Source organism: Crinia signifera, chromosome 4, assembly GCF_055691185.1.
Source record: "Crinia signifera chromosome 4, ASM5569118v1, whole genome shotgun sequence".
NCBI classification, from domain to species: Eukaryota; Metazoa; Chordata; class Amphibia; order Anura; family Myobatrachidae; genus Crinia; species Crinia signifera.
The window spans coordinates 170,374,735-170,518,913 of NC_139220.1; the positions used below are offsets into that span (position 1 = coordinate 170,374,735).

Below are 144,179 nucleotides of genomic sequence, written 5' to 3' on the forward strand. Positions count from 1 at the left end.
CATTTCTAAATTCGCCAATTAATCCTATAAATATGACTTACTCAAGTCAGGTAGGTTGAACTCGATGATCTAAATAAATATCAAGAAATATTTAGAGAGCGCATGTGTGGCACTAGTAAAACTCCTTTCTACACAATTCTTAGACTAGACCCACTTCTAAGAAAGCACACATGTGAAGCTTTTAATTGGTAAAAACCAATAATGATTTATTAATATATTTAATAAAAAATACACATATAATACCATAATAAAATAAACAATCTATAATAACAATATCTAAGAGACACTAAAGGTAGTGGGAAGGGGTGGCAGTTTAACTTTATTTCTGCAGTTAAACTGATAATAAAGAATAACTTCCTTTCATAGGGCTCCTTAGAGACTCATAAAATGGCTTCAATTTCTCAGCGACAAATATCCAGATATTATGATCACAATGGATATATTCATTTGAACCAGTTATTTGTTTAACGTTGCATAATACCTTTAAATTTGTGATATCCAGGGTCCATATCCTATTTCCTTGAGGTAAATGCCGGCACAGTCTCCGGTGTTTTGTTGTGTGCAAAAGGGAATAGCGTATAACGTAGACAGCGGCTGCTGATACAGTAGACAGACCGCAGTGTGAGACCAGCTCACTTTAACTGCGCCTGTATGTAGTCCGCTCTCTCGCAGCTGGGGGCGGACACCCGTTTAGGCAGTCTTGATGCCGCTGTCTATACTTCCCTCATCTCGCCAGATTGGATGGAGAGAAATAACCACGGCTGTGTAGGCAAGGGGTCTGTCAGCTGGAATTGACGACTTTAAGGATTTTTGGACCCAGTGATCTGTCGCTGCGGGGCTCCGTGCTCACCACCATTCAGATGTCAAATAAAATAATTTCAAGAGGTCTCTTGACGCGTTTCTCCGACTTTAGATCCTGTCGGTTTCCTCAGAAGATGATCAATTAAATACATTTAAGAAAAGGTTGGACAAGCATTTGATGGATAGTAACATTCAGGGCTATAATCAACATGCATTGTCTAGGCAATGGAGAAGCGGGCAAAATAATGCCAACACAACTCACTAGTTAAGCCAAACATGGAATCAAAGCATATAATCCGGGGTTAGGATATTACATCTAGAACTTACTCCAAAAAAATTAGTTCAAACTTGTTGACCTTGATGAAGGAATGTCTTTATTCAACCTTAGCTACTATGTTACTATTAGCCTGTAACACTATGGTTAGGAAAGAAGTTTGGGCCATTCAGTATTGAGTACTCATTATTTATTCAATGGGCCTATCCAGTATTGAGACATCTCAATAATTTTATTTTAATATGTAATAGTGATAGAGCTATACCTGCTATCTATGAAAAAACAACACCAATGGTAAAGTAACTGGGCTGTTAATAGTTTGAGTCAATGCTTCATTATCAACACCTACACACACATTCTTGCTAACAAAATGCATATGTAAAGGTGACATTGCAGATTGAGCTTGTTTGGCTGAATATATAAAAAAGTTATATATATATATATATATATATATATATATTTATATATATATATATATATGCAGTCTAGGAATACAGGCAGCACTCACAGCCTTTTTGCAGGTGAAAAAACGTGCAATGTTTTATTGAAAAACTTAATCCAACATGTTTCGGGACACAGCCCTTCCTCAGGGACCCCTGAGGACGGGCTGTGTCCTGAAACATGTTGGATTAAGTTTTTCAATAAAACTTTGCATGTTTTTTCACCTGAAAAAAGCCTGTGAGTGCTGCCTGTATTCCTAGACTGCATGAGTAAGGTTGCAAGACCTGAGGAGGAAGGCACCGGGTATTTGACAGCATATCCAGCAAGCAGAGTGCCGAGCCATACTGGACTTATATATATTTATGGTTATATTAACCTCCCTCCCCCTGCAGTTACCCATTGACCAAGATTATACTGCCTTTACTCTGTGTTTTGACAGTGTAATATTCCCCCCTGCAGTTTGTGGCCAGTAATGACAAGTGGGAGGGGGACCCCTGTCTAAAGTGACCCAGGCCCCCAAAGGCTTAATCCGGCCCTACTTATAACCCTTTCACATTGCGCCTCAGACCCGAATTGGTGACTTATGGACCCGGGGCGAGCTGCGGTGTGAAAGCACCACAGCTTATAACCGGGTCAACCAACCCATCAATTTGACTCCGGTTATAAGAAGGGTTAAGCCTGGGTTGCCCATTGTATAATGGGTGATCCAAGTTTAATGGGAATGCACTGACCTGGGATCGCGATACTAAAGGGGTATAAGTTAGCCCAATGCAAGGAATTTCTCTGATATATTTTGCATTATTCTCCTGTTAAATATCTCTGATGTCTAATCGTGCAAAAATTGCAGCTGATTCTTAGGTAAAAGGGCCTGATGAAAAGTCCCCTATATAGGTTTCATAGGAGATAAATAACATTAACAGGCATGGTAGTTACTTTCTTTAACCCCTTGTGTCAAGGCCGTGCTTTTGAGGTTATTGCACATGGCCATGTGTGCTGCTGGCTGTCATGGTCATGCTTTCCTGGATTCAGTAAACACAGTTATCTATGTTATCGAATAACTAGACTGATAAGTCCCCCACTGCACCTAAATAAAATGTCAGATGTGTGTTAAAAAAAATATATATATTTTTCATTCATTCATACCTATCACCTCAAAGTCCATTTGTGGTGTTCAGGAAAGCTGGATAAAAATGATGGACAAAACATTCTAGTGATCACTGCACTAGTGTGATATATCTGGAAACATAGGGCCTTATTCATGTTCCTTCAGTCCTCCGTTTCTGCGCATGTGCAGACATAGCAAACTATGCAGGGGGCAAAGAAGGGTGGAGGGCGCCAGGCAGCCCCATTACCATATGGAAATGCCCAGTGTTTCATGGGCGTTCCATGAGAACGCTGGGCATTCACATGGTAATGAGGCCATGATGCCGGTGTGGGGGGGAGGCAGCTGACATCAATGGATGTCAGCTGCCTGCTCATATCCGTCCCAGCATGCACGCATATATGCGTGTACCTTCCACATCTTTCGATGGTTGGCGAGCATCAAAAGATGTGGGTGTTCCCCACAGCATGCGAATGGATGTTTATGCTAAACATCCATATGCAGCCTGTACGGGCGAACCCATGCTGCGAAGAGGAAGGGGAGGGGCGGCCAGCTGGACATTTGCCGGGTGGGGTTTGGTGGACTCGCAAGGCTGCAAATTCACAGCCTTGCGAATCAACCAGAATAACCCCCATAGGCACAAAGGTTTACCATAACACTGGTGTAAAACAATCAGCTGCTACTGCTTGCCTGCCACAGCAAGGTACAGTTTATACTGGCAAATAACCATCAGAATCTCCAAAATTAAATGCAGTTGAACTGGTATTAGCCTGTGAAGTACATGGAAAAGGGAATCGTTTTCAGCAGCATACAAGAATATTGAGGATTTGTTGTGGATTTCTTCAAATACAATAGTACTAGCTAAGCCGGTACTTGTGTAATATCTGGGCGACCGATTTTTTGATTGCTTGCCTTAACTTAAGGCATGCAATCAGATGCGATGGGACCCGGTTTTTTATCGGGTCGGAAAAATCGGTAGCATCGCATCGACCCGATTTTTACATTGGATCCAATGTTAAATGGTCCCTGAGACCCGATTTTACATTGGGTCCAATGTTAAATGCCCCCCAGACCCCATTTTTAATTGTATACCCACCCTTTTCATACCCCCACTAATACAGTTGATTGTATATAGTGTGGCGAGCGCAGCAAGCCACCGAGCCCAAAGCGTGGCGAACGCAGCAAGCCCCGCGAAGGGATACGACATAAGAGCCTGAAGCGTGGCGAGCGCAGCGTGCCCTGCGAGGGGACGCGGATTACTTAACATGTATTCCGCGTCCACTCGCCACGCTTCGGGCTCGTATTCCGCGTCCCCTCGCTACGCTTCGGACTCGGTGGCTCGCTGCTCTCGCCACACTATATAAAGTCAACTCCACGCCAACGTGGATAGTGGGGGTATGAAAAGGGTGGGTATACAATTAAAAATGGGGTCTGGGGGGCATTTAACATTGGATCCAATGTAAATATCGGGTCGATCGCATTGCATCGCATGCGATGCGATGCAACAGATTTTTCCGACCCGATGAGAAAAATCGGGCGCCCAGATATTACACAAGTACCGCTAAGCCCACTCCAAGCAAAAGCTTTAAAAGCTAGTCTGCTACCTTGTGATTGCCTCTGTGTTTCTGTATGTGTGAAAGAGATGTAGTTTCACTCACTGCCATCATATGGCAGGATTTCTGTAACACACGGATGCTAGACACACACGCACACAATATATATATATATATATATATATATATATATATATATTAATAAAGGATTTTACTTTGCTACTAAGAAGTCTGAAGGAGTGCCGCCTTTCTACATGATATATATATATATATATATATATATAAAAAAGTTTACATACATTGGTGTAATGCAGGGTATATGAAGACACTGTGCTCTCATGTAGATTGTTCCTTATATGCAGCACTTTACTATCTGCCATTTTTACTAAACGATCAGTAAAATATATTTATTTGAGAGAAAAACCCTGCTGAGATAACATTGCTGCAGGTGCATATTTGGCAGCACATGTTGACAAGTCCACACCTTTTGTGGCTTTAGATAAGAAGGTTAACATTTATTGTTCAATATCAGTTGCTCACTAAATGCGTGTGTGCAGTGTTCTGCCATCATCATACCCTGCATGCTTCATAGGAATCATGGAGTATAGGGACAGCAATCATCACCCCTGCCCCTTTAATGGTCTTTAGATGTTTGCACCATTATTCTTTCTAACATGCCATCATAGGCTCCCTGTTGCTTTGGGCTAACTATGTTACCCTAGCTGGACATCCAGATTAATTGCTGTACTATGAGAGATGGGCAAGTGATACCAGCCATATTACCTGTGGGTGAGCCAGCCACATATACCCACAGGATAACTGGACAATCATTGCCGCAAGCACCTTATCACTTTGTATTACTCTCTTTATTGCATATATATATACCTGCATAACATTACATTGTAATTGTAAAGGTGTATGCAATTTATATTTGTAACTATGCGCGTTTTTCAATATGTAAAGCTTTGAGCTCTTTATTATCAAGTCTGTCAGTCATCATTACTGCATACATTAAGGAGCACTGCCAACCAATACAAGTGATATATTTAGTTAAATATAGAAATATGTAGGGTTATTTACAATTAAACACTCAATAAATACTGGAAAACATCAGCAACTCACAGTAGTTATAATATCCATGCATCAGAAGTGTAGCATAAGTATGGATACCTGTGGTAGACATGATGATGTGGCAATGAGAAAATCATTGAGACTGGTTTAAATAGAGTGTGCTTAACACCCATTGGTGGAACAAGTCATGTGAACCCAGCCCTTGATTCAAGTGGAGTAGTTAGTCACCAGATAGAAATCTAATATGGCTGCACCAATGCATCTGGACAGTCTATGAACAATGCAGGTCAGCATTTCAGGATTGCCGTGGATGGCCAGGAGAAGGACAGAACACAATTAGACAGGACAAGAAGAGCTAAGACCACAATGTATGGCGGGTTGGGATCATTTGGTCTGCAGCATGTTGGTCGACAAGCATTAGGTCGACACCGTTAGGTCTACATGGGGAAAGGTCGACATGGGACAAGGTCGACATGGGTTTAGGTCGACAGGTCAATAGGTCGACACAAGCATTAGGTCGACCATGTCTAGGTCGACAGTCAAAATGTCATGGTTTTTCACTGTTTTTTTTAACCAAATGTTGACACAGTCGACATGGACACAGTTTCCAGTGCACTGCATCACTCGCTTCGCTCACAATACTTCAGGCACGGTGCCTCGCTGCGCTTGCCACACTATTTTATTCTCATGAAATATCACCTGTCGGCACATGTCGGCTCAAAAAACAGTGAATAACCCCAGTCAACCTTTTGACTGTCGACCTAGACACCATCGACCTAATGCTTGTGTTGACCTAATGACCTGTCGACCTAAAGTCGATCTAGAACCATGTCGACCTAGAACCATGTCGACCTAGAACCATGTCAACCTAACAGTGTCGACCCAATGCTTGTCGACCAACATGCTGTAGACGAAATGACCGTATCCCTGTATGTCATCCATTGTATAGTACAAAACACAATAAAAAGATCTCCATAGAGGAGTTTCTATAATGAAAAAAATGTTTATATGAAATAAAAATAATTATTTATATGAAAAATACAGAGTAAAAAAAGGAATAAAACTATTATCACACAAAATCACTTCTGACTAATAGAAAAATGTTGAAACAATTTTAATATATATCAGGAGCAATCTTGCTACATAGTATCCAAGAATACAGTGTCATGCATTCATTTAACATCTAGAAGTATCTATTAATAATACAAAAAAAAGACAAAAACATTGGGGCAGATGTATTAAGCCTTAACAAGAGATAAATTCAAGTGTCAAGCCCTGTACACACGCTTAGATTTGCTTTAGATTTGATGTTAGATTAGATTTTCTATTAGATCTGGCATTAGATCATCCCATTCGATTTGGCATTAGATCTGTAATTTTGCATTCGATTTGATTTCGATTTCACAATGTAGGCACAATTTACTCATTCGATTTACTAGATCAAATTTAAGATTTCCTTGGCTGCACAGTAGATTTTTCTATTCGATTTTGAGAAAACGGGAGCGCGCATCGAATCGAATGCAGATCGAAAGTGTCCTAAAAACCATTCGATGTGGATTTGATTTTGCTTCTATAAGCAAAATCGAATCGAAAACAGGGAAAAATCTAAGGATGTGTACACAGCTTTATAAGGAGAGATAAACATCCAGCCAATCAGCTCCTTACTGACTTTTTTCAAACACAGCCTTTAACATGGCAGTTAGCAGCTGATTGGCTGGATGTTTATCTCTCCTTATCACACGTGCATTTATCTCTTGTTAAGGCCTAATACATCTGCCCCAATGTTTTTAAACTGTACAGCATATGGGACTGATTTGTGCTGGTACCCAAACCTGATGATTTATATGGTTATATTTAAATACATCATGGGGAGTAATGGAATATTGGTCTTGCAAGAAGCTAAAAGAGTAGAGAGAGCCAACAGCATTGAGATCCTGCAAAGTCACAGAGCCAGTAGTGCCAATGCTGGGCCTATGGGCGGCACTGCTGGGGGTGAGAGGGTGCTTGCAAAGACACAGTGGCATTGAGTTCTGCTGCCTCAAAAACCATAAAACATTTGACAGCCAGGGCAATGGGCTTGCTCACAGTTGAGCCATAATATTAGCTTCTTGGTATTTAACAAGGTCTGGGAAAGCAAGTCAACCATGTTGATAATTCTAGAACAAGCAATCTTGGATGTACCTTTCCAAACAACAGTAGTAGGTCAATATAGCCTGATATTTATTTGCTTTTGAGGTAAGAAGACAGTTAAAAAAAATGCATATTCCAAATAAATAGATAATTGGCCCAGCCAAGAAATTTCATAAGAAAATAAGGTTCTCATGTCGGCTATTAACTGATTAATAAGAGAGATGAGAGATTAACATCAAATGCCATGGAAGGGACCAGGATAAATGCCAACCATAATTATTCTGCTGTATACAACTATTAGCTCTGTTGTGTAGGAAGAAACCGTCATCCTCCCCTGACCGGTGTCCCGGTAACCGGAATGGCGGCATGGGTCCTATTCGCTGTGCGGGCCTCATACAGCCAATGCCAGCCCCCCGTCTGTACGTGCACTGCGCGGTTCAGGAACGTGCCGGCATCTGCTGCCAGCTTCTTCATGTTGAAGTCCATGTTGGCGGTGTCACAGGCGGGTGATGGTGACTGCACGGCAATGTAAAGGGATGACTCCGAATCTAACTGGTGGGTCCCTAGGCAGCGTGTTTATACATGGGGGTGCAGGGTGGGAGCTTGCCGCTTGTTTGTGTGGTCTGATCCGGCTGTTGACGGTGCGGACGAAGCTTTCTGCCTGCAGCTGAGCGGCGATCGGCGGGTGACTGCTCTCCCCTGGGCGCACATGCTCTGAGCGTGCTGGAGGAGTTTGAAGCCAGACGGCCACTGGAGACAGCAGGGTGTCTGGCTGGCGCATGGGCTGGGGAGAGACGGATCCCCCCTCCCTGTGTGGGGAATTGATACCGAGTGACAGCGCTGAAGAAGGACTGGCAACCCCTAGCAGGGCACAGATAACTTTGTGCAGAGCACGAGCCCATAGAACACCAGCAGACACTGCTAGCTGAGGGGGACAGCTCTTTTCCCCTACCAACAAAATTACCAACCGCAGAGGATAAATCAGCCCTGAAGCCAGGATGTGCAGCATCTCTGTCATAGAAGGAACAGTGGAAAATACCTCCAGTCTCACTGAGGCTGCCTGTGTGACAGCCTGCAGCTCCGAGCTGTCACACAGGCAGCCTCAGTGAGACTGGAGAACCGTGACCCTGCGCCGCGGAGGTGCCGGCTCCCCCCCCCCCACCGCTGGGGCTGCGGAGCGGTAGCTACGCCACTGAGCAGCATATAACAGCAAGTAATCAGAGGTCTCACAGGAACTAAGTGGAAGAATACTGTCTCTCACTGTGGCACTCTTACACAGCTCCCCCCTATAGATTGTGAGCATGTGAGCAGGACCTTCCTACCTTTATGACTGTCTGTTATTTACCTACTCTTGTTTTTTTTATTGTTGTTTCCAATTTATTTGTTTTGTGTTATCACTGTTTATATGTCACACCAGGGGTCTGAGTCGCAGAGACTGAGACCTCTGGTGGGGACCTGGACCGGTACCTGAACCGGGGAGGTTGTAGAGGACCCTTTCGCATGTGATGCGAGACAATGCACCCAGAGCCAGTAATCAGACAGAGGTAAAAGTACAACCAGATTTATTATGCAGAAGGTTGTCACGGTACAGGCAGTAAAGTATGCGATGATGGAATATATACAGTCACTGTAGATAGCAATACTTTACAGCTGGATGGAATGATGGAATCGATGGTGGAACATCGGATCCGGAATATCGGATTGAAAATGGAACTGTGGGTCCGGAATGACGGACTGTAGTTGAGACTGTAGGTCTGGAACAACGGACGGAAGCTGTAGACTGTGGGTCCGGAATATCGGACTTCAGGGCCGATGGTGGAACATCGAATAGGACCAAGGTCCTGGAGCTAGGCTTGGATTGCTGGGCAGCGGATACTGGATCACAGGAGATGGAACACGCGGACTTCTCAGGAGATGGAATACCTGGAACACACTGCAGCAATGGAGAACATGCACCAGCAGGTAACACTTGCATAGACAAATGACAACTGAAGCACTAGCATTGATCAGAGAGCTCCCAGCATACTTATACCCTCTGTGTGGCCAGGATTGGCCGGGGAGGTATGACAGGGAGATCAGATCAAACAGGATTGGACAGGAATGACATGTGACTGGGAAAACATGGCAGCCTCCATGTCAGGCTATGGCGGGAAAGACTGTTTGTATGCACCATGCTCGTGGCCGGGAGCAATGGCGGTGGACAGGCGGATTGCTGAGCACTGGACACTGTCTCTGCGGGTGGAGGAAACGGTGCGCCGCGCAGCCGCAGACTCAGCAGCGCTGAGAGGACTGGAGGATGGCAGCGATGATGGCGCACGGCAGCCAGGACGCCGGCTGTGACGAGATCTGAACCGCAAGCTGAGCCTGCGGAGGCACTTAGCCGGTAAGATGACCTGACGTAATACCCGGATCGTGACATTATAATTGTAAAGAACAATTGAATTTGCTGTTATAATGAACAAACTGAAAAATAAATAAAGATGACTCTGCACATGGGGTGTGGTATGATGCTCTGAGAGTCAGGATTCCGATTAGTCCGACATCGGAATCCCGACTGCCGGAATTCCCACAAGAGGGCAAGTGCTACAAAGCCCCTTTCAGGCTCGGAGGCTCGCTGCGCCCACCACAGGTTCTGTTCTCCCTCTATGGGGGTCATGGAGGTTAAGATGGCAATAGTTAGGGAAGCAAAATATGGCAAGTTGCATAACAGAGGGGGTAGAGGACATTGATTGGGTCCACATTAGGTCCACTAACACTAGTAATCCTGACAACGCAGGTGGCCTAAAAAAAAGCCACTACAAAGTGGGTCAGGGATGCAAAATATGACAGCGTTGCATAACATAAGGAAGGTAAGGACATAGGGCTTAAGGAAAGAAACCTGTGGTCACATCCGAGAGCTGACCACAGAGAGGTGTATGGTGGCCACAGCATGGGCATGGCAATCGGTTAAGCTTAAAACAAAAGAAGGATAAAGTTCAAGTAATACCAATTGCACAAACGCGAGTAACGCCGGGTACCTCAGCTAGTAAACTATAAAAAGAATAAAATTTGTGTATGCAACAAAAATAATTTGTTATGTTTGTTGCTAAATATATACATCGATGTTATGGTGAGACATCTGCGTGACATTATAAATGACATAAAAGACAGCAAAAAGAAATTAACTTATAATATAGATATGAGATTAAATTGTCATTGCTTAGGTTAAATAAGGGTACATAGCAAGACAGCACCGCAAAGTATTGTACTGTACATCTGCTTTTTTCCAGATATCGTAGGTTCAACTATATAATAAAAGCCTTACACTGCTCCTCACCTCCATGGTGCCTGACAGAGCTCAGTTTGGGCGTGTACACACACTCTTACAGCTACACATACACACCTCAGCATAATAGAGCCCCAGCTCTCAGCAGCTCCGTCATGTTGACAGGCTGGTAACCAATTCTCTATAAGCGGGAGATTTCAGTTTCTTTCTAATACATCGCCAAATCATCAATAATTTTTTTTTTGTGGGAGGCATAGCAGGCATTATTTCTAGAGCATTTTTAATAAGGGCACAAGACAGGCTGAATATAGCGCCTGATTAGAAGATACAGTGGAACGCATATGCGGTTCAGCAAAACCGGAAATTACCTAACCGGAAGTTTATTGTATAACAAAGTGTGTTTTTTTCCAATGCTCGTTTTTTTGATAAAAACGGCTTTATTACCATCAGTTTTGTCTCCTATTTTATACAATTTAAGCCGAAACTCATTTTTTTATGAACTAGACAAGTAAGTGATTATTACATGCAACAGGTGTCATTCATCCACCTCATTACCTGGGGTATAAATTACTGGTACAGGGTACACTAGATATCACCTTGATAAAGCCATAAGAGTGAAACGCGTTGGTGTACTGGAGCCTAGACACCCACCTTTGGATCTTCCACTCAGCATCCTCACTGTGACTGGACCAGCTTCTGAAGTAAATCCCAGCAGCAGTGCTAACCAGGAATTTACATTGCCAACAAACCAGGTTGAGCCCTATACCAACAGGGGCTCCCTGGGCTGGAGGATACCATCACTCCTAAACAGTCCTCTAACAACCATCGGCAGAATCTACATGGGACACCAATAGGAAGCGTATCTAGGAACGGACACAAGGACACAATCCCAATGGGAAATTGGGTGACTATCTTTGCTCCATTTTAATGAAAACCACTACCAGTGCTCATCATGTTTACATGAATTTTATTTAAAGTGTTTATTTTAATAAATGTGCTTTTTAATTTTTCACCTGTTGCATGTTATTAGGTAAAGCGCGGTTTCACATCCCCCTTTTTACCTACATTTCTGTTTGTTTGGTTTTGACCCCCCCACCCATGAAACCGCAGCTTAAAGCAAAGCCACCCATTTTTAGGCGCCCTCTCAGGACACCCGCAACCCATTATTTCTAGAACAGCATTAATGTGTAGATGCACTGGGCAAGAACTTCACCTGGAGTGCCAGAATTATCACTGTTATTGAGAGTCAGCGGCCATGGGGCATCAAAGTGAGCAGATGTATAGTGCCCTGCTTGGGCTTTCATTTGAGGAAATTAAATCCCAAATATGGCATCCGTGCGCACTATGTTGGACCTAGGGCCAGTCTGCACAGGTAGATTTCTCTGGCCAAGCAGCACAGCCCATCGGCACTCTACTTGGTCTCCTACATTACAGAAAGATGGGGACATGCAGAGCAATATAGCCGGGATCTTAAAACCCCAAGTGAATACCTGGTTGGATCAACAGTAGTTCCCACTCCACAACCCAACCCTCCTCCCCACATATTGTGTATTGTTGTACTCCTGGATAACAGTTCTACAGATAGCGGATTCTCTCACTGTGTTTTATAACCATACAAACAGAAACAAGCCTATACATAAAATACTTAAACATGTCAAAGAAATAGGCTCATCAATGAGACATAAATATAACTAAAGAAATAAAAGTGTGTAATGATAAGTCCAGAGTCCTTATAACGGAATATATTGAAACAATAAATTAAATAATAAAATCTCTTCCTTATCAATATTGATTTCATTGATTGTACTCTCACAAGAACTGCCTTATCAAAATTGCTTTAATTGATTTTAGTCTCAAAGGTTACAAAATCGTCTACCTATGTTAAATAGTTAATTAAAGTTAATCATTACTGCAAAGAAAGTGAACACCTACAAGATTACATGAAACGCTACAAGTAGAGGAAACGTTACTTTTCTGAAACCACGTTTTATAACAGGATCATACATTGCCTTATTATTCCATTTTTATATACATGCTGTATATATTTTGCGTGATTGCAATGAAAGGTAAGAAACACAAAACAAATTTACATTTTGTTTAGGAAGCAAGAAGCATAAGAATTTAAAATAAATAGATTTGTGATAAACTGAATTATAAATTAGGCAAAAATAATACAAGTAACATTATTATACCAAGATTACTTTTATATGTATAATTAGATATTCATTTATTATATTCCAGAGTACATATTATCATGAAGATTATGCATCTCTTCAATATTCAATTCGTTTTCAAACAATGAAGACAATGAAATATTTATTTTAGTTTTGCAAATATTCATGTTATTCATATTATCACTTTTCTTTCTAATTGATACAAGTACATGGTCAGGTGGATTTTGTTGCATACTTGGATTGTTATTACTTGTTCTTGTGTTTTTTATTAGATACGTTTCATTTTACCACATTAGGCATGTAAAACATTTCTCTGCATACGCAGTTTAGTATAATGTAATGGTATTTGACAGAGGACAGAATTGAACGTCCGTTTAAATATACATTAAATAATGAATACCTATATATTGTTGACATATATACATCCTGGGCTTATGCTTTCAATGATATAATTGTATTTTTAGATTAGTAGCTTTAATATGTTCATGGAAATTATCTTTCAGGAAACCCTGCTTATTCTTAAAATATTTGACTACATATCAGAAGAAGATGTCCACTTACGGATATGACACAATGGAAGATATTGTGGAAAATAAATACTTGGTGGCAAGACCCATTTATTCTGAAGACTCCTTCAGTGCTGACCATGAAATAGTGGATAGACATCACACCACAATATTGGATCACCTCAAACGGACATGTAGGTAAGTACAAGTTGTATTTGTGAGATCTTTTCATTCAGAATCTTCAAGGACTATAGTTAAGAACCTAAGAGAAGTTGTGCTGGACGGTTCCACTACAGTTGTGTCTTACTGTACTATATATTATACTCTTAGAGCATCTTGGAGCACTGATTTGCATGACTGTTGCCATAATAATCCTCTTTAATGTATTGCATTTAGCATGATATCTAGTCAATGGACAGCTGCTTTTAGTAATCACAGTTTGAGTTAATGGAGAGTTATTTTCAACAATTTTTGTCAATGAAAAATGAAGAACTTCTGGTACTAAAATCAACTCCATGCGTAGTGGATAGTGGGGTTATGAACAGGTCAAAAATTGATTTGGATCACATCGATATATGGGCCGATATCGCATCCGATATATGGGCCAATATCGCATCCGATATATCGGGCACCGTGAAAATACACAAGTACTGAACTTCTTAAGGCAAGTACAGAATGTCTAGTGCTAAATGGACAGGGAGTTGGACAAGCATTGCTAATGTACAGTAATTGAAGACAAATTCCTAGTAAGAAGGGCCATCGAGAGCATACACGAGCCTGAGTACTGGGGAACGCGGCAAAATCCATGAAAATGTCGCCATGACACCCCTTTCCCCCAAAATGTAACCTTTAAAAAAATGAGATCTGAATAAAATCACTGTGAAGTTAATAACTTGTTTTCTGCAATCACAGATATTATAAATGAAGATGTGTGTTTTCTGCCTTGTTAATAGTGATGGATGGATTGTAACTTGAGTAAGACATAATAAGAAATGTTTAAACCAATATACTGTATACTGTGTATACTGTATATACTGTATAACGGTTCAGGCTGGCTCAAAAGTCACCACATCTGATATACATTACCTAAAAATGAAACACATTAACCTTTGGAATTCTTCACTCAGTAAACATGTGAAGTCCTACCTGTTAGGCACTACTGATAACTCCATGATGAACTTCAGCCTCCACCCTGTGTAAAGTGTTATATCTTATTTGTTTCTTAAAAATAGATGTGGGCAGGTGACTATTGTTTATTTTTGGCATTTTGGAATGTTCTATAAAAAAAATCCTATTTAAAGAAATTCAACTTTATTAGTGTTTTTTTCCATTTCTTTCTGTCAAAATTCAGCAAGATAAAGGAAATCTATAGAGGAGATTTACTGGATAAGTGTTGCATACAGTACTGTAAAACATATACAGCACAATGGCACAATGGATAGCATTGATGTCTTTTAATGAATGGCATGTTGTGCCTTCTGTGCTCTCATATAGTTTCTCTGGGTGTACAGTACAAATAGAGGAATAAGTACCTGACTAAATTGGCCCTAGTGTTTATGTGGCAGTGGTGGGGAATTCAAGCTCCAACTAGGTAGAAAGCCTGTAGAAAATGGAGCACGTTAATTAATATTGTCTTATTGTACATTGCTATATAAAGTCTACAATACAGTATAATAGGCTAAAATGCCTGTCTCTGACATGCACAGTGATAGCTGGAAGGAGGATTGTACTTTACGATAGTGTCCATATAGTATACAGAACATATAGAAGCACACAGTATAGTGTGCCGTGGCACACTAGTGTGCCTTGAGCTGTTCTCAAGTGTGCCACCAGAACTAGAGATGCTCCAGCAAGCTCCCCGACTGTCGAAGCCGCAGAGATCCTTCCTCCTCGGCGTCTGTACTCAGAATGAATTCTGGTCAATCAGGAGCCGACTTTCCTGGTTCCTGATTGGCCGCTAGGTGGCTCCTGATTGGCCAGAATTCATTCTGAGTACAGACGCCGAGGAGGAAGGATCTCTGCGGCTCTGACAGTTGGGGAGCTTGCTGGAGTCGCCGGCAGCTTGAAGAAAAAGCAAGAAGATGGAAGAAGAAGGAAGAAGCCCTGGACTACGTCGGATCAAGCCAGAAGAACTTCCACGGAGGACCTGGGTGAGTAGGATTTCCTTCCACAGGTCCACCATGGATTTCTTCGGACCCCGGACCGGACGCCGACGCCGACATGAAGATCGACATGGTGAAGAATGCCGACATGGATCCGGAACCAGAAAAAGGCACCGGATCAAGACTCTGGGACCTACCTACGGGGTCAAGATAGGTAAGTATCAGTGTGTGTGTAATGTATGTATTAAACTTTTATTTTTCAGGTGTCAGTGTGTATTTATTTAACAATTTTTTTAACTGTGGAACTACAAGACCCAGCGGGCCCTTTAATGCCCCGCAGGCTGGGACTTGTGGTTCTCCAAGTCCCAGCTTGCGGGGGAGGCTTGCTGGGACTCATAGTTCCACAGTTTAAAACAATAGTTTATTCTTCTATTTTTTTACACCAAGATCAGCCCAGTGCCCACCGCACAGGGCCACCGGGGACAGCACCAGGCTTCAGCCTGGTCAGGTAAGACCTGGAGGGGGGGACCCCTTTATTGGGGGGGTCCCCACTCCCCCAGGGCCCCTGGCCAGGCTGACCTATTTGTCGGGTTCCCTAAATTTTAATTACCGGCTCTTTCAGCCTGGTGCTGGTTACAGCTGTGGGGGGGACCCCACGCCGTTTAAAAAAAAAAAAATATTTATTTTTTCTATTTTTTTTTTTACACACTGCAGCCTGCATGGTTCTGACTGATCCGTGCAGACTGCCAGAAAAATTCGTATTAGCTGCCGTATATACGGCCAGCTAATACGAATTCCTACGACATCGGAGGGTTACAAAGCAGTCGTATATGACTGCTTTGTAAATCCCCCTACGAAACACGACTTTGCATACGACTAAAACAGTCGTATGCAGTCGTAGGGAAAATACTAATACGAAAAACTAGGTTTTTCATATTAGTAATATTCCCCCATAATGCGAGGGCTTCACTGTGCCTGCCATATAATGCAGAGAGCGATGCAATTCCTGCCATATAATGCAGAGTGTATCACAGTGCCTGCGTGCATTAGTGCATTAGCGTGGGTCCTATAGATATGGAGAGGTATGTGTATGGTCTTAAAGGGGCTGCAGTCTATCAGGTGTGTCCTGGACACCCTGTGAGGTACTATAAGAAAGAAATGGATAGACTGAGCTCACCTGTGATGCGCTTGTGATAAATATACAAATACAGTGTATAGATGTAAGCAAAAGAAGAGAGTAAGATGGTAAGTGGGTACAAATTACATGAATTTATTTAATAAAAATGAAGTCGCAGTGGGAGAATGTGTGGAGTCCTGGTGATGCAGGAATAGGCCAGCGGGGTATCATTCCACTAGGCCTATTTTTTAGGTGTAAGAGTGACCTAGGTAGGTCCCTTTAACCATAGGTCCCTTAATAGGAACCTATGTACCTATGTGGGTGACCGCAGCGGTCTGTATGGGCAAGGGGATGAGGGATTGCGTAGATACAATGTCCAAGTGCACAGTATTGCGGGGTGCAATTGTCCTGTGGTACTGTGTCAAAGTCTCGTATTTACGGTGTTACTGCAGGATGAGAATGAATAAGGATGTTGTTTCCGAAGGAACCGTGATCTCGTGAGAGCGGAACCCGGAAGTCACGAGCGACAGACGCTGTGGAGCCGGGTGCCGGCGCACGGCTGTGCATCCACCCGCGCCATCGACAACAGCTCCCAAGAGGCGGCAGAACTTCTCCTACAATGATCCGGTAAGAGTACAAAGCGGGACGCCGCTCACTGTCCTCCACCCCGGTCATTTTTTCCTGGCACACAGTTTTGGACAACATCCTTATTCATTCTCATCCTGCAGTAACACCGTAAATACGAGACTTTGACACAGTACCACAGGACAATTGCACCCCGCAATACTGTGCACTTGGACATTGTATCTACGCAATCCCCCATCCCCTTGCCCATACAGACCGCTGCGGTCACCCACATAGGTACATAGGTTCCTATTAAGAGACCTATGGTTAAAGAGACCTACCTAGGTCACTCTTACACCTAAAAAATAGGCCTAGTGGAGTGATACCCCGCTGGCCTATTCCTGCATCACCAGGGCTCCACACATTCTCCCACTGCGACTTCATTTTTATTAAATAAATTCATGTAATTTTTACCCACTTACCATCTTACTCTCTTCTTTTGCTTACATCTATACACTGTATTTGTATATTTATCACAAGCGCATCACAGGTGAGCGCAGTCTATCCATTTCTTTCTTATATAATGCAGAGAGCTTCACAGTGCCTACCATATAATGCAAAGAGCATCCCAGTGCCTGCCATATAATCCAGAGAGCATCCCAGTGCCTGCCATATAATGCAGAGAGCTTCACAGTGCCTGCCATATAATATAAAGAGCTTCACATTGCCTGCCATATAATGCAGAGAGCGATGCAGTACCTGTCATATAATGCAGAGAAAATCACAGTGCCTGCCATATAATGCAGAGAGCTTCACAGTGCCTGCCATATAATGCAGAGAGCTTCACAGTGCCTGCCATATAATGCAGAGAGCTTCACAGTGCCTGCCATATAATGCAGAGAGCATCCCAGGGGCTGCCATATAATGCAGAGGGCATCCCAGTGCCTTCCATATAATGCAGAGAGCTTCACAGTGCCTGCCATATAATGCAGAGAGCTTCACAGTGCCTGCCATATAATGCAGAGAGCGATGCAATACCTGTCATATAATGCAGAGAAAATCACAGTGCCTGCCATATAATGCAGAGAGCTTTACAGTGCCTGCCATATAATGCAGAGAGCTTCACAGTGCCTGCCATATAATGCAGAGAGCTTCACAGTGCCTGCCCTATAATGCAGAGAGCATCCCAGTGACTGCCATATAATGCAGAGGGCAGCCCAGTGCCTTCCATATAATGCAGAGAGCTTTACAGTGCCTGCCATATAATGCAGAGAGCTTCACAGTGCCTGCCATATAATGCAGAGAGCGATGCAATACCTGTCATATAATGCAGAGAGCATCACAGTGCCTGCCATATAATGCAGAGAGCTTCACCATGCCTGCCATATAATGCAGAGAGCTTAACAGTGCCCGCCATATAATGCATAGAGCGATGCAATACCTGTCTTATAATGCAGAGAGCATCAAAGTGCCTGCCATATAATGCAGAGAGCTTCACAGTGCCTGCCATATAATGCAGAGAGCTTCACAGTGCCTGCCATATAATGCAAAGAGCATCCCAGTGCCTGCCATATAATCCAGAGAGCATCCCAGTGCCTGACATATAATGCAGAGTCTTCACATTGCCTGCCATATAATGCAGAGAGCATCCCAGTGCCTGCCATATAATGCAGAGAGCTTCACAGTGCCTGCCATATAATATAAAGAGCTTCACATTGCCTGCCATATAATGCAGAGAAAATCACAGTGCCTGCCATATAATGCAGAGAGCTTCACAGTGCCTGCCATATAATGCAGAGAGCTTCACCGTGCCTGCCATATAATGCAGAGAGCTTCACAATGGCTGCCATATAATGCAGAAAGCATCCCAGTGGCTGCCATATAATGCAGAGAGCATCCCAGTGGCTGCCATATAATGCAGAGGGCATCCTAGTGCCTTCCATATAATGCAGAGAGCTTCACAGTGCCTGCCATATAATGCAGAGAGCTTCACAGTGCCTGCCATATAATGCATAGAGCGATGCAATGCCTGTCATATAATGCAGAGAGCTTCACAGTGCCTGCCATATAATGGAGAAAGCATCACAGTGCCTGCTATATAGTGCAGAGAGCAGCACAGTGCCCACCATATAATGCATAGAGTGGGTCAGTGACCACCATAAAATGCAGAGTGTTGCAGTGACCATCATATAATGCAGAGATTGATCCACAGACCACCACATAATGCAGAGACCAGTGACCCACATATGATAAAAATATTTGAAAACACCCCCACAATAATAATAATAATAATAATAATAATAATAATAATAATATTATCTTTCACACACACATTAATAAATGACCCTATGTATTTCTAGGGTGACCAATGCCAGATTCATGGGATATCTTGTATTGAGTTTGTCAATGTGAAGATGAATGGTAATCCCTCCTCTCTCACCAAACCAGCCATCCCACAATGTTACCTACATGGGGCTGGCCAGTAGTGGCAGGTAGCAGCAGGACCTGCAGCAATACAGCGACCAGAAAAAGTGCGGTGGGCGGTGGTAGGTGGAGAGGTGCAATGGCAAATGGAGAAATGCAGTGGTGGGCTGCACCCAGTGGCTTCTGAGATCACATCATGCTGGGCACAGCAGGGTGCAGGAGCAGCTGGGCAGCCTCTGAGTTGGTGATCAATGCCACACGGAATTATATTTGAACATGCACAGATTCAAGTAGTGTTACCACCCATCCGGGTTTAATCCAGGCAGTCTGGTAATTAAGACTGGCGTCCGAAGTCCTGAGGGGTGGGCTTCCTGGACTATGCAATGTCTGGGAATCAGAGTCTAGAGTTGGGGATAGCCGGGCAGAGAGTGGTGGTTAGCTTGGCTGTATCAGAGCAGGTCCATGGCTATTACAATATAAAAGGAGATAACTTCCCCATGGCAATGAGCATTTCACTCCCCGTGGCAACAAGAATTTAACTCCCCTGTGGCAACAGGCATGTAATACCCAATATCAAACAGCATTTAACTTCCCCGTGGCAACATGCAATTAACTTCCCGATGGCAATGAGCATGAAGCCCCTGGCATTTAGCATGAAGCCCCTGGCCATGAGCATGTAGGTAAGCGGCATTTATGTGGCATAATATGTAGTAGCCATTCTGTGTGTGGGATAATATGTAATGGGCATTATGGTGTGTGGCATAATGTGTATGGGGCATCACAGTGTTTGGAATTATGTGTAATGGGCATCATGGTTCATGGCATAATGTGTAATTGGCATCACAGTGTGTGACGTACTTGTGACGTGATGTAAGTGCCAATTACGGTGTGCAAAAGAAAAATAATAGAATTGAAGCAAAGGTTATAAAAATCATTATAAGGCAGTTCAAGGGTGGGGCTGGGTCAATGGGTGGGCTGTGGGTGAGTCAAGGTATCAAGGTACCAAAGGTGGTAAGCCTAGATACAAGTCCTGGTGATTTAGGGCCCAAATCCTTGCCAATCTGCTAATATCTACAGTACCTTGGCAAATGCCTTCTGTTGTTAAAGCCTGCAAGTTTGTTCACCAAGTGCCATTCCAAAGTGCTTCTGTTCCAGTCTGCAGTGTATCCAGTCAACATTGCAATCTACCTATTTGGCAATGAGCATTTCACTCACCATGACAACAAGCAAACATTGGCAAAATGCTCTGTTCTTGGACTTCCCTGCCAGTGGCAGTTACAGAGGTTGGACCCAGCACAGTCCAAAATTCAAAGAGGGGGGTCACATCAACTGCCAGTGAGTCCAGTGAGATGTTTGGAGTGGCTCCTCTATTTGAATATTGGACTGTGCTTCTGCACCACCTCTGCAACTGGCAGGCAAGTCCAGAAACAAAGGATTTTGTACCTAATGGAATGGACCAAGTTGGAGGGTATGTGTACGTAATCCCCCAAAAACCTATATATTCAGGAAGTAGTCTTCTAGACTAGATCTTTATTGATTAACGGTATCCTGTGTTATCAGCTTATTTGCATTTCTGCACTGTACCCTGTAAGTGAAAAAACATCGGTACTTGTGTAGTTTCACGGCGCCACCGCATGCACAGTCTGTTAGAAACTTGGCAGCTTGCCAGACTCTGTGCGCGTGCCGCTCTAGCTATTATCCTAGCTGTTCTCAGCGCTACGTTACCAGCATAGCGTGTGCGCGTGCCTCTCTAGCTGTTCTCATTGCAGCGCTACGCTATCAGCGTAGCGTAATGTACACGCTACAATTGAGATGCTTTAGCGTCTGAATCCCGAGTCGGTGCAAGCCGCTAAGAAGGGGGTTATCTGGATTCAGACGCTGATGCGTCTGAATTTGGTAGTGTGTAGGGGTACATACGGGTGCACTGTGCAAAACACTCCTAAACCTGTTCACAATGACACTAGTCGACATAACAGCTGTCAACCTTGTTAATTCCACTATCCACGTCAACCCGAAGCGTGGCAAGCGCAGGCGGTACGCATCCTACGACCTTTTCATACCCCCACTATCCACGTCGGCGTGGAGTTGAGAATAGAAAGTGCCCGAAACGTGGCGAGCGCAGGGGATGCGGACACCAGTGAAGCCCGCGAGGGGACGCGTATACCTGTGAAGCCCGCGAGGGGACGCGGACATCTGTGAAGCCCGCGAGGGGACGCAGATACCTGTGAAGGTATCCGCTGCGCTCGCCACTCTTCGGGCTCGGTGGCTCGCTGCGCTCGCCACACTTTCTATTCTCAACTCCATGCCGACGTGGATAGGTCGTAGGACGCGTACCTCCGCCGCTCGCCACGCTTCGGGTTGGCGTGGATAGTGGAATTAACAAGGTCGACAGCTGTAATGTCGACTAGTGTCATTGTGAACAGGTTTAGGAGTGTTTTGAACAGTGCACCCCTATGTACCCCTACACCCTACCAAATTCAGACGCATTACCGTCTGAATCCAGATAACCCCCTTCTTAGCAGCTTGCAAGGACTTGGGATTCAGACGCTAAAGCATCTCAATTGTAGCGTGTACATTACGCTACGCTGATAGCAGCTAGAGTGGCACGCGCACACACTACACTGGTAACGTATCGCTGAGAACAGCTAGGATAACAGCTAGAGTGGCACGCGCACAGTTAAACAGAGACTCTGGCAGGCTGCCAAGTTTCTGAAACAGACTGTGCGTGCGGTGGCGCCGTGAAACTACACAAGTACTAAAACATCTTTGTGCTTTTGACTCCTCCAGGTATGCAAATATAGTGGAATTACTGCTATCTGAATTACTTAATCACATACCTGTCTCTGCCACCGAGAGGGATGTGTGGCACCCCATTGGAGCTACCATGAGCTGTAGTGGGACTTTTTTGCCCCTCCCTCTGCTGAATGCATCCCTAGATGGACACTATTAAATTGACAGCAGATAAAGGGTTAATTGTGTCCTGAGTGCTGAACCTGGCACTTGGACAGGACCAGTCAGCATGAGACATATGAATCCCAGAGAGAGAAAGAGAGCGAGAGATAGAACGAGAAATAGCTTTTACTGTGGCATTTAACAACCCGGTGCTAGGACAGTTGATAGTTGGGCGGTGGCCATCTTTGGAGGATGGAAAGCAGCACCTTGGAGCAAGGGAGACTGTGAAGTAACACACCCAATTTGGTGTTTTTTCAGTTTCCGTAACTGAGTCTGGGGGAGTGCTGACAGCCAGGGATGCCACTAGAAACTATTTTCTAGGGTCTCATATGATGTGTTTCCCGCTTGTTGGTAAATCAGCAACTTCCTCATTCTGAGTCCAGGGGCCAAATGTAATAGGGTGAGAGTTTCTGAAAGTGAGGGATTTTGGGAGAATTTTTCAATTTTTTAAAGCAGTACTCATTTACATGGCAAAATCAATCTGGTTCTGCAGTGTAATTGATTGCCGCTTTAAAAAAAAGGAAAAACTCTCCCAAAATCTCTCACTTTCTGAAACTCTCACCCTATTACATTTGGCCCCAGGTGTCCCAAAACTTTGAGAAAGTTTCTGCACTACTTTATTCTGAAGCCGCCGGAAATGTTATCACCTCTGATGGGATACGGTCAGTTGGTTGACCTAAAGATGGTCGACACCACTAGGTCGACATGTTACAATGTCGACAGTTCGTTAGGTCGACACAAACATTAGGCCGACATGGTCTAGGTCGACAGTCAAAAGGTTGACATGGGGTTTTTCACATTTTCCCCTTGAATGTCGACACAGTCGACATGGACAGAGTTTTAAGTCCACCGCATCCCCTCTCATGGCTCGCCATGCTTTGGGCAAGGTGCCTTGCTACGCTCGACACACTATTTTATCCTCCTACCCTAGTGGATGGTAGGGCATGAAATGCTGCCTGTCGGCACATGTTGGCTCAAAAACCCCAGGTCGACAGGTTGTTAGGTCAACACAAGCATTAGGTTGACATGGTCTAGGTCGACAGTCAAAAGGTCGACATGTGGTTTTCCACTGTTTTTGTTGACATGTACCGACAGGTGGTATTTCATGCCCTACCATCCACTAGGGTAGGAGAAAAAAATAGTGTCGAGCGAGTACAGCAAGCCATGCGAGGGGATGCAGTGCACTTAATACTCTGTCCATGTTGACTGTGTCGACATTCGGGTAAAAAAACTGTGAAAAACCCCATGTCGACCTTTTGACTGTTGACCTAGACCATGTCAACCTAATGTGTGTGTCGACCTAACGACCTGTCGACCTTGTGCCATGTCGAGCTAGACCCCTATCAACCTTGCAGTATGTTGACCTAGTGGTGTTGACCTAATGACTGTCGACCATCTTTAGGTCGACCATACAATCCATACCCCCTCTGACCTAGTACAACTGTGGTCCCTTCCCACCAAAAATCTGCCTCATCCCAATTATATGACTGCCATGGATGGGAGTAGAATCCAAGGAGGCACTATTGCACTCAGAACTTAGCCACTCTGTGTAAGGGTTAGAGTTGTTTATTCTGAACTTTAAATATTTCTGGTAATACCCATTCTTTAGTCCTGAGCCTACCGTGCTTTGTTTACACAATCCTCAAATTGGCCCTTATTCTGGTTCGTGCGGTACGGCCCGCGTGCGGCCGTACCGCCGATGTTTTCCGTCTGCACATGCGCAGAGGTCAATCTGCGCATGTGCAGGCGAATTCGCCGCACATAACGTTAGTACGCCGCAAAGGGGGCGTATAGGGGCGTGAGGGGCTTCATGCCCTCATTTCCCTATGTATACGCCCCGCGTTTCATGGGCGTTCCCATGCAAACGCGGGGCGTACACATGGTAATGAGGCCATGACGCAACTCATGGGGGCGGAAAGCTGACGTCGCCGGATGTCAGCTTTCAGCCCCCATACAAGCTACCACACGGACGATTGTCCGTGTGGTCTCAGCTTGCGGGAGCTGCCGCGGCGTGCGGACCTGCCTTCGATGGTCGACGACCATCGAATGCAGGGGGCAGCTCCCACCATGGTGGAGGCGTACGCCTCCACCATTTTCATGCGGATCGGCAGCCGTCCGTGTACGGACGGCCGTGCCGATCCGTCTTGTAGGCGGGGATTCGTCTGGTGCGGTCGGAGCCGCATATGCGGCTCGACCGCACCAACCAGAATAAGGGCAATTGATTGGAATACATCCCAAGTGACAGCTTGGAGTTCAGCCTGTTTTGGATCGTGTTTTCAGCAGGTATTGCCTGTATCTAATTCCAATACCGATACTCCTCCTCTTCCCTTTGAGGATTTCTCAGAATTGTTCAGTAAATCGGGAGCTAAAGTTTTGCCCCATCATCATCCCTGGGACTACTTTATAGACCAGGGGCGGGGAACCTTTTTTGTGCCAAGGGCTGTTTGTATGGGGAAAAAATGCTTTGGGGGCCATATATAAAAATTTATCTTACAAATTCCCCTGCTGCAGCTGTCCCACGCTCCGGCGGCTACCGCTGAATAGGACTGACTGTCTCTGTCTGCTGTTGATTAAGAGGAATCCTGCGAGAACTACCTATCTCTCGCAAGAATTCCCCTGTGCTTGACTCCAGGCAAAGCCACCGGGTGGGTCACTCAGACCGGCTACGGGGCCACATGCGGCTACCGGGCCTGAGGTTCCCCACCCCTGCTATAGACCGTATTCCTGACAAGCCTCCATCCAGAGGTCCCATATAGCCTCTCTCACTGCCTGACACACAAGCTATGTCAGAATATATTAAATAAAACATGGCAAAAGGGTTTATCAGACCATAGGCCTCTCCTGCTGTTGCAGGCTTCTTTTTTGGAATAAGGATGGAGGATTAAGACTCTGCATTGATTATAGTAGTTTCAATGACATTACCATTAAAAATCAGTACCCTTTGTCTTTGATTACTGAGTTGTGTGATCGTCTGAGTAGGGTGACTATATTTACAAAGTTGGATTCACAAGGGGCTTATAACTTTATACGAATCAAAGAAGGTGACTAGTGGAAGGTGGCATTTAATACCCAAGCTGGCCACTATAAGACTTTTGTTATGCCCTTTGGTCTCAGGAATGCCCCTTTTCCACCATATTAGCACCTATTACGGCACTCACCCCAAATGGGTGCTAATCCAGCTAAATGGTCAAATGAAGCTATCGAGGTATTCCATCTCCTCAATCATCTTCATCAGTAGATGTTGGTCCAGCATTCTCCCAGAAAGGTTGTCACAGCCATCTTCAGTGAATTTGGGCTTCATGGTGTACAAAAAATATTGTCTAATATTGCTCTGCACAGTACAACTACAGGCTCTATAAGGAACTATTAAGCACCCTCTTTACCTTAAGGTCATAGACCAAGTCAAAAGGGCATCTGCTTAGATTGGAGGAGAAGAGGTTTCGTACTCTCTAAAGGAATTGGTTCTTTAAGTTGAGTGCAGTAAAGGTGTGGAACTCACTGCCAGAGGAGGTGATGATGGCAGATACAGTACATTAAATACACTTAAGAAATGGTTAGACAAGTACTTGGTTTATAATAACATTCACGCCTATAATCAACATGTTATGGTCTAAGGAACGGATCAGCAGGTTAAATGAGGACAAATAAAACACACTAGTTAAGCTGTAGTTTGAATCAAGATGTATAATCCTGGTGACAGATAACACATTTAGATCTTAAGGCCCCCATACATTAGGCCAACTTGTACTAAGGACAAGTCGGACCCAATTCCCCTGCGAGCCGCCCGGCAGCTCCCCGGGAGGCTCACATACAATTTGGCACTTGATGTGCCATTTTTTACATGTGATAAATCACATTCGATTTATCACATGTAAAAAATAACGGGGAGCCGCAGTGCGGTGAGGATCAGTGGGGCGGGCGGCAGTGATCATCAGTGTGCAGCGCCGCAGCTGGTGGGCAGCGGCGGCTATTACAACTTTAAAATAATGTGTCAAATGACTGTCCTGCTTTTCATTGGCTGAGATAGAGCACTCTCAGCCAATCAGCGACCTCCCTCCGGCTCAGCCCCCTTGTCCATGTACTATTCCACTGTCTTGGTAAAACAAAACTTGCCCAAGCCATAATTAACTTTTTTTACAGTATGTCTTTCGACACAGTCCCTGAAACTCACATGCCGCTGAAATCACCCAATTTTAATAGCCATCCTCCATGCAATTCCAGTCTACCTCCCCTGATAAGAAACCATTAAGATACATGTGCAATATGCCTTAGACCAGGGGTAGCCAACTCCAGCAGTAGCGCACGCAGGGGGGGGTTCTGAGTACCCAGAAACCCCCCCAGGAGTCTAAGGGCCCTAGGCTGAAAGCTGAGGGTCCCCTCTTTCCATGGGTACAAGAATTTTTAAAATCGGCCCTTGGGAACCGGAGATATCTGACTTCAAAGCAGTGGTCCCTATCCAAGCCTGTTAATTGCATCCCAGTCAGATATTTCAGGTTCTGTCTAACTTAGAGTTTTTCTGATGGTATATTCCAAAAGCTGGGACTCTCCCCCTTTGAAAGACACTAGAAGCTTGTCTCTACTGTTCCCATAACCAGAGATATCAGCCTTCCAGCTGCTGGTTACTGCTACAGCTCCACACGCCCCTTCATTCAGCCCAATGCCCGCTTCTCCCACCTCATCTCCCACCATCTGTGCAGTAAAGGGGTAATTAGTGGAAATTACTGATCCAGGCTCTACATGCTGAGCAGTTGATATAATGCCCCCTACCACCCGCGGGACATCAAAGCTTCCCCCACCCCTACTGCTGGAGGAGTGGTAGGTGCCCCAATACATTGCTATGCCCAGGGGTCTACACTGCTGGTGACGCCCCTGTATGTATGTATGTATGTATGTATATATATATATATATATATATATATATATGTGTGTGTGTGTGTTATTAATATACATTTGGTCTATCTATAATACTTTAACTGACCTGGCTTATACTGGGTCACCTAAGTGTCCATCTCCGTGCTTTGCTCCACCCCTCTGGAAACCCCTTTCTGAAAATCCTGCGTTTGCCACTGTCCAGTCCTCAAGAGCTACCAACAGATAACATTTCCCAGGTCTCCTCACAGAATCGCAAGTGATATAATTAGCTCCACCTGTGGATCATTTATAATGTGTCAGTCAGTAATGAGTGCATCTGTGTATCTGTGAGGTAAGCTGGAAACCGTGAACTGTTTTTAGCTCTCGAGGACTGGAGTTGGCTACCCCAGCCATAGACACATGCGCAGAAGTTATCCTTAAGGAGCATATGGCTGATGTTTATGTTTAGTCCACCTATACAGTACCCTTATATGCTAGAGTGGTTTGCAGTATCTATCCATTTTTCAAAATGGCAAATGTTACCATGAGGCTTTAACAAATGCGTTTCAAATATGTTTAAAAAGATATATATTTATTTGGGGGGAAATAATTTATAGATCTGGGATTTCAAATATTTAAAATGTACAAACTCATACTTTAATAGATAGGAGTTTCAATTATGAACTCTAGGACTGATTCAGAAAGATGTACAAAATACCGATACTGTTGAGTGTGTGCGTGCAACATGTTCACTACACATGTACCAATTTACCTTACCAATGTCACTCACAGTGACAGTGAGTGGTTATTCACAAAGTAAGGGACTATTTAGGGCAGGTAATTGGGAGTGGAAATAATGTAGTAATGTCACAATAAGTTTTGTGGTGTGTCTTGGCCTATAGTTGAGTTCCCATATGCACAAAACATGGCACCAGTGTCTTAATTCATGTGGCCATTCTGTGTGACCTTATGGTTACTCAGGGAGTCAATTATCGAAGGTTCTGTGACTGCCAATAAGAATTTGCATGTAGTTGCTTGGATTAGCGATGCTGTTTGTGGGCACTGCAATGTTTCAAGGCAGGTACAGCATTAGCATATTCTCGCACATCCGCTGCACATGGGAATCTTAACTGCAAATGCCATGCAACTGCAAATTCTGGTGCACACGGGATCGCAACTGCAATACCAATAATCTATGAAACAGGCTCCCTGTCAGAATGCATACCAGGTGGAAATCAAATACTTTAACCCCTTCAGTGGCAGTTTTTTTTTTCTTCCTAAAAACACCACAGGGGTGTCTTTTAAATTTGGGCTGGGGGCCAGTGGGGGAGTGCAGGGGCGAAGTGTGGGGGTGGGGGTAACACCTGAGGATTGCATTTGCCAATCGCCACCGGGGATCCCCAGCATTATCGCTGACTCCAAGCCGCCTTGCTGCACCCGGGAATCAGCATAATGCATTATACAGTTATGCCTGCCCCCGGCCAATAGGAGTCTGGGGCTGCTGCGATCAGCTCTGCGGTCCCCAGGGGATCAGAGAGTGGTGTAGCATGGAAATCTTCCAGGCTAACCTACACTAGCAGTGCAGCTCGGCCTAGAGCATTTCCAGGGCATAGCAATTAAGGGGTTATTGACCAAAAGTGTAATATGTTAAAAAGTAGAGTTTCCAGAAAAGTAAATTGCAAAATATACATTACCATTAGCCCAGTGGTTCCCAAAGTTTCTTTAATCACGGCACCCTACAGCATCCTTGCCTACTTTCCAGGTTTGGCAGGAGGCCCCTGGAAGAGTGGGCAATTCTCCTGGATGGTCCTCACCCCCCTGCACCCACATAAAATCCTATGCCATTGGAAGGGGCATAGGATGCCATTGACAATGAATTGTCATCATGGGGGGGGGGGTCCTGGAACACCAACCCGAGGCACCCCTGCAAGAGCACCAAAGTCCGGAAACCACTGCGTTAGCCGGAATTTGCAAATATATCCAAGAAATCTTGTATGTTCATCTTGCAAATCCAATGATGACACTGTTTCAGAGATGAGCACATTGAGCCTGATTCAGCTTCAGTTGTAGGTTTTGTGAGAAATTGCAAAACTTCAACTGCTGTTGCTAGTACTGTATGTCGGTGTCGCAGCAGCAGCGTGTGACTCATTATTTATATTATAATTGAGCATCTTCAGTATTTACATAACCATTAAAATATAGTTTGTTGCCAGTGCTCATTTATGTCCCAGAGCCAAAGTTCACTATTATATGTAAGGCAAACAAAAATGTTGTGTTTTTCTTTCATTGCAGTTGTTCCTCACAGAAAGCCAAACGGATTGCCTTATCTTATTTCCCTGTTGTTTCATGGCTTCCTGCTTATCATTTCAAGGAGTGGATTCTCAATGACATAGTATCTGGTATTACTACAGGGCTTGTGGCAGTGTTGCAAGGTGAGGCCACTGTTGTGGCTTTTAAATAGCAATATGTAAGGATTAACTACAACCTGTATATAAGACATAGGTGTAAGCACATCAAGCACAGTAGAAGATGACTGTTCTCAGGTGCTCTCTGGCAACTTTCAGCCTGGGGAAGGGGGGGGGGGGGGTAGACACAAGCAAGTGGTCCGTCTTTTCTACCAGAACATGCAACTAGGAAAATGGTCATTGTAAAAGTGTTGTAGGTGATGTGGTTTGCCTAATGTGACAAATGACCCAATTCAGAAATGATCGCTGCTGTGCTAATTTGCATAGCGGCCATTGATCGATGGACTGCGAGTATGTATGGACCGCAGTGTGCGATGCCTGCTAGCAAATGAATCCTGCTACTTTTTTCCTTTGCTAGGCCTTCACAAGGTGATTGACAGGTAGCCAGCCATTTAACCCCTCAAGTGGTAATCCTGAGAATTTTCCGGACTGTGCCTCAGTGCCCAGTCTGGCAAACCCGGAAAATTCACGGGATTGCCACTTTTTAGAGCCCGGGATCCTTCTCCTCCACCGCGCCTCCTCCTCCCCCCTCCCCCGGCTTTTCTATGCAAGTCTCCAGCACTGGCTACTGACATGCCGGGTACAGGGCCATGGTGCAGGGCCGGGCAACGGCTGACATAGGGTTCAGCGGCACTGCCCAGCCCAGGGGGACACAGTTGCTGGTTTTTTTAGGTAGCGCTCCCCCTAAAAATTCACCCAGTGGGGAGCGCTACCTTAAAAAAAAAACCACCACTGAAGGGGTAAATGGGAGTGTTAAGAAAAATGCTAGGCGTGCAAAAATGAAAATAGGAGTATATTATACAAGTCGCCGCGTCCATTCGCAAACAGAGCCTGTACGCATAAATGCTTAGATGCATGTGCAGAAGCAAAACATCGAATGCGCGGGGGAGCAAATAGACCAAAATTACCTCCCTAGGACCTGATTCTGGTTGAATCGGTAAGCAAAAAGACACATCCCCTCGCATGTGCCCGCTGCTGGTGAAATCATTCGATGGTCACTGACCATCAAATGATTTCTCCAGGGCATGCAAATATATCAACTACAATGACCCCCTGTTGAAATAATCAGTTGAATACCATTACTTCTGATGAAGTGTAAAAGCCCCCAGTTTTCAAGGGTTTAGTCTTTTAGATCTACAATGTCAAGGTCTACAATCAAAAGTTTTACAACTAATGGTCGACAGGGTCAAAAGGGCGACAATCTAAAGGTCATCAGTCAAAAAGTAGATGGGGTCAAAATGTGGACAGTCAAAATGTCAACATGTTCAACAGATTGACATTGAAGAGGTTGACAAAGAGCAACATAAGTTTTTTCGGCATGGACACCATATAAGTGTACCGCGTCCCCTCGCATGGCTCACTGCGCTCGCCATGCTTCGGGCTCAGTGCCTCACTGCACCCAGCACACTATTATCCTCTGACTCTGTGCTCATGTGGATGGTAAAGTGTGAACCAAGTCAGTTTTTTACAAAAAAATCATGAAAAACTGGTCGACCCTAAAAATGCATGTCAACCTTTTCATTTTTCATGACCTTTTGGCCATGTTGACCTTGTCAAGCAATAGTTGTTGACCTTTTGATTGTCTTTCTAGAGACTGTGGCCAAAATTTACCAAGATCAGGGTTCTATATCACATGGGATGTTGCTATGGGCAACCAATCAGATACTAGAAGGTGCTAAATACATAAGAAGTAGATTATTATTGGTTACCTATAGCAACATCCCATGTGAAATGGAACTCCCTTTTTAGTAAATTTTCCCCTGTAGATCTAAAGCTTGGATACCGTTTTGCAGCCAAGAACACCACACAAATTGTACAAAATGTCCTCAAGTTCTTATCAAATACTGCCAAACAAAACAAAAACTCTATTTTACATGTAAGTTAGCTAGAAACACCATAATCTGCCAAGCAACGCTTTTGAGAAGATCCATTTCGATTCCATCATCATGGTGTACATTTCTTCAGCTTTGGACTAATAATATTTCTTTTTTTTTTAAATAACTTTATGGGTTAGTTATTTATTTATTAACAGTTTCTTATATAGCGCAGCATATTCAGTTGCGATTTACAATAGGAAACAGTGATACAACACACTGGGTATTTAAAGACAGACAAAAAGGTAGGAGGGCTCTGCTCGCAACCTTATGATTTATAGGGAAATAAACATTGATACACAAGGATAGGTGTATCTTTATTGCAAGGTTCTTGGTGGGCTGTATGATATGGCGACCCAGCAGTTTGGCCAGGGGTCAGGAGGATAGACAGTGTGAAAAAGAAAGAGAGAGAATATGTGTGGACTGTACAGTGGGGGTCTGATTGGATAGGAAAGGTCTATGACGGTTATGCGTCTGGTTCTGGAATTTGATAAGCTTGCCTGAAAAGGTGAGTTTTCATGGAAAGCTTGAAGGATTGGAGACTGGAGGAGAGTCTTATTGTGTGTGGGAGAGCATTCCACAGAGTGGGTGCAGCCCAAAGAAAGTCCTGCAATCGCGAATAGAAGCAGGTAATGCGTGTGGATGAGAGACATAGATCTTGTGAGGAGCGACTAAGTCAAGTAGGGAGATATTTTGAGATAAGAGAAGAGATGTACGTTGGTGTAGTTTGGGTTAGTGGAACTTTTCTAACAGCTTTAAAAATGTTAGTTATCTTGTATGTTTCAGGACTGGCATATGCTCTACTTGCCAATGTATCTCCGGGCTATGGATTATACACTTCTTTTTTTCCTGTTGTGGCCTATTTTGTCTTTGGAACTTCCAAACATTTATCTGCTGGTAAGTTGTGTGTAAAACATATATCATGTGACATGTGGTCGCCATCAGTGGAATTATACATACATTTTTTGAACACAAAAATCATTTTTGTAGGGCCATTCCCTGTTGTGAGTCTAATGGTTGGCTCAGTAGTGGCTACTCTTGTACCGGATGATGGAACAATCAGCGGAAACTCTACTCTTATTAATTCTACTGCTGAAACTGAGTTTAATGATAAACGGATAGCTGTGGCAGCATCACTGACTTTCCTGGTTGGAATAATTCAGGTCAGTGTTTGACACTCAATTTGGTAATTTACTAATTTTCTAGCAAAATTAATTTCATCCCCTAAAATATCTTCCTTGCAACTACTACTGGGGGTCCTAACCTGCACTTAATTTAGCCTCTCACTGACAACCTTATATAAACTGTTGCTAGCTCCTATGAGTATGGCTGCTAAATCATGGAAGACATAATACTTCTAGCTAATACTTGTGCTCAGTGGCGTAACTATAGCACCGCAGCCCCCGCGACCGCGGGGGGGGGGCGCTATGCATGTGCGGGCGCCGGGGGCTGCAGTGCTATAGTTACGTTACACCCCGCCGCCCGCCGCACCAACCCACGCAAACCCCCCCATCCCCAGTCTTTACCTGTGTTCAGTATGCGCTGGTCCCGGCTCCCTTCTTCTGCTGAGGACCACCACAAAATGGCCGCCCCCATATAGCACACAGTTCTCTGAAACTGTCTGCTGTATGGGGGCGGACATTTTGTGGTGGTCCTCATAGCAGAAGAAGGGAGCCGGGACCAGTGCGTACTGAACCTAGGTAAGACTGCGGGGGTTGGTGCGGCGGGCGGCGGGCGGAGGGGCGGGTGAGTGGCTGGGCGCCCTCCCTTTAATGGCGGGGGGGCACCCAAAATGTAGTTACGCCGCTGCTTGTGCTGTTCTACTTGTTGAGCAGAACATCAATAGGAAGTCATTTTTATAAGGTGTGCACCTTTATTCTGCAATTCATCTACAGGGGTGATAGGAGATCTTTATAGCCCTGGTGGTGCTAGTAGGGAAGATCTAGTCTATGGGTACATACACTGCTGTCTGAAGGCATACTTGCCTACCTGCCCCTCTCCATGAGGGAGAAAATGCTCTGTTCCTGGACTCCCCTGGTAATGTATGATTGCCATCACCTGTGGGGAGCTAGGTAATTGATAAGAAAGGCGTTTCACCACAGGTGATGGCAATCATACATTACCAGGGAAGCCCAGGAACAGAGCATTTTCCTCCTCATGGAAAGGTCAGGTAGGCAAGTATGTCTGAATGGAATATGGTCACACCATATTGAAGGCATGACTGAATGTTCAGGCAGCTTGGGCTCTTGGAATGCCCCAGGTACTTTATACTCACTTTCCCCCTCTTGGTCCCCTTGTTCATGTGATGTAGAATTTACAATATATTTTAAAGAAATAGCAGGACATATCACAAGGCCATTTACTAAATAGGTAGGTCAGATGTTCGGTCATTTTACTGTTCCAGCAGTAGCAGGGGTTGGAATAAAAATAATCCAATATGTAAATTCAATAGAGGAAGAATGTGACATTTACTAGAATTATACAGTTGATTTGTATATAAGTTTTATAGATATGTGGTACAGCTAACTATACACAGGAGACACAAACAGCAACTTATAATTACAGAGAAAAGAGAGGAAACCCAGTATGAAATAACCAGCGGCTTATAGCAACACTATTAATGTGCTGACACTTTTTTTCTCCAGTTAGCTTTGGGACTCCTTCAGACTGGCTTCATTGTCATCTATTTGTCAGAGCCCTTAATTAATGGATTTACAACTGGAGCTGCCATTGAAGTTGTGGTGTCGCAACTTAAATATGTGTTTGGAGTTACAGTCCCAACATATGGTGGGCCACTTGCACTCTTTTATGTAAGTAATTTATTCATAAAGGTATCTATCTATGTATCTATTTATCTCTCTCTCTATCCTTGTTGTTCTGAAAAATTAATTTACTAAAAGAGTTCATATTGAGCCTAATGCTTTATGTCACAGATCTCTAGTAATAGCTGGTCATGCACAAGCTCCGAATAAACAACAATGGACAGTGTGAATAGGTTGACAAATTACAAGTTCCAAACTTCAGATTGAGGCTTTTAGTTGGGCTTCGGGTTCACCATTAAAACTTACTTAATCTATTGGTTTTCTAGAGAAGGAGAAACCCCACACACTAGAACTGTACATGGACATCCTGCCTTACTATCTGGAAAATCAGTCAAGTACCCATTTAGTAGGTGGTAGTGCATCTTTAAGTTTTCATGCATTTGACAGCTTATCTGCTGCTGTCCCCGCAACTGATGGAAAGCGAAAGCAGAAAGTTTGAAATAGTGCAAAAATTAGAGCAGCCTAGGCTGCATTTAGAACAACATTTGCTCTAAACCATAGTCACCAATCAGCAATAACTCTTATCTGTATAAACAATGAAAGTAAGTGTTTGATTTGTTGTATTGAGTTAGTAGACATTTTGTACATATATGACCTACTGGTAGAAAGTATATTGGAATATAATAGCAAAGTCTTATTCTCCTCTAATTTAGGGCCTGATTTGCATTAATAAGTCAATCTGATGGTTTACACAGTAACCCAATGTTTATAGGTCTGCACATTTGCAGAATGAGTGCTGCGTCCTTGGATGCAATGCCCACAAGCAACAACATGATTGACATTGATTTATGTAAGCATAATTGTAAGGGTCAATGTGCATCCCATTCCCATTTCTGAGTTGGTGGTGAACAAAAATTGGTATGTACCCTTCAGAACAGCAAAGAACACCCTTAAATATGTGCCATCACAACCTCTTTATGTTCTTCCAGTAATAACAGTCAACAACATAACGTCTTTAATTTGTGCTGCTGAGCAAGACTAGGTACCAGTGCACCCGTGCCATCCTGAGCCCTATTTTCTGCAATTGGCGATGCCACATAATTGTACTCCGCACATATCACAGTCCTTAGAAACATATCTGCTTTCCACAGCAAGTAATGCAAACAGACTGGATGTCTGCATGTGTGTGGTCATCTTGGATTTCTCAATGTGACTCTTTAGTCCAATCACTGAAGCCTTGCTCACATGCAGGGGTGGGTTAACAGAGGAGTGGGCCCATGTATAGACCTCCTCTTTACAGTACAGTAGTCAATACATAGTAGTCATAGTAGTCATATCATTGCACCGGAGTCCATGCGCATACGCTGGAAATTCACAGAGAAAAAGTAGCATGAATGGGATGACATTTTTCTGGTTCATAAATTATCTCATTAATTTGGGTCCACAAAAGGGACTTTCCATCTTGCACACTGGGGCAGGTAGGTACATTGTTCCAACATTTTCCTAGTGTTCTTAATCAGTAAATTTTAGCACATCACCAGTCAGTATTTTTCTTAATTGCTTATTTGGACTCTGGTCTTTTTTATCAATTAAAAATCAATGTGACACTATAAGACATTCTTTTTTCTCCTTCAGTCATTGAAGAGTATATTTGACCAACTTTGGAAAACCAATATTGCTGATCTTGTCATATCAATTATTGTAATGGTATGTGTATATATTGTGAAAGAAATCAACCTTCGCTTTAAGGCAAAAATGCCTGTGCCAATCCCTATAGAAATCATAATGGTAAGTACAGTGCTCTACTTTCACATTTACAATATAGTACCTACTGTATCTGTATTGAGTACAGCCACTATAGGAACTAGGAGGATAAAGGGGCCAGGCAATGCAGATGTTTTCACCAAGATGGCATGTACAAGGTATTGCTTGCAACAATGGAACCTCCCCACAACATCCAGGGGCTGCAGTTCTGTAAAGAGCAGCGTCCTGTTCATATTAGCACACAGAGTATGATGGCTGGGATTGCTCAGCAAAGGTCTTCTCATAGCAAAGTGGGGTATGGTGGGAGTGCAAAGGACAGTGGCATCACCAGTGGTGCAAGTAGAATTTTTTTCTTGGTGGTACTGATAGCCTCCACCAAAAAATGGGCGTGGCCATGTGTCATGAGGGGGCGTGGTCACACAAAGCTAGAGGAGTGACTAAATGACAATTGTGGCGTGGCATCAGGAGACCGGGAATCAGAAACAGGGAATGACTGGGGGTGGGTTGGCTCTTGCTTGGGGAAGAGCCGGGCAGCTTGTGCTTACAATTGTGGAGCCTTCATGCTGTCGGTGCCGGTGATGCCTGTCAGTGTGACAGGCTAAATCAGCAGTAGCCGGTAGCTGCATACAGCACCAATCATAATGCTGGGTGGGTGGGCTGCAGATGCATTATATTTAGACTTAAAATAAAAATAGAATTTACAGTAGGTCAGGGGGTAAGTGGTACTGCGTACCTGCAACATATTTCTTACAGGTACTCCGTACCACGCCGTACCCCCTTACGTGCAACACTGGGCATCACTGCTTACCCAAAATTTGCTATGAATTTTGGAACAGAAAAATAATCTGGTCTACTGAATTGCGGAGATGAAAATTACAGGATTGGGATAGGGACTGGATGTGGGGAGAGAAAGATAGGGTGGAGTCAAGGATGATACAAAGACATCAAAATTGGGAGCGGAGGAAAGGGAGATGTTGACAATGGAGACAATATGAAGGAAATACTGTAGAACATTGGCTGTGAAAAAAAGATGATCATGTTGAGTTGAAGTTTTCAGAATAAGTGTCTATTTTTGAAGGATTCTACAGTGGGGAAAGAGAGTTTTATAGAGTCGGAGCCACAAAGCTGAAAGCTCAACCACCAGAGGAGTTGAGGGAGATTCGAGGTACAGTACAGTTAATAGTCCATCATCTGCATATATCAATTATCGATATGGGCAGTAAGGATTCAGAAGCTGCTTCAGGTACCTTGGACCCTGGATATAAAGGGCTTTGAAAGTCAGTAAGCCAATCTTGAAAAGGATTCACCACCTTACAGGCAGCCAGTGAAAGGAGTAGAGAATTTGTGTTATGTGGCTGAAGCAGGGCTGGTTGGTCAAAAGTCTGGCAGCTGGATTTTGTACCATCTGCAAGCGATGTAGTTCTTTAGCTGGGAGACCAAGGCAGAGGGCATTGCAGCAGTCTAGGCATAATGATACAAATGCATGTAAGACTGTAGGCAGATCTTCTGGGGGAAATTAAGTGTTTGATTCTGGTTATATTTTTTAGATTAAAGAATAAGGATTTGATGGTGACTGATCACTGAAGATTAAGTGTCCATAATGATTAATAAATGTGAGAGCATTGTGTGAAAGGCACTGACACACATATTTGTACCTACAAAAACAACTACATAACAAAACACGTACACACCCTTTATTTGGCATAAAATCATACAGTCTATAGAGAATGCAGCTTTACCAGCTCCTTTCTTATAACTAAAGGCCTTGAAGTCTTTGATCCCTAACCATTCTTTTAATCCATCTAGCCATTGGATAGATGGATTAAGGAAGGAATAACGTCAGTGGGGGATTTATATGTTGAAGATAATTTAGTGTCCTTTACTTATTTACAAGACAATTATCAGATTCCAAGGCAAGACTTTTTCATCTATTTACAGATAAGAAGTTGGCTTCGTTCATTCTCACTTCCCTTTGCCTACTAATAAACCTGCTTTTCCTGCCTTTTTTAAAGCTAAGGCCACCGCCTCTTCTCATAAAGGAGACATTTTGTGGTGGTATTCACAACTACTTTACTACTTTCGGCTTATGCACAACACTTTTGTTGGTAAGCTGCTCAATCAGAGGTCTGTCACTCAGGTGCCAAAAGGGAGGGGCAATTCTGGTTAGGAAAACAACATTTTGTATCCCAATTGCACACTGAGTGAGAGATATCTACATAATAATCAGATAACACAGAGATTTTGGTTGCGTATATCTGCAGATATAGGGCTAAGCCCCCAGGCCGTACGTCAAGGCATCTCTGTCACTGGGGGTCCCTAATACTGGGTATGGGTCTGGGGTGTGGGCCCCCAACATGCCGACACAGGCTGAGTACTCCAGGGCAGCACACAAATGAAAATTAGTAGGGGTTAATAAGAAGCACATAGGTGCTATGTAGGGAAGTGAAGGTGTGATTAAAATACAAAATATATACAATGTGATAGGAAAAAATAAGTGTTAATAAAGTGTTCGGGTGTGCCAACCTGGAGCAGACCAGCCCTACCAACACAGGGGGCACCACACTCCCAAACCCATCCCATTAGCAATAACATATATGTCTGGGCTTAATTGGGGGTCCCTAATACTGGGTATGGGTCTGGGGTGTGGGCCCCAACATGCCGACACAGGCTGAGTACTTCAGGGCAGCACACAAATGAAAATTAGTATGGGTTAATAAGAAGCACATAGGTGCTATGTAGGGAAGTGAAAGTGTGAATAAAAAACAAAATATATACAATGTGATAGGAAAAAATAAGTGTTAATAAAGTGTTAGGGTGTGCTAACCTGGAGCAGACCAGCCCTACCAACACAGTGGGCACCACACTCCCAAACCCATCCCATTAGCAATTACATATATGTCTGGGCTTAATAGCCCAGTGTAAGGCCACATGATCCCATCTGAGAGCCAGCTTACCTGGAGCTACCCCTGGCTTCTCCAATGGCACTCAGGTGTCAGCAATCCCTCCTAATGCTGACCCATCTATACCTCTCTCAACTGCACAACACTTTTGTTGGTAAGCTGCTCAATCAGAGGTCTGTCACTCAGGTGCCAAAAGGGAGGGGCAATTCTGGTTAGGAAAACAACATTTTGTATCCCAATTGCACACTGAGTGAGAGATCTCTCACTCAGGCCCTTATTCTGGTCGGTGCGGATATATCCGCGTGCGTTCGGCCCGCCGATGTTTTGTGTCTGCGCATGTGCAGAGGCGTCTCTGCGCATGTGCGAGCGGGGCGTACGGCAAAATCCCGCATGATATGTGAACACTCCGAACAGGGGGTGGAGAGGGGCGTGAAGGGCTATTTGGGCTCATTACCATATGCATACGCCCCGCGTTTCATGGGCGTTCCCATGCAAACGCTGGGCGTACGTATGGTAATGCGGCCGTGACGCACGTGTAGGTGGCGGACATATGACAGCGCCAGATGTCAGCTGCCCGCCCAGATCCCTGCTTTTGCACGGAAAAATGTCCGTGTGGTCTGAGGTTGCGGGAGCTGGTGGAGCACTCGGTCCTGCATTCGATGGTCTGCGACCATCGAATGATGGGGGAGGTTCCCTTAGATGGAGGAGGCGTATTCCGTGAGAAATACACGTGCGGTCCGTTTGGCCAGCTTCTTACCGCGTACGGACGGAGTTGGCGATCCGTATGGAAGGCGGGGTTTCGCACGCACGGTCCTGGCCGCATAATCGGATCCGGCCGCACCGATCAGAATAAGGGCCTCAGTGTGCAATCGGGATACAAAATGTTGTTTTCCTACTTTCGGCTTATGGTAGGCATCAAGTGAACTCCCAAATGTTGAGGGAGGGAGATCTGAACAGAACCCTTGATGACTGGGACTGGGATAATATATTTAAGTCTTACTTTGGGATCTCGCATTGTATAAATCACACTGAATTTTTTTAAGCTTGTCCACAGGGCCTACCTCACCCAGACAGGCTCCTAGGATCTGGCCGTCAACTTCTAACTTATGTTGGAGGAAATGTGGAAACATTGGGGATATATATCACTTATTTTGGGCATGCCTGTTTTTGCAGCCTTTCTATAGGGAAGTATTTCAGATGATAAGTTTGTTAATAAACCAAACCATTTTCCCTGACCAAGCCTTGGCGTTGCTCTATATTTTCCAGACACTTTTTACACCTGCTGACAGATATCTCATAGGGCATGTACTTATTGCCACAAGGCAATTATTGACAATCTATGGAAATCTGACACTATTCTGTCTATTGAGCCTATTCGTAACAAAATCCACAATTACTAAACTACTGGCGCCAAATATTCTACTTCCCCAAATTCGATAATCATGAAATGGTTTCGTTGGTCTCTTTATAATGATAAGATGGGTTTGACAATTTACAGCAGCCCACCTGACTTAAATATACTATGTTCTCAGTAACTACAATATATACCTCGCTATTGTCCACTGATTGTACTGTCCGGTGTAGATTCAGACGGTCATATTGGCGATATTTCTGACCTGATCTGACTTGTGTGACAAATACTATTATGTCATCTGCTTATTTCTTACTTTGTTCCCCTTCCCTTTTTCCCTTCTGTACCCCCTTTTTTTTGGTTAATAACTTGCAATAAAAATGTTGTTTTAATAATAAAATAAAAAAAACACATACACATACTGTATGTTCACAAATAGAGGATAAAGGGTAAATAGAAGAACATGGTCATTTATCATGTGACAGTGGCAGTGAGCATTTAAGTGCTCAACCTTTTCACAGATACTAGTCCCCATTTTGTCACATGTATGAAGGAATGATAGTGTGGGATGGAGAAAAGTGATGGTCATCCAGGACACACCTGAGTTAATAGTGTGCTCCATAAGCAATGCAAAATAGCACAGTGATGTGAATACTTTTTTGGCTTTCCAATATCTTGTGACAGATATCTAGTGCTCATTCCAAGTTATTACATCAGCTTGATTATCCAGCTATGACAATTAAATAACATCAATCCATTCTAAGCAGATTTTAAACTGAAAATACATCGTTTTTTTTTTTTTTTTTTTCAATTATTTGTATTGTGCTTCCTTTGTTTGCAGACAATAATTGCTACTGGTGTGTCCTATGCATTTAACTTCAAAACAAGATATGAAGTAAATACTGTAGGGTATATACAAAGAGGGTAAGTACCTGTTATGTTTTAAGTAGACCTTTATATCATGTTGAGCTTAATTACTGTAACTACATATGTAACCCATGTACAGAATCAGTTTCCTCGAGGAACAAAGTTTAAATGCGCTGAGATTTTCAAAAAGTCTTCAGATAGTTGAGAACAGTGTTACGTTTCATTGCAACAATGATTATCATACTGTACTTACATTAATGTATTTTGTTTGGGCCATCCAGAACTGGATTATGCCTCTCAGTTTTGAATTGACTGGGATAAAAGCATCTTCTGCCATTGTAAGCTGAGAACCCGCCAAATAATATAATCAGGGAGGGAAAATCTCGAGATGGATTGGGAAAGTATCAATGCAATCATACTTTCCAAAACCAGAGGGTGCAATCATTGCTACTGAATCTGAAATTTCTCCATTGTGAGACAAATAAAGGAATTCTATTGAATACAGTATGTCATTTTTTTTGCATATCATGGATTTGGCTGAATTAATATATAGATTCAACAACAGCTGGCACCTTCAAGGAGCTGAGCTAAAAATGTCCAAAACCATATGTTAGACCTTGAATTTGCCATTGGTCACCACTTGGAGGTGCCAGCTGTTGCTTATTATACAGTATAATAAGCAACAGCTGGCACCTTCAGGGAGGACCAACCTTTGCTCCCCATTACACCAAGGCTGCCTAGTTAGGAGCTTTAGAACTCTTGCAGCTAGCTATCCCTCCAAAGAATAATCAGATGAAATGGATTGGACATTCCACTTTTTCTTTGATAGCCATGTGCAAGGTGATTGGCAGTAAGCCGGTGTTTGGGGGTGTTAACGGGCTGTCTAGTGGGAGTGACAGCAAAAGCTCAGGTGTGTCAGAAAAAAACACGTGCCTAGGGAAATGTAGACATTCCCACGCATTATAGTGGAGGTTGCGTGATGACATTTTGTTTAAATAAAAGTAACAAACAGATAAAGCTTAAATACAGTATCCAAGTCACATTATCCAGATGAAACATAACTTATGGAGAAAGGGCCAGGACTGGCTGTATAGAACCAACCACCAGTAGAATCATTTTCAGTGTAACAGAATATACTTCATGGATGCAACTGTTCAGATGTTGGCATTGCGAACATGTCAACATTCTGAGAACATCAAGTGTTTGAACCCTGTTGACATTCTATTGTCAATACTGTGATATCGGCATTATGTTTTTCATCGTTGTTCAAAATGCCTTTTCCCAATATATACAGTATGTGTATAAGGGTTGATTGAGAGGTAGCTTAAAGCAGCAACTGTGTACTGTGCAACACCTCTGATGTGACCACCTTGGCCTGCAAATTAATTCACTACCCCATATCTGGTACATTTGTCAGAAATAGATACCAAATCTCCATCTGCACACCATGCCCGCAGGTTTGCACTTAAACAGATCATATTGTAGAGCCTGATGGTGCAATGGCCTGTGAGCCCTGTAGCAACTCTCTGGAATGTGGAAGAAAAGTGGTGCCACTGTGCTGCTTGTGGCTGTTATTTGCATGCCTTTGTATTGGGCACAGGTATGCAGGTATATCAAAGAATTGGCATATATGTGCACACTCACTCCGATTTCCATGAGAGTTTGGTTATTTTATGTTTATGCAGTATATGGATTATATCTATGCTATAGACCAGTGGTCGCCAACCTTATTTGGGGTGTTAGCTACTCGAGAAAAATTAATCCGCTTGAAGAGCTACTAAAAATGTTTTTAGAAAAATCTACTAATTTCTCATGTGGTCCCCATACCTGTCTAGCCAACTTCCAACAGATCCCCACTCCATCTCACAGTGACTCCCAACTACCTTCCCACTTATCTCTGTGGGAGTGTCAGCTGTTCTGCTGTCTCCCACCAGTGGCTACCTGTGGTGTGCATCTTCGTGGGTCAACAGAGCAGCCTTAAATCTGCTATGGGACAATGACACTGGATCCCTCTGCAGCTGCTGGTGGCTTCTGGGTTCTCTCATCCTGCCTTGTGGGGGCTCCTGGATTCAGGTCCTGATTTGAGGCACTTAATCCGAGTTGACAGCAGTACTGTAGCTAGGCGAGCTACCCAGACAATGACCGTGAGCTACTGGTAGCTCGCGAGCTACAGGTTGGAGACCACTGCTATAGACCTATGAAGATTCTTAAAGAATAGAGAGGAAAAGAGTTTGGGAAGACAAAGATGATTATGGAATCCCATGTATAAGAAAATCTGTTACATTATATTATTTAATAATAAGGAAAATAATATTAGTGTCTAATGAGCTAATGTTTACTCATGAATAAATGAACTTGGTAAATATTTGATTGCATACTAACGTAAACATTCATCTGCACAGATTTCAGACACCTGTTACACCAAATATATCTATGTTTCAACAATTCATTGGCAGTGGTTTTTCCATCGCTATTGTTGGATTTGCTGTGGCCTTCTCTGTGGGTAAAGTTTATGCAATCAAACATAACTATACTACTAATGGCAACCAGGTAAGTCATTTTTTTCACTGTAGCAAGAACAACTACATTTGTTCATTTGGTGAATGTGAATGATTGTGTGCTTCGGCGTGCGCACATTGAGTGTTAAGGCTGCACAGGCACCCCCTAATGCTGTGCCACCACCCCACACTTATTGATGCTAGTAATACCAACAATACCTTTTACCAAAGAATTTTGCTTTTTAGACCTGTATTCCATTAAAATAAGCGCCCATCAATCAATTATGTGTGTTTTGCATTATTATTTGTATTACACCATTGTCATATAACTACATATCTGTGCCATCCAGATATGATTTGGACTTTATTTGCACATACTGTTACACAGAGTAATTAGAAGATTAAAACTGAAATAGGCAGGATATAATGGTGTGGCTGAGAGACGTTTCATACTGTAGTGAGTGCACGCCTGATTGGCGGTGTTAGACAGACCCAATGGCGGTGTTAGACATGTCCAATAGGTGGTGCAAGGCGTGCCGCTTTGACAGTGCACCCCCTAATAAAGGCCCTTATTCTGGTTGGTGCGGTCGAGCCGCATATGCGGCTCCGACCGCACCAGACGAATCCCCGCCTACAAGACGGATCGGCACGGCCGTCCGTACACGGACGGCTGCCGATCCGCATGAAAATGGCGGGGCGTACGCCTCCACCATGTTGGGAGCTGCCCCCTGCATTCGATGGTCGATGACCATCGAAGGCAGGGCCGCACGCTCCCCCCGCTCACGCAAGCTTAGAGCACACGGACAATCGTCCGTGTGAAAGCTTGTATTGGGGCGGGCAGCTGACATCCGGCGATGTCAGCTTTCCGCCCCCATCACTGGCGTCATAGCCTCATTACCATGCATACGCCCCGCGTTTGCATGGGAACGCCCATGAAACGCTGGGCGTATACATAGGGTAATGAGGCTATTAAGCCCCTCACACCCCTATACGCCCCCTTTGCGGCGTCTAAATTTTTTACTCGGCGAATTCCCCTGCACATGCGCAGAGTGACCTCTGCGCATGTGCAGAGTGTAAACATCGGCGGTACGGCCGCACGCGGGCCGTACCGCTCAGATCAAAATAAGGGCCAAAATGTGCTGCGCACGCCTATGATTGTGTGTGACAGTGGGAGTAGCAGACATGCTAAATAAAAAATCTGTCCTTTATATCTTTGTGTTTGTAATGTCTAAATTGTAATTTAAGAATCATAATTCAAATATTCCTCCAAAATGTATGGCCCTGATTCTGATCCAAACAGTCCCCTGCGCATTCGCATGGGAGACCAATGGTTTTGACCTGCACATGCGCAAATGGCAGCATGAAGGGGGATGCCGGGGGCAGCCGTCCGCCCTGTCTTCATCCGGAAGCCTGCAAATATAATTCAGCCTCCACTGACTTATATTTTCGAGCCCTGGAGAAATCGTTCGATGGTCGCTGACCATCAAATGATTTCTCCAGCAGCGGGATATGCAAGGGGATGTGCCTATATGGCACATCCCCTGAAGCGCTGGGGGGGGGGGGGGGGGATTCGGAAGGGCAGGCACTCTGAGAGCTTACCGGGTCAGACAGATTGAGGGCCTGTATTCAATGGTAGTTGCACTACAGTTGTCTACAGCTGGGTACACATTAGACAATATTCGGAATATTTTTGCCAATCCCACCGTGTCAGAATTCAAAATCAGAATATTGTTTAGTGTGTGCGCTTGATGTCATTGACCATGCATGCTCCCGCATGTCATCAGCAACAATTCTCCATTGGCCCTGCATGGTGGATGATGGAGGACATCGCTAGCAAGGGTCATTGCTGCTGAATGGGGGTCCATGTGCTCAGGTATCAATATTGACATAATAAAATATCGATATTGACATAAAAAATGGGAAAAATGCATGTCGACCTTTTAATGTGTTGACATTTTCCATGCCAAGGTTTTTCTTTTGCTAACCTTTTTCCTGTGTCAGTCTTGTGCGTGTCAGCCTTTTGGGCTCAATCTAGATATTGTCAACCTGATATACAGTACTACACCCAAATAAATCTGCATTTGTCTACATGCTGCCATATTGCAGTAGTAGAAAATCGCTTAGTCAAAATTGTCCAGCCCATGTGTACACCCCTCTAAATACTGTAGATGCAGTATTAAGCTGGAGACATTTTCTAGCTACTGTATGGCTTTATTAATAATAATTCAGCCATAATGTATGGCTGAATTAAATATTCTTCAAATGAAGAGAAGTAGTAGAACACGAAGATATGCACTGAAACTGGAGGGAAGGAGGTTCAGGGGAAATCTGAGGAAAAATGACTTCACAGAGAGGGTAGGGGACAAGTGGAATAGCCTCCTATAAAAGGTGCTAGAGGTTTAGGATATACGGTCATTGGGTCTACAACAACTAGGTCATCAGTCACTAGATTGACACCACTAGCTCAACATGGGTGTAGGTCGACATGGGTCTAGGTTGACAGGTCATTAGGTCGACATGAGCTAGGTTGATAGTCAAAAGGTCGACATGGGGTTTTTCACTGTTCTTTGAGCTGACATGTGCCGACAGGCAGTATTTCATGCCCTACCATTCACTAGGGCGTGGTGGGAGAATAAAATAGTGTGCTGAGTGTAGCGAGGCACCGTGCCCGAAGCATTGTGAGCGAAGTGAGTGATGCGAGAGGATGCGGTTCATTTTAAACTGTGTCCATGTCGACAGTGTCGACATTCGGGTAAAAAAACAGTAAAAAAAACCACCATGTCGACCTTTTGACTGTCGACTTTGTCATGTCGACCTAATGCTTGTGTCGACCTAATGTCCTGTCTACATCTAGACCCATGTTGAACTAGACCCATGTCGACCTTGACCCATGTTGACCTTGCTGTATGTCGACCTAGTGGTGTCGACCTAGTGACTGTCGACTTATTTGTTGTAGACCAAACGATCCCAACCCAGGCTTAGACTGTAAAACAATTTAATCATGCATGGGATAGACATAAGGATATCCTTACAAAGAAATAAGAATAAAATAGGGTTTAAGGGTAACAATATGGTTAAAAAAGGGGCAGTCTAGATGGGCCGAATGGTTCTTATCTGTCGTCAAATTCTATGTTTCTATGTTTCTACTACTGCCCCCTTGTGTCCAAGCGATGTCTTAGCCTCTGCCACCTGGAAAATATCTTGGAATTTGAATATATACTGTGTTTAATATTTTCCTGCAGTTTTCCTTGTGTTGTGTACATATATTACCTTTTTATTGTACTGTATATCCAAAGTTTTTATATCCAGATTGTATTGCTTAGGTTACTATATTTATTATGTAGTCTTTATTATTTTAAAATTTTCTTACCCAATGCTTTAAGGGTTATACTGTAGTTACTTGAGATTGTTGTATAAAATACAAATTACCCATGAGTAACATAGTTACCGTAACCCATGACAATGGTTCTTTATGTGTATAAACAATGCAATGTTGCTACAGAAGAATTGTTCTCATATCTTAATATCCGTTACAGGAATTAATAGCATTTGGAGTGAGTAACTTATTGTGTGGTGCATTTAAAGGATTTGCTGCCAGTTCTTCTTTATCAAGGTCATCTATACAAGAAAATACTGGAGGAAAAACCCAGGTATTAAAAAAAATCAGCCATTTGTGCTATTTAATAACTTAAATCAGCGGTTCTGAAACTGTGGGTCTTGACCCCAAAGTGGGTCCCGACCACCTCAGCATGGGGTCACAAATCTGTGGAGGGGGGACAGGGTATAACTCATTAAGTAAACACCCACTGCTTTCCTCTTCCATCCCCCTGTCACCCTTTTCCATCCCCCCCATTACCCACTGCCTCCCTGTCACTTTTCACTGACCACACATGTGGCAGCCATTCAGTAGTAACTTGCTGGGGTCCTGTAATAATTGTATTGTCTGACGTGGGTTCCAGAGCAAAATAATTTGAGCACCCCTGACTTAAATAATAAATGAGAAATGATTTACTATGCATATTAGGGCAGATGTATTAGTCCTGTTAAAGTGATAAAGTGGTGATAAACTGAAAGGTGATAACGCACCTGCTGTGTTTGAAAAATGACAGCTAGGAGCTAATTGGCTGGTGCATTATCACCTTCCACTTTATCACCACTTTATCACTTTACAAGCTTAATACATCTGCCCCATTAGTTCCAAATGGGTAACTTAATAAATAGATACAATGAAGATACTAGCAACAAAGTTGTATCTTTTTTCTTTTATATCCAAACAAACCAGTTTTGACAAAAGATACCATATTGTGCTAGATGTAGGGGGAAATTTACTAAGAATACGAATAAGAAAATTCATATTTGTATTCTTAATACGAAATCATATGACTGGCATGACCGTCGTATTGCATTTACATCTTTGTATTTCAGAGAAAAATGTACTAATCAGTCGTATTTGACTGATTTGTATTTTCCGATGGCGTATGGATTCGTATTTTGTCCAATACGAATTCGGTCCTGGTTTAAAAAATCAGGGAACAAACCAACCGGTCAGCCTGGGCAGGGGTCCTGGGGGAGTGGGGACCCCCCCAATGAAAGGGTGCCCCCTCCAGAATTTACCTACCCAGGCTGAAGCCTGGGGCTGTCCCCGGTACCCCTGTGCGGTGGGTACCGCGCTGATAAATGGTGTATAAATAGATTAAAACTATATTATATTGCTGTGGAACTATGAGTCCCAGCAAGCCTGCCCCCCCAATACATTAATTATAATTAGTGTTTACCTACATGTTCATTGCCAGGGGTTACATACTCATTGCCAGGGGTTTCATGCCCGTTGCCAGGGGTTTCATGCTTGTTGCCAGTAGGACCTCTTGCATCTAAAAGATGGTGGCGAAGGTGATGGACATGTTTGGTCAGCTATTTTTAGCAGATTCCATACAAACAGTGAGACCGCATGGAATCTGCAGAGAAGCGGCAGCGGCTTTCCCAAGCCACCACTTGGACTGCAGTGGCATTTTTCGGCTTGTCCAACCCAATGCTTTTATTTATGTAAATATGATGCACATTATAAGCGAGAGACGCACAGCCAAGTGGCCCAGGATCTCGCACAATGGATAACTTCTGTTTGGCAATACTGAAGCCAGTGAAAAAGGAAACACCTATAATCTGCATGCTTAATGTTGGTGGTAACTGCATACATTTCTTTGTAAATTGCCCTGTATCTGGTCATTATTCAGTAAATTAAAAGGTTTATTTCTGGAAATGTGCGAGGTTCAAATGATTAATATATAGAGAGAACTATAAAACTCCATTTATATTAAAATATACTGTAAGTCTATAATAATTTATAACTACCATTTATAATCAAATTCTATTCTTATTTTTATATTTTTTGTTTTGACTTCCCAGTGAAACAAATTATACAGGGTATTACATTAAAAATCAGAACACAATATATATAACCATATTTATAGCATGTATCTAATCTAGACTAGCTTATCACTTTTACTGTACTTGTCTCCATGATAAGCAGTTTCCTAGGCTATCAAGCATAGTACCTACCTCATTTACCTTCTCGGCAAGAAGCCAGCAACTGAATGACAGTAAATATTTAGTTGATGATTTGCACAGAGTTTAATGGCAGGATTTTATTAGAAGATCTGTAATTTCTTCTCTTGAATCAGATATGATCATTACACTTCATGATGTCAATGATCTATTATTATTATTATTATTATTGTTTGTTTATTTATATGGCACCACAAGGGTTCCGCAGCACCTGAAAATACATAGATGAGCAAAAAAAACAAAGCAAGAAAATAGTGATTTACAGCATAAAAGCACATTAGGACAAGTACATGGTAAAAAAAAAAGACAGTTGCAGCAGTGGACACGGAGGCAATTATCACAGTGGCAGAGATATATTCTTAGAAAGCACATGAGGAGAGAGGGCCCTGCTTGTTAGAACTTACATTCTAAGGGAAAGGGGCAGACAAACTGAGGTGACACAGCAGGGATAGAAGTAACCATAAACAGAGGGTTCGGATGAGAAAGGTTAGATTTAATGAAGAAGTGGGTCTTGAGAGCCCGTTTAAAGTTTTGTAGGAGGTGGCAAGTCTGATAGGAAGGGTTAGAAAATTCCATAGCTATGGAGCACAATGGTCCAAATCCTAGAGGTGGGAATGGGAGTTGGTAACCAGTTTGCAGGAGAAGCGACGTGAAGTTGTGGAGCGGTGGGGGCGGGTGGGAGTGTAAAGAGAGACGAGGTGAAATATGTAGGTGGGAGAGGAAAGGGTGATGGCTTTGTGAGTGTGAGGAGCTTGAAATGCATTATGTAGGAAAAGGGGAGCCAGTGTAGGGCTTGTAAGAGGTGGGAGGTGGACAAAGTAAGTTTGAAGAGGAATATGAGCCAGGCAGCAGCATTGAGGATATATTGGAGTGGAGAGAGGTGTATTACAGGGAGTCCAGAAGGTAGGAGATTAAAGTAGTCCTATCTGGATATCACTAGTGAGTGGATGAGGCATTGTAGCATCCTGGGTGAGATAGGGTCTGATCTTGAAAATATTTTTGAGGTCGAAATGGAGATAGAGGAATCAAGAGTAACGCCAAGGCAGTGTACTTGGTAGCTAGAGGAGATCATTTTTCCATCAATAGAAAGTGAAGTGGTGGAAGGTGAGGTCATGTGGGAGGGTGGGAAGATGATCAGCTCAGTCTTAGACATGTTTAGTTTAAGAAAGTTCTGGGACATCCAATAACGGAGAGACAGTTGGAAATACGAGTGAGGAGATCAGAAGAGAGGTCAGGAGAGGAGATAGCAGACATCAGCATAGCGGTGATACTGGAAGAATGAGTGAATGGGCTCACCCAGAGATGATGTATAGAGAGAGAAAAGGAGAGGACCAAGAAAAGAGTCTTGGGGGACACCTACTGTCAGTGGAAGTGCAGGGGAGGTGGAGTCATGACAAGAGACAGAGAAGGAGCAGTCAGAGAGGTAGGAAGATAGCCAGGAGAGAGCAGTATCACACACACCTAGGGAGTGAAGGATTTGGAGAAGGAGAGGGAGGCCAACAGTGTCAAAAGCAGCAGAAAAGTCAAGAAGAATAAGTAGAGGTCTTTAGATTTGGCAGCATGAAGATAATTTTAGACTTTAGTGAGGGGACAGAAGCCAGACTAGAATGGATCAAGCAGAGAGTGAGAGGAAAGAAAGACAGAAAGGTGGTTGTAGACAATACACTCAAGGAGTTTGGAGGCAAAAAGGAGGAGAATAATGGGTCGGTAGTTAGTGAGAGAATTAGTATCACGGGTAGATTTTTTTAAGGATAGGAAGGACGAGAGCATGCTTGAAGGTAGAGGGGACAGTACCCAATGAGAGGGATAGATTGAAGAGGTGGGCAGAAGGAGAGGATGTGGGAGGGGAGGAGGTGGAAGGGGATAGGGTCAGATGGGGAGGTGGTTAGGGGGGGGGGAGAGGAACAGATGAGGCCCATGACTTCCTCACCAGAAAAATGGGAGAAGGATGTCAGAGTTGGTAAGGGGGAGGAAGAGGGATTTTGAGGGAGAGTAAGTGGTAGGTTGCAGGTGGTCTAGTAGGATGTGATATCCTGACGTATGGAATCAATTTTGGATGTAAAGTAAGTGGTAAAGTCAAGAGCAGAGAGTGAGGGTGGGAGTGGACAGTGGCAGAGGAGGGAGTTGACAGTGTCAAAGAGGCACCAGGGGGTTTTAGACTGGGAGGAGATGAGATTCTTGAATTATGAATGTTTAGCAAGGGAAAGGGCAGCACTGAAGTATGAAAGCATAAGTTTCAAATGGAGGAAGTCTGCCTTTGAGCGTGATTTCCTCCAATGTCATTCAGCACTACATGAGCATTTTTGCAAGTATCTGGTGCAGTTGGTGTGTCAGGGTTGAGGTGTTCATTTGTGAGGATGAATAGTGGTTGGTGAAGTGACAGAATCAAGAGTAGAGGTAAGCAAAGCGTTATATAGGGAAGTGGCCTTTTCAGGACAGGAGATAGAGAGAGTAAGAGAGAATAGTGAGTCAAAGAGGGAGGATATGGAGGTAGTGTCAATAGCCTCAATGATACGCTTGGTGATTGTAGTTTTGGGAGGTGGAGATGTAGAAGCAGTGAGGCATAAGTGAAAAGAGAGACGGTGATGGTCAGAGAGGGGAAATCGGAAGTTGGAGAAATCAGAAATATCACAACGATAAGTGAAGACCAGATAAAGTAATTCCATTGACATGGGAGAGTGAGAAGGTCCACTGGGAGAGACCCAGTGAAGATGTCAGGTTAAGAAGTTTTGAGGGTTCTATGGGAATGTTAATAGGAATGTTGAAGTCAACTAGATAAGATAATAGAAGGAATATAAGAAGCAAGGAAGTGTGGAAACCAGCAAGCAAAGTTATCAAGAAATTTTGAGGGAGCGCCAGGCAGGCGATAAATGACAGCAAGTTGAAAATTAACAGGTTGGAAGAGGTGTTTATCGTATATCGAATGTAGAGAATGTAAGAGATGGTTCTGGAGGGTATGAGTTTCTAGGAGTAACAAGAGGGTAGAAGGACTCCAACCCCACCACCATTGCACCCATTTTCCTATTATATCAAGCTGGAATACATAGTTGTATCAGATCATACTCATCATAAATAATAACTCCTTTTATCTGAAGCTAGGACACACAAATTCCCATAGAAACATTGAAATGTTATATGCTACATACCATCAGTAATACATTTTACCTCACTAGTTACCAGCCCGTCAAAATGACTGAAAACTTTAATTGCCATGTCATGCGCCATCTAGTGGCCACCTCATAGAGGTGAGCCTTCTAGAATAAACAATTTACTATATAGGAGCAGTGGTGGCTGCAGCACAGTTCAAAATTCAAATAGAGGAGGAACACCAACTGCCAGAGAGTCAGTTTGGAATGGCAGTTGGTGGTAGTGGGTGTGGGTTCCCTATTTGAATTTTGAACCGTGCTGCAGCCCCACCTCTGGAGTCACCACTGGATAGGATTATCTCTGAAACTGATGAGTAAATGTATGAAGCAATGATAAGGCAGCAGAAATAAGCCAGAGGAGAAGAGGCCCATGACAACCAATCAGCACTGAAGTAGCATCTATAATTTGCTGATTGGTTGCCGTGAGCTACTTCTCCTCTGGCTCACTTCTCCTCCCTTATCACTGCTTCATACATCTACCCACAATCTAAAATGTTATGTTTTATCACATTAAAATGTTATGTTACCCTGTGACAGGTTGCTGGAATAATATCGGGCACAATTGTTTTGATAGTGACACTGGCTCTTGGATATCTCCTAGAACCACTACCAAAGGTAACTGTCTTTTTAAAAATTACTTAGTAAAGTAATGCATACTTATTTATATTTTGTTATTCACCGGATTAGTTTGTGATATTACATGAATAATGTACCTATTGTATTACATAAAATTAATGCATAAGACCCATTACTGACAGTGCCATTGCTGAGAGTGCCAGAGTTGAAGGCAACAAGAGAGGGAATTCAGCACATACAGTAGTTAAATGCCTCCAGAACGGTCAGGTGATAGAACTTCATGACCAGTATCTTTGCTCAATTTGCCTCAAGCAAGAAATAGTGAGGATTTTCTACCGTAATTATCAGTAATGTGAGCAGTCAGACACATTACCCAGTCATGTCTGGCGGCACATTCCTATCAATCTAATTCCCCTAAAGCATTACAGATGTTTTAGTATTTTAATATAAGGATATTAGAAGTTACCAAAAAGATCCAAGACCATAAAAAAGCAAATCATTTTCCATGAGCTATCTCTATATATATTACTATATGTCTCGGTGGCGTTACTGAACAATATTGTGAACAATATCATTCAGTGATTAACCCACGGGTCATTTATTTTGCAGCAATGCCGATACTGTTATCGATATCGGTGGTGCGGCAAATTGTAAAGTGTATACGATGCATAACTGTAGAGTTGGTACTTTATCTCTAACAATTTTATCTCTCTCCAAGCTTTGATAAATACCCTCCTTAGTGTTAAAAGACACATTTTGTATATGAATGAACCTTTCTTTATTGTGACACTTGTATGAAAATAATATGTGCACGTCTAATTGAAAAAGTATTTCAGTCTGTTTTGGCAGCTATAATCCTGATAAATTTAAAAGGAATGCTGATGAAGTTCAATGAAATCCCTGTGTTATTCAGGCGAGATAAGTATGACTGTGTACGTGTATTATTATTATTATTATTATTATTATTATTATTATTATATGTTATAGCTGCTGATGCTGTACAATGTGATATTGCCCATGTGTCCTGCATTCTGTTACTTTTTATTAATAGCATACTTTATACCTTTGCAACGATGGCTCCAACTAGAATTGCTGAAGAATGTAAATACCTATGTGTTACTGAATACCTATAGAATAAATAGATATATAAAAAAAAAATAATAAAACCTACTTCAATTTAATCTACTGTAAGTGCATAAAAAAATGTTGTATTAGATTTTGGTATTGCTGTCATATTTTGACTAACATGCATAGGCATATTCATATTGGGTGAACGGTCTGCAATAAAGAATCAGCTTTATTGGCCAGGTAGACTTGCGTATACTGGGATTTTTTCCTGGTTACGTTGCATCAGCCAAGTGACAATGTGGAAGGGGGGGAGGGGGGGGAGGGGGGGAGGGGGAACATAAAGGGGAACATTTCACGTGTTGCCACATAAACATGTAACAAATCATGTACATAACACACAACATACATAATCGTAATGGAGCACAGTGATTTGGTATTGTTTACAGTGGATGTGGTCAGCGTTAGGGCCAGATGTATCAAGCTTCAAAAAATGATGGTTTCTGAGTACCCAGAAATCCCCCCAGGAATCTAAGGGTACTAGGCATAAAGCTGAGGGTCCCCTCTTTCCATGAATACAATAATTTAAAAAATCGGCCCTTGGGAACCGGAGATATGACTTCAAAGCAGTGGTCCCCATCCAATCCTGTTAATTGCTCTTCCCAGTCAGATATTTCAGGTTCTGTCTGACTTAGAGTTTTTCTGAGAGTATATTCCAAAAGCTGGGACTCTCCCCCTTTGATGATTCTCTAGTTTTTAATTCCATTAAAATCTAAGAAATCTATTTCTGGGAACTGGAGATATCTGCAGTCAAGCAAGTTGTCCTCCCACCAGAAAATGATGAATAATAAGCCCACTCCACTATACACCCCTCCTCTGCGTATTAAACATCCTCTACCACCCTGGAAGTTATGTATCAGGGCCCCCTCATTCAGCCCAATGCCCCCTTCTCCCACCCAATCTCCCACCATCTGTGCAGTAAAGGGGTAATTAGTGGAAATGACTGATCCAGGCCCTACATGCTGAGCGGTTGATATAATACCCCCTACCACCCATGGGACATCAAAGCTTCCCCCACCCCTACCGCTGGAGGACCAGTAGGGGCCCCAATACATTGCTATGCCCAGGGGTCTACACTGCTGTTGACGCCCCTGTATGCATATATATATATATTCATAGAGAAGGTAACGGAGTCACTCATCAGTCTTTTGATGCAGGTATAGGCAGTTTAATCAGGCAGCATGGCAAGAAATAGGCATCAACGTTTCGGTCCACCTTTTGGACCTTTATCAAGGTGTGTGTGTGTGTGTGTGTGTGTGTGTGTGTATATATATATATATATATATATATATATATATTTTTTTTTTTTATTATTAGTATTATTATTATTATCTATATACATTTGGTCTATTTATAATACTTTAACTGACCCGGCATATACTGGGTCACCTAAGTGTCCATCTCCGTGCTTTGTTCCACCCCTCTGGAAACCCCCTTCTGAAAATCCTGCGTTTGCCCCTGGGCCCATAGTCTTTTTTTAATCGGTGGACTGCGTGGGAAAAAAGCTATTTAGGTGCCTGGATGGTTTAGCTAGAAATTGCCCTGTAGCACCTTCCAGAGGGTAGAATTTTCAACAGATTGTCATCAGGATGTGTCTGGTCATCTGTGATTTTTCCCACACGCTTCTTGACCCTGGACAGTTACAGTTCCTGGACAGATGGGAGGTCAGTACTGTTGATTTTTTCCACTGTCCCACCAACCTTTGTAGCCTTTGCCTGTCCTTATCGTTGATGGAGCCATACCATACTATGATAGCGGAGCTTAATATGGACTCCACTATCGCAGGGTAGAAGAGGAGCATCAGTTTCTCTAGGATGTTAAATTTCTTGAGTTGCCTCAGGGAGAAAAGCCTCTGGTATACCTTTCCAATAATGGTGTCGGTGTTGGGACCCCATTTTAAATCCTGGGAGATCTTGGATCTGAGGAGTCCATCAAAGGCACCATCCTACCGAAGATCTTGAGCAGTGATATCACAGTTCACCGCTCAAGATCCTTATGTGTTTCACATCCAGGTCCATCAGCAGCACCACCACCACCAGCACCAACACCAGCGATGGCAGCGGCGGGGGACTGGAGGGGGAGACCCAGAGCCACAGTAAGTTGTGGCACTTTGGGGGCATATGTGTGGCACTGTGGGGGCATATCTGGCACTGTAGGGGCATATGTGTGGCACTGTGAAGACATATCTGTGGCACTGTGGGGGCATATTTGGCATTGTGGGGGTATATCTGTAGCACTGTGGGGGCATATCTGTGGCACTGTGGGGGCATATGAGTGGCACTGTGAAGGCATATCTGTGGCACTGTGGGGGCATATTTGGCATTGTGGGGGCATATATGTGTCACTGTGGGGGCATATATGTGTCACTGTGGGGGCATATCTGTGTAACTGTGGGGGCATATCTGTGGCACTGGGGGCATATCTGGCACTGTAGGGGCATATGTGTGGCACTGTGGGGGCATATCTGTGGCACTGTGGGGGTATATCTGTGGCACTGTGGGGGCATATCTGTGGCACTGTGGGGGCATATTTGGCATTGTGGGGGCATATATGTGGCACTGTGGGGGCATATATGTGGCACTGTGGGGGCATATATGTGGCACTGTAGGGGCATATGGCAGTGGCAGGGGACTGGAGGGGGAGACCCAGGGCCAGAGACAGTGAGTTGTGCTGCTTGTGGCACTGTGGGGGCATATATGTATGGCACTGTGGGGGCATATCTGGCACTGTGGGGGCATATTAGTAAATGGCATCAGTTGTATGGCAGCGGCGCCTGGGGCATAATGTGTAATAGGCATTACGGTGTGGGGAGTATTGTGTAATTGCCATCACAGTGTGGGTGTAATGGGCATCACAGTGTGGGATCTAATGAGCATTATGGTGTGCGACATAATGTGTAATTGTCATCACGGTGTGCGACATAATGTGTAATTGTCATCATGGTGTGCGGTGTAATATGTAATTGTCATCACAGTGTGCGGCGTAATGTGTAATTGTCATCACAGTGTGCGGCGTAATGTGTAATTGGCATCACTGATAAATAGTGTATAATGATTTAAGTAGTCTGTCATTGTTTGGCCTTGATCTGTGAGGCGTACTAGGTCACTGTGTGGGCCTTTTTATTTTTATGTCACTGTGTGGCCTTCAGCCCGCCAACTAAAGTGCGGGAGGACAATGACAATTCCTGCGGTAACCAATGTCGGGACATGCAGGTTGCAAAAGTGAGATGTAAGGTAATTGTTTTCCTGCTAGACCACGCCCTTATATTAAGCCACACCCCTTTAAAAATAAACCACGCCCCATATTTCGCCGCGCGCGCCTCAGGCACGCGCAATTTATTCTGCATATTTGGGGGGGGGGGGGCGCATTTTTATTTCTTTGCCCTGGGAGCTAAATTGTCTAGAAACGGCCCTGTGTGCAAGTGCCATCTTTCCGAATATCACTGGAAAGATGGCAGCTGGATTTGGGACAAGTTTACCAGCACAAGGTAGGTACAATCTATGAGCATCACACACATATAACTGTGCCTTTTCTTTTTGGTCAAAGTATAACAGCAATGCTAGAAACACAGAAAGGTAGGATATGGAGATGAGGTAGGATGGCTGCTCAGTGGAGGGGGCCCACCAGTGTGGATTAGCCACGGGGTGATAGGGGTGATTGCCCCGGGGCCCCCACACAACTGGGGGCCCCCACACCCGCCACCCCCCTGCTGCGGTGGCAGGTCACGGGTGGCAGGCAGCGGGGTCTGGCAGCGCAGGGAGGGTAGCGCTTGTGGGCAGGGGGTCCCTGCAGCGTATGTGAAGTCAGCGGCAGGATCCCTGCAGCAGATGGGAACTAACTAGTTCCCATCTGCTGCAGGGACCCCACCGCTGACTTCACATATGCCGCAGGGACCCCCTGCCCGCCAGTGCTACCCGACCCTGGCTGTGATGACTGCTTTTGACACAGTGCAGAACCCCTCCTCACCCCAGCTGCCAGATCTCGCTGCCTGACTGCCTGTCACCCACCCTCACGCTGCCCAGGTATGGGGAAGGGGGGGGGAGATGACACTTCCGTCCGGCGGAGGGGGGGGGATGATGCCTCAATCCGGCGGAGGGGGGACGGGGACGGAGATGATGCCTCCGTCTGGCGGAGGGGGGGGGGTCCCACAGACCATTTTGTCCAGGGCCCCCACACACCTTAATCTGGCCCTGGGGCCCACTGACAGTTATCTACATTAGTATATTAGGATGTCTTGCTGACCTGCAATTATATTATTAACACTGTACAGGTTGAGTATCCCGTATCCGAGTATCCGTTATCTGAATTATTCCGAAAACCATACATTCCAGAAAGTGAAAAAAATATATTTTTTTGCTAAAAACTCACTGGGGACATTTGTAACAGCACTACTGGTGACATGATATGTAACTGGCACTATATATGTGCAGTATACAAAACAAATATAGGATAAGACCTTTCTATGGCGCAATGCTGCCTTAAGTTCGTACTAATCTCTGGTTATCACCCAATAACCAAAAGAACACAGAGAAATACAAAGAGTAGATTTTCCAAACTTTCTATGGCGCAATCAGTCCAGGAGTTCCCCGACCGTCAAGAATGTTTATGTTGTTCAATCTTTCTGTTGATTTGGTGGTTTTCTCAAAAATAAATAAAAAAAAACCACTGATTAGATGCAAACTTAGTACAAAGTGACCTAGTTTCTACTGTTGGGAGTGAAGCTGGAGGGTATAGATGAGCGTACCCTACTCACAGTGTGACTGGCAACGTATGTACACGTAGCGGGTACTTGTTCTGCTTACAGGTCCTCAATAGCCTCCTTCTTGACTCCCAGTATAACGGATACCGTAAAAGATAAAGGTAAACAACAATGTGTAACTCTTTTATGGATGATCAAATCTTCAAAGTGTGCTTGGAGGTGAAGTGGAGGGCATAAATGAGCGTACCCTACTCACAGTGTGGCTGGTGACGTATATGCACGTAGCGGGTACTTGTCCTGCCAACAGGTTCTCAATAGCCTTCCTCTTGACTCCCAGGTGTCGTATATACCGTGAAGGAATAAAGGAATAATAGTGTGTGACTTTCTTACTAATAATCGAATATCACAATATGTTTGAAGTGAAGTGGGAGGGCATAGACGAGCGTACCCTACTCACAGTATCACTGGCGATGTAGAGGCACGTAGCGGGTACTTGTCCTGCTGCTGAGTCCTCTATGGTCCCCCACTTGACTCCCGGTGTGGTGTATACCGTGAAAGATACAAAGAATAAATCCCAATGTGTAACTTTATTTACTAGTGGACGGATAGCAAAGTGATTAATGTAGGAATATAATCTTGTGAGCGCACCTCACTCACTTGTGTCAAGGGTGAGGTACATATATAAAGGTTTCTTTCCCTCAGTGCTGTAATAGTGAAGAAGAAAAGTAGGCGTACCCCACTCACGGTTAGTCTGAAGAATTCCAGGCCCGTAGTGGTTTCTTTGCCTTTAAGGTTTGTATTCGAAATGTGCGTGGTTTTTTCAAACAATCTCCGTCCGAAGTGTATATATATAGAATAAATAAAAAGCAACAATGTGTAGTCTTATAACAAATACGGTCCCATGCGTTTGCTATAAACACATAGGAAGGACAATTACTCGGTCAGAGGAATAGTAGTGTACTTAGTGGACTTTCGTACCGGGACTCACACTAAGTGGTGTTGTTAAAGGTGCGTAAAGGTATCTTTCTGGGTGCTCTCGGATCCCTCTCACCTTCACCCAATGGGAAGTTTGTGCCCCAGGAGGATAGAGTAGATTTGGGTTAAAAATGATGGCGTACCCTGACTTACAGTTAGGCAAATCTTTATACTCCTGTAGCGGTTTCTTTGGCTCTGTACTGCTGGTCATCTGTTTTGGGTTTTATTCTCCCAGATGTATAACCGGCACATACAGAGTGAAAAGAAAATGGGTCTCAAGAATGCCCCGTAACCTAAGGCTCTTTCTCAACAATTTCAATGTAGACTTATTTTCTCCATAAAAAATTTATTAACACTTTTAAAAATCTTCCATCCCCATGATGGTCGAATACCACAGTAAAAAACAGTTCACAAGACCCACAATGGTCAAACACAATAAACGGAACAAATCCAGAAAAAATGCAAAAAAATTCCTAAAAAGTTTAAAAATTGAAAAAATCTTATACGTACATCCAATGTTGGGTATAAAGATGTGATGGCTGCTCACTCTCCACGCTGGTTGTCGACGCGTTTCGGTGCGAACACCTTTATCAAGACATGCCAGAGGAGAGTGAGGGGCCATACCTTTATACCGTGAGCAGCCAATAATTATCAAACAGGAAGTGATGTCATCATAGTTCCTGATTACTTAACGCTAGTTACAAATACATATTAAAACATACAATTCATATCAACATATTACATGTCTTCGAATGTTACATAAGAAGTTTACTTTCTCTTGTATTTCATGTTTTACAGTCTGTTTTTAGTTTACAGGAAGCAGCGGTTGCCATGACAACTGCCTATATACATCCGGTCATAGGGTAGCATTCCTGCAGCGCTGTGTATTCCGCTTTACTAACGATCTCAGTGGTGGGCGGTTTTGCTGTAGGAGGGCATGATGATGTGATATCCGGCTACTGTTGCCGGTAACCGTCCGCCGATTGTTATATATGCTCTGCGTACAGTGCAGGGATGACGCTTCCTGATCCCGGCCTGACGTCATTTCCGGTTGCTGGACCGCAACTCCGGACGCCTGGCGTGGTCAGGTTCAGGATCGCAGTCATCCGGCTGTGATCCGCAGATGGGAGCGGCCATTTGTATACATGCCGTTGCCATGACTCCGCGCTATTCAAAGAGATATAGAAAAAAACAATCCATCAGAATTTCGTTATATAAAACAGCAATAAAATTTGCATACGCGTTTTTTTTTTTTTTATAGAGTATGTTATCTATAAAATAGTGATGCCGAAGGTGAATTATTTGAGGGGGTGTCAGGTGATAAAAACGTTTCCAAAACACAGGATATATATTCGTTCAGAAAAGTATAAATCATGCAGACGGATAAGTCATTTAAAGGGGTTTTACCAACTGAAGTGGCCGTTTTTTTTTTTTCCAAGGAACCACTTCAGTTCGAAATCCCCATTCAAACCTCCTGGTATAAGGGTGTTGCAATTGAATATAAGATTCATTTCTAATTTTGCCAGTGGGGTGATGTTATCTGTATGTCTGACATTACCTTTGGCAATTTTTAGACCACAGAATGACACTATCTCTTGAGTGGAACATTTGTGTACATTTTTGAAGTGGGAGGACAGTGAGTGTGTCTCCATCCCATTTTTCACGTTTCTCAAATGTTCTCCCACTCTAATTTTTAGTGGTCTAGTGGTCCTGCCTATGTAGTGCTTTTTGCAACTGCACTCGATGGTGTACACTACATTTTTTGTACTGCAGGTTATAAAATCCCTAATTTCCATTTTATATCCATTGATGGTATATTCAGAAATTTTATTGGTACCATTGCTTTTAATGTTCCTACATCCTATGCAGCTCCCACATCTAAAAAATCCTTTAGATGTGATTCTTGACATAGGGGGTTTGGATGAGAAACTACTCTTTACCAGGCTGTCACGTATATTTGGTGCTTTACGATATATATGTTTCGGTCGGTCTGGTAAGATTTTCTTGAGGATTGGGTCGTTCTGCAAGATCTTCCAATGCTTTCTAAAAATTTTCTCTATGGTTTTATGTTCAGTTGTATATGTGGTAATGAACGAATAGGTAAAGTTATTATTCTTATTTCCATCCTTATTTGCCTTTTCTCCCCCTCCTTCTGGTATTGCTGATATTGTCTGCAGAGTGTCTAATTCTCTATCTAATGTTAATTCATCGTAACCACAGGCTCTAAATTTATTTTTCATTTCGATTGCCTGTTCGGAGAATACTTTGTCATCCGAACAGTTTCTCCTCAATCGTTTAAACTGTCCCTTTGGGATGGAACTAAGCCAGTTTTTATGGTGACAGCTGGAGGAGGGGATGTAAGTCCCAGAGTCTGTGGGCTTGCAGAAATTCTTATATTTGAGGGCACCTTCCTCTACATAGACAGTGATATCCAGGAAATTTATGCTTTCTGCTTCTATTTCGAAGGACAGTTTGATGTTACATTTGTTATTGTTTAGATATTTACAGAAGGAGTCCAAGAGTTCCCTGTCACCCTCCCAGATAAAGAAAATATCATCTATATACCTAGCGTAGGACACCAGATTCGCCCCAAATGGGTTATCAGCCCAGATGGTATTCAGCTCCCATGCCCCCATAAATAGATTGGCATAACTTGGGGCGAATCTGGTGCCCATCGCAGTTCCTGTCCGCTGGATATAGAAATTGTCGTTAAACAAGAAAAAGTTATTTTGTAGAATAAACAATATGCCCTCCAGTATAAAACTTTGAAGATCCTGTGATTTGTCGGAGTGGGTTAGAAATTCTCTTGAACTCTGTACACCTATATCGTGTTGGATAATGGTGTACAGGGAACTCACATCCGCTGTGACTAGGAGGTAGTCTTTTTTCCATGTAATGGAGTCAATCAGTTTTAAAAAATCGCTGGTATCTTTCAAATGTGATTTGTTCAAAGACACCAGAGGTTGGAGGTGATAGTCTATGAACATGGACAAATTGCTAGTGATAGACTCCACCCCGGAGATGATGGGTCTACCGGGGGGATCTATCAGGCTCTTATGCACTTTAGGCAGTATGTATATAACAGGGGTAATGGGTTTTTCGTTTAACAAGAATTTGAATTCCCCCGAGGAAATTGTATTCTTGGTTAATGCTGCTCTAAGGAGTTCCTCTAGTTTTTGGAAGGTATTCTGGGTGGGATCCCCTCTTAACTTTTTATAAGTAGTTCTATCATCTAATTGTCTCATTACCTCAGCCTCATATTTGCTGGCGTCCATGATGACAATCCCCCCCCCTTTATCCGCAGGTTTCACTACGATTTTTTTGTTCTCCTTGAGAGTTTTAATGGCGGATTTTTCTTTAAGGGTCAGATTGGATGTATTTTTCTCCTTTTTAATGGATTTTATATCATTAAAGACCAGAGTTGAAAATGTCTCTAAAAAAGGGCCCTTACAGTGTTGAGGATAGAAGATGGATTTAGGTTTGAATGGGGTACGAATTTCTTCGTCCTCCCCTTCCTCCATTATGCGATCTTGTTTTTCAAAGAATTTTTTTAGGGTTAGTTTCCTAGTAAATCTCTGTAAGTCTATATAAAGTTCGAAATTATTTATGTGATTGGTTGGGGCGTACTTGAGGCCTTTTTGTAAAAGGTTTTCCTCCTCCTGGGATAGACTATGGGAGCTCAGGTTGAAGATCTTAGTAGTCATTTTAGGGGGACTCTCACCACTTGATTTTGTTTCTCCCTTTCGGGTTTTTTTCTCCCTTCTTCTTTTTCTAGGTTTCTTTACATGGATCTTTTCTTTTTTCCTCCCTCCCCTTTTGCCCCTATATTTCAGGGGCCGGTCTAGATATTGGGGGTGGAGGTGTAACTCACCTCTAAAAAAGAGGAATGACAAATGTCAAAATCCTCTGTATTGGAAATTTCTTCCAAGAGGGGACTATATCTGTTTTTATACTCAACCGGAACATTGTATTGTTCCCTTGTGGTTCTTTTAGAGGTTTTAGAGGGAACCCTCCATTCTGGGGTTCTCCTATTTCCTTTTTGATGGTGTTGTGCCGGCTCTCTCTGGGTGTATTTCCTCCAGTGTGGTGTACGGTAGGGTTCCCTATATTCATATGGTTCGGCTCTATAGTGGGGTGAGAAGTCCCTAGTGGTACGAGAAGCTTCTTTACGGTATTGTGGTGGCTCTTCATTCCATCTATACGGTCTTTCAATGGATCGATTTGGTCTAGGTCTGTATGGGCCTTGTGTTGTTTTTCTTTTTTGGTTCCCATACTTCCTCTGTCCCTGATCGTTTTGTTTTCCTTCCCTTTGTGTGATTTTTACCATCTCTGTCTCTTCTAGATTTTTATTAGAGTCTTCCTTATCCCTTCTAAATTTTTTCACCTTTCTTTGTATAAGGGCTCTTTCTGTCTTTCTTACATTTGTAGTTACTGTATGTTCTAAAACCCTAAACTCCTCGCTTTTAGCATAGGGGGAAGCTAATGACTTATAGAGTTTTATTTCTTCTTCTATTTTTTCTAATTCCCTCCTCCTTTCATTAATTATCAGCTCCATTAGAGAGAGGGAGCATTTGTTGACAATGGTTTCCCATTGTTTTTTAAATTCCTCTCTTGCTGTGGTGAAGGTTGAAGTTTTATTAATTTTTAGACCCTTTGGGATTAATTTTTGTGAGAGATACTTCTCTAATGTGATAACTTCCCAGAGGGTTTTACTCTCCTTCAGCATAAGGCTTTCCAACTTTGACATAATCCCTTCCAAATCCTCGTCTATCAATTCGATGTCATCAGGATTATCCTCAAATAGTTTCTCAAAGTTGGAGAGCCGTTGTTCTCTAAATTGGAACATTTTCAGAATGGTTCTTTAAATACCTGCTTCCTGTGAATGGTCCTCCTAAGGAGGTGACAAAAATGAACAGTATACAAAACAAATATAGGATAAGACCTTTCTATGGCGCAATGCTGCCTTAAGTTCGTACTAATCTCTGGTTATCACCCAATAACCAAAAGAACACAGAGAAATACAAAGAGTAGATTTTCCAAACTTTCTATGGCGCAATCAGTCCAGGAGTTCCCCGACCGTCAAGAATGTTTATGTTGTTCAATCTTTCTGTTGTTTTGGTGGTTTTCTCAAAAATAAATAAAAAAAGACCACTGATTAGATGCAAACTTAGTACAAAGTTACCTAGTTTCTACTGTTGGGAGTGAAGCTGGAGGGTATAGATGAGCGTACCCTACTCACAGTGTGACTGGCAACGTATGTACACGTAGCGGGTACTTGTTCTGCTTACAGGTCCTCAATAGCCTCCTTCTTGACTCCCAGTATAACGGATACCGTAAAAGATAAAGGTAAACAACAATGTGTAACTCTTTTATGGATGATCAAATCTTCAAAGTGTGCTTGGAGGTGAAGTGGAGGGCATAAATGAGCAAGAAAATGATTGCTTGGCATTCAAATTCAATATCTGAGATAGTACACAAATTTTGTTTCATGTTTTGAAACCTTGTTTTTTGAACAAATAAAATATATTTGTGTGTATTTTATGTGGTAATAAAATATATTTGTGTGTATTTTATGTGTTTATACAGCATACATGCAAGATACTTCAAAATACATAATTGAAATATTAAAATATTCCGAAATACAGAATAATCCGTTATCCAAAATTCTCCTGGTCCCGAGCATTTTGGATACGGGATACTCAACCTGTATTACAACACTAACTCACTGACTCTCACATAACAATAAAAGCAACTGCATACCTCCCAACATGACCCATTCCAGGAGTGACACTATGCCCTGTTCCTGGACTTCTACCAACTACTACAGAGCATTAATATCATACTGAAATCCAAGCAAATCCAGCTTCCAGTATAATCAGTTTTCAAAACACATGATGCAGGGTTAATGCTTATTTGCAAAATAGCATTTAATTAATATAATCAAAGAAAAATCATGTTTTGAGAAGGACACGTTGCATTGGCAGCATACACATATCATCTACACCAGGCATATGATATGCCCCAACATTTACATCCCGTTTATAATCATTAAACCATTCATCTCCTTACACACACTACGCAGACCCATGTATTGCTCACTCCATATCTGCCCCTTAGTGGGTAGTGAGCAGAGACTGCACGCCTCACTGTATATATACAAATGGACTAAGTAAAGTAGTGCAGATTTATTGGTAAAATAATGTCCTTTAAAAAAAGAAATAAACCATTAAATGAAAAAATAAATCCCTGAATACCTATACTTCAAGACACTCTTCACTATGGGGGTCATTCTGGTTGGCTCGCCGAGCACCAGCAGTTCGCTGCTTAGTGGGCATTCTAAAGCTGGGCAAGCGAATGCCCATCCCCACACTGCTTTGCGAATATCCCCGCCGCACTGCAAATGGATTTTTTGCATAAACAGTCATTGGCAGCGTAGAGTGCGGGGCCAAAATCATTCGATGGTCACCAAGCATCAAATGATTTCTACCATACTCGCAAATCTAAGTCAGTCTGGTGGGATTTAGACTTGCGGCGTCCTGTGACATCAGCCGTCCGCCCACGGATGGCAGGTGCCCCCCCCGTAAGTGCACCACGGAGACAATATACAATGTTTATTAGCATTCTTATGGCATCAGACAATTGATGGCGATTTCTGTCCTTCTTATAAGCTTGTATAAATGTATAAAATGCAGTGATGTAATATAGTGTTCTTATTCCTTCTAGCTTGTGTGGGTAGTGACATTTATAGCCTCGGTAATTCTTGGCCTGGATCTCGGGCTCGCTGTTGGTGTAGGAATTGAACTTCTCACTGTGGTCCTCCGTGTCCAGTTGTAAGTACACGAAATTATCCATTGCATGATCTTTCACGTGTTTTAAACTGGAACATTTGACATTTTTGTGTTACTTGCATAAAAATGCTTAGTTGTGTTTTTAGTTTGGAAAGTACTGCGATAGGGTTTATATGGGATTTATACCAGTAATAGTCACAGGATGCAGCATACTGATGCTGGCATCCCGACTGCCTCCGGGAGACCAGTGACAGAACTTTGTAGAGGTCAGGAGGCCGACATCAGAATGCCAACAGTCGGCATCCCAATTGGTGAGTATGCAGGCGGGCTAGTGTACTGCTGGGGATGGGGTGGAGATTTAGGCACTAGTGTTAGGCTGCGGGGGGGGGGGGGGTTAGCTTTAGGCACTTGGAAGGAGCATTAGGGTCAGGCTGCAGGGCGGGGGGTAGGTTTAGGCAGCGGTGCACTAGTGCTATAGGCACTAGTGGGGAAGGTTAGGATCAGGCTGTGTGGGGGGAGGGTTAGGCTGCTTGAAAGGAGGATGAGGGTTAGAGGGGTACAAAGAAGGTATTCACTCCTTCGGGATGCCAGTGTTGGTATTCTGACTTCCGGCATCCTGATCGTCAGCATTCTGACCACCGTTCACCCGTATGTATCCCATGTTCACAACTCAAGGTAATTTAAGTGCATACTATTGCATATGTAGATGCAATGTTTTTAGATAATAACTGTTCAATTCTGTAGAAATAAAATGTCTAACATGGTCCATGTTGAATGAATAGCATTTTCTGCCTAAGTTTATATCTGGTCAGAGAGGTGTGTTTCTACCATAGAGGTATTGATTATCACATGATAGAATCTTCCTGTTTCCTGCAGCCCCAATTTCACCGTGATAGGTAATATTGAGGGAACTGACATCTACAGAAATGCAAAAGACTATAATGCTGTAAGTCTTACTAAATGACAAAGACTGTGTATGTGAAGGTATACAAACACTGTATGTGTCACTAACTGTTCATTTTATACACAGATTTGCGAACCGAAAGGAATCAAAATTTTCAGATGTCCGTCTCCTGTCTTTTTTGCAAATAGCAATCTCTTCAAAGATAAACTTATTGCTGTTGTAAGTATTTGATGTATTGCATGTTGTCAGTACAGCAGGAGGTCTTATCCATGAACTATGACAATATTTCCATCTAAAGGCTGGATTCAACCCACTGTGGGTGCTCCGGAAGAGAAACAAGGCCCTAATGAAAATCAAGAAGCTGGTGAAGAAGGGAGAACTAAACGTAACATCGGTGAGATCTAGAATGAAATATACACATGAAAGCAGAAATTATACTTTAATACTTTTATACTTTAATTATACTTGACACTTTTATTGAGTTGACTATAATAGATATTCTATATATTCTTTAGGGGTGAGCGAGTTCGGTTTTACTCGGATTTACTCAGATCTCAAACATTTGGCAGCCAACAGCTGTAAAATCAGTAAAACCAAACCCACTCACCCCTACTATTTTTGTAACATTGTTCTCCTTACATGGTTAATTGCTCGCAGCAGAAATAATATGTTTTCTTAAAATATTATCCTCTAGAACGGGGAGATTTGTGCACCATTTGACAATCCAGAATCTATGGATGAAGAAGAACTGGACAATAACAGACTTGAAGAGCTGGACCAACCAGTTAATACAGCTGATCTGCCCATTGTTATAGACTGGAACGCAGACCTTCCATTCAATATTCAAGTACCCAAGGTTGAGCTCCACAGTTTAATCCTTGACTTTGGAGTAGTGTCATTTATTGACTTGACTGGTATGAAAGCTTTGAAAGGGGTAAGTACCTTCTTCCTATGTGTGTGTGTATGTATGTACCGTATGTACGATTTTTACATAGGAAACAATGTTAAATGGGCCACAGAGCCCAAATAGTCACCGTGAAGTCTGAAATGGCCCCCACAATTGTTAACGCCACCCCACGATCAACGTCAACCCGAAGCGTGGCGAGCGCAGCGAGCCCGCGAGGGGCGGCGGTACGCGTCCTCCGACCTTTTCATACCCCCACTATCCACGTCGGCGTGGAGATGAGAATAGAATAGTGTGGCGAGCGCACGCGGATACCTTCACAGTTATACGCGTCCCCTCGCGGGCTTCCCAGGTGTCCATGGCGACGCGGACACCTGTGAAGCCCGCGAAGGGACGCGTTTACCTGTGAAGGTATCTGCGTCTGCTCGCCACGCTTCGGGCTCGGTGGCTCGCTGCGCTCGCCACACTATTCTATTCTCAACTCCACGCCGACGTGGATAGTGGGGGTATGAAAAGGTCGGAGGACGCGTACCGCTGCGCTCGCCACGCTTCGGGTTGACGTTGATCGTGGGGTGGCGTTAACAATTGTGGGGGCCATTTCACAGTTCAAGGGCACTATTAGGGCTCTGTGGCCCATTTAACATTGTTTCCTATGGCCAAATCGCGGGCATTGAGGCATTTAACAGTAAAATCGCGTCCAATCACAGTTTTAACATTGATCCCTATGGGAAAATCGCGGGCATCGCGTCGCACCCGTTTTTTATGTACCCGCGATTTTTTACCCCCGACGCCTGCGATGCCAATCGCGGGCGCCGTTCTAGGTAAAGAGTACCCTTTTTTCATGCACAAATAAAATATATTTGTGTGTATTGCATGTGTTTGATTTATGTACAACATAAATGCAATATAAAAATATTCTGAAATACGGAATAATTTGTTATCCAAAATTCTTCTGGTCCTGAGTATTTTGGATAAGGAATACTCAACCTGTATATACATATATATAATTCAATAACAATGAATAGGCGTCACTCCGGGACTTGAAATCAATACGTAGCTTTACTTTAGTGCAGCGGCCAACGCCGTTTCGGAATTACTCCGTCACCTGGTGTTGGCCCTGATGACGGAGTAATTCCGAAACGGCGTTGGCCGCTGCACTAAAGTAAAGCTACGTATTGATTTCAAGTCCCGGAGTGACGCCTATTCATTGTTATTGAATCAGATACATTGGCGTAATCCAATTGAGGAAGGCACCCGGGCATTTATCGGTTGCACACTGGGAGTGCCGGACCCTACATACAATATATATATATATATATATTAAACTGTAGTAATGGATGCAATATTAATGGATAGTAAGGACTGCAATCAATGTTGCCTTTTTTGTATTACAGATTTTAAAAGAATTTCTTAAAGTTGACGTAAACACGTATATTGCAGCTGCTGACAGTAAGTGGATATTTCTAAATACAATGGTTAAATACGAATAATTAAATTGAGGCTGAGAAACTGTACATTCGGGTGCTCGCATGTAGAATAAATGTTCCCGTTGCATGTAGACAGAACTGTGGGCTATATAGGGGTGGGCATGTGGAGAGTTCCATCTTACTTCATCCATATATGTACAAATAGAGCCCTTCTCATTCAGTGGGGGTCTGGCAGTCAGATCGGCAACCACCAGCTGCTGGAAGGGGGCGTGTGTGCAGGAGACGCTCGCACGTCCCCTTCCGACAGAGCTCACCGTTGGTCCCCACTACCTCCCCGCACCCACCCCTAACCCTGCCCGTCTCCCTGAAGTGGAGACAGGCAGGGTTTCTGACCCCCGCCGACCAAAAACTGGGATGCGCGTGCGTGTGAGACGCTTGCATGTCCCAGTCAGATTGAGCACCTCTCCGCCGGTGATAGCCAGCGGGGGCATTCTGGCGGGCCCTGGCGCTGGCTGAGAGGCACTCCATCTGCAGCTCCTTGAATAAGGCTGGTGCATATCATGCTGGTACTGCTGATAACTGCTATCAGTAGTGGACGAATTAGGGAGGAGCAGCCACATAGATGATGCCAGCTTTGAATATAGAATATAAAGATATGCATTTGTTTCTGAACACAGAGAGAGGCCACAATTAGGGCTACTGTACCTGTAACTCTTCTATATCCTGCACAATTAATGCAATGTGGCCTTTTTTTGGTACTTAAAGTCCTACTTTTAAAAATCATTCAAAGGACTAATAATAATCATGTTTTACCAAATAGTGATTTATGGAAAGGTGTGTGCCCCTCTGACAAAATTAGAGTTTTGTCAGTTCCAGTGCCAAACAGAGGATATCTTGGGGGAGGTTTCCAAATGCATTCACAATTTCACACTCTGCTGAGCATATAGCACAAGTGCGGGAGTCTGGGGGAGCGGTAGGAGATCCTAGTACAGAGCCTGGACATTAATGTAAAACATTTTTCTTTTCATACACTACATATTGTATGTTATATTCCATCCCGTGGCTCATAAAAATGCATTTAACAGCGATACCCCATTCCGAGTCACACGTGCGAATTAGGCACAATAAACAGGATCGAGCTACGGATACTACCTGACCAACTTAAATGATTCAGTAACCATTTAATATGGTGCAGCTTACCAGGCTTATGCATTGATCCTATGGTGGTGCAGCTTTTCAGTGTATGCAGTTCTATATGATAATATTGGTGGCAATTACGCTTCAACGTAGGATTTCTTTGTAGGAGACACCTTTCCTGTTTCCTCATGGTTTTTCCAAACCCAATATTAACTATTTCATTTGACAACAAATGGACTATTAACCTGACACCCACTGTCCAGTGGTGCTTGGGATAGTCCTGGGCTTCACCCCATGGATAGCCTCCGCCCCTTGGATAGCTTGGTGGGGACACTCCTTTATTGGGGGTCCCCAATCCCCCAGAGACCAATGCTGACCAGTTAGGGGTTATGGCACTTATATAAAAGTGAACCCAGGTGTGGCATTACCTTACTGACTGGTGAAGGCCGGTGCTGGTTTAAAAATTACAGGGGACCCCTACTTTTGTCCCCCATATTCTTGGAACCAGGACCAGTCCAAGAGCCTGGTGCTCATTTAAAAGATACAGGGAACCCTTTATGCTATTTTCCCCTGTATTTTTGGAAGCAGGATCTACTCAAAAACACACAGGTCTGGTTATGCTTGGGAGGGGGACCATGCACCAATTTCAGTGCAAAAAAACTCACATTCCCATTGCTATAAAATTGCACCTTTACTTAAAAATGGCACATTCTTGTTATGAGTGTCACTGACAGACAAACACTGGGGACAAATGGGGAACAAACAGACACACAGATAAAGTGAACTAGCAAGATGTAATGTGCTTTCATTGGGAGCAACAATGCTCAGGAAGGAGTTAATAATAACAAAACCATGAACTTCCTAGCCAGGAAGAATTCTCTCTGCGTTCAAGTGTAAAACTGAGATGAAACTGACACACTTGAACCGCAGGCAGGCTGGAAGTAAATCACGGGATGGAGTCTGGATTGGAAGCACTTACTCTGCAGGAGGGAACAGCAGAGCCCAGTGCCCAAGATCAATCCAGACACCTGCTCTCAGATGGTATTAGAGCTAAACCTCTGTATGTGGACTCTGAGCTGAAACACTGACGATGAAGATAGCAGAGCGCAGCATCCAGAACCAGACCAGAAACCAATACACAGAAGTGACAGAGTTCAGTCTCTGGAGGAAGATGACAATCCTTTCCAAATCCTGCTCCACTCTCCTGTACTGGCCAGACGGAAAAACCAGCACAGAAAAGAGAAGCTAGGAATAAACAGAGACTGAACTTACAATATTGCTACTAGGTGTTGCAATCCAGTGGGGGAAACCCGTCACTGACTCAATCACCTACATTGTAGCAATGGCAATACAATTCGAACACAGGCTAACAGGTATAATACACAGCAGAGCTCTGGCATACAAACTCAGCAGCAACCCCCTGCTCTCTTAATGAGCCTTATAAAGGGAGTGCTGCTGCAGACATCAGGGAGTGTGCCCCGCCCAGTTGCCATGGTGATCCAGGGCGGCGTCCTCTCCCTTGCTAGAGCCACGCCCCCCCTGTGTCATGCTGCCTTTGGGTTGCTCTGACAACCTGGCCTGTAACAATTCTATTACTAAAAAAAAATCACCAGAAATCACAATCAATTTCTGGTATGCCCTTAAAAATCGCAAGTGCGATTTGGTGTGAGTTTGTAGACACCTAAAAAAATCTCACTTATTACTTTTGGCCCCAAGTCTCCTGAGATCTGGCACACTGAGAGGGGCTCTTTGGTGTGACTTAAGCAACAGTGTATGATAATAGATATGTATGTATACTTCTAGTATATATTTTTAGTGCTTCAATGCAATAAATGTTGTAACCACTGACTGAATTGTCACCCTACAGACTCCGTGTTGGAGAAGCTGAAAAGGAGCGCATTTTTTGATGATGATATTAAAACATCAATGTTTTTTGTCACGGTTCATGATGCACTTCTACATGTTCTTGAAAAACATGGCATGCAAGATGCGTTAAGATGGGGGCTCGATAAGGTAACTCCTATTGTTAGTGCTGATGTGTACATTAAATTTGAAATTAATAAAAAAAATAGCATCTATACAGCTCAACTTAAACATATAGTTTAAAACAAACAAATTGATTTATTTTGCTTGTATGAACAATTTTTGTGTGATATACTGTATTGTCTTATATAGTATTTGGTGGCTGTGTGGAGAGCATCTAGGTAGTATACATAGGCGTCACTGGGTCTGGAAATACCCGATGCGTACTTCATATACAAACCAAAACACAAGAGGCATGTGCACCCAAAAAATGGAACATTGTCTATTGTAAGTAAGCCAGGTTGCCGACTCTCCCGGAATGGCCGGGAGTCTCCTGAAAATCGGGACCCCCTCCCGGCCCACCGGAAGGGTGGGCAAGCCTCCCGGATTCAGGGGGGACCTCCCCTGCGCCCCGGATTTTACCGTCACGTCATTTTATCCCCGCCCCCTCCACGGAGATCCGTGAATTCGGCAGTTTGTCATAATGGGGGTGGGGCTTAGTGACGTCACACTTAAGCCCCACCCCCTGAGCGGCTGCTGGAACTCTCCTCTCCGGGCTTCTCCCGGAGAGGAGAATTATAAAGTCGGCAACCCTGAAGTAAGCGGTCTCATGGCATCACTCCGGTAGCATTCTTACAGTAGCACCATGAAGTAGGGAACAACAATTTCACAGAGAGCACATACTTTCTGTAGAACCTGATGTCTGTGCTCCACTGAGAATCAAAATAGCTGAAAAGCGAAAACCCAACAGGTCACTTTAGCATTGATCTCCCTGGAAGGATTTGTGACAGTATAAACTCTTAGCCAAGAAGATAATAATGCAGGGCTACAATGAGCCGTTTGACAGCAAAGCACTCTTTTCCACTGTTCCCTAGGCTACAGTTTTCTACAGAGATACAGTAGTTTCTATTTTATCTTTCACTTGGGACAGTACAGCCCCAATCCCAAGGTACACTAATGCCTTAGGACTCCCCTTCTTTGATCTACCCTCCCCATTCTGGTAGGCAGGGCCTGCAGCAGAAATCTTGGGGCCCCATAAATTGATATTTCTGGGGGCCCCCCACCCCCTGCAGTCAGCCACCCGGCACTCGATTGCTGTGGGCGGCAGACACATAATACCCCCCCCACCCCCCCACCCCCAACAAGAATATTTGTGCTGCAGACTTGGGAGGGGAAGCTTCCTGGGGATGCCTGTTTAAACACGTAGCTCCCGTCCGCCACGCGCTTACACACACTGACATGAGCCCGTGCTGCTGCGTGTTCTGACAGGCTTCCCCAGGAAGCTTCCCCTCCCGAGTCTGCAGCGCCGCAGCCGCAAATATTCTTGTTAGGGGGGGGGGGGGGTTATGTGTCAGCCGCCCACAGCAATCGAGTACGGGCAGCTGACTTCAGGAATGAGTGGCTGATTCTGGGGCCCCTCTGATGGTCAGGGCCTGGGTCAGCTGTCCCCTTTGACCCCCCCTGTTGCCGGGCCTGCTGGTAGGAATACCGCATGCCAATGCATCAAATTAGTTTCCACAACCAATATGTTTTGCCAGCCATGAGACACAATAGTGAGACACATTGAGGAAACAGACTTTGAGCTGATGTTGGGTGAATCATAGTCAGCTGGCTCCAGTGCTTCTGTGGATCAGTCCCCCTCTGCTGCTCCTCTTCATGCCACTGTGGATATGAGGCACTGACAGAAATCGCCCCAAAACCTTATACACAGTGCATCTCCTTCACAGCATTCCAAAGAAGGACGAAACTGGCTAACCTGCTGAGTGCAGCGACAACACTCCTGTAATATTGTAGTATATAGTTAATTGCTCTATATATGTAGTCAGGTCTCAGCCAGCTTTCACCTCTTGTTGTCATGACCCTGAATGGTTGGTGACCATTCAACACCTACACTAGAGTTATCCATTTATAAGGAGAATCTTTAGCTGAAGTCAGGAACTATTAGCCCCAGAGTGGAGCATCATACCAATCCTATTTCAAGCCAGGCTGCTTCACCCTCATTGGTCCACGATAGTTAATGGGAACAATTCTTTATAAACAATTTTGTTAATGGAGCTGCTAGAGTTTTCAAAATAACTTACAAATCATCTGTGATATCCAACTAGCACAAGAAGGTCTGCAGCTGACTTTTGGAATGTCTTTGATCAATTTCTGGTGACTCTACTTGACTCAACCTGGCCTTGGCATACTATATGACTTCCTCCATACCTGCCACACATTTGTCTGGTTTAGCAATTAAGCTGTTAGCATATAAATGATAGCCTTTCCCTATGGGAGATTGGATTCCAAATTCAGGGCATGGATGAAAATATTGTCCAAGTATTTTAAGAAGTGGGCATTATAGCAGGGGTGGACAATTATTTCAGCTGGGGGCCACTTAACACTTCCAGTAAATATTCGAGGGCCACACCCAGGAAAAGGGTGTGTGTCCACTCAAAGGGGTTGTGGCCACTCAAAGGGGGTGAGACCAGAACAAGATTTCCTCAGCGGTGCCGCATGCTGTATTGCAGAGGCGGAACTAGCAAGTTGTGGGTCAAGGTGCAAACAAAAATATGCTTTGCCCCCTCCCCCCCCCCCCATACTCGAAATATGAATAGTGAGCGCCGAAGACACCAAAAATGTATGGCATAGCTATGAGGGGAAGGGTCGTTGCCATATAACAGGCTGTGAGGTGGATGTGTGTATGATTAGGGTTATAGGCTATGCGTTATGTATATGGTTAGGGTTACAGACTGCGCAGTGTATGTGTGTATGGTTAGGGTTATAGGCTACGGGGTGTGTGTGTGTGTATGGTTTGGGTTATTGGATGTGGGCTGTGTGTGTATGGTTAGGGTTATAGGCTACGGGGTGTGTGTGTGTATGGTTTGGGTTATTGGCTGTGGGCTGTGTGTGTATGGTTAGGGTTATAGGCTGCGGGGTTTGTGTGTATGGTTAGGGTGATAGGCTGCGGGGTGTGTGTATGGTTAGGGTGATAGGCTGCGGGGTGTGTGTATGGTTAGGGTTGTAGGCTGCGGGGTGTGTGTATGGTTAGGGTTATAGGCTGTGGGGTGTGTGTGTATGGTTAGGGTTGTATGCTGTGGGGTGTGTGTATGGTTAGGGTGATAGGCTGCAGGGTGTATGGTTAGGGTAATAGGCTATGGTGTGTGTCTGTAGGGTTAGGGCCAGGCTGTGTGGTATGTATATGTGTGTATTGTTAGTGTTAAAATGCCGCCACCCTCGAAATAAGTACACCACCAGCACCCCTGCACTGCCGTCACCCCATGTCACAGAAAGTGTACTATTGGTTTATCTGGCCCATACTGTGTCGAACCTGCACTGTATCCAAAGCACATTATATCCTGCACTGTATCCAGCATGCTCTATATCCCGCATGGTATCCAACCTGCTCTGTATCCAACCCACACTGTATCCATCCTGCATTGTATCTGACCCACACTGTGACCACCCCTCATTATATCCAGCCCACACTGTATTCTACAAAGTATCCGACCCACACTCTATCCATTCTGCATTGTATCCAGCCTGCACTGTATCCCACACTGTCTCCGACTCACACTATCACAAATTGTATCCGACCCATACTTTATCCAACCTGTACAGGATCATACACTATATGTAACCCACACTGCATCACACACTTTGGGCCTTATTCTAGTTCACTCTTAGTGGCAAATTCCTTCTCAGATGGACAAAACCATGTGCACTGCAGAGGGGGCAGATGTAACAGGTGCAGATAGAATTAGATCTGGGTGAGTTATTTTGTTTCTGTGCAGGGAAAATATTGACTGCTTTATTTTTACACTGCAATATAGATTTCACTTTGAAGCAAAACCTCACCCAAATCTAACTCTCCTCACGTTATATCTGCCCCACCTGCAGTGCACATGGTTTTGTCCATTGAAGAAGGAAGTGCCTCTAAGAGTGAACTAGAATAAAGCCCTTTATCCAATCCACACTATGGGTGACATTTAATTGAATGCAATTTTTTTGCACTTTCAAATTCGCCCATTATCGCACTTTTTAAAATCACATGACCATACCTCCCAACATGACCCTCTCCAGGAGGGACACATTGCTCTGTTTCTGGGCTTTTCTCTTCATTTATGATTACCATCACCTGTGGTGAAATGCCTTTCTTGTCCAATAACCTGTTTAAAACAGGTGCTGGCAGTCATTAATTAAGAGGAAAGTGCAGGAGCAGAGTATTGTGTCCCTCCTGGAGAGGGTCATGTTGGTAGGTATGCCAGGGTTGCCGACCCTCCCGGAATTTGCGGGAGTCTCCCGAAAATCGGGTCCTTCCTCCCGGCCCCCGGAAGGGTGGGCAACCCTCCCGGAATCAGGGGGACCCACATTGAGCCCCCCGATCGCGGCATTTATATGCCGCAATCTGCGGGTCTCAGGGGAGGGGGCGGAGCTAAAACGGCACAATCGTGACGTTTTAGCCCCGCCCCCTCCATGGAGATCAGTTATTTCTGCTATTTGCTGTAATGAGGGCGGGGCTTAATGACATCACAGTTAAGCCCCACCCCCAAAACTCGTAATGCAGGATTCCTCTCCGGGCTTCTCCCGGAGAGGATTTTTTTAGTCGGCAACCCTGAGGTATGCATGACGCTGAATGACACTGTATCTGACCCACACTGTATCTGATACACACTATCCTGCAATGTCTGTAACCCTGTATGTTTTCTGGTGCAGTGTCTTGTAGCCCTGTGTGTGCTGTTGCAGTGTAGTTTGGGCCTGTGTGCAGCTGTAGTGTAATGTATAGAAGTGGCACTGTGTGGCATACCTGCCTACCTGACCCTCTCCATGAGGGAGAAAATGCTCTGTTTCTGGACTTCCCTGGTAATGTATGATTGCCATCACCTGTGGGGAGCTAGGTAATTGATAAGAAAGGTGTTTCACCACAGGTGATGGCAATCATACATTACCAGGGAAGTCCAGGAACAGAGCATTTTCTCCCTCATGGAGAGGGTCGGGTAGGCAAGTATGCTGTGTGGTGTGGTGTGATGTGAACTGATACTAATATGTGACCACAACCAATCCCATGAAACCACACCCCTAAATTTTTGGCACATGCCTTCAGTGTACACTGTCCCTGTCAGACATTTGATTCTCAGTGGAGCTGGGGCACAGAAATGGGTTTCAACATAAGAATGCAGGTGCCTACTGTAGAAAGAATGTGTTCTCCGTGAAATCTGTCTCCTCTTCTTGGTGTTGTACAGTAATAGGGTGGTGGGCAAAGGGAGCTCTGTCCCCTGTATTTCTGTGTTATTTGACAAGCTGTGAGCTGTGGGTGAATGGGATCAATATATACAGTATAAAGAAAGAGAGATAATGATAGAAATGGCGCCCTCTTGTGTAGTATATTATAATTAGCAATGTATGGAGATACCGAGCCCACACGTTAAACTACAGATGCAGACTTTTACATTCAGCTTCAGGAACAGCGAGGAAAAGTCTGCATAAAAAGGCTCTGGCAGGGGTTCAGTGAGTGGGGTAACTCATTTATTCTGCATTTGAGGTGGATTCAGTGGGATAGCATGCATTAATCATTAAATTACCACGTGAGGAAAAAATACCTAAATGAGCTTTTCCCGGGGAGAGCAGCTAACCAATGCTAATTGATTCAATTCAAAAGTGAAGTGTCTTATTTCATCCTTTCTGTAGATCAGGGTTGCCGACTTATAAATGCTCCTCTCCGGGAGAAGCCCGGAGAGGAGACTTTCCTTACCCAATCGGGGGGCGGGGCTTGACTGTGACGTCATTAAGCCCCGCCCCATTACGAGAAACAGGCAAAATGACTGATCTCTATGGAGGGGGCGGGGCTAAAATGACGCGATTGTGCCATTTTAGCCCCTCCCCCTCCTCTGAGACCCGCGGATTGCGGCATTTAAATGCCGCGATTCGGGGGGCTCAACCAGATTCCGGGAGGGTTGCCCACCCTTCCGGGGGGCCGGGAGGAGGACCCGATTTTCGGGAGACTCCCGGGAATTCCGGGAGGGTCGGCAACCCTGCTGTAGATGAATCTTCCTGGATTTATAATTTATATATACAGCTGACTTATGTGAAAATAAAAACACAGATAATAGTGTCATTCAAACTTGTACGCAAATGTAATAATTTGTATACAATTCCAATGGCTCGGGGCCAGCACATGCACAAACAAACCTGTCCTGCACATGTGCAGAATGGGTCCTGCGATCACACAGAGTGCCCCCAAGTCATTGGTTTGAATACTTTCTTTACGTCATTGTTTACTAGAGAGGAGTCATTGGGGGGGTACAATACATGGAAGAAGTCTGTAAGTGACTTTGCAAAATCAAAATAAATAAATAGCCTGGGCCAGAAGGCATTCCTCCAAGCGTTCTAATGGAACTGAGCTCTGCAGTTCTAGGCCCTATCTGCAGTGCACATGGTTTTGTTAATTAGAGAGAGAATTTGCTTTTGCAAGTGAACACTAATCAGGCCCTAATGCTGGGTACACACCAGGACGACTAGGGCCCGATCCCCTCAATCTAGATCCAATTCCAAACAATTGGATGTAGATTGTGTGCTGATTGGGCCCTTTTCTGTCCTGGTGTGGACCGATACCGATCCAATGCGCAGTCCCGCGGGTCGGTCGGTCGTTATTGAGATCCTACCTGCTGCAGGTAGGATCTCAATGACGACCATACAGCCGGGTGCGGGTCGCCATCGGATCGGACCCGCTCACGGTGCACATCGTGAGCGGGTCGTTCCCCCCCGCGTCACCGTGAGCGGGTCGGACGAGACACTGACGACCCGCTCACGATGTGCATCGTGAGCGGGTCGCCCTGGTGTGTACCCTACATAAGGGTCAATACAGAGAACAGTCAGATGATGAGGACTGTGCACAGGACATGCGGACACACCCTAAGGTTAGGGGTGTGGGTCGATACCAGTAGGTCGACATGGGTCAAGGTCGACATGGGTAAAGGTCGACATGGGTCTAGGTCGACAGGACATTAGGTCGACATGGGCAATGTAGACAGTCAAAATGTCAACATTGGGTTTTCACTGTTTTTTTACCTGAATGCCGACACAATCCACATGGACACAGTTTGAAGTGCACTGCATGCCCTCGCTTCGCTCTTTTATTCTCCCACCACACCCTAGTGGATGGTAGGGCATGAAATACCACCTGTCGCCACAAGTCGGCTCAAAAAACAGTGGAAAAACCCCATGTCGACATTTTGACTGTTGACCTAGCCCATGTCGAACCTAATGCTTGTTCCGACCAAATGAACTGTCGACCTAGACCCATGTCGACCTAGACACATGCTGACATTGACCCATGTCGACCTAAACCCATGTCGACCTTGCTGCCTGTCGACCTAGTGGTGTCAACCCAATGCTTGTCGACCTAGTTTGTGTAGACCTAATGACCGTATCCCAAGGTTAGAGAAGAGCTAGTTTCATAACCTGCCAGGGAAGGGATTCCTTACAGTAAGGGCAGTTAAGATATGGAATACTCTGCCGGAAAAGGTTGTGATGGTAGACTCAACTGATATATAAGAAAGGGTTAGACAAATTTTAAGCAGAAAAAATTATCCTGGAATATTAACATTAATTATCTTAATTATAATGTATGAAATTTGCACAGAAAGGAATGGTAACATCCATTTTGGTTTATCGGTTATTCTATATTAAAATTCTAGCTTAAAACAGTTAGATAATAACTTTATCTAGGTCTCAAATAAAATTCTATTTTAAGATTATAAATTATAATGTGTGCACCACAGTAAATCAAATATAGGTTGAACTTGATGAGCTAGTGTCTTTTTTCAACCTCATAAATTATGTAACTATAGTATGTAACTACCCAGGATTAATCTGTTAACTCCATTGAATTGGGTACTTGTTTAGTTTCACGGCAGCACTTCCCAGCAGATCGCATAGTATGCAAATTGCATGCAAATATCGATGTGCATACGATTTGTATGTAATTTGCATCCGTGATGCGATTTAGCACACGTCAGCCCGAAGCGTGGCGAGCGCAGACGGTAAGTGTCCTCCCGACCTGTTCATACCCCCACTATCCATGTCGGCGTGGAGTTGATTCTATAAAGTGTGGTGAGCCACCGAGCCTAAAGTGTGTCGAGAGCAGGCTTAAAACGAGCCCAAAGCGTGGCGAGCGGACATGGATTACTTGACGTGTATTCCGCGGCCCCTCGCCACGCTTCAGGCTCGTTTTAAGTGGACCCTTGCGGGGTTCACTGCGTTCGCCACACTTCGGGCACAGTGGCTCGAAACACTTTATAAAGACAACTCCAGGCCGATGTGGATAGTTGGGGTATGAACAGGTTGGGAGTATGCATACCGCGTCCCCTCGTGGTGCACACTGCGCTCGCCATGCTTCGGGCTGACGTGGATAGTGGGGGTGTGTTAAATCGCATCGCAGATTGAATAGTATGCAAATCATATGCAAATCGAATATCACATGGGATTTGCATACAATTTACATACGATCTGCTGGGAAGTGCCGTGAAACTAAACAAGTTCATTGAATTGCTTAGCGGTAGACTTGTGAAATCACTGGAATCTATGGGGTAAATTTACTAAGATGGCATTCTATTTCTGTTGGGATGTTGCTATGGGCAACCAATCAGCATCACTTCTTATTTATTTAGCACCTTCTAGAAGATAATAAATAGAATCTGATTGGTTGCCCATAGCAACATCGCATCTTAGTACATTTGCAATAAAACCCCCATCTTAGTAAATTTCCCCCTATGCGCAACCATATTTATGGAAGGCTATCATTTTGTTTTAGTTATTTGCTGCAGTCTTTAACCATTGTCTTCATTTTTTTTTATTAATACAGGAAAATGAAATTAAAAAAGAAAACATCTACAATGACATACTTGAGGTAAGTTGAAATTACTTTTAAAATAACATGGCAAATTGAAAAGCATGTATAAAAAATAATAATGACTATAATTTAATATCGTAATTAAATACTTTGGTCTTTTCCAACCTGATGGAAGTTCAAATCTCCTGCACAAGGGGGTTAGGATTGGAGCCCCCCCCCCCCCCCCTTATCAAAATACAGTGGGCAGCGAAAGCGCATGCCAACTATTTAGGGGTGTGGCTTCGTGGGGAATGGGTGTGGCCACATAATAGTTGGAATAACACCCTAATGCCCTTAATCATTATGCCGCACACTTTAATTACCCTTACACATTATTTACACATTGTAATGCCCCTTACACATTATGCCAAACATCATATGCCCCTATCACATTATGCCACACATCTTAATGCTCATATAATTTTATGCCACACACCATAATTCCCATATTACATTATGCCACACACCTTAATGCCCATGTCACATTATGTTGCACACCGTCATGCCTATGTCACATTATGTCACACAACAAAATACCCATGTCACAGTATGCCACACACCATATTTTACATGACACCTTATGCCGCACTATATAATTCCCCTTACAGATAATGCCACACAACTTAATGCCCATATCACATTATGCCACAAACTGTAATGCCCATGTCACATTATGCCACACACTGTAATGCCCATGTCACATTATGCTGCACACTGTAATGTCCATGTCAATCGCTAACTGTGGCTGCCAGTCTGCGAGCTCTTATATACTGGTGGCTGACACCACATTTCAAATATCCACCAGTTTCTGTATAGGAGCTGAGCAGTGGGGACCAGCGGCATGCGGACGGTGGAGATCAGTTGCATGCCTGCGGGAGGAATAGCGGTGTGTGCAATTGGTGAAGATCAGTGGTGTGCAGAGTGTGAAGATCATTGGCATGAACAGTGGGCATCGGCTGCCAGGCAGCGGTGTGCGGCTGTGTAGGTGGTGGTGCCAGACGATGTGCCCACAGGGCAAGTTCACTGTGGGCAAAGCACCACTGGTACACATCTAGTCAGAGGCGTAAGTTCATCCCAATCGCCCAGAGACAAGCCTAAATTTGGTTCCCACCTCTCCTTAAAAAAAGATGTGACAATGGCTGGTGGGTCAGGGTTAGACTCACAAGGTTCAACTACCTGCAAAATGAATCAGTGTTTATTGGTGTGTCCAATCTCACAGTTCCTCCGCAATTGTGGGTGCACTGTTGCTTAGTGTAGTGTAGGTTGAGCAGTCCTAGTCGAAAAACTGTCCTGTCCCCTATTGCAGGTTTTAGCAGGGCTACTGAGACAATGCCAGTTAACTCTGCAGCAGCAGTGGGTGCGCTGCAGGTCTCCACTGGAAGAGCTGCGGTTATACTTCGAACCCATTGTGAACCAGCAGGTGCCCCTTTAGTTCTTGGAGCATGGAGGCAGAAGTCTCCATTGCCTCTGGGAGTTATGCCCCTGCACCTAGTAAAAGCTCAGCTATAAACCATAACAATGAGAGGTGGTACTATTTAATTTACCCTGATCTGGTGTCACATAATACCCTACCTTAATAGAAAAACCTAAAGCTTTATGCTGAACAGTCTGAAACTAGTAAGAATTATAACAGAGACCTATGCTTCCAGTATATCTTGTAAGCTCTATATGAACCCAGGGGCACTGAATGGGTCAGCGGGTCCTGCAAGGGTGGAGCGGTTACTGATTACCAAAGCATGGGTGTGTTGGAGGAGCCTGGGCCAACAAGGTAGTGAGATCATGGTCATCGAGAGGGGGAGGGGTATACTTACCTGGGCCTGATGTAGAGGCCTGGCGGGGGGCCCTAGTCTGCTGCACCCGCTTTCCCTCCCAGTCAGGAGCATCACAGCACACATTGGAGTGTGCTGCACTGCAGAGGCTTCTGCTGAGCAGAGATGCCCTGGCAGAGAGGATCTCTGTCTCCCCCACTCCAAAACGTTTTTAAACTCCATTTTCTGCTAAGGGAGCATGATCAAGTCTCCCGGGATTAGTCTACACTCCAAATTTTACCAGGGCCTGGGCAGCTTTCAACAGCACTGGTACACATTTCTCCTTTTGAAGTGTGAGTTTCTGCTTGCCGGCACCTTGCATAATATTTTCCTTTTTGTTTTTGGAGGGGGTGTGGCTATGTCTCTGAAATTTGACCACACACCCACAATATCCAGGCCCAGCAACTCTCTCACTGGCCACTACCTGTGGCCACTTTGTTTCTATTGGAGCAGTACCAGCTCTTTGGAATTTGCTATGTTGGTTAATCCATCAGCACTACTTGTTTTATTTTATTATTGAAGCTGGTTGTGGTTTTTGTAGAACAAGCACCAGTACTAAGTAATGAAACCATTTAGTCACATATTGTATGGGATCTGTAAAATAATGATGAGGAGTAATTAATAATGTGTGATTTTTAAAATGTAGAGAATGTCACTACTAAAAATAACATTTTTTATATATTTATATTATAATTACATTTTATACTTTCCTTTTCCAACTTCTTTCATTATGCTTTTTTTTTGGCCCATGTACTATGTATTTTAAACTCTTTTATATTGTAGAATATATTTATACTATTGTATTTCCTGTAAAATGGTACGGACACTTGGTGGCGCCATATCAATAAAAGCTGATGCTTTCCAACTTCTTTTGTTAACCCTTTGAGTGCCAACTGAATTTGTCAAAATATGTGTCAAAATTGCCAAGCAAACATTTTCATTCATCATAATGACCTATAATCTTTTTTACACATTTTTTAATTTAAATTTAGATAAGAAACATGAGCGAAGCTGCCATTTTTAGCCGATATTTTGCATATCTCTCACAAAAGATGTTGGCACTCATTTTCTTGACCATCTCTCACAGAGATGTTGCCATTTTTAGAGGATATTTTGTGCATCCCTCACAGAGAATTGGTGCCCAAAGTGTTAAAGTTCTGAATCTGACAGTTGTTTCTGCTCTTTAGGTCAAATATGAAACGAAATTTTGAGCCCTATTCAACACTGTGACTGACTACTCAGGGACCATTATTCAGATGTGACAGTACAAATGCCACACTTCAAGAGAGATGTTCTACTGTGTAATATTTTCTTTATTTTACAGGGTGTTAGAATAATCTTACCACAATATATTTTATTTTTCTGTTTTAAATAAATTTTATTTATTACAACAATCAGCTAAATTGTATGCAAAATTTGACAATAGTATTTATAAAATGAGCATATTATGTAAATGTACTTATTTGTTTTGTACAAACTCTTGAGATGTAATTTATTTTCTTATAATTAACTGTATGTGCATTTATGAATCTTGAATTAAAGGACGTATATAAAAGTTCCCTTGGGATTTTAATTTAGTAGATGGTCTGCAGAAATGGCCGTGTTAGTCATTCCTCTAACCTTAAACATCTTGTAAGATGGGGTGTTAGTCAAGTGATGTACAGTAATTAACCCTTTGGGTGCCATGTGTATTAGTCAAAATAGGTGTGAAAATTGCCAAGAAAACATTTTTATGTATCATAATGACCTGTAATGTTTAACTTGCAGTATATAGGAAATTTTATCTTTTTTTTTTTGCACATTTTTTATTTGAATTTATATAACAAATGTGAGTGACACTGATATTTTTAGCTGATATTTTGAACATCTCTCACAGATGTTGGCACTCAAAGGGTAAATATTAAACTACGATTATTTGTGCCATTTTGCACCTATTTTCAGTACCATTCTGTAAGATCTATACTGCTTCTTGTTCTATTATTGCGCATTTCTTCCTTTCTGCGTATTTACTCAGTTACTATATCTGTGTGACACATAGAGTATAACATTAACTACAGACAAATATAGAATGTATGCATTAGGCAAACAAAACTAGTTACAGCCTAATATTGCCTGGCCTTTTTTTTAAATAAATGTTTTAAAAGGTCATTGTTTAATAGTTGAATTATTTGAGCCATCCAGCTCTCATGAACCTATTAGTTACATAGTTATGATGTTTTCTACTATTGGTAATGATAATGCATTTCATTATTAAATTATGTGATACACTACAGTAGGTCTTTGTTGGTCAGTCTTATGTGGATGTTAATCCATATGCACTGATTGAGTGCACTTTCTTTTCTGAATATACTATACTTCAATCCACTACGTTACAGGAGGGTTTTGGTATCTTATGTCATCAGTCCTGATACCAGTCTTTATAGACACTTAGGGCAGTATTCAATGAAGAAAATTCTCCGTGCATGGCGAGAGATTTTTTCTCTCGCCATGCACTCTCCGTGTTCCGGAGCCTCCTGCTCCCACTATTCAATGTATTTATGACTCGCCGCCACTCGCGGCGAGTCTTAACCCCTGCAGCGGACGAGCGTCCGCGGCAGGGAGCTGACAGGGAGCCGTGGGACGGTGGCATCCAGGGAGATTAAAGTCTCCCTGGATGCCCCAGAACATATGTGGAGGGTAGGGGCCCCCCCCCCGGGACCCAGGCAGCACAGGCTGCCCCCCCCCCCCCCCCCCTATGGCTGCACTGTGTAAAAAAAAAAATTTTTTTATTAAATATATATTCATGTGCTATAAGCACATGAATAAAAATAACATGCCCCTTCACAGAAAAAAACCCTGATTTTTTGACACCAAAATTAAAAAAAAAACCTTTTAGATTAAAAGTTCACATTCTAGCTCTCCATCAAAAGATGGAGAATTTCTACACGGAGAGAGACGGCGAAAATCACTTAGAAAGACGGCGAATATTTCACATTGAATAGGGTGGTTCACTTTTGGAGAGCAAAATGCTCCGTCCAAGGCGAAAAAAGCAAAAATTCTCCATAAAACACGGAGAATTTTTCTCATTGAATACTGCCCTAAAAATATGTTGACGTGTTACAAAGTTGGCATATAGGCCCTTATTCAGATCTGATCGCAGGACAAAATTGTTCTCAAAATGGGCAAAACCATGTGCACTGCAGGTGGGGCAGATGTAACATGTATAGAGAGAGTTAGATTTGTGTGAGTTATTTTGTTTCTGTGCAGGGTAAATACTGGCTGCATTATTTTTACACAGATTGAACCTGCTCAACCTGGGATCAGACCCAGCAGAAGCACATCGCAGGTGCTTTTAGCACCCATGATGTGTTGGTCCAATCTGGAGGTGTTTGCCAGCGGTGAAGGGGGTGGGCAGCGCGGGGTCCGGGCTGCGTGAAGCTGTGTGTGCAGTGTTGCGGCGTGACGGGAAGTTCGCAGTGTCTGGGAAATTCTGAGCGGACACTGCGGACAGTGTGGCAGCAGAATGTGACTTTTTTATTTTCAAAAGATAGGCCTGCCTGCCGCTCTCTCTCAGCGGCAAGCCTATCTTTTGAGTATTTTTTCACATTCTGTTGTCGTTGTCCACAGTGTCTGCTCAGCGCTTCCCAGACACTGTGGACTGCCCGCCCCACCATGACACTACACCCACATCCCCCGGCCGCTTCAGGCAGCCCGAACCTCCTGCCCCCCAGCTCCCCGGGAATTACATAGGATAAATCGAATGCAATTTATCCCATGAAAAAAATTGCACATCAAGTGCCAGATCGTAGTGAGCTCTCCCAGGCAGCTGCCAGGCGAGCTCAGGGGAAATTAGGTCTGATTTGTCCTTCGGACAAGTCAGCCTAATGTATGGGGGCCTTTACACACATTATAGCAGACTAACTGCTGAAGTACTGTCTACATACAATATAAAATATTTTTGTATTGACTTCCCCCCAAGGGGGCATGGCCCCATCTTCCGCGATTAGGTCATGCCCCCAAAGTTTTGTCAGGGCCTGGCACTGTTCACAGTTGGTGATCTTTCTCCAGTACATACTACACAATAGCTCATGGGCTACAATCAGAGGCAGCTGCAGTGCCTACAAAGTATAATGCATGTAATATATGTGCTGGATCGACCCCCCCCAGGGATTACCAGCTCTTCTTGAATCGGTCACCACACGGCCCCTGGGAATCAGCATACACTAGTGTGGTGGTAAGCCCGCCCCCTGGACTCCAATTGCCTCACACTGTAATAGCTTATGCTTATTCCCGGCCAGCGCTGGCGATCCCCGAGGGATCTATCCAGCACATATGTTACATACATGATGCATCCGCCTCTGGAAATTATCATTGATACTTACATTTTGAACATGGCACAGAACATTTGTGTATCCATTAAATTGCTTTGTATTTTAGCTATTTTTTATGTTTCTAGTTTATTTTTTTACATACATCACTGATGGTGAGAAAGGTGCCTCACTGCGCATGTGCAGACCTTGTTCAGGGGTGGGAGTGGTTATGGGTAGCATTAGAGAAGTAAGGGTGTATTGCACTTGTTTTGGGTGTGCTGAAGCCAGTGGCTGTTTGCTTTAAATCACCTCAATTTAGATTTTCTCCTAACTTCTCTCATGTGAGGCCATCTAAAATTTTCTTGGGACTAAACTCTTAGAACTGGCTAACTGTGGTCTTCACCTACAGCAGACCCCTTTCCTACAAAACAGAAGGTACTCACCACTACTTTGTTAGCCCTAAGTTTTAAATATTTAGTAGCTTGGGGGAAAGTTTACTAACATGGGAGTTATTTTTAAGATGGGATGTTCCAATGGGCAACCAATCAGATACTATGATCTTCTAGAAAGTGCTAAATAAATAATAAGTAGATATTCCCCCTATTTATTTATTAACAGTTTCTTATATATCACACACAGATTCCGCAGCGCATTACAGAGTATAGTTAAACATTCACATCAGTCCCTGCCCAGTGGAGCTTACAATCTATTTATATACACACACACACAGACAATCTAGGGTTAATTTTGTTGGAAGCCAATTGACCTACCAGTATATTTTTGGATTGTGGAAACTGGAGTACCCGGAGTAAACCCACGAAAGTATGGGGAGAATATACAAACTCCACACCACACAGTTAGAGCCATGGTGAGAATTGAACCCATGGCCTCAGTGCTGTGAGGCAGTAATGCTAACCATTACACCATCCGTGATGCCCAAGCATTAGGTCAACACCACTAGGTCAGCATGACTGAAGGTCGACATGCAGGAAGAGCGACGTGACTGAAGGTTGACATTCGTTAGGCCCACAAAGATGAGGTCACTAGAGAGGGAGGGGAGAGAGGGAGGGAGAGAAGAAGGGTGGGCCTGCACACCTCATTGCAGCAATCATGGCCTATTCAATCATACTGCTGTTTGACCCAGCAAGTGAGAGCCTGATGCAGCTTCTGACTCTGTGCTCTATAGTGCAGAGTTATACCTGGAGGATGAGAGAGCTGGCAGGTAGGGCCAGGACTCGACATCAGTATTTTCGCAGGAGGAGAACCCTGATTTTGCAGACAATGGCTTCTTTTATCGAATGAGTACCAGGAGCGAGTGAAGGATGTGGGTGAAACCATCCTTATGGAGATGTTTTCATGGATACTGTGGAGGCTTTACAGGATGAGCAGTGGATGGCCCACTTTCGCATGTCGCGTTCTAAATTTGACTACCTGCTGGACCTACTCACCGCAGCACTTACGATACAGACCACCCACTACCGGTCACCTATCTCACCAAGAAGGAGACCTGTGATTGCACTGTGGTGGTATACTACGCCAGGAGAGTATCACACAATCTCCTGTTTGTTCAGTGTTGGTATCTCCACTGTCTGCAGGATTGTGCACCAGGTGACGAAGGCTATTCTGGTACTCTATATAAAAAGTTGATCTGTTTGCCGCAATGACAGCACCTAGATGACACCATCCTGGGAATTTTGCAGCATGGGTAACCCCAGTGTGCCAGTGCCATTGATGGGACCCATATCCCCATCATTGCCCCCCGTGACAACCCTGCCTATTGTTATAACAAGAAGGGATGGCATTCCATCGTCTTACAGGCTGTGGTCAACCATAAATACTGGTAAGCATATTTTTCACTGTCTCTCTTTTTTAAATACAGTGTACATTTCATTGTTCTAAAAATAGTTCAAAACTTTAATTTAGCTTCACTGATGTATTTATTGGGTGGCCTGGGCGAGCACATGTTCTTGCCAACTCCGACTTATATAAGATTGCGGAGGACAAGCTAGGAGGATGACTTTTTCCCAGAGAGGTATATATATATATATATATATATATATATATATATATATATATATATAGCTTGTCCAAGAATCGGCACTCCCAGAAACAGGCTTGTAACTTGAGCCGGTGCCCTCACAGGTAAAGGTATGGGCAGGTGTGGTGCGGCACTCTCGGCGTAATAAGACACACAAAGTCAGCTTGTGGTCAACGTTTCAATTTTATGAGAAAAATTGTCACCAGGATACAGTGAGCAAACAACAGTGGGTTTAAATAGGTACAAAACAAGGTGTGTCGGATGAGGGGAGTGTGTAGACACGCCCTCACAGGTAAGAGCTGACGTCATATGGAATGGCGTCGGCAAACAGTGACGAGCTGGTTGCTGTGGAAACAAATATACACAATACAGATACGTGCAATAGAAAAACATTAAGTAAAAAGTTACAAAAATTCAATACAATAAAATTGCATTACAATTAATGGCATAAGGATACCAATGGGACAATGAAAGAAATAAAGGTCAGAGCAAGTATACAATTTAGCGAAAGATAGAAAAAGCAGTTTGCTCATTTAACCCCCATGGAGCAATAACATCAAGGCGGTGTATCCATCGGGCTTCACACTGATGCAATTTAAGGGCGCGATCACCACCCCTGATGGATGCGGGTATACAATCGATCATGCGATATCTATGGCTGGCTAATGGATGTTTAAGTTCAGCGAAGTGCCGTGCCACGGCCTGTTCGCTCTTGCCTGAACTTAGTGCTTGCCTAATGGAACACTGATGCATCGCCATGCGTTCCTTAAACATACGTGTAGTTTTACCAATGTATTGTAAACTACATGGACAAATAATTTGATATACAACATATGTGGAAGTACAAGTAAAATGGTGTTGGATTTTAAATTTATGACCAGTGTGTGGATGACTGAATGTGTACCCTGTCAATAAAAATTGACATGTGACACATGTGCATCTAAAACATCCTGTTCTGCTAGGAGTTAACCAATTACGATCAGGGGTCGCAGATTGAAATGTCACATTGGTCTTTACTAGTTTGTCGCGCAAATTGCTCCCCCTGGAAAAACAGGGCATAATGCGTTTGTTAGCGAATGGAAGTGACTTGTCATTTTGCACAATGGGCCACTGGGCCTTAATGACTTTGGTGATGGCAGGAGAGTTGACATTAAATTTGTTGACCCAGGGGATGACGGCATTGGTAGTATCGACTTTGCTTTTGGGGGTAAGTAATGAGGTACGATCTAAGTTCATCACCTTCTGTTTGCAAGCTTGCAAATGTTTTAGATCATAGCCCCTTTTGCAAAGTCTGACTATGAGGCCGTCAATTTGTGCTGAACATGTCGCTAAGTCACTATTGATCCGTCTAAACCTAATCATCTGGGAGTACGGCAGTCCTCTAACCAGTGACTTAGGGTGACAGCTCTGAGGTTGGAGGAAGGTATTACGGTCAGTCTCCTTCATGTTAACGCTGGTAACTAATTTGTTACCACTCTTGCTCACATTTACATCAAGAAAGTGCACCTGTTCAGTATCGATTTCATAGGTGAACTTAATCGTACTGTCTGATTTATTGTGGTTGTCAATCATATTAGTAAGAGACAGGCGGTCACCCCCCCATATCAGAAACAGGTCGTCAATAAAGCGCTTAAAGAAGATTATGTCATTAGCTACAGCCGGATCTGAAAAGAAAACATCGATCTCAACAATAAACATAAAAATATTTGCATACGCCGGTGCCACTGATGAACCCATAGAGCAGCCTTGTATTTGCAAATAATAGTCATTGTTATAGATTAGGAAATTATTGCGCAAGATCAACTCCAATAAAGAAATAATAAAGTCGATTTTATCACTTGAAAAATCACTATGTTGCACTAAGAAACGTCTTGTGGCATTTAACCCCTGGTCGTGGGGGATCGTGGTGTACAAATTGACTACGTCAATGGTTGCCAGTAGACTGTGATCTGGCAATGATGAAACATTATGCAATTCCTTTAACAGCGTCATAGTGTCAAGTAAAAAGGTGGGTTGTACCTGGACTAAGGGCTGGAGTAGGCTGTCCAATAAGGTTGCGGCAGGCTGTAGCAGGGATCCTTCTGCCGACACGATTGGGCGACCCGGTGGAGGGGTGATCCCCTTATGGATCTTCGGTAACGTGTAGAGGATCGGTGTAACAGGAAATGCTGGTGTCAAAATTTCTTTGATGGCTGTAGTGATGACATTGGAGTCGACACCTCTTTGTAGAATATTAGTTAACATCTTCCTCACCTCATTGGTGGGGTTACGAGGCAACTTGCGGTATGTGGTAGAGTCAGATAAATGACGCATTACTTCAATGTGATAGTCCTGGATGTCCTGTAGGACAATGGCCCCACCTTTGTCCGCAGGGCGGATAATAAGATTGGAGTTGTTGCACAGATTATTCAGAGATTATTGCCCTGAATAATCTGTGCAACAACTCCAATATATTATTATAAACTGACAGTTTATAATAATATAACAAGTTGCCGTGCAATGCATATTGTCATTTGAAGACTTAAGACTTTCATGTGTCAGGATGTTGTGTAGGCTTTAATCACCAGGTTATTGGATACAGGGTCAAATGTGCTTTTTTGCTTTATTGGAATTCTGTTGGCATCATAATCAGTTGCTGCTTTATTTTTGTAGAATTCCTTTAGTCTGAGCTGTCGTGCAAACAGATTGGTTTGTACCAATGCGTCAAACTCCATATGTTTGTTAGTGGGTACAAAGCTGAGAACTTTGCTGAGTACCGTCATTTCATCAGCTGTAAGGGACCTTGAGGAGAGGTTGTACACGTTTATTTCTTGTTTCTTTAACGCTTTCCCTTCCCTTTCACACTGCCTGCTGCGGTGTGTTCTGGGCCTTTTAGTAGTTGTACCCTGGTGCGTACACCTAAAGGGAGCTGACCAGAGGATGTGCTTGGTGCTGAATCTTGAGTCAGTGTGTCAGTGCGATATTGATTCTTGCTTCTGGTATATCTTGGGCGCCCTATTATTATTTGGGGGACAGTTGAATGACTTACATATCCAGGATAAATGCCACAGTTCTGGTTGTGGTGGAAAGTAGTCCCCGTGAGTGGATGCACTGTCCTTGTTTGTGGTTGTTTGTAAACCCCAGCAGGTAGCCCGGTCCACTTTGTAGTCCTGGTTCAGGTGTCCTTGTGGAGTGTTGGAGCTTTGTCCCACAGATTTGAGAGGAAGGAAATGCAGGGGTGCTGCAGGGAAATCTGTGGGACAAAGCTCCAACACTCCAACTTCCTCAAAAGCGCAGTTCCAACCTCTTTTTTCTTGTTTCCTTTTTAGGGGCTGATCACCCCTATTCTTAAACTGCTGCTAGATTTGAATTGAGCCAAGGGCAGCGCCTGTCTAGCACCCTAGCAGTACTATACACACATTCCCTTTTTTTCTCTTTTGGGTCGAAAGACAATCTGTTTCCAGAGTCTTAATTTTATCCCTGGTAATATCAAGTTCTCATTGCGTCTCCTCTATTACCAAGAGGATTAGATTGAAAGAGGCTTTATTTAATACTGCTGCCCACCTCTGGATTGTATCTGCCTATAGTGGGTGTATTGTGTATTCTAAAGCCTCTGGGTATCTTCTTGTCCCTGTAGTAGTCTGACAGTGAGACTCCATGCAGATAGAAGTCGGTTTCTTTTTTAAGTTTTAGAAGTTTGTAGAAAAGCTGTTCAGCAGTGGTACCTTCGCTGGTGGTTTGCGCCAACTTGTCCTTAAATAATATGCGATCTGCGTCGCTGTCCGACAAGGTGATATATATATATGTGCAAGAAATGGCGGCACTCAAATAGAATCCAAAACCAAACTGTGGGTTTAATGGTACATGTGACGGCAACGTTTCGGGGCTGCGCCCCTTTCTCAAGCCAAAAAAACAACAAGATAGTGCAAGCAAATACATACTGTATATAAATACCTTAATTCAAACATGTGATGCCTCCTCCCCCTCCTCCTCCGTGCAGGGTGCTTCCTCCCGGTCTGCTCCGTCTTCCGTCCGCTCTCACCCGGCCGGTGACGTCAGCGGAAGTGCGGGGGTCAGCTGAGCCGCTCTGAGTGTTAGAGGTGGCGTGGCCTTCGTCACCTAGGTAACGGAGTGAAACAGACAACAAACATGAGACGCATACATACTTATACAAATAATCACAAAGTGTCAACTAACTAATGTGGATGTGGGGATTTATAAAGTGCGATGTGTACTTGCTGAGCTGCATAAAGCAATTTCTAAATACGTTCCTGTGTAAGACCCCTGTTACTGGGAATGTGTGGATCTCTGTGTGTGTGTCGATGCTGAGGGATATCAACCCACAGCATCTCCCTGTGTATCCAAAAGATTTAGGCAGACATGCACTCCCATGGCCGGGTAACCTACCGTGGGCTGGTTGGTGGCCACCTAAGGTCTGGTTCTACTGCTTGGTGACCCGTTTTGGTCAATAATACATCTGTTTTCTAAAAAACATTGTTTTTAATTTTGATGCTTGTTGCTATGATTATGTTGCCCCTTATGGCCATATATGATCTCCATGCCTATGTTGTCTTGGTTCCATATAGGGATGATTCTCTATGAGATAATTGCACCTATATACCCATATATTGTTGTTGAGGGCCCTATTGTAGCACATGTGTATTCAAATTAAATATGATGTAAAATATCAATCATGCTGAGGACTGCTGTCACTACGGACAAACCTTCTCTTCTGCTATATTTAAAGAAAACAGCCCAGCCATAATGATTCATTCAGCCCCTTAGGCTGTACTGTGGTCATGAGGAATATCCACTTGGCCTCAAGCCAAGTGGATATATATACTTTGTAGAAAGCATGGGCACTCAGGGGCTATAGTGTCCTTGCTTTCTCCAAAGTATATTGAAGGTCTTGTTCTGCATACACCTCCAAGTGACTGTTCTTCCCACTTTGCTATACATATATATGTATATGTATGTATATATATATATATATATATATATATATATATACACACACATATTACCAACTGAAATCTCAGAAATAGATTTTTGTCTGCCCACATTTACAATACGGTATGCGAATGTCAAGTCATTGAACTCTGCTTTACAAATATTGGTTTTCTGTGACATGAGCATGTGATGTAAGCATGCTACAAAGTACCGGTTGAGTATCCCTTGACTATCCCTTATCAAAAATGCTCGGGACTATAAGAATTTTGGTTAATGGACTATTCCTTATTTTGGAATATTTTTGTATTTGAATGAAGTATCTGGAGGTATCTTGCATTTATGTTACATAAGCACATCAAACACATGAAATACACACAAATATTTTAGTTCTGCTTGAAACAAGGTTTTAAAACATGAAACAAAGTTTGTGTACTATCTCTGGCACTGAATTTAAATGCCAAGCAATCATGTCCTTGCACATGTTTAGTGCCAGTTACATGTTATTTCCCCAGTAGTGCCAGTTACAGATGTAGCCAGTAGGTTTTTAGCTAAAAATAAAAGTACATTTTGGAGACGATGGTGTTCGGAATAATTTGGATAACGTATATTTGGATAAGGGATACTCAACCTGTAATACTTTTTTCTTTCTATTTGTTTCAGTCTGTACTTGGAGCAATATGTCTGATTAATATACTGGGAATATACCCATACTGTGGAGAAAAGATGCATTTGATTGAGTAAGAAAGCATCTACTGTACATGTAGTTATTCAAGGTCATCCATCCTTTAGTAGTCCCTCATCAACTTTTCATAACAGAATATCTTGCCTTTTTTCACTGCATTCCAAATGATACAAGGTCATAGAATTACAAGGGGCCCTAACTGTGCTCTGTTCACAGAATTTATAGAAATAGATATACCATGAAAAATACAGTAAAACAGTGATATTATTTTTTAAGCTTTTATGAACACTAGTGATTGCATTCATGTAGCTTTGTACTTTCTGTATGTGTCCAAAATGTCACTTAGGGTTTATGTACTGAGCATTGGGTCGTAAAACCTATCAACATTTACTAGCAAAACATGTAAAAGCTTTGACCTTTTCATTTTAGTGTATAAATCTGGTCGGTAGGATTTGCGCTAATGTGGTTTTAGTACACAATTTCTTATCTCTTATATAATAGCCCAGAACTGTCAATCTGTAAGTGTGTGTATAATACTGGGAGTCATAGGGCGGTATTCAATGAGGCTGATTCGCCAGGTTTTTATGGCGATTTTGTGCTGTAAGGCGAATTTTTGACTAAAACGGTGAATCACCCTATTCAATGACCAGATGGCGAATACATTTCAAGGTTTTTTTCGCCATGATTCATCGAGTAGTAATCGCTATCTTTTTATGGTGAAGTGGAATGTGAACTTTTAAAATAAAGTGTTTTTTTTTTTTTACATTTGGTGTAAAAAAATCAGGAATTTTATTCTGAGGAGGGGCATGCTATTTTTATTCATGTGCTGTATATTTAATAAAAAAAAATATATATATATATATATATATTTTTTTTTTTTTACACAGACCAGCCAGCAGGGGGCCGGAGCCGAGCCGCTCATTAGATATTCATATATTCACTTCACCCGATCATTACATATGCATGATCGGGTGTAGTGAATATACCCGGTCCCCTGCTGGCACCCCCGGGGGGCAGCCTGTGCTGCCTGGCACCCGGGGAGCCCACCTCCCCCCACAAACGTTCTGGTGCAGGCAGGGAGACTTCCATCTCCCTGGCTGCCACCATCCTCAGGCTCCTTGCGGCATCGCCGCAGGAGTTAAAATTCCCCGGCAAGTGGTCAGCGCAACCCCCCACAATGGATGCCACAAAACAGAAATGACTCACCACAGCAGGGGTGTATATGGTGATTGGAGGAACCACGGTCGGCCTGCAGGCTACTCTGCGGTTTGCAAATAACTCCTCACTCCATGACTTGCAGCGCTGAAGGGAGGCTGTGGTCTCACAGTCACCTGCTGATCACTGGGCGGGGTCAGGGCCACTGACTGCTCTTTGGCGGCAGCAGCGGCGGCAGGAGACAGGAAAGAGCCGGTCAACATTAGCGTTTGACCAGCACCTCCTGCAACAAGTGAGAGGGTACCGGGGGATGGGAGGGGTGAGATGGTTGGTGCAGGTGCCATGTGAATTCCGGTGATTCGCAGGAATATGCAAGTAGGTGGTGGTTATAGGGGGCGGGTGTTTGCCTGGGATGAATATTAGAAGCTGGGACAGGTTGCTGAGAGAGGACAGAGCAATACGGAAGGGATGCCGGCTTATCACTAGAATGCAGCGCTAATTTGCCGGCCTTTAATAACACTCAACAGCATCTCTGCTCCATGCTCTTATGGGAGAGTAAGCGCAGAGCTGAGTGTATCAAAGGAACTATTCATTGGCAGCATGCGGTGCCGCCCTCCAGTGGCCAGCACCCTTAGGCAAAAGCACAGAGTGAGTAGGGGTACGCTCACCCTCATTTTCTCCACTTTGCCCTATTGGTGAAATCTGTCCATGTTTTTGAACTCAATCTAATTGTTGGTCTCTCTGGTTTATATTTCAAAACAAAACACATATATGGAGAGGACTCATATACGTGGAGAAACTGATTGAAAACATTGACGGTCCGAACACCATCAGGATCAGTTGCGCCTCAGACAGTTTGGAAATCCCAATTTTGTATTCTATTGTTAAATGCCTAAAGCTGCCTAGTGGTAGCACCGGCCCTGTGCCCGCTGCTGTTGCCATTTTTTTTAAATGTCATGTGCGGCGACTCCTTACTACACCTACCTACGGCACCCCCGCAACCGCACCTACTGCGCACGCAGTACAAACCACATCCACATGTGGATCACCCGCAGCCACCCCTCGCACACCCGCAGTACCCTTGCAACTACCCCTCACCCACCCACAACACCACCGCACCCACCCCCCAGCCACAATACCACTGCAACGACAACTCTACCCCATGCAGCACACCCGCATCCGCCCCTCACACAGCCACAGCACCCCCGAACATCCCGCCCCCACCTGCACCAACTCTGCAGCTACCACTCCCCCACCCACGGCATCCACCATCGGCACCCCCACACCCGGACCTCATCAATCAGCAGTACCCCCGCACCCAGTGGGACCAACACCGCAACCGCCCATCACCCACCCCCAGTAACCACACACCCATATCTCCCCCACCAAACCACTATCGGTCCCACACCCCTGCAACTGCCCCTCACTCAACCGGTGCACCCCCTCACCCCACCAACCCACACCACACACACACGGGGCACCCCCACACCTGCAACTCTACCGCCCGCAGTATCCCGGCACCAACCACTCCCTCACCTACACCACCCCCAATCAACCTCCCCCACTCACAGCACCACCGCACTTGCCATCTGCAGCACCGTCACATCCACCTGTGGAAACACCACACCCGCCCCTCCACAGGTTCAAGGGGGCGCTCCCATTGCCTTACGACAATGTGAAGAGCGCCCGTAGGGTGCGATGAATCACCTAGTTGTAAGTATATGAAAGAATGAGTGTACTTCCTCATACACTAAGACAATGGTCAAACAAAAGATTTTTCGGGGGGGGGGGGGGGGGGGGGGGGGTGTATATATCTATAATTCAATTCTAAGGCACCGCAAGTGTTTTCCTTCCGTCCCGCATGTGAGGGAAAAGAGCAGTCGCCAGTATTTTAAAAACTGATACTTTTATTCACAAGCAAAAATAGAGTAAAGGGGTAGATTTATTAAGTCATAAAGTGTCTGGTTTTTATCATCGGCCAATCAGTGACTACCTGTCATTTTTCAAACCAAGCCTGTAGCTTCACAGCTAGGAGCTGATTGGCCGGTGATAAAAACCAGACACTTTATCACTTCACTAATCTGCCCCTAAATATCTTATGCATCAAATATAGTAAGTATGTCCACAAGTATTCATTGTGAGAAATCCCTTAGTGCCCCAATGTTTCAGTCTTTAATACTGGACTTTTCTCAAGGAGCATTCACTAAAGAAAGAAAGTAAAATGTTTTCAAAAAGTTCTTGAAGTACTTAACCCGTGAGGAGCCAACATGTCTGTGAGACTTTTTTAGTGATCCTGAACAGCAGCCTGCTGTTCAGGATCACTGAAAAAGTCTCACAGACATGTGCTAATTTGCAGAGCAATCAGGTAATCGCCGCCCAGCCAAAGTGAAATCCTGCCCTGTGTAGGCCTATGAATTGATGTGCACGGCTTGGGAATGGCTTGTAAAAATGATGCCACGGTGTGAAGTCTGTAGACTTACTGGGTGGCTGTGTTAGAAACAGGTTGTTAGAGGCCAGAGCTCACGTCACAGCATGACTTCCCTTCAAACGCCTGGACACGCCTGGACTTTCCCTGACACCACCAGACACAGCCAGTTCTAACTAAAAACTTCAGTATCCCATCCATTTACATTTTAAGGTATCATTACGGATCATCCTCATTTTTCAAGTACACTCTGGACTCTCACTCTCAGAGGGCTAATACCTTAATTGCAGTTGCTTCTCTGTCGTAGATTGTTTTTATATTGTATCATTTGCCTTGTTATATTGTTTATGTCTATTTGTGTTTTTAATTATAATCACTATTAAATTTGCAATTATTTTTAGCACAGCCTTTTTCCTATTTCTTGATGATGGAAAGAAACTGTCATGCAGTTGATTGCTATGAGACATTAGCTCTCTAAACCTCTTGTTCAATGGTAGTTTTACATAGAGCCCCAATGTGGGTGACCCGGGTCACGCATAATACTGCGCAAGTAAAAAGTAAATAGTATACAGTGAATTGAATAACCTGGTTAAATATTCACCTCAACATGTGGATAGAATACATATTACAAAATGGAATTTGTTAAATCTTACACAAATGTAACTAACTATGTAACATTCTCTGTATACACTCATGCTTTAGCATTTAAAACAGCCATCTAAAGATCTTTGGCAATGTAGTGTTCTATATATGTTACAATGCTAATTACATTTCTTTACATTATATATATTTGTCCACATGTTGTGTTTAATATTACACACAGGTTATTCAATCCACTGTGTGCTGTTTACTTTCTATTTTGTGATATACTGTATTATCTGAAATCAAGATAGTTCCTGTCATTATCTAACTTGCTAAATAACCAAATGGTAGTGAAGAAAAAGTTAGGAAAAGAGAATGGGAAAATAAAAAAATCTACAATAACCTGGTTCCAAAACTTTCAATATGAATTATTTACCATAGAGCAAAAACAAAGAGTTAGAAAACCTTCTTCAGGCCACACTTTGCACAAATAGGCCAGTATTCAATGGCCTGGGGTGGCGGGCGGCAGCGAATCCTGTGTAGGATTCGCTGCACTTTCGCCGTGAATCTCCCTGCTGGGAGATTCGCCGGCAGCCGCCCATCCGCAGTATTCAACGCGTCAGGGGCTCTCAGCCCCTGACGGCGAAAATCACCCCCTGTGACGAATAAGCTCCTGGCTCTCTCCCCTGCGCCTGCTACTGCAGGGGAAAGAGCGGAGTCCCGGCGGGGGAGCACACTGAAGCCGCACAGCCTGAGGACGGGTCCAGCAGCAGCAGCAGCCCCGGCGCAGACATCTGCTATCACAGCGCTGGGGCTGCCAGAGGACTGCAACTGCTGCTGGACCCGTCTCTCCCTATTGACAGCTGCTGCCGGAGCACACACTCGGTGCGCGACGACCGCGGCACCGTTCCCCCTGTCACACACACACAGGAGCTGGATTCCCGGCGGGGGTGCATGCTGATGCTGCTGGGAGCCGAGGACGGGGACGGGTCAGCACTCTGGGGATGAAGCTGGAGACCCGGCGGGGGTGCACGAGGACGGGAACGGGCCAGCAGCAGTAGCAGACCTCCGGCTCCAGCAGCGCTGGAACTGACATCTGCAATCACCGCGCAGGGTCTGCCGAAGCCGGAGGTCTGCTGCTGCTGCTGGAGCCGTCTCCCTACTCATCACACAGGCAGTGTCCCGGCTCTCTCCCATGCTGCAGCTACACTGGGGAGTCCAGGCGGGGGAGCGCGATGATGCCGTCTGGATCCCCCACACAGCCGGAGGATGGCTTCAGCAGCAGTAGAAGTCCTCCGGCCAGTGGCGTAGCTCCGGGCACCAGAGATTAGCAGGGCGCCCGGTACCACACTCCCTGTCTGCCGGTCCACCCTCTGGATGCCGCCCGCGGATGGCAGAGGGGAAGAGTGAGCGGGGGTGGCGCTGGCAGTGGAAAGAGAGGAGATGCTTTTCCAGCTGCCAGTGCTGCTGTGCTGTCATACAGATACACTGACAGATGCAGCACAGCCAGCAGCAACCACGGAATTCAGAGCCTGCTGCATGTCCGTGATTGCTGCTGGCTGCGCTGCCAGTGTATCTGTATGACAGAACAGCAGCTTGAAAAACATCTCCTCCTCTCTTTTCCAAGGCATGTGCCCCCTGCCCCCTGTAGTTAAGAACAGTTTTTCTTTTATGCAAAAGACCCCCTGACCTGGGGCCAGGCGTAGCAGAAGCCGGCAGCAAGGACTACCTGAAGCTGACGCTGCCCGCTTGTGCTTTAGATGTGGTGGGGAAGAGCCGGCGGGTGCAGTGTGGGGATCGAGGCAGTCAGGCAGGCAGCCGTAGCGCAGGAAGGAGGAGACGGGAGCCGCAGCAGCACAGGGTGCGATGGTACTGATACTAGCTTGTGTACTATTGCTGTGTGTGTAGGGCTCTGTGTGCATTGTACTATAATAAATCAATAAACTCTGCCTCCGGCTCCAACAGCCCCGGCGCTGACATCTTCTATCACCACGCTGGGGCTGCAGGAGCTAGGCTCCCGTCTGCATTACACGTCCCCATATGTTGCCTTCCAATGTGACAGCACCCGCATACCTCCCCGAACCCCCCTCCCCCCCGGCGCAGCTCAGCTGGCTGTCAGTTCGGTGAGGGAAAAAAAATCTAAATAAAATAGAGGTGCTTGTAAAGCGGGGAAAAAAGTAAGAACCTTCAAAAAAAAATTAAAACCTGTATTTTGAATGACATTAAAAAAAAAAACCAATAATTTTACAAGTACACATCACAGTTCACCTAAAAAAGATGACGAATGCTAAACGGAGAATCATGGCGAAAATCAATGGAGAAAGCAGTTCTCCATTTGAGCATTGAATACACTGTCGGCGAATTCCACTAAAAACCCCATTGAAAATCACTGGCGAATTGTGGAGAATCATTTACGGCGAATCGGCAGACATTCGCTGTTCATTTGTGGCGAATTGCCTCCATTGAATATGGCGAATTGTTTTTTCTAACAGAAAATTCGCCGTTAACCCAGCGAATTGCCAGATTCACTGAAAAAAACCGGCGAATCTGAGGCATTGAATACTGGCCAAAATGTTATACAAAGTTTTTGTAAAGGTGCGTACACACTGAGCCAGCGATTTTAAGAACGGTTTTCCATAGTAGGAGACAATGGAAAGCCATTCAGTAAAACCAGCAGACCGGAGATTCCGCTGAAGAGGATCCCAGAGCCTGCCGTGGACATCGAGGGATGAGGTAAGTATGAAAAAAAGCGTTGGGGGGTTTTCAGAATATTTCAGTTTTTAGAATACTCCCTGTAGAGTTACTGGAACCATTTCCAAAAAAATGACCACTCACATCTGCTTACTGTATGTGATGTGAAAGCAGTGGGTTACAGGACATAAAAGTTGTACCAAAGGTATAGTATAGTAAAATGATTGATTTTCTTAAACATTTTTTTTAAATGACTGATCACACTGTGGGCTCACATTGTTTATATTTGTGTGAACACAGTGGGTTACAGTGTGCATATATTTAACACCAGTGTTTTGTGCACCAAGGGTCAATGCTGCCCTTTATGGAACTCTGGTATGCAGCTGCAGCATGATGGTGCATCAAAGGCTAGTGCTCAGCACCAGTGCGACACACTTATATTATAGATGTAACTTCCTGTGTGTACAGTACTGTATATATAGCTTAGCCACTATCACACTAAGGATACACTCCGCTACTGTAGCTCAGCAGCACTGCAGTCAAGATAGCTGGACAGATAGCTCAGCGGATGGATGTAGTGCAGTGGTTCTCAAACTGTGGGTCCTGATCTTCTCAGCATGGGGGTCACGACTCCATGTTGCTAAATATCAGGCTGATGACTTTTCTAAGCTCAGTCAGTGATTCAGGGGTTGACCTTTAATGGGATGAGATTTTTAGTAAGGTTCTGAAATCGCACCTTATCATCCATATATACATTACCTATGCGTCCACCAATGGCCTGTCCTCTTCTCCATGTAGAATCCTAACAAGTTCCTGTTAGAGAAAACATAATACCAGACACCTCCCGGATCAAACAGTTTCTTCTTCAGCTGGCAGCACCCCTGTGAGAGCAATCTGAATGTTTGTTTACATTTGTGGCTCCTCTCACATACCAGGGGTTAGCCCCGCCCACCAGCCAATAAGAAGCAGCCATTGACTGGTGGGAGGGACTTTTGGGGATTATTTGTAGTCTAAATGATAAATATACATCTCATTCTGTCTAATGTAATGTCCAATGTAAAATGGTCCCTGAGACCCGATTTTACATTGGCCCCAATGTTAAATGCCCCCCAGACCCCAATTTTCATTCTATCCCCACCCTGATGGGTCAAATGCCCCCCCCCCATTGTTAACGCCACCCCACGATTAACGCCAACCCGAAGCGTGGTGAGCGCAGCGAACCCGCGAGGGGCGGCGGTACGCGTCCTCCGACCTTTTCATACCCCCACTATCCACATCGGCGTAGAGTTGATTTTATATAGCACGGGTGTCAAACACAAGGCCCGCGGGCCAAATCCGGCCCGCCAGACCTCGTCATGTGGCCCGCGCAGCCGCCGCCACCCACCCCCGCCTGGCGCCGATTACATTACTGGGGGAAGCCATCACAGTGTGAGTGTCACATCACATTCAGTGACACTCACATGACGACTCAAAACTGAGAAACAACGTGAGGAAGCCGGGTGACACAGTCACTCCGCCGCGGCGCTCGCTGGGAGGAGGAGGGAGGCAGGACAGTGGACACAGACTTGTTAGTGTCACTGTGTGACGTGCCCGACTCCTCCCCGGCTCCTCCTGCGAGCAGCGGCTACGGCGCTGCCATGTGTGACACACGCCCGCCTTACAGCAGTGCCAGTGACACCGTGACGTGCATGCTGCTGCCTGTCGGACTTGGACGCCGGCCCGGCGGTGAGCTGCCTCCTGCCTGTGGTGCCGCGCTGTGCAGTAGTGGCATCAGTTGGTTCAGTATATTTACTCTAAGTTCGGCAGTGGGGTGGGCACAGTTGTGTTGTCTCTTGTTGTCCAGACCAGTCTGTCCAGTCCAGAGTCCGTGGCCGGGCAGGCAGAGAGCCAGGCCAGCAGCACAAAGCCGCAGCCTGAGCCCACAAATCTGCAGTGCGGCTGCCTGTGTCCAGGGTCATTATCATTATCTGTCCCACTGTCACCACCAGTCCAGAACTTTAGCGAGAGTCCTGCGAACCCAGAGGCCCAGGTCACCTGCTGGGCGATCTGACGTCACGTCACTGTGCCCTGTCCCAGGCCCCCAGCCAATCTCCCTGCTAGTTATTACTTACATTATTACAAAAAACAGTAATAATTGAATGCAGTGACAATAATTTATGATAATAAAGAGTGGACACATAGTCCTACAGATACAACCGGCCCTTTGAGGGTGACCAAACTGCTGATGCGGCCCCCGATGAATTTGAGTTTGACACCCCTGTTATATAGTGTGGCAAACACAGCGAGCCAACGAGCCCCGCGAGGGGATGCGCATTACTTCACAGGTATTACGCGTCCGCTCGCCACGCTTCGGGCTCGCCACACTACATAAAATCAACTCCACGCCAACTTGGATAGTGGGGGTATGAAAAGGTCGGGGGACGCGTTCCGCCACCCCACGCAGGCTCGCTTCGGGTTGGCGTTCATCGTGGGTTGGCGTTAACGATGGGGGGGCATTTTACATACAAATTACCCATCAGGGTGGGCATACAATCAAAAATCAGGGCCATTGGGCCATTTAACATTGTTCTCTATGTAAAATCGGGTCGATCGCATCGGTCGCATTGTATGCCATTAAAATGGCATACAATGGACCCGATTTTACATAGGAATTTAACATTGAATACAATGCATTCAATGTTAAATCGCGTCGGTCGCATCGCATACCTTAACTTAAGGCATGCGATGGACGCGATTTTTTAATTGATGGGGAAAAGGCTAAAAATAGCCCTAAAATCGCGAGTGGCGAGTGGAGAGTCTGTGCGTGGAAGGGCATTCCATAGGGTGGGAGCAGCTTGATGAAAGTCCTGTAATAGTGAATGGGAGCTGCTGATCCGTGCAGAAGAGAAATGCAGATCTTGTGCAGAGCGTAGTGGTCGAGATAGGAGATATTTTGTGATAAGTAAAAAGATATATGCTGGTGCAGTATGGTTAAAAGCTTTATATGTGAGTAGAAGTGTTTTGTATTGAATATGGTAAAACACAGGTAACCAATGGAGGGACTGGCAGAGCGGATCAGCAGATGATGAGGGTCTTGCTAGGAAGATCAGCCTAGCAGCAGCATTTAAAATGGATTGCAGCGGTGAGAGTCTGTTCTTGGGAAGACCAGTTAGGAGACTATTGCAATAATCAATGCGGGATATAATGAGTGCATGGATAAGAGAGTAAGCCTTTGCAGGGGTGGATTGGCCCACTAGGAACCCGGGCCATTTCCCGGTGGGCCGGCCCAAAACTCAACACTTTGCCCAAATCAAAAATGGCCATGGGAGGGCTGCTGCACATGCGCGCGCAGCACCTCCCAGGCTCCCATTCCCCCTCCACCCGGCCAGCAGAAGAAAGAAGAACAGCAGCAGCAGCGGGTGAGCTGCCCCCCACCCCCCGAGCATACCACCACTGCCAGCACCCCCTCCTTCCCCCCCAGGCATACCGCCGCTGCCGCCACCCCACCCCCCCCAACCCCCTGGCCAGTTTCAAGACCCAATCAGTCCCTGAGCTTTTGGGATATCTTTCTCCATGGTCCAACAATAGTAAACCTTGGTACTTCTTCTGCTGAGGGGAATGCTTGCCATGCTCATCACTGACAGCCTCAAGATTTTAGTTAACTCTATATTTTGTTTCAGCAGTAATTCCTCTAATGATGGTTAAACAGAAATACCAATGGGTTGAATGGTCCTTTGTTTCTCTCCAAATCATAGGAATTGCAAATAACATATGACCATTTTTCCAGCCAGTGGGAAGTTTAACATATGATGTACATGTACAGCACATATGCGTGGCCCAGTTCTCAGCTAGATCACCAACTTTACACTCAAAGCACTGACGTAATTATGGGGGTGCCGGACGCTCCCCGACAGTCGGGATTCCGACAGTCAATACTCCGCTAATGGGCTGCTGTGCTGTCTTTCATACTGGACAGTCACGGCGCGGCCGCCGGGTACCAGCTGGATCTTACCACTGCAGGTGCCGACTGCCGTGCCGTGGCCGTCTGTCCTCTGTGCTCAGTGTGGTGTGGAAGGCAATGGGCGCCTTCACACACCACGGTACTGCCGGGTAATAAAGGCCGCCCCCATGTGACCTTAGGGGCGGCCCTACATGATGTCAGGCTGGACATGCCTGTCAGGCTGGTTTCAAACACTCCGGCTCCTGCCGGACGGCGAAATCCCGCACGGCCAGGGAGCCGTGCCACACACAGTACTTTATCATGGAGGGGATGGCCACAGCCCGGCAGTCGTCCCTTCCAGTGGCGGGATTCGGCTGCAACCGTGCGGCCGGGCCGTGGCCGTCCCGTGTGAATGGACACAATAGTGTCCATTCACAACTAATGTGTGCGGCACGGCTCCCTGGTCGTGCGGGATTTCACCGTCCGGCAGGAGCCGGAGTGTGTGAAACCGGCCTCTCTGTTTTAACCCGCCCCCTAAATTTCCACTGCATCGTATAAGGGAGCCGGTGCATGTGAAAGGCAGAAATGTCAGACAAAAAGCCGGACAAAGTGTGTCTGGCTTTTTGACGTCCAGTCAGAACCGGAGTGTGTGAAACCGCCCTTAATGTAACTTATATAAAGATAACGTGCACAAAGACTGATGTAGAAAGGAACACAAAGGCTTTTTATGCCACTGTATCTTACAGTTTCTGAGGCTAAACGTGACCAAAGTGAACACAAGTACATGTGATGCAGAGCTCTAAACAATGGTCTTGGTGTTTTTTCAGGAGAATGTCAGTCATTTTAGAGAGAAAACTAAAAATAGATCTACTTTTAGTTTTCTCTCTCAAGTGACTGACATTTTCCAGAAATAAACACCAAGACCATTGTTTAGAGGGGTTTGGATCAGTTGGTCACCATTTACAACAAAAAAGAAAAAGAAACTCGGGTGGGGTGCACTCTAGATCCCCCAAATTGAAACTATCCTGTTAATTCATTTGTGTTTTTAGTTTTTTTGAAAAGAAGAAATTTTTTTTTTTTTTTTATTTTATCTGCTGTGCTCAAATAATTATAATTATTGATGTAATTTTTATATTTATTTTTTATTTTTTTAATTTTTAATTTCTTAACTTTTTGTATTTTATTAGTATTTTTGTGTATATTATAAATTTTTTTAGTTTTCATTTTTTAATTTTTTTAGGATTTTTTTAGAGTGATTATTTAACTAATAGATCTACAGATCTACAAAACTGTGTGAAAATAATTTTATACAAGAAACCCTGCGAATTCATAGGTTACTTTAAACAGATACTGGTATATCAGAGTGGAGGAATATCGTTTGATATTTGTTCGATGTTCTGTCAATGGTTAGCAAATCATATAAGATTGACCATCATATACCCCAACAAACACATCACCATCGATGTTATGGGTGTTTTCACTTAGTGTTAAGTGATCAGGGTCTAATCATTGGTCAAAGAATAAATAAAAATGCATAATATATCAAACAAAGTATTTACACCACTTTTATATACATATATACAATTGCGCGACTCTCATCCACACTTTTGTAATTCCCTTTTAGGATTGCTGCATCCGGCAATCAGGTAATTTGCCCTATATAGGATGGCAGTGTCCCATGTGTCATATACAGGTGTTATAACTCGCCACTGGTATGATCCCTGGTATGATCCCTGGACGGAGCGGAGACCGACAGCCAGTCGGTCTCCGCTCCGTCCAGGGATCATACCAGTGGCGTCTTGGAGACACGTGCATCTGCCTCAGATCTGGTAATCGGACCCCCCTCCGGTGCCTGCGGTTATCCTCATTTGGGTGCCGCGGGTAACAGGAGGACAAGGTCCACTTTTCTTTCCTCTTAGAATCTTGCTGTTCCGTGTCTCTGGCTCCTTTCTCCCCACAGGCCTGCATGCATACAGCATGAGCGGACTATGTATTGTGGAGACTATTGGTAACATAGTAGTCAGATACACGTTGCAACATTTAACTCTGCCTTGTTGATATCTGTAATGTGGCAATTTAAGTGACCTTATTGGAATGGGTATATGCACCATGCAGAAGTCATAGTTATTTAGCGCTTCATGACAGAATGGTAATATATGGTGCATTTACATCCCTAAACAGCGCATCATTACTAGTATGTTGAAATTGTGTCTGTTTGAATGGAGCACATTTGAATGCTATAATTGCAATATATGAGTTATAACACCTGTATATGACACATGGGACACTGCCATCCTATATAGGGCAAAATTACCTGATTGCCGGATGCGGCAATCCTAAAAGGGAATTACAAAAGTGTGGATGAGAGCCGCGCAATTGTATATATGTATATAAAAGTGGTGTAAATACTTTGTTTGATATATTATGCATTTTTAATTATTCTTTGACCAATGATTAGACCCTGATCACTTAACACTAAGTGAAAACACCCATAACATCGATGTTGATGTGTTTGTTGGGGTATATGATGGTCAATCTTATATGATTTGCTAACCATTGACAGAACCATTTAGCCCCAGGACCCCTATCCGGCTTTTAACGAAAGCCGACAATCTAAACAAATCTGCATTGCAGACACAGACATTTCCTGGGGTTTACATCACATAAAACAAAAACCTGTTGGTGCCCCTGCTTACTCACTGCATTACTCACGTACAGTTTCCATCATTCAGCTTCTGCACCTTTCTCTTTCCATACTACTTACCCCCTTGTCCTCTCACCCACTACATTACTCACTCACTGATTCCATCACTCAACCCCTGCACATCTCTCTCTCCATCCCTTGCTTACCTGTTAAGTTTGTTTTACCTAAATTTTATGAGGGTGTATTTGTTATGACTCGAGGTGATAATATTTTAGATCAGGTTTATTCTGTAATGTAGCAGCCGGGAAAAAGTTGCTCACAGTCAGACATTACAATGTCCGACTTTTTACCGGAACTTGGCCAATGTAATGATGTGTGCCTTTAATGCTCCGAATGCAGAACGGATCGAATTTCTCACGCCATTTGAAACAGTAAGCATTTGATTTTTTTCTTCCCAACCGGAATTACATTTTTAGTCTAACAGAAAAAAAAGAAAAACAGCACTTTAGGAATGGGTTATATAATATTATATATCAAATAATCACAATCAGTTTAATATATTTATTTCCTTAAAAACTATTCACATTAAAATAATACATTTTATTCTCAGTGCTGCCAAGCAAAGTGTTAAAACTCATTACATGAACCAATTAAACCAGAGCAATATTTAGTATATTATAGAGCTTTAGGGTGACATCTAATAGGATGCGATTTTTGGTAAGGTTCCAAAATCGCACAAAATCACGTTTGAAAATCGTAACATTTTTGGCCTAATCGCAAAATGTATATAATGCGTTTTTTTGGGGGGTAGAAATTGAATTCCGCATGCAATTTATGGTGATTTTTGGTCATGGTAATGTGAAAATTTTAGTCATGTGCAATTTTTTATACTTGTGCGATTTTTTTGGCATATGCTAATGTGAGGTTTTTAGTGATAATTAAAAAAAAAAAAACAGTGTGGGATCCTGTCCCCCCCCCCGAGCTTAACCAACCCCGGACTCATTGAGCCCATATTGATTGCCAAAATAAGGGGGATAAAAATCATAGGTATACCTCATATTTAAGAAACCAACACCAGGCTTTTGGACTGGTCCTGGTTCCAAAAATACAGTGTACATAAAAACTGGAGGTCCCTCGTATTTTGGAACCAGCACTGGGCTCAGTGGCGTAACTAGAAATTTTGCTCCCCCCAGCCAAAAAAAATTATGGCGCCCCCCCCTTCCATTTTTAGTAAAAAAAAAAAAAAAAAAGCATCAGTGTTGGTAGGGAGTTTGTTAGTGTGTAGGGGGCTTAATAGTCACAGTCAGTGCATGTAGACGGTGTAACAACAAATTGTGTGCATTTTGTCAAAATTACTGGTGATAAAGGCATATCTCGTTAGGTGAAATATAACTAATTTTTAGATGTTTGCTTATCTCCATTATAGGATTTCTAGGCATTCAAACAAACATAAGCTGAGTTTAGATATTTCTGGCAAACACAACACTGAACATAACAGTGCTTGGAACATTTGCAAAACCTGGTGATTTACTTATACTCCGTCTCCCCCACTTGCAGGGATAGTGACAGCAATGCACAGATCTGAGGAAGTAATCACTGGCTTGACCTATGGCTGTTTGTTATGTGTTTAGCGAGGCAGTGTACGTTTTGGAGATAGGGTGGGAGAACGATAATTCGTTCTGCTGACTTGTGTCAGTACCTGCCAGCAAGAGAAAAATAAGGCTAGGGAGCTACTGCTGATGTGAAGGGTTGTAGCCTGCAGCACACATACCTTCGTTTTAGAATAGATGAGACGAAGGCAATACAGCAGCAGCAGCTACACAGAGAGCACTTCCCTGATGCTAACAGAGCCGCCCACCTGATCCGGCGCAGCAAATCACAGACAAGCTAGCTCTGAAAAACTTATGCTGCTGCTGCCGGAAAATCAGGGCAAAGGATTAAGGCGGGTCACTGAGCGTCCCCAGACAGAGAAGTGTATGTATCCTATTTCTTATTGGCTGCTGCAGCAGCTCACTCGCACACACAGTACTCAAAAGTTTTTTCAGCTGTGACCCTGCGCCCCAATGGTGCCGGCTCCCCCCCGCGACCGCTTGGGCTGCCTAGCGTTAGTTACGCCACTGACTGGGCTCCAACAGCCAGTGGTGTCATGCCACAGCCGGGGGACACTTTTTATGCCCCCTGGCCGTACCATGAGCACTGTCAGCCCTGGACGGGGTCCGTGGGATAGTCAGAACCCACCTATTAAAGGGCTGGTTATGCCCAGGGGGGGGGGCCCCACCACATTATTTTTCTCAAAATGTTCACTTTTGAAGAGAGGGAGAAAGGGTCAGGGAAAGAGAATGACAGCATCAGGGAGAGTGAATGACAGCATCAGGGAGAGAGAGATGATGGTAGAAGAGACTGAAGATAAGTAACATCAGCTCTGGCTAGGGGGCCCCATAAGAGAATGGGGCCGAGGGGTACTAACCCCCTATCCTCCCTTTAATGTGGCACTGGTAAAGGGGGTTATTCAGAGCTTTTTGTGCAGTGCAGCAGGCAGCTGGAAGGTTGGGATCCCCCACCGTGCGACACACAGGTGCCGCAATGTGACATAATGGCACCACGCCACGACAGGAGGACGAAGACGAAGAGCCGAGCCAGCCCAGCAGAAGACGAGTGCAGGACGAGCAGCGTGTTGCCAGCTGCCCATCATGGTAAATAGTTAAACCACAGCGGAGTGGGGGGGGGGGGGTGGGAGCGGGGGGCTGTCTGGCTGGCTTGTGTGTGTGCAGGCTGAAGCAGCAAGCCTGCCTATAGCTAATAGTGTTTCACCACCAAATAAAAACCTGGCATCAAAGCCAGGGTGAAACACTGTCAGGGCCGGCGCCATCACTAGGCAGCTTTAGGCATCTGCCTGGGGCGCTGGCCACTGGAGGGCGGCAGGAGGGAGCAGGATGGATGGAGGTGGGGAACTCCCCCCCCCCCCCCCTGTGGAGTGACTCGGCCGCTGCCGCCGCTTCCCCCCCCCCCCCCGGAGTGACAACAGTGGGAGGGAGGATGGAGATGAGCAACTCCGCCCTCCCCCCTGCAACTCTCCCCCCCGTGGAGCCTTTCGGCCATCGCCGCATCTCCCCCCTTCCTGGAGTGACGCGGCGGGATCTGAATTCAGGTGAGCAAACCCCCCTCCCCCTGTGGAGTGGCTGCCGCATCTCCACCCCTGTAGTGACACGGCGGCTTCAACCAGCACCCCAGGAACCCCCCTGTGGGACAGCGCAGCGGACGAATCCCCCCCCCCCCCCGGGCGTGTGAGCGCGGGAGTGCCCCCCCTGCCTGGGGCGCTCTGGTGCCGAGTGAGTGAGGAGGAGACTCCCTTAAATAGCAGCAATCTTCCTCTCTCACTCATTAGTCTAGCAATCTCCCTCATTTCACCTAGCCCACATTATGTAGATGTTACATTTTTGGGAAAAAAAGGAATGAGAATAAAAAAGGAATTAATTTACATTGAATCATCAGCAGCATTTCCCAGCATTGGTGATAAAACACAATGATCCCTATGGCATCATGCATGTCTTGTGGCCATTTATATAGATCCACATGTAAAACATAATAGATGAACAATCCCTGGCATGTATCAGTGATCTGTACTATATATGTACAAAATATAGTACAGATTTGTACTACACAGTTAAAATCTAATGTGTTTTGCTTGCCATATAATATAATTCGATCCAAATAGATTGAATCGGGCTTTAATCTCTAGGCAATCGCACCATGTGTACACCCCTTAACTTTCTCTTAACACATAACATTACACTGTTACATTTGCCCCACCTACTGTGCAGCATGGTTTTGCTAATTTGAGAAATACTTTATTTTAAAAGATTCTTCTCATATGTAGCAATATTCACCCACGCATATAGGTGTTCACAATCTCTTTTCACAATCTCTCCATATATGGACTAGACACACCCTTTGGGTGAAGCATGACACAACCCCTCAATGGGGCACTGTGCAAAATTCTGCTACCAACTATATTCTCCCTGAAACTAGTTTTCAAAAGTAGGAAAGTATGATTTGCAGCTGGCCTGCGATCAGCGATATTTTTTGCAAGTCATTCACAGACTTGCACAGGGTGGTTTATCCCTCTTTGTGGCCAGTGACTATCTGATTGCAGACCTCTACAAATTTCCAAAGCAGTGATCAGGTCTGTTCATAGCTGAGCTTAGTTTTTGTGCTCATTTTTACACCTGCTTGTAGTTCATTTTCAGTTGTGGTCAGTTGGGTATTTTGTATACTACAGTATAGTTATGAAAGTGCCTCTAGGTGGCAGTTATGTCAAACAAATTTAGACAAGATAGTAATATTCTAAATGTAAAACTATTTTAAAGATGCAGTGACTACTTAGTGCATTGTATAGACCTATGGGGTTCAAACTGCATATGGGGATGGGGGTATTCTAAACCTCATAATGAGTGGACAATAGAGAAGTTACCAATTGACTTCTATCTAAAATTTGACATTCTCAACTCAAGGTTTGATACATGTTTTACAGGTGTCAGCTGTTTGTGGGTGGCACCCCAGCATTTTCTGGGAATACCCCGGAAAACGCAGGTGGCACCCGGCCATTGGAAGGGAGGGCCGCTGACGTCAGCAGCGGCCTCCATTTCCCCACGGCCATCACAGCACCAAGTAGAGCTTTGAGAAAGCGTATAGCGAAACGTGCGTTGGCTTTTCTGCCTAGCGGGGGTGTTGTAATCAATTTGTATTTGTACTAGAAATGCTGTAAATGTGTTGATGGGCATTATCTACATTGTGCCCCTGTATATCAGTGAGCAATGGCACATGTTATAGCCAGCAGCTATATACTAATTTCGATATAGTGCTGCTTGGCTTACATGCTCTGAGGTTGCATCAGGACTGATGCAAATGATACATTGCCTCACGGGGTGACAGGAGCGGCCAGGACGCTGCGCGCAACCAGTACACTGCTAACAACCAGTACTCCACTCTCAGCAGCATTGCAATAATACGGCTGACCTGATTGAGATACAGTGTTACTGCATGTACTAGGGACACGGTTCCCAGCATTATTTGATACTGCAAAAAAAACACAGTTAATCTGAATGTGATACATTGTTACTATACATACTGAGCTTATTTTTATTTGTTGTTTTATGTTACAAGCATCACTGTATTACCTACCCCGCATCAACACACACGATATTTACCAACAGACCAGCAGTTAACCCCTGCTATGCTAGGAATGTTATCTCCTTTTTAAATTGTGTGTAATATAGTCCTATATGTTGTATGTTAGTTTTTAATCCTCTGAGAAATTTTAGAGACCAGAAATAAAAGTTATTTTTTAATTTCTTCACCCTCTGTGCACTGCACCACAGACATACTTTTGTTTACCTTGAAATAAATCTAGACTTACTCGGTGGCTGTGAACAGGGGGAAATCCATGGTGAATGATTGTGAATGGATTTCCCCCTATTTACACAGCTGTGAACACATTTGCAGCAGTGCACAGGGGCAGGGATTCATTCTGGCGGGGCTGTGTTTACCTGCAGCCCAGAAATCAGGTCTGAATCAGGGACCACCCCATGAATCAGGGACCACCAGCGACTAGTCCACAGAGCAGCAGAAAATAGATTATGTGTGCATGTGCACAGCATCTATCCACAGAGACAGGGGGCATGGCCAGCAGCTCTCAGCCATTTTTTGGAAGCAAGCAGCATACACACCCTTTTGATAGTTAGGAGGTATGTATCTGTGATATGTTGAAGACATAATAGAAACAAATAGGAATACTAAAGTACAGTTATATACTGTACTACCAAAGTAATAAAAGGAAACTATAGGTCTAAATCAAACTTGATCGCAAAGCACATTTTTTAGCAAATGGACAAAACCATGATCACTGCAGGAGGGGCAGATGTAACATGTGCAGAGAGAGTCAGAGTTGGGTGGGGTGTGTTTAAACTGAAATCTAAATAGCAGCGTGAGAATCAAGCAGCCAGTATTCCCTCTGCACAGATACAAAATAACTCACACAAATCTCTCTCTCTCTCTGCACATGTTACATTTGCCCTACCTGCAGTGCAGCACGGTTTTGTCCATTTGCTAAAAAATGTGCTTTGCGATCAAGTCTGAATTAGGCCCTACAGTATAGTCTTTATGAATCATTATGAATAGTCTTTATGAATAGTCATTAAGATTAATATGTATCTACTGTAAATTTCATAACAAACTGGAGGCTCCAGAAAGCTGGGTGGCACTCCCAGCTGCCCCCCCCCCCCCACCCCCCAGGAGGGTGGGCAAGTAACCAACTTTCCCAGCCAGTCCTTCGATCCCCTCATCGGTTGCCAACAGAGTACAAGTTTGCAGTCAGAGGGGGCTATGATGATGCGATACACTGAGCTGCATCATCACCTCCGCTAAACATTTGCATTTTTTTGGCACAGTATAGTGGGGAGATGAGCCACAATGAGGCAAATATGAACCCACAACTTGAAACTGACCACCGAAACTGACCATACCACCTATGCCCCTCTCTCACTGCCCCTTCCCAGAGGAGGGGGCAGCAAAATAGGCAAGCATAAGGGACCAATGATTTGCGGGATTACACGCCCAGAATTCTCCTGTAGCTAGCCCATTTTTATATTAAGATCCATTTATGATGTGAAGCATACACAATACGTTTCTGTAATAAACAATTTTATATCACTCTAGGAGCAGGCAGAGAAATATTTACATAATAAAGTGCTTTATAACTACAGTACTGAATGTTTGACTCCAAAGGTTAGTTTAATGGAAATAATCAATATGACAAATGTATATATGTGAAATATGCAATTGGGTTCAGAAATGAGTCAAGTTATGTTATCAGGGTAGGTATCAATTATTAACATAGAGAAATGAGGCATAAAATGTCTAATGAATAGCTTTTTAAACACAGTTCAAGTAATAGAACATATAATAAGTAAACAAATATGAACTATGTTGTAGGCAAAAAGACTTCTCTGCACATACAATAAAGGCCATCTGTCCTTCTACACAGCACATACATTACCCCCTGTATAGTGAGCACATTAGTGGCGGTGCTATGAGGATGCCTCATTATTTGCCAGGAGAGATACTGGATGTGTTCATTCCAAGATATGTGTGCAGGTGCAGGGGCGGATTTAGGGATGAGGGCGCCCCTAGGCACAACAATAATGTTCGCTCCCCCCCCCCCTGCCTAATTGTATTATTTTTATTGATTACTTATAATCCCTCATTTGAAATTAGCCAATATAATGGATTTATAAAAAAAAACACTAACTGTGACATGTTCTTTTATTATGAATACATATTTACTAAGTAGGATAGTTTACAGGGGCAGTATCTGCATGTCCTATCCATTTACACTGGAATATTGTACAGTACAGTGGATATTTTGCAGTTATTGGTACATTTTGGGCTGGCAGTACTATCACAGGCATTCAAGTGCCGCCCCCAAACATGTGCAGCCCCTAGGCACGTGCCTCACGTGCCTAATGGGAAATTCGGCTCTGTGCAGGTGTACTGTATATGTATTAAGACTGATAAAGTGATAAAGTGGTGATAAAGTGAAAGGGGATGATGCACCCGCCAATAATCTGTGTTGGAAAATGACTGTTAGGAGCCAATTAGCTGGTGTGTAATCACCTTCTTTCTTATCACTTTGCCAGGATTAATACATCTGCCTCTTAGTATTATGGAAGCCAGTGACTTGCCAATTAGTGTTATTTTGTGCAGAGATGAATGCTACAGGAAAGAATGGGTCAAGTGGTAGGTAACAGGCTTAATGGACCCATTCATCATTGACTTCTACAGTTCATCTGCTACAAGGTACCATGGATACATATACTGTATAAATGACCCTATTTTCAGACTTTTTGTCGATAAGGGTTATTACTACTGTACTTCTCTAAAATGTTTTAAAATGCATACCATGGAGAAATCAGATTTTTCCAGTGCGCTCTGTGAGCTGCTGGCCATGCTCCCAGTCCCAGTAGCGCACGCAGGGGGGGGTTTCTGGGTACCCAGAAACCCCCCCAGGAGTCTAAGGAACCTAGGCTGAAAGCTGAGGGTCCCCTCTTTCCATGGGTACAAGAATTTTAAAAATCGACCCTTGGGAACCGGAGATATCTGACTTCAAAGCAGTGGTCCCCATCCAAGCCTGTTAATTGCTTTTCCAAGTCAGATATTTCAGGTTCTGTCTGACTCAGAGTTTCTCTGAGGGTATATTCCAAAAGCTGGGACTCTCCCCCATTGGTGGACACTAGTAGCTTGTCTCTACTGTTCCCAGAACCAGAGATATCAGCCTTCCTGCAGCTGGTTACTGCTCCAGCTCCACACACCTGGTATGTAGTTTTATATACTCGTTGGCAGATTGCTCTGCCTCCTGAACTCTGATCCCCTAGTCCCCATTACCATTTGGTAGGTGGGATTCTCTAGTTTTAAAATCCATTAAAATCTAATAAATGTATTTCTGGGAACTGGAGATATCTGCAGTCAAGCAAGCTGTCCTCCCACCAGAATATTATGAATAATAAGCCCACTCCACTATACACCCCTCCTCTGCATATTAAACATCCTCTACCACCCTGGAAGTTATGTATCAGGGCCCCTTCATTCAGCCCAATGCCCCCTTCTCCCACCCCATCTCCCACCATCTGTGCAGTCAAGGGGTAATTAATGGAAATTACTGATCCAGGCGCTACATGCTGAGCGGTTGATATAATACCCCCTACCACCCGGGGGACATCAAAGCTTCCCCCACCTCTACCGCTGGAGGATCAGTAGTGGCCCCAATACATTGCTATGCCCAGGGGTCTACACTGCTGTTGACGCCCCTGTATGTATGTGTATATATATGTGTATATATATATATATATATATATATATTGGTCTATCTATAATACTTTAACTGACCTGGCATATACTGGGTCACCTAAGTGTCTATCTCTGTGCTTTGCTCCGCCCCCTCTGGAAACCCCCTTCTGAAAATCCTGCGTTTGCCACTGAGTCCCTCTTTCACCTGTCAATATTAACAGCTCTGTTGAGCCTCAGTAAAGAGAAGGGGGCATGGGGTAGGGGGTGTCTTGTGAATAGGGTAGTAGAAAGTATGTGGCCGCACCTTCTACACAGGGAGAGGGGTGCGGGTGACCGCTACAAGCGTCCGCTTTCTCCTGCACATCACGCAGGGAGAGAGGACTGACTGCTTCTGCAGCTGCCTCTCTCCCCAGTCAGCACACTGCAGCATGTGCTCTGCTGGGGAGAGAGGCAGGCCACCTTCTGTTTGAACGGGATGGCACACAGGCAGGCTGAAAGGTCGGCGGATGGACAAGTGGGGTGGAGGGTGCCCTCCAGGCCCTCCCAACAGGCCTAGGCCGGGGTAAAATGTACCCACCCCATCTCTTGGCACCACTGAATATACACTGTACACATGCGTTCAGCATCTACAGTATTTACACTGCTGCCCAAGGGTGTGACTGACCCAAAATAACATGATTGGCCTGTGAAACTTGGAACAGAGATGTGATTTCCAGTATCATAAAGCACAATCTGCTCATGGTGCTATGTGCTACCAGTCCGTCACTAGCATCCATGTGTACATGTACTGTTAGCAGTACTATTTTTCTAGGAATATAGGTTCAGGAATTAATGTGGTAGTGGGGGCAGAGGTGGGTGGTGATGTGGGTGGAGCTACAGAAGGGTGGGGCATACATTTAGATATGTAAAAATTTGACCTGTGGTGGGGAGTGTTGTCAATGTATACATAAAGCGTTACAAATTAAGAAATACAGTTAAAAAATACTGTATATTCACACACACTGATTTATATATTTAAGAATAGTACATCCATATAAAATACATTGCTAACATACTGTATGATCTACATAAAGCTCCCTACACACGGAGCGATTGGTCGCTGAGCGATATATTGTGACAAAATTGCTGTGTCCCATTTTCATGAGTGACCAGTAACAACAAAACACTCTGCCGGGGGAAGCTGCTTAGCAACCATATCCCCAGAGATTCAGGCTGATATCGGGGCTTAAAATACATTGCTAACATGATCTACATATATGTGCACAGTATATATACTAACTAAGAGAGTAAGCAAGAAAAGCAGGTAAAGCATGGTACCACACAAAACAAGATCACCAACTGCATATACACACTTAACATCTAATTAGAGGCAAATATCCAGCCTATAACCACATTCAAGTATCTTCCTCTCACTCCAGTGACACAAACAACATAAGGCCCACCTCAACCGAACTTGTGAATTTTGAACTGCCATTTTATTCTAAGTGCCATTTTAAATAAGTGCAGAGTTATATCCAAGAAGGAGTGGTGTGTTTAGTAGAATTTTGCTGAAGGTGGGAGTGGTTATCTGCTCAGAATTTTGCTGAAGGTGGGAGTAGTTATCTGCTCAGAATTTTGCTGAAGGTGGGAGTGGTTATCTGCTCAGGTGCCTGACCTGTTAAAGGGTCCACAAAGTGCAGATAGTGTGCTGCATGATCTGAGAGTGGGGCCACTGAGGAAAACGTGCAACTGGAAGAAATTACAGAGGAAGCGGACAGATACAGGTGTGAGGACGCCAGGAGTGTGACACAGCTGCAGGAACAGATAAGTATCAACTTTCTTATATTTTGATAAAAATTAACTTGTAGTGTGTAATTGCATTGTAATTTAACTCTCTACTGTATACTAGGGGGTTAGTCGCAGGGAGGTAGATAAAATGGGTGGGGCCCTGATTGAGAATCTCACTCAGTGCATGTTGTGCAAGATGTATGCGCACCTGGAGCAAGAGTCCCAGTGCGAATACATCTGCACGAGATGTGAGCGAACGTCCGCCCTGGAAGCCCAGGTCACTGATCTAGAGCGGACCGTTCAGCGACTGAGGGATATTTCCAATCTTGAGTAAAGCCTAAATAGAACGGTGGAGGAGTTGCAGATGGGGTCACTGGTAGAGGAGGAGGATCAGGTAGCCAGCTGGGTCACGGTTAGAAGGGGAAACAAGAGGGACAGGAGGGACAGAAACGACATCTCGGATCTATCACACCCGAACAAATTTGCCCGGTTGGACGAAGTTTCGGGGGAGGATGGAGACGAAATGACGGAGCTGGAGGAGACGGCTCCCTCTAGCAACCAGAGGAGCGGTCCCTCTAGCTCAAACGGGATGACAGTTAGTGAGGTACCAAGGCAGATAGTGGTGGTAGGGGATTCCATCATTAGGAGAACAGACAGGGCAATCTGCTATCGGGACCGCGATCGCCGCACGGTCTGTTGCCTCCCGGGTGCTCGGGTACGGCACATCGCGGACCGAGTCGACAGATTGTTGGGAGGGGCTGGGAGCAACCCGGCGGTCTTGGTGCACATCGGCACCAACGACAAAGTCAATGGTAGGTGGGATGTCCTCAAGAAAGAGTATAGGGAATTAGGTAAGAAATTAAAGGCGAGGACATCTAGGGTAATTTTCTCGGAAATATTACCAGTGCCACGCGCTAGCTCAGGGAGGCAGAGGGAGATCAGGGAGGTAAATGTGTGGCTTAAGGATTGGTGTAGGAAAGAGGGATTCGTGTTCATGGAACACTGGGCGGACTTCTCGGTCAGGCGCCATCTTTTTTGCCGTGATGGATTGCACCTGAACGAGGAGGGGGCTGCGGTGCTCGGGGGAAGGATGGTTAGAGGGTTGGAGGAGATTTTAAACTAGGCGACGGGGGGGTGGGGGCAGCAAGACATTATGGGACCATCAGGGAGAGAAGCCGGACTGGGATCAGGAATCATATGGGGGAAGGAGATGGAGGGGGGGGGGGACGGAGACATAGACAAAGCCCTGGGACATAACAAGGGTATAATCGGGGGTTACTCTCAGGGTGCATCAGGAATGTCATGTAATAAAATGTTATGTTGTAACAGTCACGTTACCCCATTACAGTTCTTAGGTACAGATGATCTTAGTATACGGGAAGGAGGGAATGACAGAGGAAGAATTCCCGGAACTATGGAGAGGGCAGGCAGTGTGCATGGCGGGGAGGCCTGTAGAGAGTCTATTAAAGGGGAGAGGGGAAAGAGGAAGCTAGTAAAGAATTCAAATGGGTCCTGGGGTGAAACTAATCACAATATTAGAGCCATATCTAAAAATAAACATAAATTAAAATGCTTACTGGCTAATGCAAGAAGCTTAGTGAGTAAAATCGGGGAGCTTGAAACGGTGATCAGTAGGGATGACTAAGACATAATTGGCATTACAGAAACATGGTGTAATGAGTCGCATGACTGGGCATTAAACATGGAGGGATATACACTCTACAGGAAAGACAGGGAAAATAGAAGGGGCGGGGGGGTGTGCCTATATGTAAATAATAACTTAACATCATGTGAGAAAAATATGAGCACAGACCTGGAAGACGACAACTCGGAGACAGTGTGGGCAGAGATAACCGACAATAATAAGAAACCAAAAAACAAATTTATAATAGGGGTATGCTATAGACCACCAAATATAAATGAAAGGGAAGAGTCTCTTCTTTTAAACCAAATCAAACAAGCATCAAATCAGGGTCAGGTATTAATTATGGGGGATTTTAATTTACCCGACATTGATTGGGAAAACGAAACAGGTAAATCAGCAAGAAGCAATGGGTTCTTAAGCTTACTTAAAGACCAGTTTATTACACAAACGGTAGAAACTCCAACTCGTGATGAGGCGCTCTTGGACTTAGTATTAACAAATAACACAGACTTAGTTTCAAACACAAAAGTAATTGAACAATTAGGGAATAGTGATCACAATATGGTTTCACTGGAAATCAACTTCAGTAAATTACATCAAAAAGGATCTGCAAAAATACTAAACTTCAGAAAAGCGAACTTTGAATTATTCAGGGAAGCCCTTACAGGAATTGGGTGGGAAACGGTTATGGAGGGGAAAAATGCAGAGGAAATGTGGGATACTCTAAAAAAGGTGCTTGATTCACTAACTATTGAATACATTCCTAAAGTAACTAAAGGTAAATTCAACAAAAAAAAGCCACCATGGTTGGACAAAGAAGTAAGGTCAGCTATCAACAATAAAACCAGAGCCTTTAAATTCTATAAAAATAACTTGAATGAGGAGGCGTTCGCAAAATACAAAGAATCAAACAAAACTTGTAAAGGGGTAATCAAAGCAGCTAAAATATTATATGAAGAGTGCATAGCCACTGAAAGCAAAACCAACCCAAAGAAGTTTTTTTAAATACATAAATAGTAAACGTTTAATTAAGGAAAACATAGGCCCACTAACTGATACTAGTGGAAAAAGTGTTACTGAGGACAAGGGAAAAGCAAAACTGTTAAATGAGTTCTTCTCATCAGTATTTACTAAGGGAGAGCAGACTGTGGAACGAACATTTACCACAAACGGGACAAATAAGCCAGATCTCATTGTGGATTTCACGCCGAAGGAAATAATACTGAGGCTAAGCAAACTCAAAACAAATAAGTCACCAGGGCCAGATGGGATTCATCCGAGGGTATTAATGGAATTAAGGGATGAACTAGCTACCCCCCTACATTATATCTTTAGCAAGTCACTATCATCAGGTATAGTACCAAAAGATTGGAGAATAGCAGAGGTAGTGCCAATATTCAAAAAAGGAAAAAAGGAAGATCCCGCTAATTACAGACCCGTTAGTTTAACATCAATTGTGGGTAATCTATTTGAAGGATTTTTAAGGGATGGTATCCAGGAATATTTAGATCATCACCGTCTACTCAGTACTAACCAACATGGGTTCGTGAAAAATCGTTCATGCCAAACTAATCTACTAGGGTTCTATGAAGAGGTTAGCAAAAACCTCAATAATGGAAATGCTGTAGATGTGATTTTCCTAGATTTCGCTAAAGCATTTGATACTGTCCCACACAAGAGATTGATTAATAAAATGGAGAACCTAGGATTGGGTGAAAATATCTGCAGATGGGTAGGGAATTGGCTATGTAATAGAGAACAAAGAGTGGTTGTGAATGGTGCCGTATCAGATATGATACCGGTACTAAGTGGAGTGCCCCAGGGTTCGGTTTTGGGGCCCATTTTGTTTAACATTTTTATTAACGATATTGGGATAGGGTTACTCAGCAATGTATCCATCTTTGCGGACGATATAAAACTTAGCAAAGTCATCAAATCACCAGAAGATGTCACCATGCTTCAAAATGATCTTGCAATTCTAGATGAGTGGGCAAAAAAATGGAAGATGAGGTTCAATGTAGATAAATGTAAGGTTATGCACCTTGGGAGACACAACCAGTGTGCAAGTTACAACCTTAGCGGAGAGGAACTGGGTAATTCCATACTTGAAAAGGATCTAGGAGTCCAAATAGACAGCAATCTAGGATGTAGTGCCCATTGTAATGTAGCTACAAAAAAGGCCAACAAAATTCTGGCATGTATTAAGAGGGGAATGGAAACTAGGGACTCAAGGGTAATTATGCCACTATATAAAGCATTGGTGAGACCTCACCTAGAGTACGGAGTACAGTTCTGGGCCCCACACTATAAAAAGGACATCATAGAATTAGAAAAAGTCCAAAGGCGAGCAACAAAGCTTATAAGGGGAATGGAGAATTTAAGCTACGGGAAGAGATTAAGCAATTTGGGACTATTTACATTAGAAAAGAGACGTTTAAGGGGGGACATGCTCAACATGTACAAGTATATCAAGGGCCAATATAAGGAACTGTCACACACCCTATTTTCTACTAGAAAGGAATCTAGGACGCGAGGGCATGAGTATAGATTAAAAGAAAAAAGATTTCATTCAGCTAGTAGAAAGAATTTCTTTACGGTCAGAACAGTCAAACTCTGGAACTCTCTTCCCAGAGAGGTGGTAACGGCTGGCTCATTAAATGCGTTCAAGGCAAAGTTGGACAAACATTTACTGGAGAAAAACATCCATGGGTACAAATAAGAAATATAATTTGTCCGTAAAATACCAGAACCTACCAAATCAGCAATGGATATCTATACCAGGTTGAACTAGATGGACGCAAGTCTTTTTTCAGCCTTACCTACTATGTACCATATATACTCGAGTATAAGCCTACTTTTTCAGAACATTTTTTATGCTGAAAAAGCTCCCCTCGGCTTATACTCGAGTGAGGGTCCCACTTGAGTCAATGAGTTTTCCCATTTTTTTTGTTGTAAAATTAGGTGCCTCGGCTTATATTCGGGTCGACTTATACTCGAGTATATACGGTAACTATGTAACCGGTAGTGCCATGTAGGGTAGCATCAATCTAACATATGTATTGGAGGAGAGAGTAATGAGTACACACCAGGACGACTAGGGCCCGATTCTGTCAATTTAGATCCAATTCCGACCGGTTGTATGCAGATTGTATGTACTTTTGTGCATTTTTGTCATTTATTTGATCCGATTCCGATCCGATGCGCGTACACGCCACTCGTTTGGTCGCATCTTTGGTCCTACGTGCTGCAGGTAGGATCCGTCAATACCAGGCCGATCGACCGTCAATCGCATGCAGATCGTGTTTTTTGCCGTCTCCGTCGGCCGGTCCGTCGTTTGATCCAGCCTATTTGAGTGGCATTTCCTAAACACTCCCCCCGGCGCCATGTTTTTCCACATAGCAAACAGTGCTGGCATCAGCCCTGATGAAAAGACCGCTCCGGTCTTGAAACGTCGTCAATCCTCTATGTACACATCTATTGAATAAACTACCACCATTTCTACAAGACCGTGGAGTGCTGCCTCTCTGTTTCACACACGTTGTGGCTAGTGTGTGACGCCTGCTGCTATATATATATATATATATATATATATATATATATATATACATACATATAACCATTGTCCACCATTGCAGTATTCCATGCACTCCTCTCTGCTAGGCCCCAAATAGCAATCTGCACAATAAAATGTATAGTGGTTTTCATAAAAGTGTATTAACATTTTAAATACTTAAAACATATGAACTAGGTAAATTGGTAACTATAACTATAAAAATTTAAATATGAAACAAAACATGGCTATAACTATAATAACTAAAATGGTTTTATCTTTTTACAGTCCCAATGTCCAACGCAAAAGAACAGGAATTTTTAGAAGGGTTTATCGAGAAGTATCGTTCCCATGAATGCCTGTGGCGAACCAAGTCCAAGGAGTATTCAAATAAAATGAAAAGAAACCAAGCCTTGGAGGACTTGTTTCGCTACAGTCTCCCATTTCATCCAGAGGCCAATGTAGAATGGGTGCGGAAACGCATCCAGAATCTGCGCACGATTTTCTTGAAGGAACACAAGAAGGTGGAGGCTGCAAAGAAGTCTGGTGCTGGAGTCGACGAGATGTATCAAACATCGCTCTGGTACTACGACAGGTTGACGTTCACCCTCAGCCAGGAGTTGATGAGGACAGGAGTAGTCCTGATGGTCGAACATGATAACCAAGAAGTCACGGTGCATGAGGAGGATAATTCACAGTCTGCATTGGTGAGTCTACTTTGTTGGCTATCTAATTGATTCCTCCTGCCAATCCACAGCCCCCTCCCCATTAAAGTAGGCCATATACTCTTCCCTCACCTGTTTAGCTCGTGCACTCCCTGTGAAGTGTTGTGTTGGGGTTTGCAAGGAGGATATCTGCACTACCTCCTCTGGCAGATCTTGGTCTTCTTGGAGTGCTGTGCCTGTAGCCCTTTGCTGTGTGGCTTTTCTGTGGAGCAAATTGTGCAGGACACAGCACGCCGTGACAACCCAGTCAATTTTGTCCACCCTCAGGTTAATGGCAGTGTGGAAAATGCGAAACCGGCTAGCCAGGATGCCAAAAGCATTTTCCACAACACGCCGTGCCCTGGATAGCCTGTAGTTGAAGATCCTTTTGTCATGGTTCAGGCCCCTTTGCGCATATGGCTTCATGACATGCTCGTGCAGGCCAAAAGCCTCGTCTGCCACAAACACAAAGTTAAGCCCCTTTTTAGTTTCCTGGACAGACAGCAAGTGAAGGGTGTTCGCTATGAGCCTTTCGTAGAACTTTGTGTCCTTGAAAGTGCCACCATCCGATGCACGGCCATTCCTTCCTACATCCAGGAAGATAAACTCATAGTTCGCATTAACCACAGCCATTAGTACAATGCTAAAATAGCCCTTGTAATTAAAGTAGTAAGAACCACTATTGATAGGCTGGGCTATGCGGACATGTTTGCCATCAATGGCTCCACCACAATTTGGAAAGTTCCATCGCTGTTCAAACTCCTCTGCGATGACTTTCCATTCATTCACGCTGGTAGGGAACTGAAATTAGAAGTAAATAGAATTGATTAGTAAACATGTTAAATTTTTTTACAGCTTGCTGACTACCCACCTCCAACCCCAGACCTGTCTGTCCTATCAGATAATGCATGTACATCGAGCGAAGCTCCTACTCCGGCACGCACTCCGCCACCCACCCTGGAACCCACTCCACCACTCCCCCGTGCAAAAAAAATGAGTGGCAAAGGAAAAAAAGGAGAAGCAGCAGCACATGAAGAATTTATGATGCGGGCACAGCGAGTCCTGCAAAGAAACCCGGACAAACATGACAACTACTTCACTTATGTGGCAGAGTGTGTTCGCAACATGGCTCCGGACCAGCAACTTACTTTTGAAAAGTTATGCATGGAGTTGGTGTATAATGGCAGTTTAGGGTATCTCAACAGTGGCACTAAAATAGTTGGCATGGGTAGTGCACCAGAAACACCTCTGTCAATAGAATCACCAGTGCCTACTCCGCCTGCCACCGTACCAGGCCAGTCGAGCACACTTCCAACACATACCCAGTCAACACCTACACAGCCTTCTCAACCCTCCCAGTACCGTCAATTCTTCAGTTCTTTACTGATAGAAGATCCGGAGTCTCCTGTTTTTGAGGATCTGTCTTAAAATATAGGCTATTTTATCATTTACCATCGACATGGTCTCAGCTGCAGGTATGTGATGGCCACTGCTCACATGGCGTATGGCGCACATCAATGGGGCCGGGACCATTGCATCTGCGCCATGCACCATGTGGGCCGCAGCCTTTACATATCTGCAGCAGACATCCTCTGCCACACAAGGGCCTGTTTCATAAGTTACCAGATTGTCTTTTTTTTTTGTTTTCTACGTATATGCTGCTACCTGTACCTGCATTACCAGAGGGAGAACAGGATTCTCCTCAATCTGGAGAGCAAACTCAATTTATTGCCCTTTTTTCTTTGCCAATAGTATGGGGTACTGTGCGACAGACATGGTCTCAGCTGCAGGTATGTGATGGCTTGCTTGTTGTGTACAGCCAATGCATTATTGTTGTGTTCATCCAATGCTATATTAACTTGAACCCTGCAAAGAAAGTAATACCTACCTGAGAATCCAAGAGATACTTACCTGGGTGTCACACACTCTCAAGTACTGTTTCTTTTTAATATTGTTGTTTATGTTGGGAGCTGCATATATATACCAATTCGAAGTGAATTGGGATATATATCTATTTAAGGCAATTAATTATCTATAAATCTGCACCTGATTTATTGTTTATTTTTTTTTTGTTTCGTTTTTTACTAATATCACATAGATCAAAACAGATGAATATGTTCTGTAATCTTGAGAGAACAGAAGATTCAATAAGGAATAAATAAATGTTCCAAACCACAGTACCATAATACAGTATTGAAAAGGTAGCATGGTAACAGTAGAAAATCATGGTTTGGAATCAACTATATAACAACAGTCCAGAATAATCCAATAACTGAGACAGGCCCAGGTCACTTCAAAATGGTTGACAAGAGATCATTAATAGGTAAGTCTAGCACAAGTTCTAGTTGGAATGTACAGAGCAAGGTGAGTTCAGATGTTAGTTAAAATGTAGGACAAAGTGGATGTGGAGTAGTTGAATACCCAAGAAGAACAACAGGGTGTAAAGCCCAAAGTCAACAAATGGAGTGAGTAGATGTGGATGGTAATTGCACTGCAGACATGGCAGCACTGGAAGCCTCCAATATAGACATGAATTCAATGCTGAGTACCTTGCAGCCACACAGGTGACAGGAACACTGATGAACAGTCATAAACTGGATCACAAAACCGCTTAGGCACTGCCTGGAATATTAACCAGGAATCATAGTCGGCTGTAGTAAGGAGACAGAACCAGGAATCATAGACAAATGTGGCCAGGTAATGGAACAAATAATCATTGTTAAATATAACCAGGAAACAGAACTAGGAATTGTAATAATCTATAGCCAGATGTGTCACTCATGTCTTTGTTGCAATGTGTAAACATTGCAACAAGTACAGCCATCCAAAGACAAATTGGCCAGAAGAGGCACACTGCACCGACTTTGAATGTAGAAAATGCAATGGAAGTTTGTGGGACCACCAGCTGGCAGTAGCAACTTGAGAACAGAAGGACCCCAATACCACCACCATGGCAACCCTGGGCTGGGTGGGGGTGCAAGAATACAGGATCTCCAGCAGAAAGAGCAGCTTAAGAAGGAAAGCCAGGTCTCTGCAATGGCCAGGAGACCCAGGAAGCTGGATATTTTTCATAGGTAGGGAACAGCCTGCCACAGACAGATCCAGCACTCCAGAAAGATTAGGGGAGAGATAAAGAGTCCGTAGGAGAGATGTGAATGAGGTCCATCAGGAGATAGAAGTATTATTCAGACTGGGTAATGAAAGATATACAGGAGATTAAGGGTTCCTTAGTGTAAAATACAGCAGAGGGATTGAGGCGAATTAGCAGAGAGTAGTGGCCCTTAGATTTGAGAAAACGCTTATTCCACACCTAATCATCAACATAGGGTTTCAAAGTGACTGTTTCAGTTTGTAATGAAACTGAGTGTATATTAATTGATGCCATGGATGTGAAGACAACATCAAAATCTCAGGCTGATATGTAAACCAGCTTTGAAGCCACATGCCTTCAATGCTGCAATCTTACAACTATAAACAGCCACTCATTCATGCCAGATAGCTGGGCAAGTTCCCTCACCAAACCGCCCTTCATGGGCACCTACAGAATACACAACACAGCAGCACATTCCAACAAAAACCTGCAACAAAACCAAAAACTTTGACTTTCTCTGACTTTCTCTTCTTTCTTTGACTTTCTCAGAAAACCAAGCATTGAAAAAGTATATAAAAAACTATCCACACTGCCACCAACAAATCCCCAAAGTTCCACTCTGGGACCATGATATTTCCAAGAGTACATATATTTGGACTCCTGGAAGCTTGGTTTTCTATTTTAGCAATATACTGTGTATCTTGTATTTACCTAATCTTGTTGTACCCATTTCTTATTGTACTGCCCAGGAACTGTTTAAATAATTCTGTAATTGTCCGCTATATCCTATATTCCCAGACCTTTGTAACCTATGTAATGTACTCATAGTGGCTGTGCTAGGAACAAAAATACACTTTTATTATGAGGCTTGATTTACATTAAAAAACCTATAAATATATATATATATACAAACACAATATGGACCTCGTCTTGCGCTAGAGAGTGTAAATATTAGCTGCTACTCCGATAAGACTCCCCTGTTAGTGAGAGTCTGGCAAAAAGTACAAGAAAAAGGGTTTATCGGAGAGCGCTGAGCTTAGTACCACCTAGTCACTTTTGTAAAAATTTCTTACTGGGTAAGACACCAATCACATTTATATCAACAATTCATTGTCCCTTTCCCGAATGAAACGTGGAATCCGTTCAAGATAAAAGTTCTTTATTGAAACCCAACGCGTTTCGTCAGAACGACTTTTTCAGGGGTAAGACAGAATGTTTTAATTGTAAGGCCTATTCAGCGACTAGTATTCATACAGGATAATGGTAAAATCAGTAGGGTGTAAAATAGGTGAAAGCCAAGCTGGCTTAGTAATAAGATGTATTTTTTAGAGCTTTTTCTGTGGGGATGAAGTCCTTGAAAGTAGAGCTCACAGGGCCCCTAAAATGATGATTCTAGGGGAAGCCAATTTAGCTTGGTGTGCTGGATAATACCAGTAGGGGTCAGATCCTAGACAACTGGGCTCTAGGAGTCGCTAGGGTGATGACTTTATCGGGGAAAACCCGTCTAGCTTTGTATATTGAACAGTTTAGGGTGTAATCCTAGGGTATAGGGTTCACCATACCAATATGGTGAAAGAATTTGGGAAAGGCCACACCGGCCTAGTATATTAAAGATTCCCATAGGAAAATGATCCTCAGATACAGGGCTCACAGGGCCGTATTACTATGGATATACTTTCAAGATCCCAATAGGAAAATAGAGTGATCCGGATTGGAATGTCACCCCTCAAATAGTCACCACAGTGCAGCAAAATTCCAAGCTCCTTCACTGGCTGAAGGAGCCATATACATAATGTATAATAAAGAGTAATGATAATATTTTAATAAAAATAATTTCAAATCATCCTAGATGACAACATTTCTGATACTATGCCCCTTGATAAAGTCAATATACTGTAAAATATGGACCCACCATTGTATGCAGTATGTGAGTTTTAGACCTATGGGTATAAACCCTAGCTTAGAAAAGAAGGAAAATGAAAGGCTATATGTTTATAAAAGGTGTGATTTCATAGCCCTCATTTAGGCCAGATGGGGTTTAAAAATACCCACAACTGTAACCCTGCTGGCCTGAAAGTTAGAGGGCTAGAGCTGGTGTCGACTAACAAAAGAGGGGGCGACAGGGAGCGTGCCCTCCTTAGACGGGAAACCTATTGGATTCTTACATTAAATACCCTTACCCCGTCTGGCCTAAATGGCCTAATCTAGGATGATTTGAAATTATTTTTAGTAAAATATTATCATTACTCTTTATTATACATTATATATTTTTATTATATTTGTATTCATATTTGTATGTTCCTTTTATATCTGCACTTTTCCAAATGTAGTATGATATATGTATCTGAGTGGAAATCGGGTGACATTGGACAATCTCCAGATCTTATGGTCTGTAGCACCCGTAGGGATTTTCTTTTTATGTTTTATATTTTTATATATATATATATATATATATATATATATTCTATAAAAATTTTTTTTATATGCATTGCCATGTGTGAAAATACGGGAAAAATGATCCACAAGTACTGTGTATGTATATCTTGCATCAGATAGTGAGGGGTTAATAAGCTCCGATATACTTATGGTCAGCTGTTTTCTGTAATTAATACAATGCAGATATATGGCACTACGGACACTGTTCTGAAATGTCTGTGTTTTATATTTGTGTATTATACGAATATATGTATAATGTATGTGGATTTGTATCTTTATTAGTGTTTGCTTAGTGTTATAGTTTGAGACTTTGTATGTAAAGAAGTTATGCGGTAAAGTATGTACTACGTGAATTATTCACGCCCTTATCTGTTAAACAAACTCTCATTGGTCACCACTTTCTGTCTTAAACTCAGAGCTGCCGGTCACCAGCCACGCCCTCTGACGAAGTTCCTATATGAAACGTGTTAGGGCGGGGCTTGGTGATGACAGCCTGTTCTACGCCGGGTCTCCCCTGCCTCATCTGTTCCTGCAAGGACTCTCGGAACGCCGTGTCCCACTTTGTGTGAGTCCGACGGGATACCGATCGTGTCCGCAGTGCCCCGGAGGTGGTAGGGGAATTGCCTGGTTTGGTTATAATACGCCTTGTGGTACCCAGCCCACACCTGTTTTATTCCTGGTACGAGTCCACTTTGACTGCACCGGAGCATTCTATTTTATGCTTATTAAAATATATCAGTTTTACACTATGGAGCGCTCCTCTGTCATTATGTTTCTATATATATATAGTAGAAGAAACCGCACTCCAGTCCTTTATCTTTAGATAGGGGTTCTCCTTTAAGGAAGTCAGAATTCCAATAATATTGTCAAGTTCCAGTAAAACTGGAGGGCACTCACCAAAAAGTTGAAGATAACAAAAGGATGTTTATTCGTCCAAAATCAGGACATAACTGGTTTCACTGAGAGGCTCTCAGCTTTTTGCTCTTTTTGAGAAAGCTAAGAGCCCCCCAAATGCGCAACAGCACCCCCATTCCTTCCTACTCCTGTGGTTTGTGGATTACAAATTATCTCCACTGGATACCTGAACCAAGACTTGCAACGTGGACTTTGCTAAACATTGGAGCCAAGCAAAGCTGGCTAAAGAACAACTAATAGACACCTCCACTCCAAAGGGTTATTTCCATCTGCCTCATACAACTGCAGCAGACGATCCAGTGAATTGCATCTACTATTGTGATAGATGTCCGAAATAGGAACAGGATCCAACTGCATTAAGGAAAAGAGGGGTGCTCTCACTTAGGCCCTTATTCTGATCGGTGCGAATATTACCGCTTGCGTACGGCCCGCCGATGTTTATCGTCTGCGCATGTGCAGAGGTCACTCTGCGCATGTGCAGGCGATTTCGCCGCATGGATTCTTTATACGCCACACAGGGGGCGTAGAGGGGCGTGAGGGGCTACTTATCCTCATTACCCTATGCATACGCCCCGCGTTTCATGGGCGTTCCCATGCAAACGCGGGGCGTATGCATGGTAATGAGGCCGTGACGCGTGGGTACGGGGCGGGCATCTGACATCGCCGGATGTCAGCTGCCCGCCCCCATACAAGATTGTGTTGCGGGACCTGGTGGAGCGTGCGGCCCTGCATTCAATGTTCGGCGACCATCGAATGCAGGGGCTGCTCCCACCATGGAGGAGGCGTATCCCCATCCACATTCATGCGGACCGCCACATATCCGCATACGGACGGAGGTGGCGATCCGTACGGAAGGCGGGGATTCGCCAAGACGGACATCACCGCATATTTCTGATCGGGCCGCACCGATCAGAATAAGGGCCCAAATTCAAAGCATATGTAAAATGTATTTATGCATATTGCATCATTATTAATTTTAATGTGTTATATGTCATTTTTAGTATGTCTATTCAAGTATTGATTAATTTTTTTTTTTTTTAATTATACACTCTGTGTGAATTTCTTCCTCAGAGTTCAGTTTTCATTTTCTTTCTATTTTTTTGTATCAAGGGACTGACTATCCCTTTAATAAAAACTGCTGCTATATTTGAATCCAGCCCAGAACAGCGCCTGGTACTTACCCTAGTGGTAAATACACACCTTGTTGTTTTCTCTTTTTGAATGTTAATAAATTTAGACAAAAAAATACCACTAAATTTTTTTTTTAGATTAATGCACACAGGACTCCCATGAAGTATCTAAAAGCTGTCAATAATTTTAATAAACTGGCACACTTTATTAATGGGCATCTTGTACCCACACAAAAGTGTGTCAACTATTACTGTCGGTCTATCACTACACTAAGGGCCTTATTCAGTTGATTTGTTCACAGCACACCAGAGGTAGACTGCACAGAGGAGACAGTAGTACTACAAGTACACAGTTAGACTACACAGCAGCACTGAGAGACAGCCCCAGCGAATAAAAAATATTGCATTCAAGGTCAAGCTCAAGCTCAAGTTTAAGCCCCAACTTGACCATCTCCAACCCACTACTAGACCGGAGTGAAGATGGCGGGCGCAGCAGCCGCTATTTAAAGCCTCGCGAAATCCGGCGCCGGGTGATGACGTGGCCATATTGACTGTGGGCAGCCAGTAGGAAAAGCGGCCTAATCAGTACCGGCCCACCGGGAAATGACCCAGTTTCCTGGCAGGCCAATCCGCCCCTGAATACTGTTAACCCTCTCAATCTATACTTCCTCTCTTGGCAAACTAATCAGCTCTTTCGGATTTCAGTATCACTTATATGCGGATGATACTCAAATCTATCTATCAACCCCATAGTTGTCACCAATGGTTTTGGGCCGAGTCTCTGAATGTCTATCTGCCATCTCATCTTGGATGTCTTCTCACCAACTCAAACTTAATATTTCCAAAACGGAATTACTTATATTCCCGCCAACTAAGAACAGTTACCATCCTGACATCTCCATCGCTGTTGACAACTCAACAATCCACCCTACCCCACAAATTAGTTTCTTAAGGGTCATCCTCGACTCTGAACTGTCCTTTCTTCGCCACATTCAATCTGTCTCCAAATCATGTTACATGCATCTATAAAACATATTCACAATACGACCCTATATCACACAAGACACTACCAAATATTTTATCCATGCACTCATTATATCCCGCATTGATTATTGCAATAGTCTTCTAACTGGTCTTCCCAAGAACAGACTCTCGCCATTGCAATCCATTTTAAATGCTGCTGCTAGGCTGATCTTCCTAGCAAGATGCTCATCGTCTGCTGATCCGCTCTGCAAGTCCCTTCATTGGTTGCCTGTATCTTAGCGTATTCAATATAAAACACTTCTACTCACATATAAAGCTATTAACCATACTGCACCAGCTTATATCTCTTTACTTATCACAAAATATCTCCCATCTCGACCACTACGCTCTACACAAGATCTGCGTCTCTCTTCTGCGCGGATCACTAGCTTCCATTCACTATTACAGGACTTTCATCGGGCTGCTCCCATCCTATGGAATGCCCTTCCACGCACAATAAGACTCTCCGCTAGCCTCCAAACTTTCAAGTGTTCCCTGAAAACTCACCTCTTCAGGCAAGCCTATCATATTTAAGTTCTACACGCATAACCCTCTGAGGTACTTATGTATTATATAGCTTCCCTTCTGAACTTGTAACTTGGTGGGACTGCTATGCTATTACTGATGCCTTTCCTTGTATTTCCCTCCTATATCCCTATAGATTGTAAGCTTGCAGCAGGGCCCTCCTACCTCCAAGTCTGTCTGTTTTTACCCAGTTTGTTTATCACTGTCTACCATTGTAAAGTGCAACGGAATCTGCTGCACTATATAAGAAACTGTAAATAAAACAAAATTAAAAAAACCCTTTGTGTGCAAAATATCTTTGTGAGGCATGCGCAAAATGTCTGCTAAAAATGCCAGCGTCGCTCACATCTGTTATATAAATTCAAATAAAAAGTGTTGTGCAAAAAAAGATTATATTTCCTATATAAGGTAAACATTACAGGTCATTATGATGAATAAAAATGTTTGCATGGCAATTTTCACACCTATTTTGACAAATTCACTTGGCACTCAAAGGGTTAAGACAACCCTGCATTTGTTCCTACAGATGGAGCGCCTCTTAGCCAGCGATAGGAATTGGGGGGGGGGGGGGGGGGCAGAATCCCTGCCCGTATCCGCTTCAGGGAGATGGGTAGGGATATGGGGGAGTGTGGGGAGCTACAGGTGAGACGGGGGAGCGGCGGTGGGGTGGTGGAGGATGCGCCCCCATCCAGTGGGTGGCAGCGGCTGGCGATTGGTGATTCTATCTCCAGGAGCAGCTTTATGTACTTTAGATGTATTTTATATGACAAAGAGAGATAATCTCTATTTTAATTATGCTGACCAAGGCACCAATCTCCTCATAAGATTGTGTTGTGGCATCTTAATGATCATGTTGCAAGTTCCCTGGAATGTGATTTTCCATTAATGAGTCCTTATACACAGGGCAAGATTAATCTGGGGGGGGGGGGGGGGGGCACGAGGTACTTAAGACATGGAATCCTTGGAATCAGAATTTCCCCCATGCTGTGCGCTGTTGTTTGTGTGCCTACTCACCTACACCTCCAGGAGGCAGACTCTCTCCTCCATGTGTCTCTGCAGAAGCCTCATCTCAGCTCAGCCCCCTCCCCAGTACCTCTGCAGTCCTCCAATCCCCCCACCCTCCCCTCTGTTCCTCTGTAGCTGTTCCAGAAAATGCTGGGGTGCTGCCTACAAACTCTCTTCTTCTGTTAATCACCTTGCAAACAGCCAACAATGGCTAGCGCACAGTTTACTGTGTGCATGCATGACCATTTGACAATCAGTAGGGCTGTGTAAGGGACTGATAATGGGGACTACACACAGGGTGATTTCAGGGCATTTTCTAAGTGATCTGACTAGGGACCTTATTCAGGTCCGTTGACACGGCCGTGTGTGTTTGCACAGGGCCGATGTTTTCTCATTGAGCATGCGCATTTCCACGCATATGGGAATGCCCAGCATTTCATGGGCATTTCCATACTAATGGGCCGATGATGCAGGTGAGATCACCGGATGTCCACCCTGCCCTCCCTATTCCCTCCCTTAGATCTGCGTGCACGTTCCACATCATTTGATGGTCAGCGACCATCGAACGATGTGGGTGTTACCCCGCAGGCTGTAAATGGATGTTTATGTAAAACATCCGGCGTACCACCAATCGCAAGGTGGGATCTGGTCGACTCAACCAGAATAACCTCCATCATCCCTTAGAATATGCCTCTACATAGCTCCATGTGTAAGGGCCATAGCGATAACGATACACGGTCCTGCATGTCGCTATCTCCCGGGAATTAATATCCAACATGTTGGATAAATCACCGGTCAAAGAACACTGGCCCTGACAGATCGCTCAGCACACAGCACGGACACATCACTGTGCAGCGATGTGTGCTGAGCAATCTTGCTGAGCAATCTACATTGCTTGGATTGCTTAGCAGCAGTGGCGTTTTTTTCCTTTTGGCTGCAGGGCTGCAGTCCCCCCAGGTAAAATCCACCCCTGTCTCTGCCTAAAGTGAAGCCAGATGCAGTCCGTGAGACTGCTCTGGCTTCAATGTGACTGGCAGTGACTTCCTATTGGAAGTCCGACCTGCCAGTCACTCAAGGCAGTCCCATTGGGAGGTGTTCCCTCCCTCTGTGGCAAATGCGCGGCAGCCCCCAAAACTGCATGCGCAGTACTGCAGACCATACTTTGCATGTGCCGGATCCGGGAACCTGATTAAGCCTCCGGGGGTTGCTGCAAAGGAAGTCTACGGAGGCTTGAGCCAGCGCATGTGCAGTTTGTATGAAGTCACTGCGCATGCTCTGGCCCCGTGCAGGGCACCGGAGGATGGGAAGTGCAGCGAACGATGGTGGCAGCAGAGGGGGGGCACATTGCGGCAGCCCCCCTCCTCCAAAATAGTAAGACCCACCACTGCTCAGCAGTGTAGCCCCTTAAGTCTCCAGCTACCCATAGCTTTCTGACCTTATTCTACCCATCTCCGGCTTATCACAATCTTTCTGAACATATCAAGCTACAATATTATGATTTAGATATATCCTGGTTGTTGGAAAACACTTTCATTTGTTCATATAATCTGAAGACACAAAATTAATTATATATTTTTTTTCATATAACCTTTCTTTGTCCTTTTGTACAAAGGTCTTTTGTGCTTTAGTATGAATGACATTTCTATAGGTAAAAGTATGAGAAGCTGCTTGGTTTTTTAGAGGATGACATGAAAAAGCAGTAGTTTTTTTAACTTTGAATCAGTATTTAAAGGCTGACCTATGGCATGAACAAAGGGATTAGGATTTCCCCTATACTCATTAGGTGTTCCCCATATTTCCAAACCACAGAAGAGGGGAGCATAACCTTCAAATACAGGTTAATCCAACCAAGAACCAGGCATTTTCAAGAATATGCCTTCTTAGGAAGCTTTATCGGGATCAAATCAGTCTATGTAATAAGAAATAACATAATATATGCATACATAATGATGTTATGTGATCGACATGGTTAGCAGTACTGCCTCACAGTACTGAGGTCATGGGTCTGATTCCCACCATGGCTCTAACTGTGTGGAGTTTGTATATTCTCCCCGTACTTGTGAGGGTTTCCTCCGGGTACTCCGGTTTCCTCCCACAATCCAAAAATATACTGGTAGGTTAAATAGCTCCCAACAAAATTAACCCTAGAATGTCTGTGTGTGTGTGTGTACATGTGGTAGGGAATATAGATTTTAAGCTCCACTGGGGCAGGGACTGATGTGAATGTTCAAATATTCTCTGTAAAGCGCTGCGGAATATGTATGCGCTATATAAGAAACTGGTAATAAATAAATAAGACAATTGCTGCCTATTATACTGTAATACAAACTGACAGAGCTAAAAATGGTTTCTCAGCAACATCTGTTTATCTCATCTGTTATCGCCGACCATATGAAAAAGGGTTGTTATTAGGAGGATATATATAGTAGAACTAGTCTGTAGGTATTCCATTTAATAATGTAATGTTCATTTATTTCAAATAAAAAGAATATTATTACTTTTCTCAATGGAATCTATATGTTTATATAGAGGCAAGTACTCAGCATCAAATAGTTGCAGATTGCAAAGGTGCCCATTGTTGCTTGTTCTTATGGGAGGAATAAGGATGATCAAAGTATTTTGTGCTTCTTAGAATATTTTAAAAACATTTTAAGTGTGGCATATTTTTGGATTTTCCATCTTTGGCTTGTCATATTGAATTTATCACCTTCAAATCATTTGATTTTTAAATGCCTTATTAGCTGTTAAGGGATCTGGCATACATATTTTATGGCATCCTTTTGGTAAGTGGATATCATGTGAGTAACCTTACATTTACATATATAAAGAATAAAGCATAAAAAATATGCAGACCAGCCCCCTCTGTTTGTCTGCCTCCAATCTTCCCTGCTGTCACCTCCTCTGTGTAATCCTTCTAGCTGCAGATGTGACAGGAGTGTGGACAGTTTGGACTCTTCAGACATCTGTGGTGATTGGTGAAGGTAAGACTTGATGGGGAATCTGTGTTGGCAAATAAGGGCATGAGGGGCTCCAAGTAAGGCATATAAAGGAGCATGGCTTAGGGCTCTGAGGCTGGCATATTTATATGGGTTCTGGGAATGGCATTTTTAAAGTGCCATTACAGGGGCTCTGAGGTTGGCATATGTAAACGGACATGATATTGGGCTCTGCATTTTGGCATATATAAAAGGGATATGATATGGGGCTCTGAAGTTGGCATATACAAAGGGAAATAACAGGGGCTCTCAGGTGGTATATATATAAATTGGGAATAACTAAGGCGGTTCTGTGGCTGGCATATATAAATGGTGCATAAGACGGCTATGATGCATATAAAGGAGCATGAGGGGATCTGCACAACAAAAAGGGGGCATAAAGGACTTTGAAGCATATAAATGGGTTAAGGGGGAAGAAGGGCATCTGAGGAAAAGAAAGTCAATTTTTGCAAGGAATATGAAAATGAAAACTTGCTAACCCTGTGGGAAGTGTTGGAAGAAATGAGTTGGGTGTTTTTCTACCTGTATTATGCATGCTATTGTTTCTCTATCAGCAGTGACAAATTGTATTGTTTATGCTTGTAAGGAATATTGCACCTTGTCCTCATGTGTTTAACTATACTCTAGCTGAGAGAAGAGGAGTTAAGTGACTAAAACGTGAGGCAAGGCGAAGAGTAGATGTATGTACATATACAGAATAACAGCGGGAAAATTAAAGATTTGAAATAAAATTAAATATTACAAGCTGTGATTTACCTACAAGCTAATATATTTAATATTAGTTACATACTTTTCTAGTCATTGTTTTGTTTGCCATAATAATAATTCAATCACTGTAACTGAACAGATGGTCATAAATAATTTTTTATGTAAATCAATAAGACTTTCGGTACATGTGAATTATCCGGGCTGCCGATTTTGTCCTTAAGTTTAATTAACTTAAGGACACCCGACCGACGCGATGCCCGCGATTTACCCCCAAATCGCAGGCATCGCGGCGGTCGCGGCCGTTATAAGGGGCCGCAACGCGACCGATGCGATGCCCGCGATTTCCCATAGACAGTAATGTTAAAATTACTGGACCCGATTTCCCATGTTAAATGTATGACAGTAATGTTAAATGATGTGCAAAATAAAATGACAATGTGAAATGGGCCAATATGGCCATTTCACATTGGATATGTTTTAAAAAAAAATGTTTCATAGCCCCCCACCACCGTTAACGCCACCCCGCTATTGCCGCCAACCCGAAGCGTGGCGAGCGCAGCGAGCCCGCAAGGGGCGGCGGTACGCGTCCTCTGACCTTTTCATACCCCTACTATCCACGTCGGCGTGGAGTTGAGAATAGAAAGTGTGGCGAGCGCAGCGAGCCACCGAGACCCGAAGCGTGGCGAGCGCAGTGAGCCCCGCGAGGGGACGCGGATACCTTCACAGGTATCCGCGTCCCCTCGCGGGCTTCACAGGTGTCCGCGTCCCCTCGCGGGGCTCGCTGCGCTCACCACGCTTCGGGCTCGGTGGCTCGCTGTGCTCGCCACACTTTCTATTCTCAACTCCACGCCGACGTGGATAGTAGGGGTATGAAAAAGTCGGAGCATGCGTACCGCCGCCCCTCGCGGGCTCACTGCGCTCGCCACACTTCGGGTTGGCGTCAATAGTGGGGTGGCGTTAACGGGGCCATGAAACATTTTTTTTTAAAACATATCCAATGTGAAATGGCCATATTGGCCCATTTCACATTGTCATTTTATTTTGCACATCATTTCACATTACTGTAATAATTTTAACATTGCTGTCTATGGGAAATCGGGTCCATCGCGTCTTTTAACATTACTGTCTATGGGAAATCGCGGGCATCGCGTCGGTCGCGTCGCGGCCCCTTATAATGGCCACGACCGACGCGATGCCCGCGATTTTTCGGGAGCGATGAAAAAATCGGCAGCCCGGATAACTCACAAGTACCAGACTTTCTGACAAATTCATGTACAGTAACTGCTTATATTTATATATACCAATAAATTGGGTACTCTTTACCTAGCACGGCGCCCGCGATTACAATCGCGGGCGTCGGGGGTAAAAAATCGCGGGCATCGCGGGTAAATCAAAAACGGGTGCGACGCAATGCCCGCGATGCCCGCGATTTTCCCATAGGGATCAATGTTAAAAGTCAGATTGGTCGCGATTTTAGCGTTAATTGGCTCAATGCCCGCGATTTTTACATAGGAATCAATGTTAAATGGGCCACAGAGCCCTAATAGTCCCCCTGAAGTGTGAAATGGCCCCCACAATTTTTAACGCCACCCCACGATCAACGTGAACCCGAAGCGTGGCGAGCGCAGCGAGCCCGCGAGGGGCGGCGGTACGCGTCCTCCGACCTTTTCATACCCCCACTATCCACGTCGGCGTGGAGTTGAGAATAGAATAGTGTGGCGAGCGCAGCGAGCCACCGAGCCCGAAGCGTGGCGAGCGCAGCGAGCCCCGCGAGGGGACGCGGATACCTTCACAGTTATACGCGTCCCCTCACGGGCTTCACAGGTGTCCGTGGCGACGCGGACACCTGTGAAGCCCGCGAGGGGACGCGTTTACCTGTGAAGGTATCCGCGTCCCCTCGCGGGGCTCGCTGCGCTCGCCACGCTTCGGGCTCGGTGGCTCGCTGCGCTCGCCACACTATTCTATTCTCAACTCCACGCCGACGTGGATAGTGGGGGTATGAAAAGGTCGGAGGACGCGTACCGCCGCCCCTCGCGGGCTCGCTGCGCTCGCCACGCTTCGGGTTCACGTTGATCGTGGGGTGGCGTTAAAAATTGTGGGGGCCATTTCACACTTCAGGGGGACTATTAGGGCTCTGTGGCCCATTTAACATTGATTCCTATGTAAAAATCGCGACCAATCTGACTTTTAACACTAAAATCGCGACCAATCTGATTTTTAACATTGGTCCCTATGGGAAATCGTGGCCATCGCGGGCATCGCATCGCACCCGTTTTTTAGTGCATGCGATGGTCGCGATGGTCGCGATGGGCGCCGTGCTAGGTAAAGAGTACCATAAATTGTTATCAGCCAGGGAAAGATGAAAGCTTACGCTCATATGGGTACATATATAAAAGCTTCCAAAAGTTAATAGAGGTGATGTTGCCCATAAAAACCAATCAGATTCTGTCTATCATTTTGTAGGATGCAATAGAGAGATGATAGACATAGGGCAGGATTCTCTAAAATCCGCGGCTTCCGCATACATAATTATCGCATATGTACTAACATACGCGATAATTATGGCAAAGGACAGCTCTTGCGTAAAGAGGTGTCCTTTGCAATCTGGCCGGCAATGTGCAGCGGGTCCCGGCGGCTCACATCTCCTTCCCTTACCCTGCCGGATTATGCTGACCCATTTGGGTGAGTGTTAAATATACATTCATTGTCTGGTTGAGGTGTTACCCAATGCTTATGGTGCCATACACAAAGAAACCTTTATGGGAATGTCAGCCACTTAAGTGAGGTGAGTGTTGACCAGTTTCATCTCGTTGTTGGTCAGCTTGTTAATTAATTATAACCTGAATCATCTTTTCTTTGTGGGCACCATGTTTGGAGTGAAAGGGATCTGAGAAACTGGATACAAGGAAAACGAGACATACCATCTGTGTGGACAGTGCCAAGAGGAATACTTATTGTTGTTGTATTGCTGTGTAAGGGTTGGTACCCCTGAGTGGTCCTCAGCTGCAGTTTTGGGGCACAGTAGGTATCTGTAAAAATCTTCTTAGCACAGCGCTGTGCTGCCCTGGCACAGGTGACAGGGGTCGGTCAGGGCCCGTGCGGCACGATGGGTGTCTGTTCGGGGTGGCGGTGGGTCGTGGTAGAAGCCCATAGGCTTCTATGGGGCATCGCCAGCTTTTGCTGGTGATGCCCCCATCGCCGTAACCCGGCGGTGGGTCTTTAGTGCATCCCACAATGCAGTAAAAACCCAGATAACTGGGTTTTTACCACATTTTTCATTTAGAGAAACCTGCCCACAATCTGATTGTTTGCTATGGGAAACATCACCTCTTTTCATTGTTAGCTTTGGTAAATTGATCCCATAGTCAAGTCTTAGATATCCAGGAAAAAGGATTCCCATGAAATACATGGTACTATTTTGCTAATTTTATTGTATAACTGGATATTTGAAAAACCAGCCACCACCGCTAGATGTGCTGGTAAAACCAGCAGATGGCCCACTTTCCAAGTGATGATGCGGGAGTGCACATCATTGCTAGTCAGGGGTCACTGGGGCATACACTTTTCTGCTGAAAATCGATTAGTGTGTAGGGGCCCTTAATATATACCGGCTACTGATAACACATGAGAACAGGAGGTAGGTGAGTATGACTGTACATCAGGGGAAACTCCAGAGGGGGGGGGGGTGCAGCACAGTTCAAAATATAGGGGAGCAACTGCCACCAACTGCGATTCCAAACTGACTCATTTTGAATTCTGGATTGTGCTGCAGCCCCTCCTCTGGATCCTCCACTGCTGTACATCATCAGTTAAAAATACATTGATTTTTACATGTTCATAAAATCTACTAGCTGCCACATCAAGCATGCACCAGCTGCTAATAGCACTAGAACAGCAGAGTTTAAATTAACTGCTTTCTGACAACCAAAAGGGAGTTATTTTATATAAAAACAACAAAATGATACTCAGTCTTTAGAATAAACTGTATGCTATAATAAACTGTATGCTCTAAATACTGTAGGTGAATTGTTACATACTGAATGCTACATATGCTTCCATATCAAACAACTAAAACTCATACTTACCTCAGTGGGCTTTTCAGGGGCTTGGAGGCACAATTGAGTAATTGTGGCTATGCCTCCGCTCTACAATGCAAAGAAAACAGGCATCGTATCGTAAACAGGCAATGATAATGCCATTCATTATGAATTGTGTCATCCGGTCCCCTCATACTCTGTTGTGGGAGAGCGAGGTGGCTGCAGCTGGAGGTGGGATACCCTTTTCCAGGCGTCTGTTTTAGGAGGGTAGGCAATGATGCTGAAAATCAAAGTATATTTTCATAAAAGAGAAAGTAAATGCTGGTGTATATAATAACTAGAAATGATCTGCCATTGTAGATATTAGAATTAACACATAATTGGAAAACTTCCACAATATAACAGCAAAGTTGATCTGAAAGAATTATCAAGTAGTAAATAAACCTGTTATTTTATAAATCAGAGCAATCATAATTAATGTTTCCTGAGCACCCACATGGGGCTGGGATTCTGAAAGAACAGATCCATCCCCCCATAACAGCTATATTTTTTTTAGAAAAAAAAAACCTTTCCCCTTGCTGAATTAATTTAGACTTCTAAAGAATGTTAAAATAAATAATAAGATTTTGAAAAATGGTTGGGATCTGCTGTTTGATAGTTATTGCTATCATAAATCCAGTATAACAACAGTAATACAAAAAC

At 44.0% G+C, this 144,179-nt stretch overlaps 1 protein-coding gene across 1 annotated transcript; it reads left to right on the forward strand.

Moving 5' to 3' along the window:
* Window positions 1-13,363: 13,363 nt before the first annotated feature.
* Window positions 13,364-85,086, forward strand: LOC146072459 (chloride anion exchanger-like). The gene is made up of 20 exons (XM_083179692.1): window positions 13,364-13,515; window positions 29,620-29,759; window positions 32,453-32,563; window positions 32,657-32,829; window positions 34,312-34,476; window positions 36,064-36,216; window positions 41,285-41,367; window positions 43,713-43,860; window positions 47,345-47,458; window positions 53,054-53,131; window positions 53,929-54,024; window positions 66,615-66,721; window positions 67,556-67,625; window positions 67,710-67,802; window positions 67,882-67,977; window positions 68,278-68,517; window positions 69,882-69,936; window positions 72,919-73,064; window positions 81,916-81,960; window positions 84,938-85,086. Exons 1-20 carry the CDS (start codon window positions 13,385-13,387, stop codon window positions 84,959-84,961), a joined length of 2,268 nt encoding a protein of 755 aa, XP_083035818.1. The 5' UTR covers window positions 13,364-13,384; the 3' UTR covers window positions 84,962-85,086.
* Window positions 85,087-144,179: the final 59,093 nt, after the last annotated feature.

Bases quoted from the DNA above. Each gene is read 5' to 3' on its own strand.
- LOC146072459 (XM_083179692.1), top strand. From the start codon at position 13,385: ATGGAAGATATTGTGGAAAATAAATACTTGGTGGCAAGACCCATTTAT. The intron at 53,132-53,928 runs GTAACTGTCTTT...AAAGTATTTCAG, and splicing joins TCCTAGAACCACTACCAAAG to TCTGTTTTGGCAGCTATAAT. The intron at 69,937-72,918 runs GTAAGTGGATAT...GTCACCCTACAG, and splicing joins GTATATTGCAGCTGCTGACA to ACTCCGTGTTGGAGAAGCTG.